The sequence below is a fragment of the Abrus precatorius genome, unplaced genomic scaffold, assembly GCF_003935025.1.
Source record: "Abrus precatorius isolate BTA unplaced genomic scaffold, Abrus_2018 Scaffold11, whole genome shotgun sequence".
In the NCBI taxonomy this organism is placed as follows: domain Eukaryota; kingdom Viridiplantae; phylum Streptophyta; class Magnoliopsida; order Fabales; family Fabaceae; genus Abrus; species Abrus precatorius.
Genome location: NW_020874303.1, coordinates 19080387 through 19219835, shown reverse-complemented (window position 1 = coordinate 19219835; position 139449 = coordinate 19080387). Strand labels below are relative to the sequence as shown.

Here is a 139449-nt window from a genome sequence, read left to right as displayed (position 1 = left end):
AACCATGCCCCTCTTATCCAAAATAGTTTATTACTTTTTGTTAAAATGTCATCTCATGATCGATTAGTTAATTACTATTTACCATTGTTTTGTTTTCAGCTTGATCCCATAGTTGTTTTCAATCCAAAGCTCTATCCATTGTTTACCATCTTTTGAGTAAGTTCCTTAACTACTTAATTGTTTTCTTTCTATCAGTTTTAAAATACTTGATAACTTTTAGTATAAAATTATATATAATTATTTATTCTGTACAATGCTGTACATATTAAAAAGTTTGCCATAAAATATTATATTAATAACTTTTATTTAAAAAATATAATTGCATCAGTTGTGAATAGAAAACTCTATTGCTTCAGTTATTGATTGTCTTAATTAATTCAATTAACCTAAGTTTTTACTTTATTTTTTAATGTCAACAAATAGTTAAAATTTATCTGAAGTTAATGGTTTAAACAATCATTTAACTCTTGAATTAGTAAAAGTATGATCAAACTAATTCTTAAATAAAATAATTACGATATATGTATTTTTATCATTAATTTTAAAAACTAAAATTTATAATAAAAATTCAAGTCAATCTTTAAAATAATATTTAAAAATCCATTAACAGCTTTCTATTTTGGTAAAATATTAAATTTTATTCATTTTTTGCACAAAGCAATAATAATAATAAAACAAATATAGCCATTTTTAAAAAATAAAACTAACAATTTTAAAAAAATCTTAATAACTAAAGTGTATAATATGTGTAATTTAAGGACTAACTTTAAATTTTATCCTAAAATTTAAATATTTTTAAAAGTAAAATAAAAATGCATTATAATGAACAGCTAAAAGTATATCAATATATTTTATACACTTAAAAATAAGCTGCAATGATAGCATTTGTAATATCACTATAACCTAGTCACTATAAAACCGACACCATTGACACGGCGCGTAGAAAAAAATCAACCAATGAGAAAATTTGGTTCTCATATGATATGTTATTGATTTGAATTCCCCACACAGCACACACGCGGGAAGTGTCGCGTGACACCACTCACCCAAGAAAATGAAAATCAAGATTCAGAAACAATTCAAAATAGAGCCGTTGATAAAACAAACGGATGGCAAAGATTAACCCTATTTGAATCAAGGGTGGATATTGGTTCGCGTCTCTCTGGGTGCGTGGTACAGCGAATATAAAATAAAGAGTATTGAACTACCAAAAAAATTTAACATTGGCGTCTCTGCTTTTTCCCACACTCTGCTAGGGTTTCAGAGTCGCCGCGCTTCTCTGAGTTTCTCTTGCTCCAACTCGCTCCTCACTCTTCTCACCATCTCCGATTCCACTCGCTAACTCGATGTGAGTTCTCTCTTCATTGATTTGCTCTACTAATCCCTAATTAAATGCTTTGCTCTGTGTTTTCTGATTACTCCTTCCGCCGCTGATCCGAGGAAGTTATTCAGGGTTCACATTTTTAGTTCATTATACTGATTTTGATTTTTCATTTGTAATCATAATCAGTTAGTGAACTTTCTTTTTTGGATTTTTGTTTGAACCGATTTTATTTAAATGGCAAGTGTATAGAATTAGTGATGCACTGTTTTGTTCGGCCATTGAGGAAATGTGCAAAATGGGTGCAAACCTAACCTCTTGGGTTTTTGATCTGTTGGAGCCCTGCTAACAGTACTTTAGTGTGCTTAAACACATTTTTCTTGAGAAATGCCATGTTCTCCATTTGGGTTATTCGGGCTGTATTCTGTTGCATTTAGGGGGGATAATATACACTTGTTGCCGTATTCTCTTTATATGGTGAGATGGGGTTTAAGAGAGGGTTAAATCAGTTTCTCATCAGTTAAGAACACTGTTTCTACCTATATTGCTATAAAATGGTTTTATAAATAATTTTTGTTTTGTTAAGATAATGTGAAGTTTAGGAGTCATGTTGTGTCTTTTATATGGGTTGCATGGTCATAGCTCACACATGATACTCAATCTATAATACTCAATCTATAATACACAATCTATCATTTATTATTTGTCTCTATCTTGCTGAACCTCACCAGTTTCAAATTTGTTGCAAGCCTTACCATTTTGTGTTAGTTGTTAATTCTGTACCCTTTAAAATTCTGCATTTTTCACTGTGCTATGTTGTCCTATACACTCAAGTATTGGTATGATGAAAAGGTGATGGATTTGGGACTTGAACTTACACCCTTCTGCTCATTTGATTAGTTTCAGATGGCCATGGAGGTTACTCAAATTCTTTTAAATGCGCAAGCAGTGGATGGTTCTGTAAGGAAACAAGCCGAGGAAAACTTAAAACAGTTTCAAGAACAAAATCTTCCCAGTTTTTTGTTTTCTCTTGCTGGGGAATTGGCTAATGATGACAAGCCTGCAGAGTCTCGGAAGCTAGCTGGTTTAATTCTGAAGAATGCTCTGGATGCAAAAGAGCAGCACAGAAAAATAGAATTTGTTCAAAGATGGCTGTCATTGGACCAAACTTTGAAAGCCCAGATTAAAGCATTCTTGTTGCGGACCCTTTCTTCTCCTTCTCCTGATGCTCGATCAACTGCTTCACAAGTTATTGCTAAAGTTGCTGGTATTGAATTGCCTCACAAACAATGGCCTGAATTGATAGGATCTCTCTTGTCTAATGTTCATCAGCTTCCAGCCCCTACTAGACAGGCGACTCTTGAGACCCTTGGGTACATTTGTGAAGAAGTCTCCCCAGATTTGGTAGACCAGGATCATGTAAATAAGATACTCACTGCAGTTGTTCAGGGAATGAATTCTACTGAAGAAAACAATGATGTTAGGCTTGCTGCCATTAGAGCACTGTACAATGCATTGGGTTTTGCTCAGGCTAATTTTTCTAATGATATGGAGCGTGATTACATCATGAGAATTGTTTGTGAGACAACACTTTCTCCTGAATTGAAGATTCGACGAGCTGCATTTGAATGTTTGGTAGCCATTTCTTCAACATACTATGAGAAGTTGGCTCCTTATATCCAAGATATCTTCAACATCACTGCCAAGGCTGTGAAGGAAGATGAGGAACCAGTTGCACTTCAGGCAATAGAGTTCTGGAGTTCAATATGTGATGAAGAAATTGACATATTAGAAGAATATGGAGGCGATTATAGTGGGGATTCAGATATTCCCTGCTTTTACTTTATTAAGCAGGCACTTTCATTTCTTGTCCCCATGCTGTTGGAGACATTGCTAAAACAAGAAGAGGATCAAGATCAGGATGAAGGAGCTTGGAACATTGCCATGGCTGGGGGTACATGCCTAGGATTAGTTGCACGAACAGTTGGTGATGATATTGTGCCTTTGGTTATGCCATTTATTGAAGAGAACATAACCAAACCAGATTGGAGGCAAAGGGAAGCTGCAACTTATGCTTTTGGCTCCATTCTAGAAGGTCCATCCCCTGATAAACTTGTGCCACTTGTGAATATGGCTTTGAACTTCATGCTCAGTGCACTGATGAAAGATCCAAATAATCATGTGAAGGACACTACTGCATGGACACTTGGAAGAATGTTTGAGTTTTTGCATGGATCAGCTTTGGATACTCCCATCATCACTCCAGCAAACTGCCAGCAAATTATTACTGTGTTGCTTCAGAGCATGAAAGATGTGCCAAATGTTGCTGAGAAGGCATGTGGTGCTCTTTATTTTCTTGCCCAAGGTTACGAGGATGCTGGATCAGCGTCTTCACCGCTGACCCCTTTCTTCCAAGAAATTGTGCATGCTCTCCTCACTGTAACCCATAGAGAGGATGCTGGAGAATCTCGCCTTAGAACAGCAGCCTATGAAGCCTTAAATGAAGTAGTTAGGTGTTCTAATGATGAAACAGCTCCAATGGTTGTACAACTTGTACCTCTCATCATGTTGGAGCTTCATCAGACACTTGAGAGCCAGAAGGTCTCATCTGACGAGAGGCAAAATGAGTTACAAGGCCTTCTATGTGGTTGCTTGCAGGTTATCATACAGAAGTTAGGATCATCTGAACCAACAAAATATCATTTCATGCAGTATGCTGACCAAATTATGGGATTGTTTTTAAGAGTGTTTGCTTCTCGAAGTGCAACAGCTCATGAAGAGGCTATGCTTGCCATTGGAGCTTTGGCCTATGCAAGTGGCCCTGATTTTGCTAAATACATGACAGAATTTTACAAGTATTTGGAGATGGGTCTCCAAAATTTTGAGGACTACCAGGTTTGTGCTATCACAGTGGGAGTGGTTGGTGATGTATGCAGAGCCTTGGAGGAGAAAGTACTACCCTACTGTGATGGGATAATGACCCAACTTCTTAAGGATTTATCCAGCAATCAGTTGCATAGGTCTGTGAAGCCTCCTATTTTTTCATGTTTTGGTGACATTGCCTTGGCGATCGGAGAAAACTTTGAAAAGTACTTGTTATATGCAATGCCTATGCTTCAGAGTGCTGCTGAGCTCTCTGCTCATACATCTGGTGCTGATGACGATATGACAGAGTACACAAATTCTTTGAGAAATGGAATCCTAGAGGCATACTCAGGTATCTTCCAAGGGTTTAAAGGTTCCCCAAAGACCCAGCTTCTGATGCCTTATGCTCCTCATGTGCTGCATTTCTTGGATAGTTTGTACATGGAGAAGGACATGTAAGTAAAATTCTTTGTATTTTGATTCTGTCTGCCTGTTAGTTTTACTTCTAAAAATTATATTATTATTTTTAAATTTGTTGCTATCTCTTGTCCTTTTAGGGATGATGTTGTGACTAAGACAGCAATTGGTGTGCTTGGAGATTTAGCCGATACTTTGGGTAGTAATGCTGGCCCCTTGATTCAGCAATCTGTGTCCAGCAAAGACTTCCTCAAAGAGTGTTTATCATCTGATGATCATTTGATTAAGGAATCTGCCGAATGGGCCAAGTTGGCAATCAGTCGAGCAATTTCATTTTGAGGCTATTGCTATTTCATGGGTTCTAGTTCTTGCATACATATCTGCATTTGTTGCGTGGGGGTCTCAACTGCATACCATGAGTCGGAGTCGGGTCATCACCATTTTTGGGCACAGGTGTTTCGGTCCTTTGACTGTCTGCATTTCATGTCAGCAACAAGGAGTCTGCGTTTTCATTTTTATTTTTTTAAATTTATTGTTCTGCATTGCTATGGAGGAAGTCGGTGGGTGATGACCAATCTTCCTGCTAACTTGGCAGAAAAGATGCGGTTTTTACGTACAGGAGAAATAGGGTGAAATGGGGGAGGAGCAAGGAAGGAGATATCCCATGATATCTGCCAATACCGTCTCTGTTGGGTTTGCATGAGTTATTTGAATGTTTTGGTGGTCCAGATATTATGTCCTTTTCTTTTTTACCTTTTACTATTGGCTGTAGAGTGAAACAATCATCTTAGTCCATCCATGTGTTTGGAATAGGTAATGCACAACATATTTTAGTCGTTCCTTGAAATTACTCAAATAATTTTTTGTCTCTTGCATCAAAATTTTTATTATTGAATTATTTTTCTGATCACGAATACATATATCTTCAAATGGTGCATCTATGATTAACGAGCCATGGGGATGTATTAATTAAGTGTGCCTTTGCATTTTTAACGAAGTATGGATGTCATGAAAATATATCATTCATGTTTGCATGATCAGACCCGAGTATGAGCCTGTTTTAATTTTTTTTTTTTGGTTAATAAGACTGTATAGTGCACACCATTTATTGGGGTGTATTAATCGTGCTTCTACGTTTTTTTTTTACGGAAGTTCAAATGTCTTGAAATATACATTTATGCATTATTAGATGAGTGTCAGCATTGGGGCAGCCTCCGGGTCGGTGTCCTGTGAAGCACTCTAAACTCAATTATTCTCAAATTACACCCTTTAATTTTTGCTGCCTGTATTATTTTACTTTGATGGTTTTATTTTATCAAACAAGCTAGAAATGATTGGTTGATAATTGATAAGCAACAAAGCCATTGCCTATTCGGAATACCCCCTGTAATTTTAGCTGCTTGTGTTTTTTGTTGTTTTTTTGTTTCATATTTTTTTGGGGTTGTTTATATATAGTTTTGTATTTTCTTTATGTAATAAGTGAGAAATGGTTTGTTGATAATAGATAAGCAACAATAAAGTTTTGGCAAAAATGTTTCATTTATGTTTTCCATATTTTTCTTTTTCTTTATTTATATTTAGTTGCTATTTTTAATTTGATTTATTTATTTTGTGCAAGATTGTACGTGTAAAGTTTCGATAATTATGTAATTTTAATTAATTAAAAATTAATAAAATATGTATTTTCTTTCTTATTTATTATTTTAATTATTTTTAATAGTCTCTTCTCAATTAGTCAAAAATGCATAATTAATGAGGCTTAATTTGAATACATTTGTAGACAAATTACTTTTAATTTTGTTTCAAATTGTTGACATTGCATCAACCTTTCAATTGTTAAGATTAACTATTTGAATTCTTTCTTTTTTAAAGTTTAAAAGAAATTGCAAAACTCTAACACATTTTTATTATCAAATTTAAAAGAAACTCTTTGAGACAAAAGAATATCATTTTAGATATGTTAATTTTGCCCTGTACAATGTCTCCTTTACGCGAATTTGGATGTTTGGGGGTAAGAAAAACAAGTTACAAGGAAAACATAAATTGGTATAAAATTTTTTGTAATTGTAATAATGGTTCTCTTGTATTGTTGTGCAAATAATTGAATATGATTAAATAAAAAAGTATTTAATTATAAATTGTAAGTTTGATTTTAAAAAAACATGAATTAAATAAATTTTGTAAATTTAGAAATTATCGATAGTCACAAACAAACAATAGAGAAGCATAACACACAAACCTCTATGCAAAACATTGGGCAAGTAGTTTGCTATGACTAAGCTCCTTATCTCATGGTGGTGTATTAATTTTGTAGTACATTGTTGTCTACAGTAAAAAAAATGTTCGAGTCTTATTCAGCATCATTTATTAGTTTAAATGACCTATATTACTAAGAACATTTTAGGAGGATTTGGTAATTCTTTTTTTTTTTTTTATTAAGCAAGAGATTCAACGTTACTTGCAGGGTTAAATAAAAGACAGTTATGTGTGAATTCTAAGATATGGTTTCTTGTGTAAACATTTGTTGTTTGGTGATAATTGTCATTCTTGGTTTGCAATGGCCATAGTGTTTAATCCCAAGATTAACAGCGGTTGAAAGTTGTGTCCAACCTGTAAGAAGAAATGCACAATTTATATCAAATAATGACTGATGAAAAATAGACAAATTAAATTACTTACTCTAATTGGTTGTAAGTTTTATAAATTAAAATTAATAAAAAATAATTTTCTACTGTTCAATGAAATTGTATGATTTTACTTAATAGAAATAATAATAATAATACGAGAATAAAATATGTATAGACTTTGACTAACTCTGCTTAGTTGAATAAAAGTATTTTAATACACAATCTAAAATAAGTTTAAAAATAATTTTTTTATCTTTGCATAAAATTAATTTTTTATTTGATTCTTATGAAAACCGTTTATCAACAGGTCTTTAATCATTTTAAAAAAAATATTTTAATTATTAAGGGACACTATATAACAATGGTATTTTATAAGATATGTTTAATCTTTTATATATATATATATATATATTATTGTGGTTCTTATATTATAATACAATTTTTTTATTTTAACTCTTATAATAAAAATATTGTTATGTTCAGAGAGTAAAATTAAAAAAAGATGTTATAAATAGAAAATAAAAAAATAGAAATAAAGACTATTTTATTTTTTTTAATAAATGGAGCTTAACAGTAAAAAAATAATCTTATTTGAAAAGTTTTTAAAAAATTTATTTATAATCTTTTTATAGGAATCAAAGAAAATTTTTTTTCTATAGATATGAAAAATTTATAAACCTTTGAAGTAACCTTATTTAGTTATTGAACTTTAAACATATATTCTCTTTTTATATTAAATGTATATTTTTCTTTTATACTTTATAAGTATATTATCTTAATTTATATTATATTCATTTTAAATTATTTTTTCTTTTTTTTTATGAGGTTTTAAGTTTGAAATCTTATTATTATAAATATTGTATTAAAAAAAACCATGCCCTGTAATGACAACTTGCCTAATTTTTAAAAAGAAAAACCAAGAAAAAAAAGTCTTTAAAGGAGTAAAAAATAATATAAAATGAGTAAAAGGATTATTCTTTATTTATTTATTCCAAGCAGGAAGAACAAGAAGAAAGCCAATTTGTGAAAAAGAAAAAGTGAAAAATGGTATATAATCTCTCCTCCACAACCTGGGCGAAGTACAGTGTAGTATGCATTCTTCACCTCACTGTGCTCACTCTCTATGTGACCACACTCACACACTCTTCTCTTTCAAACCCTAATAACTCTGCAACACCCAATTCATGGCCATCCTATGTCAATCAACCGTTACTTTCTCGCTTTCCTTCATCTCTACTCGGAACGATTTTACTGGCTTCACTCGTTTCCCCTGCTGCGTCACCTTCCGAAGAAACCAAACTCGCTCTTCAACTCGTCTCCCAGTGTTGTCCCGTCTCAACTCGTCCAAATCCTCCGATGCCGGCGGTTCTGTCTCGCCGGACAACGGGGACGTTGCCTATGAGCTCCACCACGATTTTTCGCTGCAGCGGCGGAGGCGTGGATCACCAGTGTTTGTGACGCTGCCGGTGAATTCGGTTAGCCGAGAGGGCCTGGTTACAAGGCCTAAAGCGATGATGTTTTCACTCAGGGCGCTAGCTATGGCTGGTGTAGAAGGTGTGGTTATTGAGATGTGGTGGGGGTTGGTTGAGAAGAATGAGCCTAGGGTTTATGATTGGAGAGGGTATAAAGAACTCGTCATGATGGCGTGTATGTGTGGCCTTAAGGTTCGTGCTGTTCTTGCTTTTCATCAGTACGGTACCGGACCTGATGATCCTAACTGGTATGTGGTAATTGGCTTCCTCAATTGCCATTTTCGTTTGCTATCATGAAATTTTCGTTTTTGGTTAAATTACTCAGTTTGGGCCTTAGTTAAGAAGTTGTATTCACTTGGACCCAAATCTTTGTGATATAAGTGTTAATTAGGTTTTTATTGCACCGCTAAATTCGATTATAACACGGTTCGAGTATATGTTGCTCATTTAGGTGCCGTTTATTGCCAATTGTTGGACCTCTTCTGTGGCCTGTGGTTGACGTATCTTTGGTTCGAAGGTTCATGGTTTCAACTTTGAAATAAATAAAAAGATCAAGTAGGTTACTAAGTTCATGGTTTCAACTTTCAATAAATAATGCAAAAAGAGAAGGTTTGTTTTAGGTAGACCAACATAAAACTCTTCAGTAGTATTTAGAGTTCAATGACATTGGTTGATCCATGTAGTGCAATAGTGTGTGGTAAAATGATAATTCTAGCCTGTGATTTTTTTATTCAATATTGTATGGACATTTTACCTGGGTAATCTTGAGCTAAGTAATTTGGTTTATTTTGAATTATTACTATTTTTGTAGGTAGCTATTGTTTCCTAGTCATAAGCCTCATACTCTGGAAGTTTGTCCCCCTTGTGTAGGATACCACTTCCTCTATGGGTGCTTGATGAGATACATAGAGATCCAGAGTTAGCATATTGTGACAGGTTTGGAAGAAGAAATACTGAATACATTTCCCTTGGATGTGATAGTCTTCCTGTTCTACGGGGACGCTCTCCTATTCAAGCATATGCAGATCTTATGAGGGACTTTAGAGACACTTTCAGGCCTTCTCTTGGTGTTATCATTACAGTAAGGTTCTATGATGATTTTGGGATGTTACAGTCCAATGAAGATTCTAATTGCCAGCTGTTATTATCACATATTCATTATAATTTGTGTAACTGTTATTTTTGCAGGGTGTACAGATTGGCATGGGTCCCAGTGGTGAACTAAGATATCCTTCATTCTCTTCCCAGAAGCCAAATTTGGCTTGGCCTCCTGAACTTGGAGAGTTTCAGTGCTATGATAAGGTAGGTTAGGTATTCAGCTTTAGCCAGTAGTTTGTATGTGGTGTTATGGGAGACTTGCAATAACCAATTTACATATTTCATGGTGTTCAATGATTAGTATTATGTTTAATTTTCATCTTCTCTTGTTTGCCACCTGCCAGTATATGCTTGCTTCTCTAAATGCCTCTGCAAGAAATATTGGAAAGCGTGAATGGGGAAATGGTGGTCCATTTGGTACTGGAAGTTTGATGCAAAATCCTGAGCGTACTGATTTTTTCAGAAATGATGGTGGCTCTTGGAACACATCATACGGTAAATTTTTCCTTGATTGGTATTCAGATATGCTGCTGCTGCATGGGGAAAGAATTTGCAGAGAAGCTGAAACTATATTTAGGGGTACAGAAGTCCGTATATCTGCAAAATTAGCTGCCATTCACTGGCACTTTGCCATCCAATCCCATCCATCAGAGTTAACAGCGGGCTACTATAATACTTATATTAGGGATGGATACTTACCCATCGCTCGCATGTTTAGCAAGTATGGATTCTCAATGTGTTGCTCTTGTTTTGAGATGGAAGATGCAGTTATGAAGAAGATCAATCCAGATGGTAGCCCTGAAGGTTTTCTTAGACAGCTTTTACTGGCTGCTAGGTTGTGTGACATATCACTTGAAGGTCAAAATTTTTCAACCAATTTGGATGATGGTGCATTCACCCAGGTGCTGAAGATGTCGAATTTTTACTCAAATGGGATCGAGAGGCGCCCTTTCTCATTCAACTTTGTAAGGATGGACAAAAGATTGTTTGAATCCCGAAATTGGGATCGGTTTACTCGTTTTGTGAGGCAGATGTCTACTGGAAGCATTTTTCGAGCCAGAATAAATTCTCTTGGTGACATACGGTTGAAGACCGCACCAGTGGCAGCAGAAGTGGGACTGTTGTATCAGCTATATCAGCACTCTTGAAACTAGTATTGGCCTTTGTTCCTTAGGCATGTTTAACAATACTTCCATCGTTGCGAGAAAATCTGTTGACCTCTGGTCTAGTGTTGTGAAATGTGTAGTAACTGTTGATTCTTCGCATGATTCTTTTATTGCTTTTCAGCAACACGTTACTTCTCCAAGGTACCACATTACATTGCCTTCCAGATTTTTTTATATGGGTGGCATGTTGTACCTGTATTTCGAGTAGAAAGAGAACAATGCTGAAACCAGTTACTGTTGGGATCTTAGTTCTTCACAGCCTTCTCTTTTTAGATCTTTTATTCTGTTGAGGTTTTATATAGTTTGTCGTAGATATCTTGAGAGCAAATTGCTTGTTCTGATTTCAAACTCGTGTACATTTACCATCAATCTTATTACATTTCATCTTGGTGTTGAGAAATTATTTGAATAGCCACGACTTCTGTACCTTGAATTTTCTCTTAAAAATGTGTCAAGTGTGTATTTGATGCGCATTAGGGGTCAAGATAAATAGAAAAAAAAATAGCGTAACGTAGCTTTTTGTTTTGTTTGATGTTTGGTGATCAATACAAAACGTGAGGTGTTTGTGATCTGGTTTAGATTCATTTAAATATAATATCAAATTCATATTGATATAATTTGATCAAAAGCAAAATTACATTAAATTAGATAAATCGGTTTTTTATATTTTATTTTAGTTAAAAATGGTGAAGATATAAAACATTTATTTTATAAAAAAGTGTGACATAAAAATAACTTTAAATTGATATTTAATAACAAATTTTGAGACTAAACATAAAAAAATTAGTAAGCTATATAATTTTATAAACATATATAAACAATGAGATATCTTTTATTTATATATATAAAATTACATATACACAGGTTTAGTTTGAATTAAATATGTTTTTAAAATTAAACTGAAAATTGAGTTTAATAATAAAAATTTGATTTTTACAATTTTAGCGGGATGCATGGGGTTGCGCTGGGTACAAGGCCGATGAGGCTTGTTAGTTGTTTTCTATTGGGGTCAACCGGGGTTTGTCCCATTTGTTGAATTTTTTTAACTTTCAGGTGATGTATATGAGACAAGCAGTTGTTTCTAGGTTAGTTTTACACTTTTACCAAATAATCGGACTTTTGTCTTGTATTTTATTTGGTTTTGTTTCATATTTCTTAAATTCATCCTTAAAAAAATATTTATTTAGTTTCCTGTCTAATCTTTCAATTTCTTAGGAACTTTTCAAGTCCACAGATTTAGGTCACCGTAACCCGCAAGTTACTTTTTATTGTTTATGTCAGACATTGGAAATACACTTCCCACTTCTATAGCTTAACCAAACATAAAAAGACAAGAATCCAGACCATAAAATTATAAAATAACACGATCTTGTTTTAAATTAATATTTGATTTCGTAACCAATGGCTTTTGTAGTACTATAGTACAAATGGGACATCAAAAAATATCGTTATATGCATTCAATCAAGCTACTGCTCGTCATTTAATTCACATTAAAGTTGTCCTGTCACAAAGTTTAAGAAATTACTATATGATACATTTCTCTTTGGCTAATACATTCTAGGCTGGATTGTGTTGCTTAGAAACGAGAAGATAAAATATCTTCACTCTATTTTTTCAGATCTTAATATGACAATAGCAGGAAAAAAAAAAGAGAAAATAATATTTTAAAAAATGTAATGATAATTTTAAAAATAAAATTATAATTAATTAAGTGTATATATATATATATATGTATTAAGTAAAATATATTTTGTCTTTAAATATGATTAATTTTTTTACTATTTAATTTTTTGATTTGCTATTAATTTTAATTTTTTTATAAATTATTTTTATTATTACTTATTAAGAGTCAACAAAATAGATCTCCTCAACCAAATTAGCTCGAACTTATTTTAAATATGATTTTTACGAGTTTAAATTAAATTTACACTACTAAAGTTTATCACTCATCATATGTCAATCTAAATAGGTTCAATAACATATTTTGTCTACTTTAATTTTTAATAAAGTGACATATATTTAAATATATCGTATTACATGTCACTCAGAATAGTCACTCAATACCAAGAATTATTTGTAAAATTAAAAAAAAAATTGGATATCAAAACTAACCAAAAAAATTTATAATAGAGTAGAACTAAATTTAGTTATATTTACAAAAAATTAAAACATATTTTAAAAGAGAGGCTAATCTTATTTAAATTTAAGGATGCGTTGTTTTACTTGGAAAGGAGAGGAGTTAAATTATCACAACTCAATTTTCTAAAAGATCGTAGTATGATATAACTTATTTTTACAGTAATCAAATTTAGGGTCTCAACGATTTTTCTTTCACTTAATGAATTTAATGATGTGAATTGAATCAACTATACGAATTTCAGTAACCATAAAAATACGTAAAATAGAAAAGAGGAAGCTAAAATTTCAGCGATCCATGGTGGAGTAGAGTGCATGTGTGTGTGTGTGTGTGTTCTCAAAAGCCATCGTTTTTGTTGATCCATCAGTGTTGATTTAAATTTTCAGCGAACCTAATTCAACGCAACAATTATGCTCTCTTTGAAATTAAAAGCATACTCATTATCTCGTGAAAATATTGCATAACTCTGCATGAAAAAAGCATTATTAATTCTGGTAAGTTTCAGCCACAGAGGGAACTGTCACATGTGTAGTCAACTTTTCTTTTTCTTAGACGTTCCTATTGAACGGTTTTAGATATATCTCCAATATTTGGTACTAAATGGTGCGTGACACCGCATTTCGAGCATCAAATGATTCTTCATATTGACTTCAAGATAAGTTAGTCGCTACAAGACGCGTTTTTGTTGACGTTGATAATAATAATACACTTTAATTTCTCTCCTTACAATACACTTATTTATCCTTCGTTTCTTTCTCATTTAGCATCATTGATATGTTAAATTGATGCTCTCGATTACTTGCACCTACAAGGGTTCAGCCAGAAATTTCAGATCATTTACTTCTTTTCTCCAATTATGGAAAATGCTGCCCTGCATAATTAGCAGGTCAAACTAAATGAAACATGCTTAGGCCTTTTAAGACATGAGCTTCACTCGTTAAATTAAAAATAAAATTTCTGTAATTTTTATTAATAATAAAGAATAATTGAAAAGAATGTTTAATTATATCTTACAATATTTATCAAGCCGCTTATAAATAACCTATATCTTATCAGACTTTCAACTATAGTTAGATGAGTAATTCTAAAATACTCCCTTTATTTGTAAAAAGTAATACAATATTTTTCAATAAGTAAAGAAAAAAAATTTGAACCGTTGATATTTGTAGATATAAAATGAATGGCTAAGATTTATCAGTGAAAAAGTTAAAAATCAAGAGGAATAGATGACTACATTGAGTAATAAAAGGTTAATAAAAGGTAAATAAGTAAATTGTTACTTCTTTTTTATTTCTTTCCTCTTCATTTCTACAACAACTCCTCCATTTTCATCTCTCTCGTTTCCTCTCAACCTTCTATATTCCTAGATTTTTTTAATCTAAACTTTAAAATTTGTTGAATAAAATTAACTAAAGTGAGATTTCTTTTCTGTGACTTCATAATTCCCTTTGAATTACATGCACTGCCTTATCAATCTGGAATCCAATGAGCTATGGCTGGAAGAACATGAAACGTGATTAAAAAAAATAAAATTTGAGAAAATATAATTAAAAACATTCAACAGAAACAAAGCCTACACTTCTTTAATTGTTTAACCGAACAAATCAAAACTTCACAGGTAAGATAACCGCTTCTTACAACGCTTGTTTCGCGCTTTCTACCAAGTCGTTCCACTTCACATTCAAAAATTTTCAAATAAACACTCAACACTATCTACATCAGCTCTCTGTAACCAACCGCTATTAAATCTATGCTTTCTTATTTTTTAAACTTTTACATCAGTCATTACCAACACTAGATGTAAATATGATTTTATTAAAATGTTTCAACTTTCTACATTAGTTCTTTCTAAAGAATTAATGTAAAAATTTATTTTTTTACGCAGCTATTTCAACATCGATTCTCATAAAACTGATATAGAATATATTTTTTTTAAAGAAAACACAACTTTCTAACTTTTTACATGGGTTTTATGGAGAGAACTGATGTAGAAAATTATTTTTTTCATACAATTACTTTAACATTGGTTCTCTCTAAAACTGATGTCGTAATTTTAAAAAAGAAACATAACTTTCTATAGGGAATTATTTTAATTCAACCATCTCCTTTCCTTTTTAATTTGTCTACTTTCATTTTTTATTTTGAATACCGACTAATTACATAATATTTCCGTTTGTTCTTTTTATATTTTTCTCTTTCTTTTGTGTAACTTAGTAATAATATAATAACAGATTCCATAAATCTATGAATATTTCCAACCAAATCAAATAATTCATTTATCTTATTATTAATAAAAAAATTTGTATATAGCTAGAACGTCTAGAAAGAACAGATGTAGAAATTTTTTTTTTTGTGTAGCTACTTCTACATTAGTTCTCTCTAGAGAACCAATGTAAAAAGTAGCAAAAATTTTTGAATGTCATTATTTTTAACGTCATATATGAAGGTGTGTATAAGCTTTGATTGTTTGCTTCGCTGTTGTTCCAATATGTTAATAAACATAATAGCGACTTGATACCCATAAAATCAACGATTCACAATATTTAATAGTTTTTGCAAAATTTATTTTTACCTTATTTTTTATAAGAAAAAAAGGAGAATTTTAGAATCACCCTGTTTAGATACTTTTAACATATCATTCACTGGTCCGTTTTGAGTCCTTCTTCTGAAGCAACTCCCATTGACTTGACTTTTACTTAATTCATCCTCCTCTCCTGACTTTCTGTTTTATTCATTAGTATTTTTTTTAAGTAAACTTCCATTTTTAAAGTTAACGATTAAAATAAAAGTCTTGCAAGATCAAGAAATAAAGAAATTAAACTGATACATACAATGTTCAAGACTAAGATAAAAGATTATTCCTTTTGTTATTTCCTTGAAATTTCTCGGCTGAGAAGCCAACTTTGCCCGTAGCCACAAAGTGTGGCACTTCTAAAGTTAATATTGAGAAGGAAAATATTACATCCACACCCACATTTTGGGGGTTACTTAAGTGGAAGAAGAGAGAGGGGTTAAAAAAATGATTAAAAAAAAGGAGAAAAAGATAAAAAGAAAAAAAATGAAAATGATTATACAAATAAAATAGTTGTATTGAAAAATCATGTGGGGAGTGAACTAATAAAGCCACTACTCAATAGAAAAGCTAGCATGAAAACTACACATCATAATTGAGCACCGAGAAGTTGGTTGACTATCCATCTTCGAACGGGATTACTTATTACTTATCAGTAACTAAAATTTAGATGGGATATATAATATTGTTTAAGTGATTGATACAATACAATGGTCAAGAACCAAGAAAGGAAAAGCAGAATAACGTAGGTGGCTAGTGCAACACAGACGTCAAGTGCTAATTTGTGAGTTGATTTGGGTAAGAGTGGTTTTGTTTTAAATTTTTTCAGGTCCAATGCAACTAAAGTTAGCTAGCTATAGAGTTGACTTTGCCCACATGCCAATATGTTCAACTTTATTCGTTCCAGTTGAATGCATCATATGACATGCCACATCCCACATGTATCCTGTGATAACTTTTACTCCCTTCAAGGTGGATACAAGCCCAATTTCCCCATTCTAACCTCCTTTAAAAAGAAAAAAGAAAAAAAAAAGAGAGAGAAAAAAGATTCATGCATCTATTTTAATTCATTCCTCATTGCCATGCCTGTACGTACTATAAAAGGATATTCCCCCTTCCTTTCAATTTCGGACATCGTTCAAACGCTATAGCCAACTTTATGGATCCGAAGCTCAGAATTTCTATTATGATCTTCCTTTTGTTCTTTGTTGAACTGTATACAGGTAAGTAGCTGGATTCTCGGGATATATATATTTTAAATAAAGTACATACATGCATGCTAACAAAAAATGATAACTAAACCAAATTCGTTTCTTTGAATCTCTTATAGCTAGAGTCAGCAGCTTGAGGATTAAAGTGGATGTAGTAAAATCACCATCCAAGGTAAACTCAGAATATATACTCAAGCTTAGAAATTCTTAAATTCATCTTATACACACATATTTCAATCTATATGTCCTGTATATAACTACAAAAGTCTTAATATATTACACGGAGGACCACTGATTTACGTGGCTAAAATGGATACAAAAATAAGTGATGAATGGTTGTTTGTGTGATTTATGTGAATCTAACACTATTGAAACACCCTTTTGTTGAAGGTCTCTTTTCGGATGAAGGGAAGACAGCTTATGAGAGTTGATACTGATGACTACAAAGAATATGGTGCTAATCCCCGGAATGATCAAGGGAAAACGAAGCCACACGGTTGAAGTAATTGTTGTGCTGCGTTACTTGTAATATGTAATATATTATATATGATATATTTTAATGAAATAAATAATTCAAGCCAGCTCACTGCTTATAGCTGAAAAGCTGTAGAAATATAAGAAAAGATATATAAGATTTATACGTGTTTCTGTAATAATGTTAAAATGAAGTGCTGAAGACCGACAAGAAAGTTTTTGTGTCTGGAGAATTTTACGAAATTATATGTTGCTATTCCTGTCTCTTCCTTCTTTTCCCCTCAAATTTTTGTTTGTAAATCACTAACTTCATATTGGTTTCAAAGCGTCATATATATGCTGCATCACTAATAAATAATATAATAGAAGGCATTTGTTGTGATGAGATTCGACATTTGGTTGTAGGGTCAAATGACATGCTGAAAAGTATTTTTTAAGATGAGTGTAATTATTGACATAATTTATTAATATATGTTTAATAGTGATTAGAGTGGTAGATAATACTTAACTAATAATTTACCCTGTACTTCATTTGTAGTTGCCTTTTCTTGATGAACCAAATGATGATGGGTATAGAATTGGCGCAAAGATAGGAAGTCAACTTCATGGCAAGTGCCGTGGTTTCAGTGATGTGACCCTCAACGTTCCACGTCTCAATTCTGTGTTTTGATCATTATATATACGCTTTACGATTTTCATTACTAATTGATATTATAAATAGATTAATGAAAAAGTAAATTTGACTTATATGTATCTGGGAGTTGATATGTAAAAATCAATAAATATTACGTCTCAATATTCTGGTTTTGATAGATTTTTACTTAATGGATTGCCAATTTTTTCGTGCGGCTGAGCCTTGTATCCTGTATTATCGAATAGTAAAATTTAACTCGTTATATTTAATGTGAAAGTTCAATTAGCTAACAACTAATAAATGTATTTGAACACGAAATATATCTTAAAAGTTTCTGTCTTCCTCACATTTATCATGAATCAGCTAATTAGAATGGCTGTTGAATTAATGTTACTGTAAAAGCATATGGAATATGTTTTAATTAAAAGCGCTGCCATTTAGGAGGGAGTTTAATTATTTAAATGAAGTTAAAGGTGAATATGAACTGCCACATAATAACAGACTAGCATAAATATTAGGAAAGAAAGAGTAAGAATTCACAAAGATCCTAAGTTTATGTTTTCTTGGTGAACAATTTTAAATTGTAGCAGCGATCTTTCAATTTATATAAAAAAGTGGTCAAGAGTATGAACTAATCCACTGCCTTTGATTTCATAGTGAATACGACTAAACTTTTACTCATTGCTCTGTTAGTGCTAGTGCTACTTCTCTTCTCTCTCTTTATGTATGTATCACCACTTAAGATCTGCAACCTAGCAATAAATAGCATTTATGCATAGCAATCCAAATGGAAGCTGAGAAAGTGTTTTTGCTTTCTCTACCTGCTTAATCCATGAAAATGTTCGCAAACCAGAATGTAAAATCAGATATAATTTGAAAAAACTTATCAATAAGTTTTTATTAAAGTGAAAGATTAAGTAGTGAAATAAAACACACACTTCTCATGATTTAAAATTAATTTATATATTTTTTTAATTTTTTAAGAGGCTTTATCATTTAAATTATGGTTTATGTTAATATTTATGGCAGGTGATCCAACGCACTAAAATAGTAGTACCTGTTTCTCACCAATCTTCTATAATAGATATTCTTTGATCTTAGTAAACAGTCCAACCTAAGAAGTTTAGCTGCAATGATATCATTAGTTGAACGACAACAATTGCTGTTTCTTTGCCTTTTAATTCACAGCTGATTACTGTGTATAAGGATCAAACGCACTAATTAAAGCAGCATGCTAAACCAATTAACCATAAAGTCAAGGGAAGATGCCTAACATGTCTTAATTGGCCCTCTGCAGTTATGCACTAGAGGGAACAAAAAGGAGAAATTTAAAAAAATAAATATATGAGATGGTAGACAAAAATCCAATTGCTAAGTGCCACCAAATAATGTGTATATAACCACCACATTTTTATTTAGGAGGTAGATGTTAGATTTGAATCAGTAGTATTTAATTATTAAAATATTGTTGGATTATTCAATATTTAATAATATTGATAATGAAAATTGATATATTATTTCACCTGTTTCTAATTTTTGTTGGGTTAATGTATCTATTTCTAATTTAGACTCTCATAAAATAAAAGTTTTATTAAAAAATATGATAAAATGATAAAATAAATTATTATATTCTATTAATTCAACAAATGTTAGAAATGAAATGATAATATCTTAACTTATTCACGAAATGTTCTTAAATAGAGATTACGAGGATTGGAGGAAGCAAAAATTAATATGAATGCATGATCCACCAACACAGCACAAGGCAGGGTTACTGGCACGAAAATAAATGGTCAATTAATAGTTTCACCTCCTTCATGTAAATTTGTCAGACCCATATACGGGCAGGACCATTGCAATGGCGTTTGAATTAATGTATTTGATGGATAAACTTTAGGAATAGCATATAATCTTCTTTCTTTCTGAATTCATAAATCAAAAGGCACGTTTAGTCAGAATTTAATGTTTTAAAAAATTTAAATGATAAAAGGAAAAAATTAGAGTACAGGTAAAAATGAATTGTTGTATCATATATAAAATGAATTTGAATATTTTCATTAAAAAACTACGTATCAGTCTGTCAATATGAAAATGAAAGTGAAACAAAATATAAAAATATCATTTTTAAAGAATCAACAAAGCTTACTAATTTCTATGAAGTGTTTTTTTAATAAATTAAAAAAAATTATACATAAGATTTCATATTTACAAGCATCCTTCTGCAATAATAACTTCAAAATCCTGGAATATTCTATATCAAGTTAAGAGTTGAATTGGATAAGCGTTTCAGATAGCAAGCAAACTTCATTCTACTCCTAATGAAACTGACTTTATTCTTAAAAAGTTAATAATCAATTAGAAATCTATTTCATTCCCATTACCAAAAACCAATTTCCATTTCAATATATTTTCTTCGAGGGAAAAATGGAGAGACAATTACACGAAGATCTACTTTACCAGCGATTATGATTCTAATAATTGAATTCTTTTAAGTTGAATACCACTTTAAAAATAATATAAAAGATAATTACATATATTAAACACATAAAATGTAAATTCTTATATTTAAAAGTCTTGTTAAGACATTGACTAAAACGACTAAATGATATTTTATTTAAAATGGTATTAAAGTACATTAAAAATCCCATAAATATGTACTCCTAGATTTTTTAACAAGATGCTTTTAACTCTTAATTTCTGTAAGCAAAAGCAATGTAAATATTAGCATTTTTTATGTTGCTAAATTTGTGTGAGATCCACCTCGATCTAATACATGACCAAAAGCTGCAAAACAAATGTAATCCATGCATACGATTCGAGAGTGGTACTAGTTTGCAGTAAACTGAAGATTAAAGTGAGTGAAAAAAGCTTGGATTTAGCGGATTAATAAAAACGAAAGGATCATCATAGTTTAAAAAAAGAAATCAAAGTGAATATTAAGAGGGGAGAAAAAGGTGCATTAATAATTAATAATTTGAGTTAAAGAGGATTCCCTGAACCCAAAGAGAAGGAGAGTAGTGGAATTACGAAACTAACCCAACCGAGAGAGAAGAAGAAGAAGAGAAGAGAAGAGAAAGTGAAAAGAATGAAACCTCCCTCACAGCTCACACTTTGATAGCACAGAAGAGACATTTGATCTACACGCTCCAAACCTTGCTCACCACAACTCTCCAATTTTAGTTGAGAGTGGTGCCCAGTTCTTATCCATCCCCAAATCAATACAAAAATCACTCAACACACAAACACAAACCCAATCACAAACACAAACAAATCTCTTTCTCTCTCCCAATTAAATCCACTCCCACCACCATGCCCGGTCTCGTATCCGTAAAAACCCCACCGGACGCTCCGCCGCTCCGAATCTCCTTACCCGATACCCCAACGGAGAGATCCGAATCCGCTAACATCAAAACCCCATCGCCACTCCCCAAAAAACCACCCTCTCCATCCCCTTCTCGCTCCAAAAAAAAGACTCCAGAAACCCCTCCCAACCAAGATGCCTCACTCGACAACCCCGATCTCGGCCCATTCCTTCTTAAATTGGCCCGTGACACTATCGCCTCTGGTGATGGGCCCGCTAAGGCCCTCGACTACGCCATCCGGGCCTCCAAGTCCTTCGAGCGCTGTGCCGTTGAAGGCGAGCCCAGCTTGGACCTCGCCATGAGCCTCCACGTTCTCGCCGCCATCTACTGCAGCCTTGGCAGGTTCGAAGAAGCCGTTCCCGTTCTCGAACGCGCGATCCACGTTCCTGACGTGGCAAGAGGTGCAGATCACGCGCTCGCCGCTTTCTCTGGCTACATGCAATTAGGCGACACCTTCTCCATGCTCGGTCAAGTTGACAGATCCATCTCTTGCTATGACCAGGGCCTTCAGATTCAGATCCAAGCCCTCGGCGATATCGATCCTAGAGTCGGCGAAACTTGCAGGTTCGTATCTTCACCTTCTTTCAATTTTTGTTCCAACTCTTCAATTAATCGATCTAGATTGTTGATTGATGCTCTATATTGCAGATATTTGGCTGAAGCGAATGTGCAAGCGATGCAGTTTGATAAAGCGGAGGAGTTGTGCAAGAAGACTCTGGAGATTCATCGTGCGCACAGTGAACCTGCTTCTCTTGAAGAAGCTGCTGATAGGAGGCTCATGGCGCTTATTTGCGAGGCGAAAGGAGATTATGAATCGGCGCTTGAGCATCTTGTGCTCGCTAGCATGGCTATGATTGCGAATGGTCAAGATAATGAGGTTGCGTCGATTGATGTTAGCATTGGGAATATTTACATGTCGCTTTGTCGTTTTGATGAGGCTATTTTTTCGTATCAGAAGGCGCTTACTGTTTTCAAATCTTCCAAGGGCGAAAATCACCCTTCCGTTGCGTCTGTTTTTGTGCGTCTTGCTGATTTATATCACAGGACTGGGAAGCTTCGTGAGTCCAAGTCGTATTGTGAAAATGCACTTCGGATTTACTCCAAGCCGGTGCCGGGAACTACCGCGGAAGAGATTGCCGGCGGCTTGACAGAGGTATCGGCTATTTTTGAGTCTGTGGATGAGCCGGAGGAGGCGCTGAAATTGTTGAACAGGGCAATGAAATTGTTGGAGGATAAGCCGGGGCAGCAGAGCACAATTGCGGGGATAGAAGCGCGAATGGGAGTGATGCATTACATGATTGGGAGGTATGAGGAGTCGAGAAACTCTTTTGAGAGTGCTGTGGCGAAACTCAGAGCAAGTGGGGAGAGGAAGAGTGCTTTCTTTGGTGTTGTGTTGAACCAGATGGGATTGGCCTGTGTTCAACTGTTCAAGATAGATGAGGCTGCTGAGTTGTTTGAAGAAGCTAGGGGAATCCTTGAACAGGAGTGTGGCCCCTGTCATCAGGATACTCTTGGAGTGTACAGCAATCTTGCAGCTACATATGATGCTATGGGAAGGTAAAATCTTGTTTTCTTTTCACCCTTATTCATATTAGCATATATTTATTCCTTCGATTCATCATGTTGAATCCCTTCAAGCACTCACAAAATAAAAGATAGTTAAAGGTTAGGGTTTATCTAAGCCACCCCATGGGATAAATAACTCAATCCTAGGTGGACTAATCAAGTTAAGACATTATATTAGAATTTTTATCAACTTTTTGTTTGACATTTTATAAACAAAATATCATTAATCCACCTAGGATGAGGTTTATTTATCCCATGGGGTAACTTAGACAAATCCGATAAATTTACATTGTGAGAGACGTACAAGTGACCAACTGGTGGCCTAGTGTAGTTATTACCATAGTTATATGTTGGGCTGCATGACTGCAGCTGTTTTGTTTCAGTTGTGCTGAGCTCAACATTTTTTTAAATCCTCCACCCCAACCTTTGCTACAGGGGCAGAGCCAAAAGCTTTTTAAATCCTTTGGGCAAAGGCAAAGCTAAACATAAAGAATAATTCTGAATTCTCTTACCTTTTACGCCTACAAATCCTTCTAATTATTAAATGAAGAAAGTATTAACTATATTTATGTCTTTAAAATAATGAATATATGTCTTTTTTCATTTAATACTTATTCTATAAACTAGAAGATTTTTAGGAAAATATGGAGGAGTATATGGCAAAACTCAAATATAAATATGATTAGGTTGCCTAATACTTTAATAGTGCCATGTTTTTCGTTCTTTAGGACCTCCATTGATCTCATAGCTCGGCTATGCCAGTGAATATTTTCTAGCTCTGCCCCTGCTTGTGCTTCGTTGCATATGAGTGTATAATTTTTCTGTTTCCATAGGCAGTAACCATTGGTCTGAAAAGTCGTTGCAGGGGACTCATTCATTTTCCTCACTTCATACCTAACTTCCATTCTCTTCATGTGGTTGGATTCGCAGTTATTTGTCTGATAGTCTTTTTTTTTTTTTGTGTTCAAGTAGAATAAGTGAAATGTCTATTTTAAGTTGTGTTATGCCATAACTCTTGTAAGTTAAACTCTGGACCTGATATGATGGCATGCTTCAGAGTGGGAGACGCGATTGAAATCTTAGAATATGTCCTTAAGTTGAGGGAAGAAAAGCTTGGAATAGCAAATCCTGATTTTGAAGATGAGAAGCGCCGGCTGGCCGAGCTTCTGAAAGAAGCAGGGAAGACAAGGGACAGAAAAGCGAAATCTCTGGAAAACCTTATTGATCCCGGCTCAAAGAGGACAAAGAAGGAGGGGACTAAGAGGTGGCCTGGTTTGGGGTTTAGAATTTAACCATATTTTTATTCATATATATTGAATGCACATTCTGTAACATAGGATATCTTGTATAGGGTTGAATATGTAATTTGGGAGCGAGCTTCCCGGTTTCTTGATATTTGTTCATGCATTTGTTTTTCTTGGTTAATTGCTTTGTCAATTGTGTTGTGACCTTCAAGTTGTACCACAGAATTCCATCTCCGTTTCCGGAAAAATGTTGAAAGCAAATTTTTATTCGAGTGAGAATAAAATTCGATGAGATTGTGTTTTATTCATATTGTGACTAATCGAGCTAGCAAATTTGTGTTCTCTGGTTCCGAATTACGCATGTGGTTGGAGCTTGATCAGAAAGAGCGCACGACATCTCGAAATTTTTGTGCTTTATTTATTTATGGTAATTATGAATTACATCAACATGTGAAAGGTCACAAATGACCCGTGATACGGGTCTAGTTTCTTGAGACTCTTGTGGATTTTGTTGAAAGGAGATAGTCGTCTTGCAAGATCGTTCAACTCAAGTGATTAAATCGAGGATAATTTATCTTAGTCTATTTACAGACTTTTCTTCCTTTCATTTTTTTACAGAAGGAAAGACAAAAATGGGAAGATAGGAATTTCTTATCATTCTTTTCAATATTTAAACTAAATAAATTGCTTTTAAAATAAAATTTTCCCTTTTCCTTGTAACTAAAATATATGTTTATCTTAAATTACACTTCTTCAGTACTGTGGTAGGAAACAAGGAACCGTCGCATTCTATATATTGACTGTCATACAATTGTAGGCATTTTAATTTTGACAATTAATTTACTCAAAATTTTACTGTGGCTAAAGAGTGTATTTATATATTAAAAAACTATCATAAAAATCTGAAGATTTTAAGTTGCAATATACTCGTCTGTGATAACCTATTTGACTTGGGACTCCAGTTGAATAAAAATGTATTGAAATTGACATTCATTTGGCACACTTGCTCTACGTTCTCTAACTTCGTAATGGCCAAAAATGATTTATTTTTGTCATATTTTAAAAATTTGAAAGGATGAGTTACTAAACCTAAAATTAAAAAATGGTAACTACGGGCTATTCAAGGTGGTTATCAGTTTTAAAAGTTTTAAAAATTAATATTTATTGTTAATTTTTCAAATTTTTATATCAAATGTATCAACACAAATTATACGTTGACTGACATGAGCTTGTTTGGTGGTGACAGTAAATTAATGCTGATTACAATAATAACAATGGTTAATTAGTTATGGTAGCTCAAAAATAAGAGTGAACATGGTAGTAATAATAGAGGGTGACAATAATGATGATAATAGTAGATAAAGAGAAATAACATTAATATGTAAAACTTTTAGAGGATTAATTATTCAAATTATTTATATCTAAAATTATTTTTTTAATTTTAAATTTAAAACTGAAGTTAAAAATTAATTTAACTCTATTTTAATTGAAGACGTTTTATTCTAAAAGTTGCATTTAAAACTCAAAATAAGTCTGAAAATATACCACCATCCTAAATTTGATAAAAGATTTAAAGAAGAAGAAAATGTATCGTTATAAAACACACAAAACTTTTGAATCTATAGAAATTTAAAATCTTATTTTACTTCACTTAATAGTTTTTTGAAATTAAAAGAAAGCTTTTAAACAAGAAATAGCAACGGTGATAATTCTTTTGCCAGAAAAAGTTGCCATCATATTGTTGTATGGACGAGGGGTAAGTTTGAATATTAGCAAGGTTGTATGAGTTATGACATTGCTCTTTCTGACAAATTCCATTTATCACATATTTTCATTGGCCGGGTTCTCTTTTGACGCACTTAAGTCTACCACTACTTTTTCATTGAGTCACAAACACAATGTTTATACACCCGTTTTGAGATAATTATTCAGCAAATTAATGAATTCCAAAGCATGCTAGACTGAGATAATATTATTCTAAAAAATTTCATTATGTTAGTAAAGTTTTTATCTTTTAGTCATAAAATTTGATACAAAGATGAAAACTTAAACATGGTACGAGATTACGTGAATCAATGCGTGTGTTGAAATCTCATTGCATCTCATGGTAAAATGTGGGTTAATGGCTTTGACTTGCGACTGTGATTCTTGGTCTTGGAATGGTACACGTACGAATAAGTTATGGTGAGTCATACTCAGTACAAAGTCATAAACAGTGAAATTCACAGGGCAAGATTCGAAAGCGTAGGGGATGTACATGAAAATGAATCACAGAATATATAGCAGAAGTAATCAAATCATGATTATCTTCTAGGCAATGTTATTCCCCACATGTAGCACCCTCTTCTGATATTTCACTTCTTTTTCTTGAGACCAAATAAAGGGATAGATTAGATTCCTTTGTGTTGTGTTGTGTTGTTAGCTCCTTGTTAACTTCAATGCACTGAGGTCAGAAGTTGATCACCAGATTATCAAAGCTCCAAAGAACAAATGCTAATATAAGTATAAATACTTTTACATTCAATATCAGCTTTTAATTTAATTTATATTAAATAAATTATAATTTATTATTTTACTGATAATTAAATTTAGATTAAATATAAAAATTTTAAATTTATGTTAGTATGAATTTTTTTATTTTAAAATATTAACTTTATGATCAAAGATAAATAATTGATAATAAAATTTTATTAAAAAATATTTATTATATTTTTATAATTTTAATATAATAAAAAAAATAAATTTTTATTTATAAATATTTAAATTAAGACTGAAGTTAATGAAAACTATTTTTTATCAATAAATAAAAAAGTAACTTCACATTAGCTAATCATTTTTCCTCTTACGTCCGTAGTAACTCACAGCCACTGTCTTCAATCAATGTAATCTTTATCTTATTTTTTGGCCGACAATCTCACCCAACATTATCTCATTTTGTAAGTCGTGTTATTTGTAAAATTAAAGTAAAAGCTAATATATTCTTACACCAAAAACAAATATATTCTAGCTCTATATATTATATGATAAAACAGTTAAATTTACTGGATTCGTATTTTATAAAAAAATATTAAATAATATAAATGTTTATTTTTAGAAATATACATTCTTTGATAATTTGAAATATTTTTTATTAGTATTTTTAAAATTTATCTGAAATAATTGCTAATAATTTTATTGTAGTTTTAATTTTTAAATTAAAAATAATCATGCAATATACAAAATACTTGTTGGCCTGAATGCATTGTAACGATCACTTTATAAATGTCTTACACTTCGTCAATAATTATAATATGTTGAGAATTTATAAGCTCAAAAAATTTAAAGCGGTTGAAAGTTTCTTTCTGACAAACGGTGGAATTTTCTGCGTAAGGTTCGATGAATCCGTAATTTAATTATTTTTTAAATAGATATAGTATTTTATCTTTACAAGTCTGTTTTTTTTTATACATAAATTTCACCTCTCATATGCTTAATGACTTAACATCACAATAGGTGAGATTATAAATATTTAGTATAGAAATAATAAATTAATTTATTGTTTTAGTTATAAAACGTAAATATTAATTTTCAAATTAACTCAAATCCAAAATTTTTTGAGTTATATGGATAAGATTTAAATATACCTACAAAGTCAAATTATTTTTTTTTATAAATTTTAATAATTGCAACCATAACCATAATTTTTTTAGGAATATAAAGTTAATTCATTTCTAGCTTTTATATAGTAGTGTTTGGAGAAAAAAAAATAAGTTACAAAGTCATTTATCAGACTTTCATGATAAAAAAATAGATTATGTTTTTTTTTAAAGAAAAACACACCTTAAAGATCAGTGGAATGAATACATCTTTTAACTAAAATTAAAGAGAATCATAGTTTCCTACATCTACAAAGACTTATCGAAAAGTCTCATTCTTTGTCGGAAAGAAGGTTATATTTCAAAGAGTTTTGAAAAGTTGCAAGGAGAGTTTCATTCTTTATTGGAAAGAAGGATACATCTCGAGGAGTTTTGAGATGTCGCGAGAAGAGCCTTGATTTTGTTAAAGAGAGGATGGCCTTTTGAGGAGTTTTGGAGATTTTTAAGTCCTAGGTTGAAGAGCCAAAACTTGTCCAAATAGAAATCGAGAAAGGAAATTTTCTAAGTTTACGAAGCAAGGTGGAACTCATAGATTTTTCCTAAAACTTGTTAAAAAAAGGAATCGATAAGAAAATTATTCTAAGTTCACGAGATTAAATAAACTCACATTTTTTCAGAATTTGTCGTAACAAGAATTGACAAAGAAAATTATTTTAAGTCTACGAGACTAGATGAACTCACACATTTTCTTCAAAATTTGTGGAAATAGGACTCGACAATAGAAATTATTCTGAGTGTACGAGATAAGCTGAAACTGATTAATTTTTCCTAAAAATTGTTTAAAAATTAATTGATAAGAAAAATTATTCTAAGTTCACAAAAGTCTTTGATAGATTTCCTTAAAGACAAGATGAAGTCCAAAAGATGAAAAACATGTCAAAAAATTATAAGGATTGAACAAGATTTGAAACGTCCATAAAAACAGCAGCGGCAGTTACCAACGGTTACCACTAATTAAATGTCAGAGATACGAAAAAATGATTGTGGGCAACAGAAGTTATGAAAAATGCACTGAGCGGTTATGAATAATGGGCAACATCGATTGAGAAGAAACACACATAAAATAGTTAACAAGAAGTGCCTGCAAAACGAGGAGAGCAGTTATAGTTTACCTGTTTATAAATAATATGAAGCTTCACATTCATAAGAGACGACTTTTTACACTAGACATTTGTGTTTAAATTCTCGGCACACTTAAATTCTACACCGAGTCAAACACTAGTTACTAAAGAATTCATAGTCCTTACTATTCTTTACTTAGAGTCATACATTTACTTTTTTACTTTTTTGTAATTTATTTTCAATTCATTTTATGTTTTTTTTCCTGTAATTTAGTCTTTGTTCAGTATATTTCTGTAAATATTTACATTCAGTTCAATTTAGTACTACTTTATTATCCTTCTATTATATTTATTTTCTTAATGTATGACATTATTTTCATTATCATGTTAATAACATATTTAATTTTTTTTAAAAAGACCTAAAATTCAATTTTAAATTATTCTTAAATTTATTTATTTATTAATTATAATTTTTACTGTAAACAATTAGATAAATTACCATGGAAAATAAACTTTAATCATCTGAAAATATATAAATAAACAAGGTATCTTTTCTTTTCTTTAATTTATGCTAATCATGTTGGGCATCGCACTTGTAGGCTCTGTGTTGCAGAATCATGGGTTTATATATTGGGGTGGGACATGATCCAAAGTTCCAATGCACACAGGAACTGAGTTAGGTTTTATTTGTCTGGATAAACAATACTTAATAGAGGGAAGAAAATAGAGAAGATGGGACATCGAATGTGCCTAATGGTTAGGTGCTGGAAATTCACTTTTTCTAGGTAATATCCTCAATTTTTTGTTTTTGAAAGAAAAATACAAAATTCTCCTTAAGATTATGACAAATAAATGTTTTGGTTAGTGATGATGATGTAATTTCTCTCTCTTTTTTTCTTTTGATGTGTATGGTATGCAACATCGATATTACATCCTATAAGATGCTTGGAAATCTCCAAACTTTTCGATTGCCTGTGACTTCAGTCCTCATTATCAGAGATAAGAGATGTTATTCGGCAGAGGCATTTGTTTTTTATCCTTTAATTGAGTAATGCAAACCAAGTTGTGCACGTCTTGCTAGCCTCATTAATTATATTAGATAAGATCTTATATTTGACTTTTAGAAATTTTATACTTCTGAATTTAGTATGCATTGTACCCATTCGTGATGAGGTACATGTTTAAAAGTATGTTCAAAAAATGGTAAATATATACATTTAATATAAAAATAATATTAGATTAAACATAAATTTGTAATGATTTAAACATACATTTAAATACATTTTAATATCCAAATAATTTAAGACGCAAATTTTAGAATAAGAGGATTGAAATGTAGTATACTTCGAAAATAATATTCTTATTTATTGAAATTTTCTAAATTAGTCATTTAACTATTATTTCACGATTATTACAATTGTTTTTTTTAATAATTTAAAAAATATAGTAATTAAATATGAAGATTAAAAATATAACCAACTAAAAGTTTATATTAACTAAATCTGTTCCTTAAAATGGTAAACATCACCACACTTATATTTATGAAAAGACAAGCATAATTGATAACAATTTATTAGCGAAATTTTTTTAAATGATTAATATTGTGATGTGCTAATCTTTGGGGAATCATCATAAGTGTTCTCTAAGATTTTATTATAACATATTATAAATTTGCTAAAGCTTGGAAGTTCATTTTTAACGATGAATCTTGTGGGGAACTTTGATGTTTACAAACATGATTCGCCAAAAACTTTGAAATATTGTGTTGGAAAATATTAAATTAAAAAAAAAAATAAAAATAAAATAAAATATATATATATATATATATATATATATATATATATGACAGAAAATCAGAGAAGAGATGCTTTGGATATAATTTTGTACAAAAACTTTGTATCAATTATCATCCTCTCCTTGATGATCAGTTATTTATTAAAGATGAAACAAGTGGCACATTTTTTTTTTAATGAAACCTGGCGATGAAAGAAATAATACAGCTTCAACTTCCACATAACTAAAAACCTAACACCTTAATATTTGATACACAATTACACATCAAAGTAATGAAAAGTACAAATACACTTTTTTTTATGTATAAAAACAATTTATTTAAATAGAGAACATTTATAATATAGCAAAAATATTTCTCTCACAATTTTTAATTTATATAACATTTAAATTTCAAGACCTTAAAAAAATCACAACCACCTAAACTAATTACTCATTTGTCATCAAAGTAATGATCATGGTATAGAAATTAATAAGCATTCTTTTGAAGTATTCAGTCACACATATATATATAACCATGCATGAGTTGAACTCCATACTCCAAAGGCATGTGACAGGCAAGTACTTGCCCAGAATCGATTCCTTTGGTTAGTGGACCATAAGGAATTTCTGTTTAAAGGTGGAATTGTTGCAAAAGAAATTTCTACTTGTAGGTGGAATTATACGTCATTGTCTGATATGAAATCAACACACACAGTGCATGAATACCTCTCCACTTTACAGGTTCACTCAGTGGAACCTATCAAATTCCTAGACAGAACTGTTGATAGTGCCTTACTTTACTTCTCTGTGCTCTTCCAATTTTTTTTTATATATACCGATAATAGTAGTATGATTGTTACAAAAATATAACTCCTCTAATTAATTTGGGTGAATTATGGTCGGTACAAAGGTGCACGAATAGGACAATATATGAAACTGTGTTGCAATGCTAGTGAGCACTATTGGAGATGGATAGAGGGTGTACTTACAAAAACATTTTAACGTTGAAGTTAATATTTGCAACTGCAGAACATAGAACTAGAAGAAAATGCGTGTACTTGATATGATGATGGTGGCCTACAAATAAGGTTAAAATGTAGAAAATCACAAGCAAGGTACAATGGCCACCCCACTTGTGCTCTCAAAAATATGAACAATGTGTTGTGATCCTGTGTTATGTGTGCAAAGAATGCTAAAGATTGCAAGAATTGATGTTTAATAAGGCCTTAGGCTAAGTATCCGACCCATTAGGGAATTGAGCTGCTGTGGGCTTGGTGTTGGGTCTTCTATGATTAAATAATAACACAAGGCATTTAAGTTATTTTAAAATTAAATTTTAAAAAATGGAGTTCAATTTTTATTTGCTGACTATAAAGAAAATCCTATATAAATTTTATAAATAAAAAAGTGTCACTTTTGTAATTTTAAAAATACAGAAATATGTTTTCTAAAACTAAATATATAGTTTCTAGAAGCTAAATTTTAACCACACGGATGATGGAGAAGATTTGTGAATAGCTTTGGCATCTGGCCAAAATCATTATAGTATTTTAATGATTAAAAGTGATTATTATGAGAATTTATGTGCAGGTCATATTTAAGAAAGGAGAGAAGTGAGTCAGATATTTTTTTAGTTTGTGTAATTTATTTGTTGAAAATATTTTTTAAATTCTTGACTCATAGTTATTTCTTTTCATATAATTTTTATTTTATTTTATAAATGTGAAACTTATTCTTCAATTAAATTAACCCAATTACAATATGCACATTTGTTACTTACAAATAAATAAAAACTATTTAATATAAAAATAATATTTATCTAAAAAAAAATTAAACTATTCTATACTAAGCTACAATTTGTATACATTTTTAAAAAAATCCTTAAAAAAACAAATAAGTTTTCATAAGTTAAAAATAATTTATATCCTCAAATTTTAAACAAATTTAAATGAAAGAGCTTATAAAAAAGTTAAATATATATATATATAAAATAATTTTAACTTATAAAAAATTGATTTGTTTACTAATATCTGATTATATACATATATATATATATATATATATATATATATATATATATATATATGCAATTATCTATTGATATAATAAACGTTAGTATAAATTCACAATGTTTATATTAATAGTTAAATTATTATTCGAAAAACTTACATTAATGAAAGTTAATTTAATGTTAAATTATTAATAAATAATAATTTCTGTAATATTGTGACCTATTTTTAATTTGCAACTTAAGTTTGTATTTTGAACTTGAGTATTGGAGGCTATACATCTTAGATTCATTTTATTAATTAATATTGTTCTTCCTTTTTTTTAAGTTGTTATAAATTTATTCTCATTTACTGAGTTTTTTAACCTTTCATTTTTTTCTCATTAGTCTCTTTATTTATTATTTTTCTTCAAATTTTCTTTAAATAAGACCGTCATATATTAGAATCCGATGTATGAATTATGTCTAGAAGGGTAAGAAAGTGAATTAGTTAATTTTAACTTAAATAATTTATATTTTCTAATTTATGTGATATTATACATAATAAAAGTATATATATATGATAAATTTATATTAAAAATTATAAATTTCAATATATTAATATTATTAAATATTATAATATATAATAAAAAACATTATACATATATTTTTATTATATGCGATATTGTATAGTTAGACAAAGTTATATAAATTCTTATTTAATTCTTAAATATAGACTTGATTTTATTTGCATGTTTTAGTTTTATCCTTTAAATATAAAAAATAATATCATAAACAACATTGTACATAATTTAACTTATTATATATTTTCATGTACAGTATCTTAAAATTAAAGAAAAATCTTTTATTATCAGATTTTGACGTGAAAACATTTTGTTTATTTAATTTTTGGCTGCTACGCTGACGCACAGGAATAATTTATGGTCGCTTTATGATGACTGTAGCGCTGAGCTGATGAGTAGGGTCTGAGCATATCACTGCAGCAGCGGCAAATTCAGAACAATAGCTTTGGCTTTGTCTCTGTATCTCTATCCCTTTCGCTCTATTTAAGGAGCACCATATTTCATATTTACAAGATGAGTTGCACAAACCAATACATGTCATGCACATGTTCAACTAGCTACAACTAGAATTCCTATACAACCAAACTGCATTTACGTTTAGCTTTTTTATTTGCATCCAACTCTCATTAATTCACCGATTCCTCTTTCTCCCCGTGAATTCAATATTCAGCGACAAAACTCTCTCTCTCTCTCTCTCTCTCTCTCTCAACAGTCTTTGATACCCATTTTCTTCTTAGACTTCTCTCTGTCTTGGAACCATGGCTGCAGCAGATATTGCTAGAACAGTAGTTGGCATAATAGGTGGGTCAAATTGCAGTCTAATTAAACTTTATGTGTACTTATATTTTGAATTAATTTTTTTCACTCTTATCGATCTTTGCCTCCATAATTTTCTTAACTTCAGGAAACATCATCTCGGGCTTCTTGTTCTTGTCCCCAGTGTAAGCTTCACCTTTCTCTATTAATTAACCTTTTTTTTCCATTCTTTAAAGTGATGAGGGGATATTTAATTGTCAATATATATATATTGATCTTATATCCAAAAATAAAAGGAACAAAATAAAAATAAAAATAGTGAAGTGCCCTTATGATATATAGCCTTTTAAGATGTCAACCTAGCTGTTGTCTGCAAAATCTAATTGTGGAGGACTTTTTAAAACCAGTTAAATTTCATATATCTTAAAAAATTTATAAATTATGATAGTTGATTATAAATTGTATCGTGCCATTACTGGGTTGAATTTCAGCTAGGTTTTTATCCACTTGACTTGATTTAGTAAAACCCAAAGTTCTCCATTTCTTCATTTACCAATAAAGACCCTTTCCGACTCACAGGTTTCAGGACATTCTTTACATTTAATAATTTGATTGAAAACGTTTTTTGAATGGTGTACGAAAAATAAGATCTGTTTCGTGAAGGAAAGTAGGATAAGATTCTCTCATATTAAATTTTTTTGAAAGAAAAATTATAAAATATATATAGCATGACTTGCAATATAGTATGCTAATTTTATCTTTGCATGTGTCCTTTCTCACCATATAATATTGTCATAATCTTCACTGACACCAAGAGTTTCCAAAATTTGAAAAAATTATACAATTTCACTCTGATCAGAGTTGAAATAACATTCCATTGGACGCTGAATGGAGTTTATGAGATCTCAAGAGTTAGCCATAGTAACACTCATAACATGAGTCTAATTCCATCTGTTTGTTATTTTTCCCTCCTAAAGAAATACATTGAAATAAATGAGAAACTGTTACAAAAGTTGGTCAAATGGTAAGTTTAATTTTAAGTAATTAAGAGTGATGTTTTTTTCAATAAAAAATTATGTCTTTTATAAAAAAATTTATTAGTATAATAAAAACGTCATTTTAAAAGAATATATATTATTTTTAAATATTAAAAATCAAACTAAAAAAATAAAAATTAAACTTAACAAACTCGTATTTTTAATGAAATGATACTATTGTTTTTTTAGTTTTATTACCTATTTAACCTGAGTCAAGTGATGTCTACACTAAAACAATCAAACAATTATTTGGCCTAATTAAATCATAATAGAAAACATAACAACTGTTTGAACTTGTGCCTGTGTGTATGTTGTTTAAATTTAAATTGAAATAAATAAACAGGCCAACTTTTATGGAAATATGGAGGAAAGGATCAGTGGAGCAGTTTTCTCCAGCACCATATCTAGCGACGCTAGTGAACTGCATGGTTTGGACCCTGTACGGTCTACCCATGGTGCACCCACACAGCCTTTTAGTGGTAACCATAAACGGCTCAGGGTGCGTCATTGAGATCATCTACGTTACACTCTTCTTGATCTACTCTAACCGAAGCAAGAGGCTCAAGGTGTTCTTGTGGCTGTTAGTGGAACTCATTTTCATCACAGCCCTCACCCTTGTCACATTAACTCTCGTCCACTCCCTCAAGAAACGATCTGCCATCGTTGGAACCACTTGCATTCTCTTCAACATTATGATGTATGCTTCACCTTTAGCTGTCATGGTAAGTCATCAATTAGCAACTATATTGTTATTTGTTCATTCAATATTTAATTTCCCTTTGGCCTTCAATTAGCAACCATATAGTAATGGGTCAGTTACGTTATTATTTTATATGCGGTGCAGAAACTGGTGATCAAGACCAAGAGCGTTGAGTACATGCCGTTTTTCATCTCTCTGGCCTCCTTTGGGAATGGCGTGGCTTGGACTACTTATGCTCTCATCCGTTTCGACCCATTCATTACCGTAAATAAAGAAGAAACTGAGAATTTTAATATATCTCTTCATGATATTCACCTTTTCTCTCTTGTTTGATGATGTATGCTCAAAATTAAACGACAACATGTACATATGTAAAGTAAATGAATGACCTATTTTGTTGGTGTTTGTGCTTAATTGTCAGATACCAAATGGGCTTGGAACATTGTTTGCGGTCGCGCAGCTGATTTTGTATGCCACCTATTACAAGTCAACGAAGAGGCAGATAGCGGCAAGGAAAGCCAACGTAGAAGTGGACCTGTCGCAGGTGGTGGCTGGTAGTGACGGCCAAGGATCCAAACCAAATTATTGATTAGGATGGAAAGTTAAACGGACTTGTCTACTTTTTGTCTTCCCTCTGCGTTAAGATGATTTTTATTTTTTATTTCTATTTTTTTATCATTATCATTATTATTTTAAAGATAAAGATGCACCTTCAGGATTGCTTGAAGCATTGTTTGTAGAACGTTGGATTTAATGTAACTGGTTTACGTTAACGCCAAAATTTTATCTTCTTAAACATCTTCATTTAATAGTATTAATTATCTTTATTTTCATATACTTTTATCATATTAATTAAATTTTTGTAAACATTAACTGAATTTAAACATCTAAAAGTAATATTTGTATAAAAAAATATTATTTTTAATAAAATCTTAATATTTTTAGATGATTAAAATAATAATAAACACCTGCAAACTTCCCTATTATGATCCCCCGCAGAATTCAGCAATGGATCCAACCCTTTCTATCTTGCTCCTTCACTTGGACACACGTTACTTGAGAAACGAAATAATATTAACACAAGAATTTTTTTTTCAACCACATGCCATCCACCTGGGTGACTAAATTTACACAGCAGCTTCTATGCTTAAAGATGCTGTCACCCTAAATTTGCAGAGACCATCAAGGCAGAACTAGGCAACTCCAATAATTAGAATCTAGCCGGATGTAATTAGTTAAGGATTTGGAAAGTTATCTCACTAGGTAAATAACTTAATCTTAAGTGGAATAATGACATTAAGATATAAACTGTATCAACTTTTTTATTTATTTCTTTACAGACAAAATCTCATTAATCTACCTGGAATGGATTTATTCATCCCATGAAATAACTTATAGACAAATCCATTACTTAATTACCAATAAACTGCGGCTCTACTTAATATTTAGTAACAAGTTGGCGATGACAACAAATACCACATGCTCAGGAGGAAAATGGACATATTATAACTGCAAGACCCCAGGTAATGCACAAACTAACTGTATGTTTAGATTTAATTATATTTAAGTAAATACAATTTTTTTTTCAAAAGCTTTCTTAAAAAGCTGACAAAAAAGAAGAAAGATCGTTTCCGCAAAGTAAGCTAGAGTCCTGAACTAAAATGCACTAAGCTGAGACTATTTTAAGTAAAAGGGACGTTCAGCGATCATCGCATAACTAATGGGAGCCCAGGCTGATAAACAAAACAATAGAACCGCTCCAAATTTTGCAAAGTAGACCCTTTTCAGAAGAACAGAATTGACACGCCCATTGTAAAACATCCCACAGCCACCCAAGGGCTTAAACGTTCGCCTGCATAATATCATGTCAACAAAAGAAGTCAATTACCTCGAACAGGGGAAAACAGTGCAACAACCTTCAGTCAAAGAAGATCATTCGATACAGAGAGAGCTAAAGAAAGAGTCGAACTAGAGAAGTGATTACAAACCACATACCACATTGTGGCTGAATTACAAATCTTAAAATAAGTGTTGAATAGAAAAATTAGTTAAACACTTAAACCTGTTCTTTAAATAAACAGAAAAATCAGCTGAATTCTTTCACCTACATAAATAAAAAGGTTGAACAAGTTATAAAACCATTAGTCCTATAGTCTTCAATGACTGACATTATATTTTTGTAATCCAAAAATTTTTGCGTTGATTTGTTCTCTGATTAATGAGAAAGTAACAGAGAGCATGCTTTAAACAATTGATGGCTAAATAGCCACCCCACACGGCATTGTCAATTGCTGATTCTCAGAGAAACTAAAACAAGTGTAAAAAACTAACCTATTCTAGCAGCCTTCCAAAAGAATCCTCGAAACCTGGTGACAATAAAACAACTTTATGAGAATCTGCTAAACTTATGAAAGCTGCTATATTTACTAATTTAAATTGAAGCAGTAAGAGAGAATGTTCATTGATGCATAGTTGAATGACCAAAGCCATAAAATGAATGGCACAAGGAGAAACAAGTACAAGATAACCTATTTCCTATTTAATTTGACTTGTGCACATTTAGGCAAACACAAATTAACCATACTTTCTAGGATTGATCCACAATGAGACTGGTCATGTAAAAGTCATTCCTTAGTTAAACATATAATTGGTGGGACTGATAATTTGGAAGGAAAGGGAAAAGAGAGTCTAAAATTTTCTCTTTGAGAATTTTTTAGAATGAAAGGAGTAAATGATAGATTATCAGAAAACCTTCCAATCATCACTTTCTTATTTTTATAAACACTATATCATTGTCTTAATTCAAAAATGAGAATTTTACCCTCCTTTTCCTCTAAAAAACCTTCCATTCAAACATACCATATCAATTTGTCAGGAAGAGGTAAACCGTAACTCTTATTTTGGAAGGAGTGTAATATTAAGGGCTACAGCCATAACTCATACCAAGAGAACATGAACGGAAAATTACAACTAGTTACTCTATTTTATGACACCTACCCACCCTTATTTCCATTCCCCTTCTTTCTTTTCCTCCTCAGTTTCTCATCAAAGAAATGCAAAATCAGTAATTGGTATGATTTGATTGTCATACTGCAGCAATACTTCAAATCTATAAGAAGACTATGCTGTGAAAAAGTTCCCACTTAAAAATATATCAGTTTACTCAACAGATTTGACACCAAGCTAAACAAGGCATTGCTTTCCATAAGCTTTACAGACAATCTTAAACAACCCTAATTTTTCAAACCTCAATTTTTCTGTCCACCTTGCACCAATTTTTCAACCATGATTCACATCTATCATTTTCTGTCTTCTTTCTTCCTATATCTCTCTTCCCTTCCTAGATGTAGAGTGTAGACACCTCTATTGGGTGTGAAAAATTCTTTTTGGGATCTTAAACGTGGGATCCTCGTGGCTTAAATAAGTTTAATCTCTACAAACATTACAGTTTTTGGTCTTGGTTCCTATAAAAATTTTGTTCATTTTCAATCCCTAAAAATTACAAAAAGCATATGCTTTTGGTCCCTAGTGAACGACTGAAACCACATAAGCATTACATCAAACATATACTTCCACTGACTGTAGTTGGAAGTATTTAAATTTGGTCTCTACCTCGAACAATTTACCCTTGACACGTTCCAGCAGACAGGTAACAAAACCTATTGCATTACAAAGGAATCAAACATACGGGAGCGGGACTACAGCATCACTGCATAGCCCATCATCTCTAAGTAAGATGTAAAAATGATATACAAAACTGTCAATCAGATGCATTCAAGGGGTATTCACCATTCAGGATATTATATCCCAATTTAGCAACCTTTAGTCCTATATTGAGAACCCGAGAAAATAAGCATCAGCATGATTTCTCAGAAAAAATAAGAAAACAAAAAGATTCACCGGTTAAATTAAAAAAGAGAACATTAACTTTGATGTCAACAGTGAAAACAAACAACTAAAATTAATTTTTTTTTTAAATACCCAGTTTTGTGTTCGAGGATGGCGGGGAACTGTATCTTGAGAAAAGTGCAGGTACAAATCACGAGCAGAACCACCGTCAGAAACGAGTGGAAATTGAAAAGAGCTGACTGCAAGACACGAGAAACGAAATTATGAACTCGGAAACAGCAAAGGATTAGAACAGAGAAATGAGTCAGGACAAGGAAAAGACAAATACCATGTCTGGGACTGTAACGTAGCTTGTTGTGTTGGAATAATGGAGTTGGGTTAGATTGGATCTGCGAGGAATTAAGGGTTTATGGCAGCATTTCCTTGGCTACAGCGCCAGTGACTTGCATTTGCGTCTCCTGTGTTGCAATGCACGCCGTAGGCTGTAGCAAGGGGATCAGCTGAAGTCGCCGATTAGACCACCGTCTTTACTATGATCCCACGGAGCTGCATTCGTCTGCCCTTTGATTTGTTATTGTTGGTTCCATAAATATACACTCGCCGTCCTTGTTATATTTTTTATTTTATGTCTAATAAAAATAATATATTTTACTTTTTTATGAAAGATTATAAAACATAAGTTTCAATATTTTTTTTTTCTAAAAAAAAGGATAGTGATTAGTTTAAAAACATTTTACTTTTGAAAAGTAAATTAATTCATTTAATTGATGAATATGAAATGTTTTTTTTTTGTCATAAAGAAAGTTAAATTGGATGTAGAAGATATACTTTAATTATAAAATATGAAAAATTAATAATTTTTTAGATTAATAAGCATACTTATTTAAAATTTTATTAATTTCAATTTGTAAAGCTGAAGATAATTAATTAATAATAATAAAATTTTATTAAAAAATATTTATTATATTTTTTAATTTTAATACAATTCCTGTGACAAAACTTTTTTATTTAAAATTAATGATTAATATCACAAAAGATATAGCAAGTTTACAAGAAAAATCTCATTTTCGACAATTAAATTTTGTTTATACATAAAAAATTTAAAAATAATATATATCTAAATATGAATTTTAAAAAAATATATAAACATTTTAAAAATATCATACTATTTTTAGTGTAAATGTAAAGATTCAAAAATTAAATTATTAAAATTTTAAGTATAAAAAATTTTCATTGATGGTTTTTTAAAAAAATTAAAATTTTTAAAAATACTAATTTTTTTTTAAAATGCCAATAGATTTTTTAAAAAAAATTAAAAATACTAAAAATGTTATATTTTCGTAGTTTTTTAAAATATTATATTTTGGTATTTTATCATTTTTTTTAAGCCGAAAGAATTAGCCAAACTGTTTATAAACGACATTCGTTTCACCTTCCCACTAAGACGACGATATCCTCTCCTTTCCCGCGTACTCGCAACAAATTTCGACGATGAAAAACTCAAAAAGTTAGGGAAACACTCGTCATTTTCCTCTACATGGTTCGGTTCCGCACTCAGTTTCCATTTTTGTGAATGGAGAACTCGAAGCGATGGATGGTGACCTACACAAAGCACATCAAACAGAAACGCAAGGTCTACCAAGATGGATTCCTAGTGCTCAACATTGCCAGCAGCAAGGTATTCTATCAAGCCTTTCACCGTAAATTGCCGAAATTTTTTTAAATCAATAGTTGACTAGGATCCAAAATTGATATTGAAATTGCTCAATCACATAACCGATTTCAGACAGAATAACTTGTTTCTTTGCTCACTATTCACTTGCAGGTGGCGCTGTATGACGAGTGCGAGAAACTGTTGGAGTGTAGGCTCTTGAAGAAAGATGAAACTGTTACCTCCAGTGAAACGTTGGTTTTCGACGGTTACCTTGTTGACATCGGTGATTCTGAGGGAAGCAAGGAGCCTAAATCTGATTTGAATGTTGATAGAAAGCTTAATAATCATTCGCGTTTGCGTTTCAAGTCTCCTTCTGGTTTGAATTCTCTGTAGTTTTAGTTTAAGTTTATCTACAGAGACATCCATTATTTTTCTAGAAATTTAGATATGTCAAATCGTTAATCATTATCTTCTGTATGTCCCTGTTGTTTATGAGGTGATGCAAAAGATACCAAAATAAATGCAAAGGAGAGTGTTGTACGGGTACGGAAACCTCTTAGTCCATCACAAAAAATTATCAAAGGTAGATAATGGAATAATTATCTTCAGAAGTTTGGCTTCTAAAGCTTTGTGAAAATGTGTTTATGCTCTTAGATTATCCTTTTCAAGCGTACAACTAATAGTAATGATGATAGTTTATTAGCTGTAGTTACTTGTACAAATTCTTTACAGTTTAGTTGTTTGTATGTGCATAATAGTTGCAAACATTTCAGAATTTAAGAAGAGAGAACTGCTTAAGTACGGGTCACCAAAGGTCAGTCAGGAAACACAAAAATATAGTGCAACAGGTTAGTGTGTCTTGCAGATAAGTTTTAATTTACATGCTGGGCCCACCCTGCCTTGCTTTCTCTTTCAATTTCTTAATCCCAAACATGCGAATGCAGCATAGATTCTGCCTTGTCACTCGCTTATATTCAATTTCAAGGTCGAGATACATAATGAAACTGACAGTTAATAGCAGAGCATTGTGTTTTTGTTTAAGCAACTTCCGTTTTGTACTCTTCTAACTATACATAAATTTTCTATTTTCGGTTAGAGTGGCATGTTCTGTACACCACACAAATGACTCAGAAGGCAAAGAAGTACCATGATGGTTTCTTACGACTAAATGTTCGTGGATCCAGTGGGGCACAGGTGAGTTTCAAACATATATTTCATTTATCAAAAAGGCAATATATATGGTCTTCTGATTTAAGGATATGACCGGAAAGGTCATTGTAGCAATGTTATTTTTTTTCCTCTTGATAATGTGATTTATAGCATGCTTGGATTAGCTTAATTTATTCTTTTTAAGTTCGGTGAATAAGATTTTGATTAAAAATAAGCTAATTCAAGCATACATTAAATGTCCTTATGAGTAGTCACATATAAGTTGTAGAATGTAGTAGTCAGGATTCAATGAAGGACACAATGAATGGAGCAATTCTTGCATGAGCATGGTGCCTATAGGAAAAAGGCACAACTAATCAAAAGCTCGAGATACTATTGAAATAAATTTATCACATAAATCACTTAGGCTTTATTATTATTTTAATATATTATCTTGAGCTTTTGATTGGTTGTGCCTATACACTTTGTGCTCTTGTAAAAATTGTTCCAATGAATTCTCATTCTCCCTTTTTGTGTATACATTTCAGGTTATGCTGTTTGATACAAGCAGGAAACTCTTAGACAGCAGATTTCTTAAGAAGGATGATGTAATCAAACCTGGTGAATCAATTGCATTTGATTCATATTTGATTGACATTGGTGAGCTTCAAGCAAGATGTACCCCGGATTCCAATGTTCTAAGAGACAAGTGTACTAACATTGAGAGTATGAAGATGGACACGGACACACAGAAAATTTCTCTCGGCACTGACACCCATGTAACCGGTAGAAAAAGTGGTAAGCAAACAGCTATTGTGTTATGAGAAATTGTATATGCCCAGCTGTTTTTTTTATGCATCTGTTCTAATATTTTTTTACTAAAATGCTTATAGATATCATTTTCCTTTTATATTTCCAATCAATTCTTAAATATACTATTATTGCTCTCTCTTATAGGTCAATTCTGTCAGTATATCTGTTTTTAAATTTCAGGAAGAAAGGTAAAAGCAAAAGAAGGGGAAAATGTAGAGTCTGCAAATGCCAGTGGCTCACATAATTTGCTCTAATGAGCTGAAAATTGTTTACAAATCACATTGATGAATGAATATAGGTGTTCTATTTAGTCGACCATGTTAATCTAATATAGTGGATTTGGAATACAAAATTCATGCTTTTAATTGATTGAATGAACATTTGTAAGCAAATAAAATTTAAATTGAACAAAGAGTTGTAAGAATTCATATTTCATAGCCCTTACAGCTCCGATGTGCAGCATGCCGTCCATATGTGTATATATGCGTTGGAATATTTAATTTTACCATCATTTCTTTGAAACCAACTAGTGAATCAGTGGACCTCATTTTCTCTTTTTCTTTTTAATGGATTCCTTGATACTTGAATATGATCAATTTCATTTGCAGTTCATTATGTCAGAGGTTGTATTTTCTTTTCTGGTTTGATTATCTTCATTTATTGTCCACTTACATATTTCTTTCGTTTCTATTTAGAATGGAAGGTCCTGTACACTTCACAATTAACTCAAAAAGCCAAGAAGTATCACGATGGCTTTTTACAACTTGAATTGTGTGGATCCCGCGGGAAGCAGGTTAATTTTTTGCTACAATTTTACTTTTTACCTCTTCAATCCACTCTGTATCTCCATGCGTGTCTTTTTATCTGCCATCAATTTTAGTTTCTGGGATGAGCTTCTTTAGAGTTTATTTGGGCTTATGAAAATGGCTTGCGGCTCTTACATGCTTTTAGTAGCTTATTTCAATAAGTTTAATAGTCAAATTAATGATATGTGTTCTACGATAAAAGCTGATTGTATAAGCGTTTAACCGAACTGCATATTCAAGCGCTTAATTTAATGTATTTGTGCGTGTGAGTTGTGACAGAATCAGATTTATCAATTATGCTTTCTTTAATGTTCTCTTTTCAGGTTGTTCTGTGTGATTTGAACAAAAAACCTTTAGAACGCAGGTTCCTAAAGAAAGATGAAATTGTAAGAGCGGGTGAATTAGTATATTTTGATGGACATTTAGTTGAAGTAGGAGAACCTGAAGGAAGTCATCACTCTCCAGCAAAGTTGAAAGAAGGATGTAATGGTAATGATGTTTTTGAGAGGAAACAAGAACATGGACACAATGGCTGTCACAAGGTCAAACCATCTGTTGCTGAAGGTTAGTCCTTTACTAATTCAAAAGGTTCTTTTTTTGTTCGTGGAGTCGTATTACTGTTTAGCTCTGTGCATGTCATTTGAATGTTTGAAGCTATTATTATCCCTTGCTTTGTGCCCCCTTGCTCTAAAGTTGAAATATCTTGTCCAATTGTAATATCTTTGACTCATTTAGTTTGTTTTTGCTTTTAAAGCTTATACCCGGTCTTAATTTTAACTAATTAATCGCTTCCATTTTTCTCAGAATTGATTGCAAAAGAAATATTGAATAATACTGATTCAGAAGCGGAGAAAAAAGTTTGTTCTCTGTGCGTATATATATGTTTGGGATACTAAGTACAACTGCAAAATATATCAAGTGAAGAACATCATAAAATGCAGACCTTAATATCAGTAAAATTGCAAGAGACATGGAAGCTAAGAATCTGCAAATAATTTTTAAAAATTACGACAAAAATCCATAAACTGGCTCCGGGTAATCTGGAAGCATATCTTGAATGAGCTGTCGACAGGTTTCGATTTTCTTTCTCAAATGTTTATGGCTATACCATGCAGGACAACCTCCGAGGGAGCCTTGTCTAGGGCAAGATTCAGTATTGAACTCCACCGAGATTGAAGGGATAAAATCAAACAGGAGAGCCCCACCTATCAAGCCTTTACGTGATGGTTCGTACTTGTTAATTTCCTACAACCTCGACTCTCATTCTCATCTTCCTGTTTCGTTTGCATTACTTTTTCCTTCCTCCCTCAATAGGATATAGGACGTTGATTCAGTTTTATAATGTGCAATTGTGCATGCATTTTGTGGATTAACGATTTTCCTCGTAAGTATGAATGTCCTAAATTAGGATTGATTTGATTTATGATTTCTACTTGAAACAAATGCTTTCAGATATAATTTATTAATGTTCCATCATCATATACTAGCATCGGCATCTTTAAGTTTGAATTATGAGAAGAATAAAGTGAAAGGATAAGTTGGTAATGCTATGTTGACTGTGAAATAGATAAATAACGAGGTGCTATTGACATCTGTCAAATTGGATAGGGCAGATGATCGACAATGGACACAGTCAAGAAATAGCCTACTGTTTGACGTGGGTTTGCTGATCTTAATATATTACGTCATTATTTATAGGATCTTTTTAATTCCTCAAGGCACTTGTTATGAAATTAAAGGTGAAAAACTTATACTAAAAGTTACTTCGGGAATACATTGGAAATCACATAAAAGGTGTATTAACAATATTTTCTAATAAAATTTTTCTATTTTTGCTTCCTTAACTAGTGTTTGGGCACTTGTTAGCATTTACTTTCTTTGAATACGTGATTGATTTATGGTATTTGGCAGCCAATCAAATATTATCCTTTTTACAAGACCCTAACCTGAAGTCCCAGGAGATTTATGTACCAGGTTAGACATATAACTTAACTAAATATATTCTATTGCCTGTTGACATGATTATATGGGATTTCTATAGCTGGCTATTCGCCCAATGGGTATTGTCAAAATATTACGGATATGGAATCGACTAGGACTATGAAATCCCTCGATATTACGTCTTCCGAAAGTACGTCAAGATGGAATTATTCGATTTCTAGCTCAGTCAATTTTGATTTTTGGACAAATTTCTTAGTAGCTGTTTTTTATTTGACTGTTGAGATGTTAGTAACTCTTGGTTGACTCTGCTTAACATGGGTTCTGCAGCAGCATGTAGTGGTGGCAATTTCCAATTTACCGAGAATGTCAAAATGTCCCTCCAGGTCTAGTCTCTCTCTTTGTTTGCATTTTCTCAAAGTGACTTTATATATCATAGCTGAGTCTTTTGTGGATTTGATATCATTTGGATAATACTTGCAGAATAACATGCACAATAATCATGTTATGTTTGAGGCATTAGTGTTCATAAAGAACCTTCCTCAAGCATTGTAGGCAGATGGTGTTGAATCTCGTAAATCTATCATTATATTTTTTTTGTGTTGTGTTTTGTGTGTACACTTTCATCATTGATTCTTTGTGTGCGCAATTTTTCCAGTAGGTATGTTATTTGTATTCTATAAATGGAGAAATTTAAGCTGTCTCAAATTTTATCTTAGGTTTTTTTAATGTGTTCCTATTCACAGAAAGATGCCCAGACAGATACGAGTGAGGCAGATATTGGTTTATTCATATCAAGTTCGGGAAATCACTCTTGCCTCTTTACCGATGAAGAGAAGAGTGGTGAGAAGTTCTCGTGTAAAGAGGAAACGTTCCCAAGCTTTGACCTTGGATTTTAACAGGTAATGCATCGTAAACTCATTTATGTTATCTCCTAGTTATTTCTGGGAAGCAGACGCTCGTCCTACTGTCCTTGACGTTTTCTATACTACTGCAACCTTCTCGTGTACTTGGGGATATAGCTTAGACGATAATCATTTAAAAGTTGAAATGAAGAACGAAGCATTTCACGTCCTAGACGTTTTCTATCTATATAATTAATTGGAGGGAGGAAGTTTGAATCAGGTAGAGGTACTCGTGTTATATTATTTTATAAATTAACAGGATTTGTGCAGGATGAAAAAATCTCAAGGCTTAATTTGACATAATTACAAGAAATATTGATATACTTTATATTTTTTTTGCCTACCCTTTTACTTTAATTTTTAATAAAATTTTATTTAAATTAAATATCTTTAAAGCACTTTTAATACATATATTGCAAGTAAATTAAAGCTTTTACGACAATAAAAAATAAACTTGTAAACTTCGATGTTAGTGTAATTGACTATATTACGACATGCTTTGGAACTTATGATTAGGAAAATATTATGAACTAAAAATTATCAGAAAGACTTGGCAAACAAAAAAAAAAAAAAGGAAATTGTTTTATTTTAAAAATAATTCATGATAGCAATATGATTAATTTTATTTCATTCCATCCAAATTAGATGAGAGATATGGAAGGTATTTAAATTATCTAAACAACACAAACTTAGAATCACAACTTCAGTATTTTTTTAGCGTGAAAAAGAAAAGTGTCAATGTTTTTCTTGTTATAGAATTATCATTAAATTTTAATAAACAAAGTCTTAATATATTAATTAAATTAATAGTTACTGTGAAATAACTTTAGGCATTTGTTCACTTCGTGTTATTTGTTTAGTCAAAGACTAATCTATTTAAAAATAACTAATGATACAAATAAAAATGTTAAACATTCTTACAGTGGTATAAAATATATAAACTAAAAGCTAAACAGCCATGCTGAGAGTTAAGCACATGATTGTGTTTAAATACACAACCTAATTAAAAGTATCTAATAGTTGTTTAAAAATAATAATTTATATTATAAATTTAATTATAAAGTTTATTAAAATGAGTTTAAAATCATCTTAATGACTTATATTAAAGAATTTATTAAATAAATTAAAAAAATATGAGACTCGTCGATTATTTTTATTAATTTCGATAAATTTTTTCAATCTTTTCCTTGTGCAGATTTGGCCGCTTTATTTTTGTCATTTGCAGGTTCAGTCTTTTTAGTTTTTGGGCAAGGGGAATACACTGGAGAGGTTCCCAAAACTGCTTGGATTATTGTATTAAGAAAATTTAGTCACTTTTTTAAAGGCTTGGACCGAAAGTAAGAAAAAATTAAATTACATTTTTTTTCTTTGATGTTTTAATATTTTTCTTTACTTTAATTTTAATTTAATACTATATCTCTCCTTGAAAAGATTAATATATTATATTTAAATATAATTTAAATTAAAGGAATCTTTGAGATTTTTTTCTTTTGTAATATATCTTAGCATGATTAATAGTTTTGAATCTTTTAAAGTAAATGTTTATTAGATTTTTAAATAATTAATATTATTTTTATAAAAAATTATTATTTTAAATACTTAAAATCAATTTAAAAATCGAAACCAATATTATTTCTGAAAAAAAGGTGATACTGGGACGAAATTCTAAGTTGCGCCGGTGGGCATTCAGCCCTCCAATTCGCCTTATCTGTATCTCTACGTTTCGGTAAGCTAGGATACAACATCCCCAAGCCAAAGACCCCCAGAGCCCTCTATCTTAGCAGGGCAAATCAATGGCATCGTCTTCACTCACTTCAATTCCTCTCTCCTCTTCTTCCCTCAACATTCCACATTGTTGCTCCAAACCTTCGTTCACTTTTCTGTCTTCTCCTAGTGGAGCATTCGCTGGCAGCCTCAAACCTCTGCTTGCCGAATCAAAATCCCACTTTTACCAAAAGAGAAACGATTCTGGGTTTTCCGTCAGAGCCCAAACGCTAGACTTCTCTGATTCATTTTTCGAAGGCGGATTCGGGTCGGAAGAGGACCCCACCTCTCCCCTACCCGGCTTCACCGCTGTGGAGGAAAAGGAAGAACCCCAATGCCCACCCGGACTCCGACAGTACGAAACAATGATGGTTTTGAGGCCAGACATGTCCGAGGATGAGCGACTTACACTGACCCAGAAGTACGAGGAGGTCAAATTCTAACACTTTTTCTTGGTTTTCATACCTATCATATCTTAATTTAATAAAATTGAACTTGTATGCTCTTGCTGGATGATGGGTCTACAATTGTTATTCCTATAGTATGTTTGAAACTACACTTAATGGTATGAGTCATGTCCTGATGACTATGATAGTGCTGATGTTTTACCTTTTCGTTGGGAAAAATAATGAAACTGCAGCTTTCTGTGTATTTGCTGATCAATTTTCAGTGAATCAACCCTTGAATTTATCCAGTGTAAATGCTTTTTATGGATATTTTTATGATCTGATAACTGATGCTGTTTCTAGTGCTCTATATTCATGGGGATGCAATGTGGCTTAATTTGAATAATAGAGTACTTATTCTCTGATGAAGTTGAAGCTTGATAAGTATGTATGTTATATTTGTGTGTTATTAGTGGTGACAGTCTCATTTTTCATTACACTTGAAGTATTAGAAATGTTGATGAATTTCGTGTGCTATTGAATTGTGTGAACTAAATTTTTTACACTATTCCTACGATTGTCCTTCTTGCAGCTACTTGTTGCTGGAGGTGGTATGTACGTAGAGGTTTTTAACAGAGGAGTTATTCCACTAGCATATAGCATCAAGAAGAAAAACAAAGCAGGAGAGAGCAACACATACTTGGATGGCATCTACCTCCTGTTCACCTATTTCACAAAGCCGGACTCCATAAGCACCCTTGAGGAGACACTGTTAGCGGATGATAATGTTATTCGATCAATGACTTCCAAAATCAGGAAGAGGAAATATTAGTTTGTTTTGAGGCCTCCAGTAGTTCCCAGAAAAAGATTGTTATAAAAAGAAATGTTATATTCATCATTTGTTATTGTGGTATTTTTTTTTATTTTTTTATTTCGTTTTCATTCGGATTCCAGTGTTTCTGTAACATGGTTGAATTTAATGAATAGAGATGTAGGGGGTGCTATCACTTGCATCTGCAGAGTTACCTTGCCCCTATGCATTTGCGCAATGTTGGCAAATGGCAATTGAGTTGTAAAATTTTCATCCCACTATTCAAGAAGAGTATACGGAACCATTAAATTATTTAACATTACATTAAGTGTTACCGAGAATTGTAGTGCTTGAAACATACAATTTGTTCGTCAAACAATAAATTTAATGTGTAATTTTATATGGTTTTGATCAAAAGCTAAGTTTTAAAAATAGTGTACAAAAAAGAGGCCTTTTTTTTTCTTGGTCAAGATCTTTTGCTTTGGATAATGTGTGGACAAAAGTCAATACTATGTTACAATTATCGTTATTACCAAAATTATACTTTCAATCATTCTTGTATAGATATTATAACGTGGATTTTAATTTCTTAATTATTCGTAATGGTTTGTCATTTTAGTAATTAATGGTATGGATCTATTAACAATTTTATCCTTAAATTTAATTATATATAATTATTTTAATTCTTTACTTTGATGCACATTAGTTAATTTAGTCCTTAACTTTTCCGTGCATCAATTTCATCTTAATTTTAGGGACTAAATTAATTAATAATTGTCCAAATCAAAGTTCAAATTTTTTTTATCATTAAAGATTAAATTAACTAATGCTTATAATTTTAAAACCATTTTGGTCTTTTTAATAGATGCTTGTCTAATTATTAATATAAATTAGTTACATAATTTTACAACATTTTATTATATATATATATATATATATATGTATATATATATATATATATATATATATATATATAATGACATATTTAAGTAAATTGAAGTAATCTATATTCCATTGAAATAATTAAAATTCAACTGGATTGTCTTCTAATAATGTAGATAATACATTGAAATAGGGATGGGATTGGAAAAACCTCCTCTCACCTTTTCTAAAAATTTGATTTATTTATATATTTCAAAACAAATCATAAATTAATTATATTTTGATTCAAACAATAGATAAAAATTAAAAAGAAACAGAAATTTTAAAAATAAGATAATTAAGAAATAAATTATTTTTATTAAAACAGAAATTCTAAATTATTTATTATTATTATTAAATTATTTAACTATATAATAAGTAATTTTATTTTTCATATTTATAAAAAAAATATGCAGATAAAATTTTGACGATAACAATAATAATAATAATAATAATAATAATAATATGGAATTGCATTTGCTCAACAAATATTTATAATTTTTATAAAATAGAAAGAGAGAGAGAGAAAAAGTAAAGAGTATTGTATGAAATAATTGATGCAGTGAAGATAAAAAGAAAATATTGTATTAACAATAAATTTAATTAGAATGCATTATCAATGTAAAAATCATTTAAGTATAAATGAATGCAATTAAAAAATGTTTTTTTTAATAACTACTTCAAAAGTCATAGTGTATTTTTATCGGTTGTTGGTATTAAATTTTTATACTAACAGTTCATAAAAAATGAAACATATAAAAAAATATTATAGTAATTATATAAAACTATAACAATTATCATAATTATTTACTATTGAAGTTGTGTGTATGTACAGAAAGTGTTTGCAGGAAGTGTTCACCAAAGACTATACAGTTCACTTCACAAACCATCAAGTTTCACGAGGTACTTGTCCTTATCACGCGCATGTTGCCGTGTGAGATTGACTCGTAAGTCAACACTAGCATAAAATTATTGGACAACCTCTATTATGGGCCAAACTCTTGTTTGGTTTGTCTCCTTCATATTTCATCATCTTCTAATGTTCTTCCTCCACACAAACTCTGCAGCATTGCATTTGGATAAACCTTTTACTTTCTAATATTTCATACTTTCCTTTTCTAAATCACTGTGATTACGTTGAATTACAATTCACCTAGGAAATTAAAATAAATGTCATGTCATTTTACAAGTTTTGTTAAAAGGGTTATGATTTTTGAATGTTTTTTATTTCAAACCTTAGAGATTGAAGTGGGATTGAGATTCTCTATTTTTTTGTGTGAACATAATTTTTATATGCTTGTGTTTTTGTTTAAGTAAAAAATTATTCGCTTAAACAAAAATAAAAAACATAAAATATGAGAGTCATGGAACATAAGAAAATCCTGATAAATTTTCTTATATCAGTGAAATGACGACTAATTTTGTTCTTTAGTTTCAAAAGATAGTTTCTTATTTCAGCGTTCATCTTATCTTTGTTAACATAAAAGTGATATGAACTCAACCAACTGCCAATTAATCAAGCATTTTTATTAACCTATGATTTGAATAGTTTCTCAAGAATTTCTCTATGTTTATACAAATCTCTAAGCTGCTACTTGGTATTACATGAGCAACATAAATGGCAACACTTTGTCTAAAACAATAAAGCAGCATCGTTCTTTGTACCCACTGAGACTTAGAGAATCTGGTGTAACGTTTAAATTGAGATCTGACTCTCCAAGCAATGCTTCAAGTAATCACTTTCCACCAATAACAGTGCACATAATTATGTGACTCTCCATAGGATCAAAATGCCTTATACTTTACATAGGATAGTAGGTCTCTAGGAAGGGTGGCAAAAAACAAGTTTGAAACTGCATTGTAGAATAGATCCACTTATTATACTTTTATTAAAAGTTATAACTAACAAAATCTAATACTTTAATAATACTAAATGCTGCAATTTTTAATAAAGTTTATTAATTTTTTAATATATACTATTGAATACACATTACAATACACACATTAAAAAAAAACATTAATTTTAATGTGTTTTTATCCTATACACCACAAGTATTGAAGAGGCAAAAAGAAAGATTTTAATGTAGTGAAAAAAAAAATTGTCATCAATTTAATTAATTTTGTTTTCTAATAGAAACCTTCTTTTACCCTTTAACACAGAGCAAAGAACTAAAAAAAAAATCTCAAATTTATTTGAATATTAGTTTCTTGTGAATTGTCTTTTACTGTGTTTTAAAATATTTCAACTTTATCATTTGCTCTTTCTTTTCATTAACCTTACGACTAGTCCTCCGTAATTTTATATTGGATTCACAGACTTATACTTCGAAGTTTCACGTTAATTATCCAAAAAAATTAGCTATTAAATTAATTACCTATATATTTAAAATTTTACTATTTTAGATAGTCCTATAAAATTTTTTGTCATGTCCTGAAAATAAGTTGTAAAGTTTTATAATAACATTCATATGACGATGTTTGATTTTAGTAGTATTCTAATGACATTTTTTTAAAAATAAAAGAGAATATAAGTTCAGTCTACTGTGTATGTGTGCTATATAGGGTTCCATGTTGGAATAATAATATTTTCAGAATAGAACATGTATGATAGAATTTGAAGAATCAGAACATTTTGACTGAACAAAAACATATTTAAACATTGTAAATTTTACATTAGATATGTGAAACAGAGAACAAGTATAAACCCCCAACATTTTTCTTATTATATGTAGTTAAATTGTTCGAGTTTGAATAAGGCACACAGCCCACTAAATACAAGAAAAGATAAAAAAGAATGTGTTACTCATCATTATAGTTTTGACGAATGGATTTGGAGCTGTAAATGTGTCATTTTCTACGCCGTCGTGGAAGAAGAAAACCATTATCGTTTCAAAGATCTTCCAATGAATCATCGTTTAGGAAATGTAGGAGAAACACTAATAATTTTTTTTATAAAACCTATGAGAAAGGGTATACATTAAAAAAATTAATAAATAATAAATTTTATTAAAATGTTAATATTACTTTTCATGTAGTGAATCTTATAATTTTCAATAAAAATTTACTATATTTCATTTTTTATCGTGTTCATATACATTAAAAAATTCCCATCAATAAATAGATAAAAATAATAATTTAATGTTTTAATTTAATTTTAATTTGATGTATTAATTAATTTTGACTTTTTTTTACCATCACAAATTATTATTTCTGTTTATTTTAATGGTTTTTTACTACAAAATAATAAAAATGACCAAATTAAAATTAAACAACTCACCAAAAATATACTTGTAAAGTAATGTGCAGATTTAAGTTCAATTGATTATGCTGTGAAACATGAATTATAAATGCAGATTAATTATAAAAAAATTAAGTTAAATCCTTTAACATCTTACAATGTGCTCTGCCTCTTTTTAACTCCCAATCTTCCTCACTCCCTCTCCAAGCCTAAGAATAAGATAGATATGATCAGCTAATCTTATAAATTATTGCTTAACAAATTTATTATTTTGTATTTAAAATGGTTCATAATTGTTTCTTTTCTTACAATTAAATAAGCCTCGCATACTAAATATCTGTGATTCTGAAAAAAAAAAACATACAACTAATTCCTCGTACTGATAAAGAAAGAAGCCGCAAAACAATGAACTGAATTGATCCATTGATGTCTTGTCGATGAGTAAACAACCCTGTGGCTACGTTATCATTCATCTTACACCCATCATAATTCACCTTTAACTTTTCTTCTTTCAAGCAGGACTTCAATGAAATACTAATATTCAAACAAACATTTTCTAATTCTTGAAACTTTTGATGGCCTTTTTACTTAGGTAATTTAACGTGCACATTGACAGTGACACACAGAAAGAATGATCTTAGTAGTTTAATTAACATGGAGCTGGGGTCCATATCTTAGTAGTGGAGGATCATGAGCTTGTTCCACCATTCCAAAGCACAGAATATGTACCAGTGCCATTATCATCATCATAGATATCACACATATAATTTAGATATTACTAAATTGCTAAACGCTACACCTCTAACTTTATTATAGAATTTAGACAATTTTCAATATTATGGTATATATCTTGCTTTCCCTTTTCACCAATTTGTAACAGACATTTATTTTTGCTGTCTCTCTCTGCCGTCCAAACTGAGAAAAGAACCAAAGAAACCCGATTCTCTTGGAATAGCAAACCACCCTCCCATCAATATATCATCCCAAGTAGTGTATGCACAAAATAAAGCTATTTGCTGGTCCCTAATTAACATTTTCAACTCTCTCTTCTATTCTTATTCAACAATCTTTCTAATACTATGTTCTATGCATTTGTACCTGCTATGTTGTATATATGGCAGTGGCAAGAGGTTTTTGAAAGTTAGGGAAATTGAAGGAGTGCTGTGATGGGTGTTCCACAAACACCAACCCCTTCTCCACATCTATATCCACAAGAACTTCAGCTTAAACTTTACCAGGCTTTCATATTCTCAATTCCCATACTCTTTTCCATTATTTTGGTTCTCTTGTTTTACTTGTTCTACCTCAAAAGAAGGGCTTCCTCTCTCTCATCATCACCTCCTCTTCACATACTTCACTCTAATCCTAATCCGCAAGCTACGTATACCTACCCTTCATCAGTAAGTAAGATTCACTTTCTGTAATCTGAAATCATAATAACAGCAAAACACACAATACTAGAGGAATTTACAGCATGTTTGATAGTGGTTGGGTAGAAATAATAGCTTATTCTTCAAAAAATTCTCTTAAAAATTTATAAAGTTAAATGACTATTTCTTTAAATTAAGCTGAACCAAGCACACACTTAGATGCTATGGCTAGTTTAGGTGGCTGGCTTGCTTGCTTTCTACACTGCACCACCATGCATCCATTGATCAGTAGTTGAATGAACTAATGTTACCCTCTATGTTTTTAATATCACAGCCTTGCCGTTTGAATCTGACTCTGCAATTTCTAGACAAACTTCCAAGAGTTTTATTTGATGAGGATTTGAGAACAAGAGATTCGGTGTAAGCCTTTTTCTTTTTCTATTCTTCTCTTTTTCTTATGTCTACACTTGGTCTTTTTGTTTGTCTTATCTTTGAAAGATTACTCTCTAGTTGTTATTGGTTTCATTTCATCTCTTTTTGGATTTTGCTTAATCTCTATCTATCTGTTACACAAGGTATCTATAGATTGTGCTTTAGACCTTAATTGTTAATCTGCTATATTGTAATTCACCTCTACTACTACTGCAACCAAATTAAATAGACTCAATGAGTGTTTTCTTCAAAAGCTAAAATTTTTTTTAGCAGAATATTCGATATCCCAAGTTTTTAGAATCTTTCATGACATCCATTATTTTCATTAAACGTGATGCGGAAAAAGAAGTGAGAGGTGTGAAGAATATATGAAGAATGGCCTTTTATGCCTAACCGACACATTTCAAGGTGAGTTACCGGGAATAAATTCAAAAAAAAAAAAATCGTCCACGAGTCACCCATTGAATAGTAAGAACCCAAATTTCAAATAGATGTACGTTAGATGACACATTATTTAGCACATTTTTTACCATATTAGTTAATAATTAGAAGTGTATTACTAAAAGTGTGTTACTGATATTTTCCGTATTATATTGGTTTAGGAATTTCATTATGGACAAGTGGTGGATTGTAATTTGGAAACTCTTGGATTGATTTGAATTAGTAGGGTCTTGAACATGAATATTTCAAGTCTTAGGATGATTGTGCTAATAGCCTAGTAACTATAAATTCATGAAGTGAAGCTAAAAAGTTGCTGTAAACTCTTTTGTTAACAGATGTTGTGTTTGCCTTGGAGAATTTGAGCTGAAGGAAGAGGTGCTACAGATTCCTGATTGCAAGCATGTGTTTCATGTAAGCTGCATACGTAACTGGCTGCAATCAAACTCCACGTGTCCACTTTGTAGATGTTCTATCATTCCCTCTACCAAGTTCCTTAATCAAACACCACCTATTGCTTCAGACCCACCCCAACAAGTTGCTATTTCAGCCTCTCCATCACATATCATATCATTGCCTCCTCAACAAGAAGATGAAGCTAGTGCTTCCACAAACAGTACCATTTACCAAGGGAATTGTGATGTATTAGTTAGATAATAATACCTTTTGAATTGAAAGGAGAGGAGGCATTGAACTGGTTGTGATGAGTATAGAATTTTGTATATTTAAAATCAATAATTTATGGAATAAAATTTTGGGTGAGTTTGTGGGATGTAAAACACAATATCTGCAATTTTACATTTAAAAAGAAATTTGTGTTCCCCACCTTTTGGATGGAGCCTGGATGATCGTACAATAGCCCATCATGGTAATCTGCATTATTAGAAAGACAGTGGTGTATCTAAGTGATCATAAATTGTCAGAAATTATGTTTATAGTTTCTTTATGCAAAATTATTTACAATAAGAGAGAAATAAAAAAATAAAAAATTTGATTTGATATAAATAGATAAACAAAAATAATGTTGTAAAAGTTATTATGAAAATATTATATAATTAATATTATCGTTTAATTTTGATCTATTGTTAGTGTAAAAAAATTTATATTAATTATTATAAAAATTTAAAATTATTTTATGACAAATTTATTATTAAAGATAGTGTAAAAAACTGTCATATTATCTGTACATTTTAGTTAAATTCTTAATACTAATCTATAAATTGAAAAAGCATCATATGATTGCTTAGGAAGACCTTTATTTTGTAGTGTAGTGAGAATTCTCCCCGTTTCGAACTTTGTGGTTTAAGATTTTATATAAGAATTGAAAAATATTTATGAATTTTTATTTAAAAAATATAATTTTATTTAATTAACTTATTCTTTTTTAAAAAATATTTTCTCATTATATTCAATAAAAATATCTAAAAGATTAAATAAGTTTAAAAAAAAGGTAATATGTTTTCCTTAAATTCTAAAAATAATAAATTATTTAGAATAAACTAAAATTTAAAAAGTGACAATTATTTTAAGATGGATAATAATGCTATAAAATACTCGTTATATAAGGAAAATATTGTATGCAAATTAAATGGCATTTCTATTATAAAAATAAGTAAAGGTTATTGAGTTAATGATTATTTAAATACAATTATCTTGTTGAATTTTTAAATAAAATATTTAATTTAATAATTAAAATATATTATAAAAAGAATGGTTGCACAAATTAATCAAGTTGAATATCTTATTTAAGTTTATTTTATTTTTCTTGTGAAAAAATAATATTATTTCATATAAAATGAATAATTATTAAAACCAATTAATTTAAATTTTTTTAGTTTTTTTAAATAAAATCAAATTAACTTGTTTTTATTATATTAATGTAATATAAGTTTGACAAACAAAATTTATAAAACTAACACCCAGTACATGGATTAAGCAAGTATTAATGTTATTTCACTTTATTTTACACATTTTATCAAATTTAAATATAATCTAAAGTCTATATATATATAAAAGAGTCCAACGTCTTAACACGGTTTGTTAAAAAAACAATTCTCACACTTTCAATAAAAAAAATACATTCTAATATAAATTTATCTTAGAGATTAATTTAAACACACATCTTAATAATAATCACAAACAAACTATCATTAAATTTACCTAATACTTTAAATAAACGAATCTAAAAGTCCATTTGTTGCAAATGTAGAATGGATATTGACCAAAACAACAAAAAATTGTTGCCACTTAACGTGCATCCAGATTCGTGATACATTAAATTTCAACCCTCAATATTATCTACGAAATCTTGGTTGGTTCCCCCAACTAAAAAAATTCAAAAGAAGCCCATAATTTCTCTCGTATTCATTCATTATTGCTAGTGGGTGCAGGGTCATCTTTACCCCCCCAAAAGCTGAAAGAGCTCTCGAATAAGAAGCCATATGCACTCTTCAAGGATTAGCTACGAATCAACGAGGTATTAGAATAAATAATAGCACAAGGTTGTCTACAATTTAAATAGTACTGTAAAGTTTTTTTAACATCTGTTGAATAACCCATAATAAAAATTTGTATTTTATTAAAAATAACATTCTTATAATAAAAATTTATTACGTATATTTGAAAAATGGTATTAGAAAAGGTAGAAAATAAGCAGCATAGATTTGATTGATAAATTGGAAGGTGTGCAATTATCTTTGAAAAAGCTGAGAAAGGCGTGGGAATAAAGCAGGAATAGCAGTTGAGTTGGTACTGCATAATGCATAAGATGAATCGGAATGAGACTCCAAATTGGAAAATTTGGCAGTCATATCACATCTTATTATTATTCCATCCCTTTTACACACACACATCATCATCATCATCAATAGGAAGAACGGGGCTTGAACCGATTCTTCTCGATCTTAATATTAGAACTTACTAAAAAATCAATTTGGGCTATCTAGCCCATTATTACGACATGGATTATTTTGAAATAGATTATCGCTGTTATTAAGCTCGAAGTAGATCCTTGGACTTCGATACAACTTCAACAATTGAGTACGACGATGTAAAGTTTTCCGACATGGACATATTGGCCCAGAAAATGGCATGGAGGAGTAGGTCCTAACTGGTTGAGCCAAATAAAGAAGGGTCCTAACTGCATTTGCATCTACATTTATAACCCATGGATCTGCTCTCTCACTCATTAATGTATGCCGTTGAACGATATTAGCAAATACTATACAGTTTTGCTCTCCACTATTTCAAGCTCCCAAGACAATTAAGAAAGTGTTGATAATTCTTTTTCAGTTTCCAATACAACCTTGTCACTATTTTAAAAATAACAATATTTATTGAATTTTTAACCAATGTCCTTTAGATATTTACAAGCAAAATCCTTTATTTATTTCAGTATATTTTGGTACATATTTTAGGCACGTTAACCAAACTGAATCCTCATTCTTATTATAAATTTAGTGGACAGTCTTCAACACAATTGCTGAAAATAACGTATTTTATTGACTTCAGGGCTCATTACAATAGACTACACGATCTGGGCTGTTAGTCATGTATCCCTGTTATGATTTCAATATATATGAAACAACTATTTTCCGTACATAACTCATATAGTCGTCTGAATTAGTGTCCCAAAACCATTGGTTCTCAAAATGTTTAAAAGAAGAGAAACAGAGAAAAGTAAGTACTCAGCTTGAGTTTGCATTCAACTTAAGGCCTGAATGGGGCAAAGACAACCACCGAATTGTGTCCACCGAACCCAAATGAGTTGGATATAGCTGCAGGAAGTACACTAAATATCAGAAACATTGAATTTTACATTATTAGTACCTCTATTCACTCTAACAGATTATACATACCAACATTAACTTCATGCTTCTTCTTAATGTTAGGGACGGTGTCAATTGTAACACTAGCCTCCAAGTTCTGCGGAAAAGTGAGAAAATTAGACATCTAAAAATTAAGATATTGTGGGAATTGACAAAAGTTACAAAATGGAACATATTTGATTAATAGAATGAATTTCTGGTTCAGGATGGTACATCTTGGTTAATGGTTGGATGCAACCAGCCACTTGTTATTGCTTTGATTGTTGCTATGGCTTCCAAACCACCAGCAGCCCCAAGACCATGACCAATCATTGACTGAAAAGACGAAGAGAATTTAATGTTAAGATTCAAGATCAACAAAAGATCAACAAAAGCATGCTGTTAAGATTCTGAAATATTTAAAAGTTGTAAGGTTTCATACTTTAGTAGCATTCATTTTCAATTCTGATGTGTCCTTAAAAACCTTTTTGATTGCATTAACCTCAGCCAGGTCACCAGCTAGTGTTGACGTGGCATGAGCATTCACATAGTTCACCTGTACAATTTATAAATTAGCCAATGAAGAATCGAGAATCTGAGTTGTTATTAGATGAATATAATCAGCAGTTAACATAGTACTCCTCTATATTTCTTCCTTACCTCTTCAGGGGAAACCCCAGCATCTTCTAAACTCTTGGTTATGCAAGATGAAACTCCGAGTCCATCAGACCTAGGATCAGTCATATGATGAGCATCACATGTTATGGCACCCCCCAAATATTCTGCTATTATTCTGGCTCCTCTTTTTGTTGCACTCTCCAAGCTCTCCATTACCTTTTCTCAGTGGCAAATAAAAGTTAATCAAAACAAAAAATTGTAAGCCAGATTGATTAGCTAATATGCTAGTAAAATATATATAACAACAACAAACAAGTCTTATCCTCCTAGATGAGGTTAGCTATATGAATAATACGATATCATTAAGTCTGATGAAAAATTAACTTTTTCAAGATATTATTTATCATCATATCCCTTTTAATAATGTATATATACTGTAAAAGAAAATGTTTGGTTTTAGATAGTACCAGCACACCAGAGCCTTCACCCATGACAAAACCATCGCGATCTTTGTCCCATGGTCTTGAAGCCTTCTTGGGGTCTTCGTTCCTCTGAGACAAGGCCCTGCAAGCAATGAAGCCTCCAACACCAGTAGGCATGATTGCAGCCTCAGTCCCACCAACCACCATGATATCTGCTTCACCTCTTCTAATATGATTAGCAGCTGCATAAAAGCAGTAATTTGCCGTTGCACAAGCGGTGGAAATGGAATAATTTGGACCCATTAGGCCAGTGTCTATAGCCAACAAAGCAGAACCCATGTTGGTGATGGAGTAGGGAATGAAAAAAGGAGTAATTTTTTTATATCCCTTTTGTATAAGAGCTTCCACTCCAGTGCTGAAAGCTGTTAAACCCCCCATTCCTGATCCCACCAGAACTCCTATTCTTGTTTTGTCCATCTGCTAGAAACACATATTACTATCTATAACTTGGTACTAATGTACTAATCTAAGTTAAGCAACTTGATATTGCAACATCAAAAAAGTTACGTGACTTACAATTTTTAGGATTTCATGTCCAAGGTTGGCATCATCAAGGGCCCTTTTGCCTGCAACAATGCAATACCTCCAGCAATCATCAAGGCGGCGATCATTCTTGCCATCAATATAACCTTCTGAAGAGAAATCACGGATCTGCCCACCAAAACGGACAGAGAAGTTTGAGGCATCAAACCTATCTATTAGGCTTATCCCACTTTCTCCCTCAAGAAGCTTGTTGTAAAATGCATCAATGTCACTGCCAAACACTGACACCAGTCCCATTCCTGTAATTACTACTCGCTTTTTTGGATCCGTTTCTCTCTTTGGTGCCGCAACAGTTGAGGATGCCATGGCCTTGATTCTGCTGCATTTAGGGGCTGCAATGCAAGGGAAACTTCGATTGAGTGATTAACAATACTGGATTAGATAAAAAAATACATTTTAGTTTACACTTTTACATCCTAATATTGAATATGGTACCTTTGGAATTTTGGTATGACAATCAATTGAAATACTTCCTATATAGAACATGAACATATGCCAATAACATAGGCAAATTACTAGGCTCACCTGGGGGATCATATGGTTGATCAGCTCTCATTCTTTAAGAAATTTCAAATTCAAATCAATTTAATAATATGGGTAGGATGAGATTTGTAAGAGGATGTTGAATAACTCAAATTCAAAACAGAAGCGAAAAAATACTGACTATCAAATAAGATAATGAAAGGGAACGCTAATATCAAATACGATAACACTATGTCTACCTATCTAGCTAAAAAAGAAAACGTGTATGATTTGTTAAGCTGGATGAATCTATATTCTGTTTCATGATCTGCATTTGGAGAATCTTATTGTTAATCTTATTGAAATCAGAAAACCAAGGAGAATGTTATAAAGGGATATATAATTTGATATGTACCCACTTGGCATACTTGCAGCTGAAGGCACATGCATTCTGTGCTGTAATCTAAGCCCTTCATACTGAACATGAGATACCCCATTGCTTTCTGAGACTTTGTTTCTTAACAATGCTCCTAAAGGACATGTTCCAGCAATGCTTGCCATCTCTCTCTCTCTCTAGAGAGAGTGATTTGATATTGATTTAAAGCAAAGGAGGGAACCTTGGATTATCAGTGGAATCGAAAGAGAAAATGGAAAAGAAAAAAACAAAAAAAGGAAGCTTTGTGTAGAGTTTGGTTTGGAAAATCCGCCAGTGTTTTTTCGTTCTGAATTGTGTATGTAAACTATGACTTTGGCGATGATGGCCAAAAAATAGTTTATAAATTTTGCTTTGGTTTCATTTTCTATCAATCGCTTAACTACTTAAACAACCCCATTGAAGCTTCAATAAAGAAAAGTCATCGTCCATGACACATTTGTTGGTGGATCATGATTATTGTCCTAACTACTCATGCGGCTTCAGTTTAGGTGAACCCCTCAGAATTGAGATCTTCTTGGAATGCAACATTGCTTCGTTAAAACTTTGATGTACATACTACCATGTAAATATATTTGTAACTACATCAAAATTAATAGAATGATTGTTAAATTAAAAGGAAAAACTGAAATTAACACTTATATTTTTATCATCAAGTGAAGAATTTAATTTAAGTATACTAATAGAATGAAAAATATATACTATATTTTAATCGTATCATAAATACCCAATTTTATCTTGTCTCTTTTAAAAATAAATTTTAAAATTAAAAATTAAATATAATGATTTGATATTGTAAGATATTAAGAAAATAGATAAAAATTAATTCAAAATACAAATTTTTAATTTTTAAATTTAAATCTGATTTAAAAATGGTTAAAATAGTTTATAGATTTTTAGAAGAGTAGATTATCAAAAAATAAGGAGTCATGGGATGTTGGAGCTTTTATTAAAATAAAAATTAATTAATAAATAAATAATTGTATATTAAATGGGATTAAAAATTTCAAAATTTATCTATAAATAAAAAGTTTAGATTTTCAGATAAAGATAATGACTTTTGAATAAGGAAATAAAGATAAAAAAAAATTAATAACTCTTTGAGAGAGAGTCCGTAGAAGAATCAGAACTTATATGGCTTTGATTCCTTTACACACTGATGATATATAGGAGTGGTAACCTGATATTTTGAAAAATATTACCCATCAAGTCCAAAATATTTTTTAAAAAAATTTCAGGTCTAAATTATTTTTTAAACCAAGAGTAATTTCAAATAATTCTCTTAAAAAAACAAAATTATTAGTTTATTTCAAAAAAGATAAATAAATAAAATACCAAGACAAAATTTTTAAGATACAGTTCTTTAATACCAAAAATGCAAAAAAAAGGAATAATATTTTATAAATAATCTATTTTCTGAATTCAAATTAATTTTTTTAATTGTGTTTCTTTATTTAAAAACAAATAAAAATATATAAAAACAAATTTTAACTATAACTAAAATAAAATATCAAGTTGAATTTTTTATAAATTTTTTCAATTCAAATTAATTTTTTAATTGTTTCTCTTTATAAAAAAATTAAAATTATTATATTTTTTCTTTCTAAATGAAGTATCAAGGCAAGTTCCCTTTATAAATATATTTCTTTAATACAAAAATACAAAAAAATAATATTTTCATAAATAATTTATTCTTTTAATTTAAATATATTTTTAATTGCATTCTTTATTTATAATTATATAATTAAAACTTTTTAAAAAATTGCAAAAATCAAAAATAAAATTTAAAAAAAAATATTAATTATTTTCTTTTAGAATAAAATAAATATTTTTTCTACGATTAATTAAAAAGTAATTATTTTAATAAAAAATATCGTAAGTGCTAATACCTTCTTTATGCGTAAACAACTCTTAAATCTAAATATAATTTCAAAGATTAATTTTTAAAAGTTTTTCAATTTTTTTAATAAATTTTGATAACAACTTTTTATCATCAATTTTTTAAACGGATTATAACTTTTTTTATATATGTTTCTTTTTCTTTACATAATTACCGTCCTGTCGTAATTACGACACATATTATGAATTATCAATTATCATATTAATAAAAATTATTAACTTTTATAATAGTTAATTTTAAAATTATATATAATTTAATTAATTGACATGATATGTTACTGCACTACAATACTACATGTACCTATTCAAGGTAAGAATTTAATGATAAAGAAAAGCACGGTAAAATGTGTCCTATAATAAATACCCACTAAATTGCTTTCGAGCTTTCTCTCGAATTGGAAGGGCTTTAAATGTGATGTTGTCCTCTTGTACCAAATTAAACGGGTTATCAATATCCGGTGACTAATTTTTCTTTTCCATATTTGCATATGTTTGGTTTCAACAGAGAGGAGAAAACAAATTTGAAATTTGAATTGAGGAGAAAATAAAAAGAGATGGAAATTTAAATTTAATTTTTTATTATCTCTTTAATCAAATAAAATAAAATACATTGTCAGTCTTTTTCTTTTATTTTCCTTTTTCTCATTCAAATAAAAAAATGCATACACTGTAAGGGTATAAAGAAAATGAATAATATTAAAGGCGTAAATGAGTTAAATTAAGCTGAACATTGAAAATAATCATCCAAAATTAGAGTTCGAATTTTATTTAATTTTAAAAAAAAAAGCATGAAATTTACTTATCTTATTTGTAAATTTTTTTTATTCATTGCTTTTTTTCTTTGAATAAAATTAAGCTTATTAGTTTAGTTTTTAATGGATACCTTTTATATTAGAAAGTAAAGAAAAATTGTATCAAAATATAGTTTAACAGTTATAAAGAAGGCATAATTCTTTCGAATAAAGTTTATGATTATCCATTCAAAATATGGAGTTTGGAGAGGTTAAATTAAGAAAATTATATATATATATATATATATATATATATATATATATAAAAGATAATAATAAACAAATTTATATTTTTCAAATAATCATAATAAATAAAACTATAAATATTTAAGAAATGCATACATATATAAATCATTTATAAGTTATTATGTAAGTTTATAAAATTTGATTTTAAATTTTAACTTATTCGTTTAAAAGCTGAAATTGCATAAATTATGAGTAATTCAGTTTATTAATATATATATATATATAGCCATAAATTTTATTATAATAATTGGTACTATAAAAATTTTATACTAAAATTTATCTCCTATGTACCTATCTTTGTTACTGAAGAGAACCCTCCCCATTGGTAATCCTATGGAAGATTATCGTGAAATAACATGTATTTTGCAATATTAATTAATAAAATAACTTAATTGGGTACAGCACAAAGTGAGTGGATTAACGAGAAAAAGGTTCGTATCCCTAACATTAAACACTGAATATGGGAATAATAATTAATAGGTCCAATAATAAATGATTATTTGCAATGAAAGAAAGGAAAAAGCAAGTGCTTTTTTATTATTTTTTTCTTTTCTTGAATATCGTAATAGTAAACGGTGATGGTACTCACAGGCCATGCTTTATTGCTACATTTAATTTTAATATCAATATTATATTTAAAAATAATATATATTAAAATTGTTATGGAAAATTTTTAGTGTAGGTACGTAAGTTCAAAAGTAGAATAACTAAAAATTATAAAATTTTATTAAAAAAAATCAAATTTATCAATAATATTTTTTAAAATAATAAAAAAATTAAAATATTAAAAAAGTCAATAAAAATTTTTGAAAAAAACAATAAAAAATTAAAGTATTAAAACTCGACATTGATAAAAATAAAAAACAAACTGCATTGACAATTTTTGAAATTTTCTTATATTCTCATGATTTAAAAAATCAATATTTTGGTAATTTATTTTTTTATATTAAAAAAACCAGTGATTGACACATTTTTAGAATATTTTTATAATTTCGTAAATTTTAATTTGTTAAATTATTTCAGCCCATCTTTTTTATCTTTTAAACTTTTTACAAATTTATTAATAGGAAATTTTAAAAAATAATATGACAAAACTTATCTACTCCTGTATTATAAATATAACAAATCCTTGTTTTTAAATGAAGTATTTTTTTCACATTCAAATACCTAATTTTTCTTGCATGAAGTATTTCATAATTTATTTTTTATTCGTTTACAATATTATTTTTTCATTTTTGATCAAATTTAATTTAATTTTTCACATATAATTTCATGTTAATAAAAATGAAAAATGATTCGTGTCTTGGTTTAAATGTTTTTTTTTATATTTTTTTAATTTCAAGAGTTACATATCATTATTTTTTTTATTTAATAGAATAAAGATTGTCGTCATTAATAATAAATTACATAACATTATACTTTCTTATAATAATATTTTACTATTTAATAATAATAATTTTATCTCTTATATATATATTTTAAAAAAAATTGTTTCTAAATTCTATTACAATACACGGCCATGGAAAACTAATCCAAGTGCAGCTCCGGGTAGAGACAGAACTTCAAATATTGATGATTTATGAAATTATTATCGTAAATAACTGCTTCAAATTTTAAAAGTAATTATCATTACTCGTAATCAATGTTTTTTTGTTATATAAACAAAATTTAAGAATTCATTATACAAAAAATATATATATTTGATTAAAGGACACGTTCAAAAAATGAGCAGTGGCAGCCTAAGTAATCCCTAGCAAACGAAACTATTGAAGACCAAGTCTTGCAGTTACAATCAAGCTTAGGCCCATTAACTCTAGCAGAAATTCAACTTTGCATTTGTTTTGGGCTCAAATACTATTTCCTCCACGTGATCCGTCAAAAGATAATTTTGATTGTTCAGTGTTTGCAAGTTATGCTTAATTTTAAACATTCATATTTCGGTTTTTTTATGTATTATTGTAATATTTTTAATATTTAATGTCTTTGAATTATAAGCTTCATTTGACTTTTCTTAATTTATGAATACTTGACTATAATATATTAATATAAATAAATTGGTGTACTTAATTCTATATTCACATGCATAAATCTTAATATATTAGAGAATAAGTAATTAATTAATGTATCCATGTATCTATATGCATTAAACTCGTAAGTGAGAGGATGAGGAAACAGAGGAGTTAATAAAGATCCATTGAATATGAACATGCCGTTGCCATATACCGACGTGCCCGTTTGTCACGGACCGCATCAAAAGCCTCGCACTTCCACAGTGTCATACACACAGACACGCACTCACCCACTCCACACTGTTGTCTACGTTTACGCGTCCAAACCTCCATGTCTTAGCAACTAAGCAAGTTCATTTCTCTTTATCAAAAAGATAGCAACAAGACAAATAAAAACTATTTTTTTATTTATCCATTTAGATAACTTAGTTTATTACTTTCACACGAATTAAAATTAGAATTGTGAGAGTTGTGAAAACAATTCACAATTCTTGGTGTGAACTCAAACTAAAGTAAAGACTAAAGACAACTCTAACAGCTTCTAGAAACTAGTACACAAAATCAAACCCAACTGCTACCCTCCACTTTCTGCACCTTTCCTCCACCTCATCACTCATGACTCACTAATCAGCACCCACCTAAATTCAATTAAATGAATAAAATGACAATACCCAAAACAAATTTCATTTCAACGTTTGACAATTACACACGCAACCCCAGCCTTTGCCTTTCTAACTTTCCACGAAGCTTCATTTCATCTTATTTCCTATTTCTTTTCTTTTTTATTCCCCTTCGATCCCCCCTTATATAATCACACTTGTCCTCAACCCTTTCAATTTTTCTCATTCCAACCTCCACCTGCTCTGCATCCGCTTCTTCTAGTTCTCCCTTTGCCGAGACAAGTTTTATTTTTATTTTATATATACTTAGTCATAGATATTATATCTACTCAAAGCAGGTTTCAAGTTTTTTTACAAGCTTTTTCATTTTTCATCATATCAGTGTAGTTTGTGTTTTTGTGGGGGGAAATGGAGAACAATCAATCTTTTTGGCAATTCAGTGACCAGCTTCGGATACAGTCATCCAATTTGGCCAACCTTTCTCTGAATGATTCAATTTGGAGCAACAATTACATCTCCAAGAGGCAAGATGAAAGGATAAATTTTGATATCAAAGTCGGTGGTGAAATCAACTCTTTCAAGGCAAAAGCACCTGCTTCTGATTACAACGATGGGTGGAAAGAGATGACCAATATGAATGGATCTTTCCTCAACATGCCTCAGAACATTTTGGGTGTTGGGTTGGACGGTGGATCAAGTCTCAATGGAGGATTCAACAAGGGAATTTATTCCAAACCTGCTTTTTCCAATCTTCACAATAATAACCTGAATATCAATCCTAAGGGACACAAGTTCAAGGGTGAAGATGAGCTTGTTCACCCTCCAAAGCCTTCCAAGAAGAATTCCAACCCCAACAAGAAGCATGGCGACAACAACAACAATGATAACAAGGATGCCAAGGCTGCTGCAGACAAGAGATTTAAGACACTGCCACCATCAGAGTCTCTTCCTAGGAATGAAACCATTGGGGGCTATATCTTTGTTTGCAACAATGATACCATGGCGGAGAATCTCAAAAGACAGCTCTTTGGTATGCCCCTTTTCCTTGTTTCTCAATTATGCAATTGTGATGTACTTTTCTTTCTGCACTTTTAAGAGTTTTATGCCTTGTTTGAGTGATTTCCCAGTAATGTTTAGTTAGCTTGTTTTTGGTTACATATTTATGGAGTCCCATGACAATTTTATTATAGATTGGAGTCTTTGATTGTCGTAGTCATTTTAATTATAAAAAACCACCGTCTTTTTTCCTAACTTCATACATAATTGTCTAATTTTTTTCTCGGTTAATGTTGGTGTTTTTAGGCCTGCCTCCACGATACAGAGATTCAGTTCGGGCAATTACTCCGGGGTTGCCTCTTTTCCTTTACAACTATTCCACGCACCAACTCCATGGAATCTTTGAGGTGTGTTAATGTCTTCTTTCTCAATTAACTTAATTTAATGAAACTGAGCTGAATTCACATTAAATTATGGATTAGGCCCTCACTTTAACCTTTGCAAGCTACATGTTTTGAATACATTTTAGAATTTCGATTTTAAGAGTCATAATAAGTGGTGGGGTTTGTTCAGGCTGCGAGTTTTGGGGGTACAAATATTGATCCAACGGCTTGGGAGGACAAGAAGTGTGCTGGTGAATCTCGATTCCCTGCTCAGGTAACATCTCCAATTCAGCTCTAAATGCTAATAATTAATTAGTTAATTGTGTCTAAAATTTGCTAGTTTGTGTAAAAGCTTAGAACGTTTCATAAATGATGATTGCAGGTACGAGTGATTACTAGGAAAACTTGTGAACCATTAGAGGAGGATTCCTTTAGGCCAATCCTTCACCACTATGATGGGCCCAAGTTCCGTCTTGAGCTGAATGTGCCCGAGGTATTTATACTTATCTTGATCAATAGTTACCCCTTTTGAAATAATATACAAAGTTCGTTCTATTTTTTCATGGTTCACTAAATTATGCCCTTTTTTTGGTTTATAGGCGTTGTCTCTGCTGGATATTTTTGCTGAACAAGATACTTTCAACGACACTTTCAAGGCTTTGCCGGCATAAATGGATAGAAATAACAAATAATACAGGAATATCTCTCACAAAGACAATAGATAATTAGAGATTTGGGTTGGTTTGAAAGCTATGGACAAAGAGTCCGAAGACAAGAAAACAAAATGAATATAGCTTAGGACGCTTGGATATTTAGCAGCCTATATATGTATTACTAGTACTTTTGTATATAGAGGCTGCTATGCATAGTGGTCCATTTTTCTTGGTTTTGGTGTATACTGTTATCATATTAAGAGAATACAATAAGAATGCTGTACTATTTTGTTTATGAACTACAAATTGGCGACAAATGGAAGGCCAGCATTTTGTAGCTTCGTATATAGCCTGTGTCGTATTGATAAGTTAAATTAGAGGAAAGGCGTGAAGCCGTGATATGATGATGGTTCAATATAGTCTTATAATCGATAAAATATGTGCTTTGAACTTTTGGAAACCTCGATTCAAATCCCTATTAATTTGTGTATTGCTCAGTAGTTTACTAGTTAGCTATTTTCTGGTGCAGGAGTTAATTTTTATGGGTTGTGATGGGGCTAGACCAATAGATTCATTCAATGTGATTTATTCTAAAGCTAAAATCAATAATTGCATAATCCACGGGCCTTGGTCGACGCTTATGCATTGACCGGGAAATTAGACTGCTATCTTCGTCAAGATTTTGTGCCGCGTCTTTCGGGAATAATGATCTTTATACAATGGTTGATTGAAAATTGGGAATCGTTGTAACAAAGAAGATAATGAGAAGAGAATTAGGTTATCAGTTTTGTGATGAAAGAAAAGGAAACTTTGCTACTTAGCTATGTTGTGTATATGAATATGAAGCACTCTGAACACATGGTCAATAGGTTAGGGACTCACGTATCATGGTTTGGTATTCCCAATTCCTAACGAAAGGCCAACACATATATGCAAAATTATTTACTTGTCTGTTAGGTAATTCTTTATAAACATAGATAAACTTTGAAGGTACGTTGATTAATAAATAATAGTAATAATAATAAAAATAAATGTTAAGTTAAGTAGTACACTTTAATAAAGTTTAAGATTAGAATCTTTTGTATGAAAAAACATCAATCGCGATATCTAATTTCATCATGTTGTCTGTCATAATTTTTCCTTTAACAAAGTTGTCACTTCTAAAGAATATTTGTAGTTTTAAATAAAAAAGAATGCAAAACAATGAGTTTTTTATATTTATCTTTTAATATCAAACTAATAAATTTTTAATAATCGAAACGCATATTTAATTTTTCCTTGGGTAAGTTAGAAGATTAATAATAAAAAAAAGTTTCAAATTTAGAATCTTTCATAATAAAGTAGTTGATTCTTTCGTTTCAATGAATAGCTAATAATTAGTCATATCGATATTTTTTTGTGTTATTTTCCCTACGAAAATGGTAAGGCAGAAATTGTGAATAGTAACGAAACCAAACAGATGGACTGAGTCATAACAGTGAAAAGAGTGGGAAAAAAAGAAGCGATCTTTCCACTAATTGACAATTACACAATTCATTACTTTTATATAATTTATTTGTCAAATCTGCAGTTGGTAAGTCACAAGACTAGCTGGCCACAACTGTTTCTTTGGATTCTTACGCCGTTGCCTATGGCGGTGGCGAGACACCTTATCCCCTACCTTTCTCCTTTCCCCAGTATTTTATTTTAGCTGATTTGGTATATCAGATTATAAAAAACTTGAATAATTTTACTTATATTTTATTCGATTACTGTGTTTCAAAATTTTAATTCTTATTATGTCTATTGAACGAGTCCTATAAAAATGTATAAATTATACTATAAATCTCTCCCCAATAATTTCGTTAAAGGATTAAATAAATATCTGTTAAATAATATGCCAACAATAAATTAATTTGTTTCATATGTACAACAGTACAAAAGAGCATGATAATTTTATTAATTATTATAACTTTTAATATAAAAAAATTATTAATTTATCATTATTTACCATTTTGCACAATTTAAAAAAAATCAAACAATTAAATATTTATATAAAAGTATGAGTCAATATATTTATATAAAAGCAACTAAATAAGTATTTTGAATACTAAAAATATATTATTTCTTAACAGAATATGAAATAAGAAAAAAACATGAATAATATTAAAAAATATATATATTCTTTTTTTTAAGAGAAGTTGGAATAATATCGTCCTCCATTTTATTTTTATATACTCTCAACTACTAAGACATTAATATGTATTACAGTTTAATAAGAAAAATTTAAGATATAATAATTGTGGAATTGACGAATAAATTAAAGAAATAATATTTTTTAAAACTGACCAATCAATTATAAAATGAACTATTTATATTAAGGTGTGCCATTTTTAAATATGTTTATGAATTTAAGCTTCAAATTTTAAAATTTAAATTCAACTTAGAATGAATTAAATTTAAATAAGTATATTTAAAAGTGATAAAAATATTAAAAAAATCAGATTTAAATATAAAAATGTCACATAAGTTAATGAGAATAAAGTTTCTTTATGTATAATCATTAATCATGGATGGTCAAATCCCTGTATGTATGCAGACCATGCACTGATGCTCGGAAGCCTCCTCTTTGGGGGGCTTTATTAGCCGAATCGCGATATTTATATATTTCGTAAATTTTTGTTTAAAAAACGTTTTTTGTAAATTAATTTGTCAAAATGGGAGTTAGATTAAGTGGACTGATCGCATGCTTCCGATCTTAATACCGTTAAGATTAAGGTTGTGTTGAGATTAAATAATCATAAAATTTTTAATTTAAAAATTTTAAATAATATTATTTAGATTTGTATTTTAAAATATTTTGTTTGGATAGAATAAATAATTTTTTATTTAAAAAAATAAAATTTCCTTTTTTTTAATTTTTATTTAAAACTAAAATTTTCAATGTTCTATTCTTATTTAGAAATTATGGTCACTTTACCTAAGCACTATAATGTAATATTTAGAGTGTAGAAAAGAGACAACTAATAAGTTCGCGACTGTAAAAGAAAGGAGAATGTGAGAAAAAAAAAATTCACAAAAAAATGAACAAACTCTTAAAAACAGAAAATGCATGCGATTAAGAAAAATTGAGAAGCGATCTTAATTTTCTTACTTTTACGTAAGAAAAATACTAAATAAAATTACTTGAAATTTTTAAATTATTTTAAGAAGCATCCAAAACACATCATTTTACTGTGAAATATTTTAAAATCCTTAAAAAATTACATTATCTTTTTAAAATTTCTATCCAAACACACAGTAAATGATTTGATGTTTAGCAGATTGGATATGAGTTTAACTTCTTCATTAACGGCCTGTTAAGGATGAGAATGGTTAAGTTAGACTTAAGCTACGAGAATAAAAAATCATAATCTAACCTCATTCGATTGAGATTGAGAAAACTCGTGAGGAATTCATTAACTTTGTTTATTCATTACACCTCTTAAATGTTTATTCGTTTCATTAATTTTGTTTCTTATATCTCTTTTTCTTAAGATTCGTATGAACCTTCGGTTAAGGATTGAAGAAAATTTTATTATACAAATAATTTTCTTATATATCTATGAAAATAAGTGTATGTAATTAATGACATTTCTAGAAGACCAACCTCTCAGCTCTTCAAATGGCATTCTTACATGGATAATATTTGTTTTACAACATTATTTTTAAGAGGTGTAAAATAAATGGAAGAAAAAAGGAATTTAAAAATAAGGAGGAATAAAAGACTTGTAAACTTTCTAACACCACAAGCGCAATAAATCCTGATTGTGCAAATTTAAGGCCACCAAGGGATAATTCATAAAGTCACTTCATTACAAGGGACAGAAAACAGAAATATCCTATTAAATATATTCATTGTTAAACGTATTGGGTCCATAGCTCAGTGGTAGAGCATTTGACTGCAGATCAAGAGGTCACCGGTTCGAACCCGGTTGGGCCCTCTATCACAGAGTATTTCTTTTTACCAATAAGGTCTCACAAATCAGATATGAAGCCAGCATAAAAAAAGTTTGTGTGCTTTAAGAAATTAAGTTTAATTTTTATATTTCAATTTTTGCATTTATCTTATACATTTTTTTATGACTATCCTCTTCTCATTACATCTTTTGTTGTATTTATTCCTTTCAATCATATTGTTACTTTGTATCTCGTTTTTCTTAAATTACATACATATTTTTGGTTACTGAAAAATATATATTTTTTATACCTTTATTTAAAGAAGCGACTGAAAGGGTATAATCAGAAAACTAAGGTTTCGGACTCTTCAAGTGACATTCTGCCGTGGATGATATTTGTTTTATACTTTTTGACTGGGTGGGTATCCAGGGAAGAGGGATAGAAAAACAATAAAAAAATATATATTTGAATAATATAATAGAAAAGAAAAAAAAAAGATATAAAATTTTAAAAAACGTAGAGAAAATAATGAAAAAACATTAAAAGTTTTCATCGCAAGTACCATTAAGTCATATGAAAAAATAATTTTGATTTATATTACATCACTTATTATATTTATTACTTTTTCGTTTTTTCTCTTTGTATCTCACTTTAAGTGTATATATCCAAAAATAAAATTTTATATTCTCCATAAAAAATGTTCGAAAAAATTATATTTAAATGTTATTTTTATATTCAAAACATTTTTATGATACACACGTGACATGTATAATAAAGATAAAACACAAATAAAAAAATAAGAATAATAATATTCCATATTACTATTGCGCGATCATGCTACGCACGACATGATAGTAAACATTCAAGTAAGAGCATGCATGAATTAAATGTTAAATTCTCCAGCTATTTTAACTTGTAAATTTTTTTATTTACAAAAAATGACATATTTTTCTTAAAAATATAAATGAACTCTTATTTATAATTTTTTTCCTTTTTTAGATGTATGTAAAAAAAAAAGGATAAGCTGAAATAATAGGAATATATAACATGACTGGATGATTCATAATGATTAATGAGTGGGTATTTCAGAACCTCATTAATTAGCTAATAGCAGAAGTGATTTTGAGTAAAAGTAAACAGGAAAAGTGAGTTAAACACAAGCAGGGCAAAGCACTAACCCATTCTCATTGCACTTAGGGCACCTCTCTTTGTCACCTCCATAAACCACAATCTTACAACTACCCCCACAATCCAAACAAGGAACAAACCTAGCCCCACCACACCCTCCACACGCTTGTCTCCCAACCCCTCTCTCCACACGTGTCGCATTCAGTATCCTCCCGAGTCGACCCGACTCGTTAAGCTCCACCAACTCACCAATCCCACCCACATACCTTCCCTTCACAAACACCCTCGGCAGAGCCACTCCTTCCTCCACCAACTCCTTCATTTCCCTCAGAAACTCACCGTGCAACGACACGTCGCGCTCGTCGTACACCACTCTGTGCCCCTCCAACACCTCCCTCGCCCTGTTGCAATCCTCGAACGTCTTCCTGACTCCCCCCAACGACGTCGTGTATATCACCACCGCGTCGTTTCCCCCCGGCGGACACCTCTCCGGAAACTCGCTCAGTGGGTCCCTCCTCAACCGTTCGTACGTCGATTCCTTCTCTCCCTTTTGCCTCTCCAAGCGGTCCCTCACTATGAAGATGTTATCTTTCACTGGCTTAATGCTGTTTCCCCCTTCAACTTCAATTGGGCCAGCTCGGGCCTCGTTTATTTTCCTCGTCATCTCAGTGGGCCCTTTCGATTCCTTCTTGGGCTCCGGCTTGGAGTTGAATTTGGCATCTAACTCTTCGAGTGTGCGGAAGGACTTGTTTTTAACTGGAGGTTGAGGTTGTTGTGGTGGTGAAGGTGAAGGGGAAGGTGGTTTCTTGATTACGGGTTTGAGTTCTTGGAGGGTCTTGCTAACCTCGTCCCAGGATTGAGGAGCTTCGGAGGTGTCGAACATGTTGAGTTTCTGTAGAATAGGGGTGGGTAGTGTGGGTTTGTCTTTGGGGAGAGGGTTGGTGTTGTTGAGGTGCTTCAGCCATGGCTCTTCTATGGCGTTGATGTCAAACACCGCGAAGCTCGCAGGTGCTGGACGGTATGGGGCTTTTGCTGCCTCGATACGCTTCGAAGAGGCACACCCCATTTCGTTTTGTTGCCTTGCTCAACGTTGAGTCACTCACAAGATAGATATAGATAGGTTACAGTCCATGATACATATATTTCAATCCACGGGGCAATTTCATTTACACACCCTTTTTCTTTAGATCCACTTATTTTTTAAAAAAAGGTAAAAGATAAAAAAAATTAAAAGAATGCCTTTTTTTTTCCAAGATTTATTTGTCGAGTCACTAACATTAACACACGAGATATCTTATATAAATTTTCATCATATTTACTATAACGTAAAGTTAATATAATATCACAACAAATCATGTAGATGAATTTCTTATATGTAGAAACTTAACGAAAATTTTGCACGTTTAAGTGAAATTTGAGTGTAAAATGAGAAAAGCAACGTGGAGAGGAAGCTAATGTATTGATAATGATAATTCTAAGATGGCAACAGACAATTTGATATGAGATTTATGTGGCTTAGGAAGAGTGATTATCCAATGGTTTGGTTTAGATTGGACAAAATTATGGAGAGTGAGTGTAGGAGAGAGGGAAACCTTACGATAAATGTCTGGCATTGGTGTTATTTACGTGGACCTGCAATATAAGGCCAACTCCAAAGGATGAATTTTTGTTTGGTCCTACTCAATGTCTTCCAGTCACACTTGTGGTTGTCACTTGTGACGGACCCTTTCCATGCTTCTCATTTCCAAATGCTAAGGTATTATCTTTATGATTTTTTTTTTTCTCGGTCTAAATTTATTTTAGGACAAACGGCATATTTTTTTTAAGTATCATAAGTACTATTTATTAATTCATTTTTATTTTGATAATTTATAATAATATTAATACAAAATTAAAACTTTAATTTTAATTAATAAATAATACTAATAACATCTACAAAATAATACATAAAGTTTATCATTTATTTTATGTTTTTTAATGTAGTCAAAGGTATCAAAATGAGATATGTTATCCTTTATGTTATATTTTTTACTTTTATTTTTTTACACTATTCGTCTTATCATTCCTTTTTTTTTCTTTAATTTATAATAAAATAAAAAAATTATTTTAATTTTTTCGTCGGAACAATTTTATTATATATTTTTTGGTCAAATAATAATAATTGTTGTGCTAATAACAAATTTTTTTTGGTCCATAATAACAATTTTATTATCGAAATAACATTTCTCCATCAAAATTGCAACATCGAAACCCAACCCAAAGCTCATAGATACAACGAAGCCGAAAGCACTTGGAGTTACATATCCATTAGAGTCCGTTTGGTGCATGGAATTAAAATTGACATTCATAATTGTAATTCCAATTTCAATTTCATCAGAATCAGAATTGGTGTATAATCATAATTTTATGTTTGGCATACTTAAAAGAGTTAAAATGTAGAATTAAAATTTTAAGTTGAAATTAAATTCTATAGTATGATGTAAGATTTAAATTTTTAAAAAATAATTTAATTTTACATTAAAATTTTATTTAAAATTTTTTCAAAAATAATGTATTAACAAAAAATACAAAATAATTATTAAATAAATTGTTAAAAATAATAACTTAATATTTCTTTTTCAAAAATTATAACACAGTAAATATATTTTTTATGTTTAATTTATTATTAAAATTTAATATTATGTTATAAATTATCTTTCTTATGAATTAGATGAAAGCATATGAATGATAATAAAAATAATTTAATTCTTAAAATTAAAAATATAAATTGAATATAAGTCTCATTTTGAAACCACGAGTTAAAATAAATAAAAATATTGCAATTGATTCTTCTAAGCTTACATGATAAGTAAGACGTAATTGATTATAATTTTTATCAGTGTCATGTATAATTGCTTCAAAAGTATACTTTTTACTGTGTCTTTATCAAGTGTAAAAAGTGCAGAATAACAATATAATATAGTTTACACTATATACTATATACAGAAGAGTAATTCCAATAGCATATACAGAATAAGAGGAAATAATTAGTTATTACTGATTTAATGGAATTAGTTAGCTGAGCTAGCAGAAGTTGCTTAGATTTATTAGGATCATTCTCTGCAGAATTTAACATAATCAATGTAAAATGAGGAAGAAGAGAATAAAAAAAATAAGAAAAATGTATTAATAATCAATGTAAAAGTAGAGTTAAAAAGGAAAAGAAAATATAAAAAAATAGGAAAATATAAAAAGAGGAAAAAAGGTGCATATGGGAAAGAGAGAATAAAGAAAGAGAAAGAAAAAAAAAATACTCGGTCAGAAAAATAGAAAAATATAAGAAGAGAAATAAAAATACATATGAAAAAAAGAGAACAAAGGAAAAGAGAAAAAAAAAAGTACTCAATCATAAAGTATATAGAAAAAAATAATAACTACAAATACGAAAAACTAAAGAGACGAAAAAGAGAAAGAGGCACGATATATAAGTGTATTTGTGAATTATGAACCACAGAGATGAACAAAGACGGGGGAGGAGCCATGATAAGTGAAAGTGTATTCGTGAAATATAATATTAGGATTCATAGGATGCAAGTAAAGAATTGAAGTGAATCAAATTTAGTTGTTTTAAAATTTCATAAAATTCTAATTCTAATTCCAAATGAACATTCAAATGTGATAATTAAAATTCTGAAAACTAATTCCAATTTGAATGTCTAATTCCATACACCAAACAGGTACTTATTGTTTTATTTTTTAGTCCTTGATCTCGTGGCATATTTTGCAGAATAAAAAGCATATTGAAAAAGATCAAGATATTTTACCACAAAAGAAAAGTAAAAGTAAAAAATTAAACTTTTAGTTTTGCTCATTTTCAGTTTAGTTATATAATAAAATTGAAATTAGTTAATCCTTATGTAAAATCATTATTCACTGTAGCCTCTACAGCTATAATAACATCGTCATTTAATCATTTTTACGAGGTTAATGGATTGTGACTGAATTACCTGCTTGTATCTGCCTAAGTATTAAATTAAACTTTTAATTTTTTATACATTATATTTTTCAGGTTTATTTATTTATAGGGAAAAATCTTTTAAATTATTTTTTATATATAGTTTTTTTTTTCAATACATTGTCACTTATTCTGATAACTATTAGGTTATGTTGACCAACTTATGTTTGACTAATTGTGTAATGTAACTTGTGTTAAATCAAAATTTTGATTCCTACCTATTACGCTTATTTTTAATCTGGTCTCTACATGGTAACAAAATTTCAAATTGGGCCTTATAATAACAAACAGTAAAGTTGGGTGGTTTGGTTAGTCCTCTATGAGTTAGGCCTCATTAGCATGTTTCCTAACACCTTCACCCTTCTCAGCAATTAATTTTGAATCATGAGTCTTTATTTATATTGCCTGCAAGCACGACAATGACAATATATGTTAAGATCAATTAACTATATTAATAATAACCAAAAAAAAAACAGCTTGAGTGCTCATGGAGATTATGGTCAGCTTTGTCATCCTAATTTGATTGTACTAAGAGCTTTTTTTAAGATCAAGAAAAAAATACTTGCTATTTATAACTATTAACTAAATGAGAACATCCTTAACATTTTTTTTTTATCCGAGACATGCGTTCAGATCCTCTACAACAGAAATATTCACTGTTGAATTTACATTTAATAATTTCATCCGACAAATCTAATTTGAATCATACAAGACTATGAGACAATATCTAATTCAAATCGATTATATGCATAAAGACTATAATATTTTTAGTCCAGCTTGGGTGTAATGTATGTTTTGATATAATTATCAGGTTCCTAATCAACACTCTCGCACTCAAATCTCAATTTATAAAAAAATTACATTTAATTTGAGCCTAATCATTCTTTAAGCTTTGTTTGAGAATTATATTTAAGAAGAAAAGAGAAAGAAAGAGAAGAATTACTATTAGTAGGGTTTAATTTTTATTTGAGAGTTAATTAATTTGAAGAAGGAGGGTTAGGGATTTTTTCTAATCCCAAAATTCTTTCAAACTTAATTTTGTAAGTTCTCCATTATAGAGTTTTTGAAATAAATTTTTAAAATAACTAATTTATTTTTAGTTTATTTTTAAAAGGTGCATCTCTCATTCTACTATCTGTTTCTGACTATTCACTCTACTCTCTATTCTCTGCTCTCTTCTCACAATTAGGGTGTATTTCTCTCACTTTCTCACTCTCATTATTCGCTCTTGACTCTTTGCTCTTTCGCTCCACTTTTTGTTCTTCGATCTTATTTTTTTCGCTCTCTCTTTGGTCTCACTTTACAAATTATCTTTGATTTCTTCCTTCCAAATAATGGTAATTATTTTTTATTGGAAAAAATGTTTCTCTCTCTGATATTTATGAGAAAAAAATCTAAATTTAACCTTGTGTCAAATAGTATATTTGTGATAACTGATCCAAAGAACAAATATCGTAAATAAACATTTTAAAATTCTTCCTTCTTCGTATTAAATATCTAAACAACAAAAGAGTTTAATTCTCCTTACCCTTCTTTCCTTTACCCTTTAAATCTTTTCCTTCAATCTTCTTCTAAACTCCCATACAAGCCTTAGGTAATAGATTAATGCATGCACTTTTCAATTTATAGCATTTTTAAAGAATTTGTAAAAGATCAATTAAAAAATCATGTAGGAAAGTATAATAAAAATTTAAAAAAATATTAAAAAGTTAATTCTAGAAATTAATGTTAATAAATTTACTTTTCAATAAAAAAAATGTCATGATCCCAATGCCATGGACATGGTTGAAAACCCTGGCATATTGACGGGGAAGTGTCACGGGGCGAATAGACAAAAAGAAGGTCCGTGAAGGAATCTTGTAATATTTCTTTGTAACCCTAATTTGATGCCCCATTACCCATACATCGAACCTATGAGGTACGATGATTTAGATTTCAGAAAATTCTCTCTCGCCTCCTTATCCAAAATGTGCTTCACGTTCAGACAAGAGCATGGGAATTTTCTTCAGTTTAAAGTAAAAAATTAGACAAATGAATGAACTTATAATTCAATCAATTAGCCCCGTCGTTTTAGATTTGAATGTGATGTTGATTTAAAAAATTCTATCTTTTGTCCTATCTTCTTTTCTCTGCTTATTGCCTTTTACAGTTAATTTATAAATTAATTATCACAAAAAATACCGTTCACGACAATTCATAATTTAATAACGATATAAATAAATTTTATATTATTAAAATATTTTTAATAACTTTTTAATTATACAACATTTTTTGTTGCATTACTTCAATGAATTCAATTTTAATTATATTAAATACTCTAATAAAATCCTGACAAATAAATTATATAAAAAATAAATGTTTAATATTTTTCAATATATATAGTTTTTTTAAATGACAAGAAAAAGGATAGCATGACTAGTAAAAGAATGGTGCAAAAAGTGATTTTTCTTTTTTGCATCAAATAAAATTATAAAACCATTTTTTTCTTCTCAACCTAAATATTTAAATATTTACACCTCTCATATAACTAAAAAAAACAAGTAAGAAGTCATGAATGGTGATTTTGACTAATAACATGGTTGATTGATAGATAATAAAGATGATGAGTTTCACTCTTTTTTTTTTCTATTCCCATCACTTCAATTCTTACCAAAAAATTGATGGTAACTATTCTTGCATAAGAAAGAACTAACCATATGTGAAAAATAAGGAGTTATGTAAAATGAAAGTTGTACAAAACAAAAGTTACTTGCTTCTTTTTATGTTCTCGGAATATATAGGGTGGAATTTAATAACTTCCAACAACTCTTCCCAAGATGATCAAATGCATTCAAAAAATTTCACCAGAAAAATAGAAGGGCATTGAATTTGCAACACAGAAAAGACAGAGAGGCGTGGAGGATTATTTGAAATCAATGTGTAGAAGGGGCAATAGAGAGCACAAGTGGATGGAGCATCTGGCGCGGATATTTGAAATAACTCAAATAAGAATGGTTCTGAAATGTTTGTTTCTTAATATTATTAAATTATGAAATACACCTCTTATTCTGTTGTTTTCCCTTTGGATCAGTCATCACAAACACACACCATTTGTCAAAGTAGTTCCCAACGGTCCAATTTCACATGCGCGCCGCTAAGGTAAAATACACGAATAAAAATAAAATAAACAACAAATCCAAAGAGGACAGTAACGTGCCGTGACACAATGAGGACAAGTTTTTGAAACTTCAAATATAAGCTTCTGGTTCTATGAAAACGAACACATACACCCATTGAAGGTGAAATCTAGCAAATGGGGAATTGCTCTATCAAGAGTACCACTGGAGAGTGTCACCACTCCATTCGGGTTCTGAGTGATAGTGGTGCTATTTTACAATTCAAAGCTCCTAAAACAGTAGCTCAAGTGCTTCAACATTACCCAGGTTATGGTATTTTTCGCCAAGGTCATGCCTCATCACCTTTGCCACCCCAAGAGAGCTTAAGCTATGCTCTTTTCTATTATCTTCTTCCCTTGAAGGAGGTGCAAGTCAACACAAGTGGGGTTTCAGAACAAGTGCAAAGTAAAGAGCTTGTTCAAAGATCTGAGGAAGAAGAGTGTAAGGGTGTGAAAGATGATGAGCAACCAAACGAGTCACTTGGTGGTGCACCTTGTGATTATGTGAAGAATCTAGCAAATGGGTCTGCTCTTGAAGTCCTGTCATCAGCTAAGAATGGTGTATGGAGAGTGAAGTTGGTGATTGACACAAGACAACTAGAGGAGATTTTGTCAGAGGAGGTGAATACTGAGGCACTGATTGAGAAGATGAGGATGGCTGCAACTGCAAGCTCTACTAGTAGCCCTACAAGGAGCAGAACCATCACCACTTGGAAGACAACGCTTTTAGGTACATTCTGGACGCACGTTAATAGTGGAAAGATTACTAATAGCACTGCCACTGCAGGGTCTAATTTGGGTTTGAGTTCTTGTTAGGGAAAGTTTTTCTAGCTAGTAGTACAATCTATGGAGAAAGCACTTGGTGAGCATGTTAGGTTTTCCCTAACAAACAAGGTTCATAAATGATATATTTGGATTACCTGTCCAAATATCAATGATGTGATATGATGTAATGATCATTGAACAGTTTTCAGTTTTATAGTATTTCTAGATTTCTGTTTCTTGCATCTTACTTACCACAGAAGACCAAATTCACTAATAGTATCATAAATGGATTTGGGTTGAGAGAGATGTCTCGCTAAATGTGATGGTTGAGAGGATTTAATGCGATTTAATAAATCAGTTGACTTGATTGCCAAAACTAATTGGCAACATTGGTGCATAAACAAGTATTCCATGTGTGCATTGTATATATGAAGTCCATCACTAAAGATGTCTTGAAAAGAGGATAAAATTTGTGCAGGTTTGTACCGAATTGTTTCATAAGTTCAACTATGCGTTAAAACACCTGGATCATTTTCAATTTCCCATCTCCCTACCCGGACTAAAAAAGGCACGGTACAAACAAAAAAACTGATAAGATATCCCACATTTATTTAAATATAGCTTTTTTATCTGATTAAAAATATAAAATTTAAACGATACTCCTCTGAACCTCTCTATAATTATTTTTATAAGTGAATTAAACTCAAATCTATTTCTAATATCACGTCAAAATAATTCAATCTTAATGTTAAATCGCACAGATATTCAAATTTACAAACTTCATATTCCAAACATTCACTCTTAAAGCATGAGAAGGGTGTCTTTAAAATTTGTTTATTTTTAATAAAAACGTTTTATTTATTTACTTTTATAACACTTCTTTTTTGTCAACATAACAAACTGGTTTGAAGACATACTCGACGATTATCAGGTCAATATGCTGGGTGCCAAGACCAGTTGGACTCCATCTGGTGTCTGGATATGAGCACATAGGTCTATCTAATAATGTTTTTCTTTTTCACGAGGGGTCAGTAATCTGTGTCCATAAATATCTTTATCTTGCCCTATATAAACTATGAGACATATCCCTCCCCGTCAACAAATCAAAGGATATCATGGACTATAAAAACTTGCTAAGGAGAATTATGCGTTCACACTTACTTTTTGGGTGTAAAATAAGTGAAGGTGAAAAAGAAAAAGTCAGAAATATGATCGATGATACGATAACAAACAAAAAAAAAAGACAATAAAAAATGAATGTAAGAAAAAAAAGTATGAAAATATAAGAATTCATTTCGCCACTTCTTGCTGTCGATATATATGATGCTGCACCGTACTGCTATAAGAAATTATCTGTTAGTAAACATATTTTAGTAAGCAATAATGGAGGGTAATTTATTAACAAATGTAGCAGGTTCGGTGAATCACCTCGCCAACTAGGCAAGGCATGGAGCACCGGAGAATTCCCATAAACCTGTTAACATTCGTGAGAAAAAAAAATAGATCTTTTCACTTCTTAGTTTTATGTTTTTGCAGCCACTCATGAACATATTACCAAATTGAACTCAACCATCGCAAACAAAACAACTTAGTACTAACAGGAAACAAGCCTGTGTCCCCATTTCTAGCAAAAGTTGACATAACTTGAGAAACTGACTCAGAAGACTCAGTGATATTGAAGGAAATACGAGATTAATATATATAGTTTAAAGTTCACGGCTTTCATTTCAGCCTTGCTCCGGAGTCTTCCCAAAATGGCCCTAAAAACTCGGGTTGCATTACACTTAAACAGTACATTCACAGTGATGTCAAGTCTTTAAACAAAATGGTTGATATCAAAATGACACTGATGTAGGTTACTTGCCCAAAACAGACAAAAGCAAAGCCACATCATTTGAGAGTTGAGACATCAACTTAGTATGTCCATGAGAAGTGAGGTATATATACTTAGTCTGCAGATTGCCATTCTCGCATCCTTACATGTTGCGTGACTCCATCTTCTTAATGGCTTTTTCTATGGCAGGCACATTTTTCTTGAAGGACGACCACTGCTCCTCTGTCAAACTTATTCCTAAAAGACAAAGAAAGTTATAATTCAGAAACGAGCTTTGATTATTGAGTTATCGAGTGGCATCGTTTGTTGTATGAAGAAACAAACGTTTATAAAAAAATTGAGCAGTACACAAGGCCAAATTGCTACTATTGGCATCACTTGTCTGAAGTAGGTAACAACAAAATTTGCTTTCTTTTCATAGTTCTAGTTCTAGATTATAGGTAAGAAAAATAAGCATTATCATCTGGAACAAAGAGCATATTTTTTTAGCAGGCATGTAGATACAGATCTTTCCTGTTCTATATAGAATATAGAAGCTTTCATGTTTCTTAGTAGAAAGTTCTGTTTATAATCTACATGTGAGTATTTTTACAGCTAGCAAGGCATAAGGTTGACAAAATCAAATGTAGAACAATACTAATCTTACTGCATGATAGGGATAGGTTTTGCATCACACAGGAATGCAACACCAAATAGGTTTATATGCGCATAAACAATTGCATGCTTAGATACAAATGAAGTTCTTAACTCTGCAAATTTTGGCATGCCAATTACAACAGAGGCTTCTATCAAGTCAACTTGGCAACATGGCAAAGCCAGGGTACACCAATTAAAGCTGAAGCCAAACCTAAATTGAAAGCAGGTAGTTTGAACTCAAGACACTACTGATCTGCATAAGGAATAAACATAAACCAGTCTTATTAACACAATGGAGTATTACTGGGTGAGGGAATTCCAACCCATTTGTGATCCTAATGTTTCTTAGATACCAAATGGAGTATGACAAGAGCCCTACTAGAAAAAGCTAAACCTAATCCATAACTAAATCCCCAACTTCTACTTTTGAGGTGTCCAACTAGACATTCGTCTGAAAATGCAGAAGTTGAACTGAAGGCATTTGAAACAAAACTGCAGTCAGACATTACAGACAAGGCCGATGCCTTTTATTTCATTGCATTGCATATGGAAGGCATGCATGAAACAGTGTACAACATGATATCAACATAAACAGTCCCATCGAATGCCTTGAGATAGCATCGGAAATGAATGAGGAGAATCCAAAATCTCCAACCTATCCCTATTTCGGAAAAAGACATACGAAGAATCAAAACTTTGAGAAACCCCAGAATCCAAAACTAATTTTGCTCTAATATAGAATAAGGAGAATCCAGATTAAGTTAAAAGGAAAAGCATAATATAAAATTAAGTACCTTTGGAAGTAGGAAGTTCCTTGCCATCCTTTCTATAAAACTCCCGAATGGAGACCAATGTTTTCCCTTTAAAATCCTGAATAGTTACCCTTCTCCTCTCTGAAAGCTGAAATCTCCAAAAAGACAAAAAGAAAATCATTGACCTAATCAACCCTTTTCCCATTGTTACATCAGTGAGTGAAGTGACCAAAAGGGTCAAGGGAAAGAAAAACAAAAAAAGGGACCTTGCAGATGATGAGATCGCCATCATCATCGTACTCCTTGTCCTTGGAACCTCCCTGCTCCTCTTCTTCTTCGTCTTGTTGTTGTTCTTCTTCTTGTTTCTCTTGGAGAAAAGCCTTCACAACCTGCTTCACGAAGGCTTTGAAGTGAGGTTGAGATAGGTCGAGGCCGAGTTGGTTGGAAGCTTGCTTTCGAATCTTCGACTCAGTAACCTCGTCCATGTCTGATTCTTGCAATATCTTACGAACTGTTACCTCAATTCTTCCTTTGGTTTCAGCATCGTCCATTGTTCCACTCTCTCTGATTTCTCTGATACCCAAACAATCGATAGAGAGGGTGCGTGCGAGTGAATATGAATTGGGGTGTTGGCCCTACTTTTTGCTAAAAAGGGAGGGTGAAATAATAACAGCAAGGTTAATTTCCTGTGAATATTTATTAAATAATTCTTTAATAGTTTTTTTAGTTAAAATAATTAATTAGTGCATTTTTAATTAAGAATAAATTAATAAAATTATTTATTATTCTTTAATCAATATTTTATCTTTATGGATAAAAAAATATTATGTAGCGAAAATAAAATTAATAATTACTATTAACTTCTGACTATAAAAAGAAAAGATCTTCATATTCATTTTACAGTGAACAGAAAGAGAAATTATTTTCATCAAGTGATTGACTAGACAGACAAAAAATAGATAATCTAGATAAGTGTTCAAAATTGAGAAGGATTGTGAGGAGGAGTCTAAACAGCTGGAAAAGGTTGAGCCCACTTAAGGAAACTTGAAATAAAATATTTGAGAGTTCACTACATTTTTATTTTATAATTAAAAATTGATTTTTTAAATAAGAATAATTATCACAGATGATTTTATATTTTTATACTTCTATAAAAATATATTTTCAAATAATTTAAATAAAACAAACTATTTTGAATTCTTTTGCATTTATCATGTTCAAACATAAAAATATTTCATATGAGATCCTGATCATTAATTATATTTGTAATTGATTTATTGAGGTAGTCCTTAAAATTAGCCAAATCCAAAAATACACTAACATAATATTAATTATTGCTTTTTATTGTATTATTAACTCTACTTAACTTTTAACCGTTTAATGCATTTATATATTTTTGACTTTTTGAGTCTGCACTCTTAAAAGTGAAATTATATGAATAAATACTCATCTTACTAACATGTCACGTTCGAGTTTTGAGTTCAAATTTGTCTCTTTCCTTGTCATGTTTTAGTTTTACTTTTAATCTCCACGAACAGGACAAGTTTTTTCATCTATTATCATCTACAATAAAACATTATTTTCATTCGTAGCTTGTCATGCATATACTTTTAAATAAAAATTGACTAAAAATAATATATAAATTACACTTTCTCTTTCTACAATATTTTTTTTATCCACATTTTTGTTAATTTTATATTAAATTTTAAAAATTAAAATTATTACTTTTTTTCTTACTATATATATATATATATATATATATTACAAATATTTAATTTTTTATTTATAAAAATTATATTTTTTTAAAAATTTAAATTTTACTTTTATGAATGTTATCTCTTAAAAATGATTATTATTTTAAAATTATTGAATTTTATTAAATCTTCATATTTTGATATACATTATTTATAGGTACACAATTAAGTCAAAATAATTTAAAAATTTATTATTTAAATAAATTATTATTGTTTTTATATATAATTATTATAAAATATAAGGTTTTATTTAATTATTAAATTATATATATATATATATATATTTTAAAAGATACCAGTATATTACACAAGTTATTAAACTAATTTTTAAATAATTAAGAGAGATATATAAAATTAATAAAATCTTTTAAATACATTATCAGTATTACAACATCACATTCCTTCGTTTTTAGCCTAATTTCTTGTGTTTATTTAAAATTTAAATAAACGTTAATTCTAAAATTTCAATCAATATATCATATCAAATTTAGAAGATACAAATTGCAAGAAATGTCATCATTACCCTGTCTGAAGGTATGATATTTGAGTAATTCTTAAATTTAAACCTAAGTTTTCTCATATTTTTAAACTTAAGCATTATGCAATTGGCTTTTTTTCAGAATAATCATTTTCTAAATTGTAAATTTTCTATTTATATTTAATCTATCATGAAATTATCGTGCAATCCTATCAAAGCTTTACTTTAACTATGTAAGTTCAAGTATAAAAAATATTTCATAATACATACTATAACACATTTTTTTTTAAGACTAAACTCTCATTTTAGTCCCAAAAGAGTCTATGTCTTGCATTTTAGTCCCTAAAAAATTTAAAATATTACGTTAGTTCCTGACCTTCATTTTTGTCGTACATTTAAGTCTCTAAACCCATACACTGTTAATAGACAATAATGGAATATTAATATGTCACGTTAAGTGACACATGTCATTACTTACGTGACAAAATGATGCTGACGTGTTATGTTAAGTGACACGTGTCATTGATTACATAGCAAAAATGACGTCGTATATAGTATAATATATGTTTTTGTTTCATTTTACTCCTTGAAATTATAACTCGTCGAGTATTTTAGTCCCTGAAATTGTCAATGACAGATATTTTAGTCTCTGAAATTGTCACCGACGAATATTTTAGTCTCTAAAATTATCACCGATAAACTTTTTAATCCCTGAGAGAGAGAAAGAGAAGAAAGGTGAGGAGGTTCTGTTGAAAAATAATATGGTGGAGGAGATGATAGAAAATAATCATTTAGAGCTGCATTTGCAAGATGGTTGGTGGCTTTGTAAGAAGGGGAAGATAAAGGAAGGGAAGGGAAGGGAAGAGGGATTGAAGTTCTTGCACTCGTCAAAATGATAGAAGAGTCATGCTGAAACCATTGTCGTTATCTTAACCCATTGTAAATTGTAGCATCATCAAAATCAGTTATTATTGTTCAAAACCCAACGCATCATCTTCAAGTTACACCAATGTAATAGATTGCGCTCACACCAATGACAGTTTCATCACTTATAACTCAAGATTTTGTACTCAAGTAAAGCCTAAATATTAGATATGAATGCATGAACATATACAAAGAAAAATTGCAAAGAAGAAGAGTTGTCACATTCACATAAAAAGAAACTAAAGAGAATGTGAAGGAAAGATATGAAAATGAAAGCAAAATAAATTCAGAAAACAATGGGTTATAATCTCAGAAACTAAAATGTCTGATAAGTTATAATCTCAAGAATTAAAAAAACAAAAACATATACTATACTACATACAACATTGTTTTTATCACGTAATTAATGACACGTTTCATTTAACATAACATGTCAGCTTTATTTTGACACGTAAATAATGACAAGTATCGTTTAACATGACATGTCAGTAATCCGTTACTGTCTATTAATGGCGTCTAAGTCTAGGAATTTAAATGCTCAACGAAAATGAAAATCAAGGACAAACATGATATTAATTTTTTAAGGACTAAAATGCACGATACAAACTCTCTTGGGAGATCAAAATCACATTTTAGTCTTTTTTTTAAATGTTCAAAGGTGCATATTAAGAATTTTAAAATAATTTTTTTTATTAAAACATAAAACATCTATTATCTGAAAATTATAAAATTATTCAATGTGTTTAAGGTTTAGGCTCAGAGATCAAAATCACAGTTTAGTCTTTTTTTAAAGTGTTCAAAGGTGCATATTAAGAATTTTAAAATAATTTTTTTATTAAAACATAAAATATTTATTATCTGAAAATTATAAAATTATTCAATGTGTTTAAAGTTTAGACTCAGAGATCAAAATCACAGTTTAGTCTATTTTTTTTAAAGTGTTCAAAGGTGCATATTAAGAATTTTAAAATAATTTTTTTTATTAAAACATAAAATATCTATTCTCTAAAAATTATAAAATTATTCAATGTGTATTTTAAATGATAATTTAATGTATTTAATAAAAAAATATATTTAATGTTTCTTAACATATGCTCTTGAATACAATTAAAAATTTATTATTATTATTATTCACATATCTTAAATTATAACAAATAAATATTTAATAACAAAGTTTTGTTCTTATAAAGTCAATTAAGTTAAAAGTTGATAATTTTAATGCATGTATTTTAATTAAATATTTGACATCCCTTTAAATTATAATTTTTTTTTAAAAATTAACTGAATTTAATACAACATAAATACATAGAAAAATCTCATAATTATTAAATATAAAAACCCATGCATGACATTAATATCTCAACTGGTTTATCATAAATGAGAAAGAAATAATAGCAGATCTTGCATTAGGAAGTTAAAACTAATTTTACTAACAATAAAAAATATTAATTACATTTTTTAATTTATGCGTTACCCTTTTAAGCATGCAAATAAAAAGGATTCCAAGGAAGCAAAAATAACTTTGAATCAGACCATACCACAATTGACTGTTTGCTTTATTTACAAAATTATAGTTGATTGGTGCTTCATTTCTTAGCTATAAATAATCAATACTTAGATAATATCGGATAGTAGCCATGGAATTGCCCTGTTCTCGAAGTAATAGTAAATAACTCAATCTCAAAATTTGACATTATTCATTCTGTATGTGTTAAAATCATTTTTAGTCCTTCAAAGTTAAAACAAGGGTGTACTTCCCTAACTTAAATTACAGAACCTTAAACTTATTTTAAACAAAGGAGAGAAATATCCCTACTTTAGCCCAATTCTATATCAGTTGAACTGGTTATGAATGAAAAGAAAAAAGCTGTTGAGATTCAAAGACATCCAACATGCATGATTAAATGACATCCCCTATTTACCAATGCATTGATAAGATATGTTACACATTTCCATAGTCCTTGCAGAATATTGAGTTTAACATCTGTAGCAAACCAGAATATCACTGACATTTTCTTCCCCTTCTCCTTGAAGCTACAGGTTTTATTTCACCTCAACAAAGCAATGTCTGGTGTACTCCTCCTGAACATTTTTACCTCTTAAATTTCTTCGGATCTTCCTTTTTGTTTCTGAAAATTTTGGCACCATTATACATCACTCATTAGAAGCTAAAGAGGTACATGAAAGATTAGAAATCACAGTAATTAGAACTCAGATTCTCAAATAGAATGTCACCTCAACCCACTTTATAAGATCAATAAACAAGTTTGAACATTAATTTGGCTAATTAGAAGCTAAAAAGGGTGCATGAAAGATCAGAAAACCATGATAAATAAAACCCAGACTCTTAGAAAAACACAATGTCACCTTAACTTTATAATAAGATTAATACACGAAGAGTTCAGACAGTAATTTGGATCATTCAAGATAAAGAATTCCCCTTCAGTACTAAAATTCCTTGGTCCATAACATGGAAACAAACAAGGACACTTCAGTTGATAACAATCTCAAGCTTTTCAATCATCTGCATAAACTTGTAAGAATGTACAATCAACCGCAAATGAAGTGGAAAACAGACGCAAAATAAGATTATGTGCTTCTCGTGCAATCAGCATGCAGATCTAAAGACCTTCTACTCAACTAAGTCCCAACCAGATATTCGCCAAATCAATAGTTAAGGCATTCAATAATCAATGAAAGACCACCTGCACCAAAACTAGTTTGTATTTGTTCAGAAGATACTCTTCTCAAAAATGGAACTTGAGCCCCTATTATTAGAAATAATGAACCTAACTCACTTAAAAGCTAGCTCTTAGGAAGAGAATTGTCTAAACCTTATAAGGAGTATTTTGACCATATTTTTAGCTAATATGGTACATCTTAACAGTTAACACTCCTATTATGTTCAGTACTGGACATCTAGCACGTAAAATTTGAAGAACTAAAAATTAGCCCAATAGTTAAACATTCTGATGCTATAGTAAAAATATTAAGTCTATCTCACTCACAAAACCTAGTTACCCGGAAGATGACTGTTTAAGCCTTACAAGCATTATTCTGACAATATTCTTAGACATCTTAACAATTTCTTAAAAGCACACAAAGGTAATATTGCAGGTTTGATGAATCATAAGTAGTAACAAAGAATAAGATAAAAGATTATAGTGCGTGAGAAGGTGATGTACCTAGGCTTGGAGCTAGTGGGTGAGATAACCTCGTCCATGCTTTGTCCTTGTCGCCTATACCTACCACCAGATGCCACGAATGAAGGGCATGGCCTGTAAGCCTTAATGGGCCACCAGCCAAAGCCGGGTACATTTGCAATACCACCCTGAATCCTTCCTTCCCCATTGCATCCTTTCTCCATTTCTTCTCTTCCACACCCCTTACAACCGCTGTTTGGCAAATATTCAGATGGGTCATCTGGTGAAGGAGAAGTACCCTCTTCTTCTATAACAGAAGTTGGAGTGGAAGGAGAGCACAGAGGAATAGTTAACTTTGGAAAAGAAGGGTATGAGTAATTGTTCTTGTACAATTGTGCCTGATGAGGCGTAGGAACTGAGAAAAGAGATATTGTCATTCTCTCTCGCTCTTAAACTCTTTAGCATGGATAACGAGCACCACTGTTTTTATTTGTGAGGCTGCTAACGAGGCACCCACTTCACCACTCATTACTCATTCCGCATAATTATGAATCTCATTCGAGATTTCTTATAATAAATTAGTATTCAAATTAACCATTAAGCATTCTTTTTAAAACGTATCAAAAATCCATTTTCATGACAGACAGTAGAGCTAAACAATATTCGTCCCTTTAAAGTTAAATACAATTAATTTAAAAAAAACTTTTAATCATTAAATATGATCAAAATACATGTATAATTAATCTAAATTACATATTTTTATTAGAAAAGAGGCAAGAATTAATTTTACCTTTAGAGACTAATTAACTCTTGTCAATATTTCTTAAATTGTGATTTAGTTTTGATTTACATTGCTTTAGAGACTAATGTAAACAGTCTGATAATATCGTTTTGGAAATTTTCGGCACATTCTCAATCTGTACATGATTATTTTCGTTTCCCTTTGATATCCAAAATCTGTTTCATGATTATCATCGCCTTGTCGGAGGAAAAGCAATACTTCTTGGCCACCAATTCTAAATCTCTAATAGCTTTACAGTAAAATCATCATTTTGTTAGCATAAGATTCAAAATTCAACTCACAGTAAAAAAAATGCACATTGCTAAGATGCACGACAAAAATGGAGAATGCTTTTGCATTTGCCTCCTTAGCCTTGGTTTTTACAAGTCTCGCCTTTAAGATTTGATGCCAGCGAACGTCCTGATCCAACGTTTCATTTCACAGCTAGCCATCCTTTCCACCCATCATATGTGTTTACTTAAATCCAATTACTGTACTTATAACTCTTTTCTGGCGCCATAGCCATTGCGACTTCCTGTCTTATATACAGTATAAAAATGAAACTAACATTGTAAACTAAAAAAGGATCTTCCAAAGAAATCACAAAAATTTCAAGCATCTTGCTTCTGTAAATAAAACCACCTTTGTAACCAGTATCAGACATAACAATGTATCATCTCTCACTATTATCCATGCACAATCTGGTGCTCCACCTCCCCATTCATCACAGAACTGTGGTGATGAACCATATACCACCGTCCATTATGGAATTCAAAAACATTGGTCACATTGAATGGCCCTGTATCCAGATCAGCAACATTTGTTTTCATGGTAACCCAAGCCATGTCTGTCAAGACCCGAGCACGTACGTCTCGAACCTGAAAGTTCAATCCTTGCTCCCAGTTGAATACGAGTTGCCAACTCTGCATTACCGCATTATACCTGTAGCATGGACGATCGTGTTACTGAACTCATAATTGCTCACTAGTACCGTGGCAATTAGACTGAAGTAGGAAAAAAAATGGATATATAAGTTTCACAAGATTGCAACCACTTTAGAAAGAATTACAAATGGAATAAATATGATATTTTTCCAAGAACGAAAATATTCTATCATATGTTCAAACTGCTTGTATCTCTGAAGCATCAAGCTCCAAATTAATGCAAAACAAGTCTTAAGGGCATGAAAATAGTATACTAGAGGGGTGTTCATTCAAAATATCCTAAAACAACACCGATGGGAATTTTGGACCACCATATTGCTAACATGGTAGATGAGATGTCTCCAACACTAGGAACACAGCCTGCCATAACAGAATAAACATGAAGGAGGAAAAGGGAAGGGGAAGGGCAGGGTTCCCACTGGGAACCAAATTATAATATGCTTTTCTTATCCCCAAAAAATATCTGTGGTAAGGAGTGAAACCTTACATGGGTATAACATAAGAATTATATATCCTCTCCAGGCTTAAATCACTGATAAAATATGAAACTCAGTGACCAAAGTCAGATATAAGCATCCAAAAAACTTTTGCCAATATGATATATATTGGACTTGATAAACAATCTTTTCAGGTATCACAGCATATACCATCCATGTCACAACAAAAAATCAACTTGAACCGCAAGTCCAAAAATGCGAAGAATTACTTCTGCAAAATGGATAATTTTAAAATAGAACTTAAGAAACAAAAATACATACCCAGAAAAGAGTTCTCCTGAGGCATGAATGCACTTCACATAATCTGCATTTAGCCAAAAACGACTCATTGCTGGAATAGACTTATCTCTAACAATGTTGAAGAATTCTGTATTAATATTCACAATTGCTCTTGTTGCAGCATAGTAGGCCTTCCACCCATTAGTGGGTGTAATACTATCTTGTTCCAAAGTAAAGTCCTAAAAACAGAAATTCAAAATGGTTATCATTGAAGATACAAAAGACAAAATGAGAATGATGAAGTTTGTCTATGAAATCCAATGAAAGTAATGACAAACACTATCAATTCGATACGACAAAATAGAGGATAGTTATTATTCATGTCAATGTGCTTTATACCTTTATCCTACAACATAATAACGTCCCCTATATCATTTCACCATTCTACTACACCTCTTTACAACTGGGTAAGGGAAGAGAAGATACGTGTCTTCTCTGGATGTTGAAGGCGAGTAATGAGTAACGCAACAGACAAATCAACTTTTCTCCAGTTAAAACACCACAATTATAAGGGCAATAATTATTTGGTTGTAGGAAGAGACTGGCACCACAAGTCGAAGTCCAAACGGATCAATCCACTTTGCCTCCTCATCATCGGTCATGCCAAGAAAGGTAATACGTTACTGTTTCTTCATACTCCCAAATATACATTAATAACAGTTTCTATAACATAATGAAGATGGAAAAGCACCACATTGGACAATCTAAGCGGGGAAAAACACTTCCAAGTGTTTCTCCATCAACAATTTTCCAAACAGAAACCTTAACCCCACTTCTTCTTCTCTTCTAAGGTTCTTCTCTAAGAAACCTTATGGTGGCAGTGCAAAGCCATCCAAATGCCAAACGGAGTAAGATAACTTTGAATGTGAAATTTTGAAGTAAAATGTCATTAAGGTTTGAGAAAATTTAAAGATAACACCTAATATGTTTCAATTCATATCTTTCCTTCAATGTGCCAAAGAAAATGACTTTTAGTCTTGCAAAAACAGGTAGGAGGAGAGCCATAAGAACCTAAGAGTAATTTATTAAAGGAGATCATTTGATTAATAATATTTCTAAAAATTTAGTTGTGATCATGTATCCAACCTCACCTACTGGGATAAGTCTAGCCCACTTCACCTAGTGGATAAGCCTTGATTGTTGTAATGTGCCAAAGGAAACAAATAGGAAGCATGCAGTTAGGGCCAAATGGTTACTCCACAAATTTCTAAAAACTCAGCTCTAGAAAAATGGTATAAAAGAAGTGCATAAAAAATTGGAAAATCCTAATAGTTTAGCATATAACAACAATTGAAGAAAAAGAGAAGCACTGAGAAATCGAATTCACCTTGTGATAAAGGGCCTTCCAGGCATTATCATCATTCGCAGCTTTACGCATCAAAGAATTGGTCATCGAAAGGCGACACAAACTTGGGTAATCCAAGTAACTCAGAGCATGCGTCGTAATCTCCGGAACCAGTTCTTCCATCATCGACGACCCCGTTCGCCGCTCCGACAACGCAGCTGGAGCCGGAGCCGGAGTTTGAACGGGACTGGGCTCCAGCATTTGGGCAGCCCCGCCGTTCAAGTAGGGGACGGCGCCGGCGGAATCAGAATTGGAGGCGCAATCGCAGTGCTGCTTCCTGGGCGGCGAGAATGATCGACGGAGAGAGAACAGCGCGAGAAGAAAACAGAGCGCAGTCACCGTGACGGCGACAAGGGATGGTTCCGACGAGAAGACAGAGAAAATCTCCATTCATAAGACATCAAAACTTGGCATTGGAAGAACATGAAAACCCTAATTTAATATCTATCTATTTAATATATATTATACAATTGTTGTTGTTGTTGGTTGTTCCGGCTAGTGGGTTTTAGTTTTGTTCGGAAACCCTAAGTTTGAGGATTTGAAGAGAAAGGGGAAGCGAAGGGAAGGGGTGGGGTATTGGTTGGGTTGGGTTGGGTTTGGGTGGCAGACTTGCAAGGCTTGGAGTTGAGAGCGAACCGGTGAGTGAGGGTAGTGGAAAGTGGCGCTGCTAATCTCACTCACTCACTCACTCTTCCTCAAACTAACACGAGAACCTGTGCTGTTCTGTGCTCTCTCTCTGGCTCAATTATTCAAAGGGGCATTTGGATTCTAATTAATTAGACATTAATCACTCTATCAGTTATTTGATTTGGGTTTTCCGCATGAAATTAAGTCTAATTATGTTTTTATTTATCATCCCACGTCAACCTTTTTGGTTTTGGCAGTGAAATTGAGCCACCTTTGTTTTAAGACACATTTCAACCATTGTATTAAATTTATTAATTTAAAATATTTTTTAATTTATTTTTATATAATCTTCAATGCATCTTAATATGTTTTTAATAAAAATATATATATTTAATTTCTTGCCTAATACACTAGACCGTGGATTAAACAATTCTTCATTTCAAAATCAAGTCAAACATAGAATATATTTTTCAATGTGCTAAAATTGATATCAATTCTATTTTTATTAATCAATGTATGCTTAATTTTTTCAACTGGTAATTTAAATAGACACTGAACTTAATTATATTTTGATTTTTTATTTAATGTATTTCTTTTAGATAATTTATGTATACATTTTTATCATGAAAAATGTAAATTATGTATTCAATATATTCTTATCATTGAATAATTTTTATACGACACTTGTTAAACAAAAATATAATTATTGGTGCTTATATCATTTTAATTAGATATCAATGCCTCTGTTAATTATTTGGTTTAAGTTTGGAAAAATAAATTATATTTGATTTATAAGTAAATGTATATTATTTTTTCTAAAAATATTAATTAAGGATATATTTTTAACATATTTATTATTATTATTATTATATATATATATATATATATATATGACTTGTTAAATAAAGAAAAAAAACCAGTGTTATTTGTCTCTTTTGCTTTGGAAATCTTACCATATCACACTAAGAATTTTGTTCATATATGTACAAACTTAATTTATTAAATGCACATAATGGTCCTGGTTTTTTCTTCTTCTTCTTTTATATACTTAAGTACTTTTATTTCTCTAAAAATAAATACAATCTAACAGTTGCAAATGAGTATAGTATACTTTTAATTATTATTTTAAAAAATTAAATTATTATTTTATCTAATCCAATTCAATACAAAACATTACTAAATATGTAATAATATAGACTTATATAATATATAGCATTTGAAAGAGTTTATAAAGTGAATATTAAAACAAGAGTTTATAAAATAACTTATGATTCTCATTATTTTTTTTAATAAATTTTACCAACAAAATTGTAACATTAATTCTCAAGTAATAAAAAATTAAAAATTATATATATATATATATATATATATATATATATATATATATATATTGTAAAGATGAGTTATACCTACTTCAATGATCTTTCTGAAAAAAATTTGTCTTTGTTATTGACTAAAGAAAATATTTGAAGCGCAGACATAAAAAAAAAAATAGTTATATAATATCACGCAATATTTTAAAATTCACTTAAATATATTTAATGACAAGAACATGTCTAAAATAAAATAATTAGTTTCAAATATAAAATTTCTTTTATTATTTGTTAATATTCTTCAATCTTTATAAATTAATCTTTAACTAGCAGTACAAATAAGTTTACTTTTAAAGTATTTGTTAATAAATTTAGGATTTGTTTAATAGTTAAAGAATAATATTAATTTTAACATTTAGTTTATGTGTATGTTACTCGTTTAAAGGATAAATTTGAAATAGTATAAGTCCAGTTATATAAATACTATATTTTTTTTTTATATTATGATTTTTACTGTACTTTTAGCTAGTTCACTAATTAAATCAAACTATTTCTTATTTTAATAATTAAAAAGTATTAAAATAAAATTATAAAAAATTTATAAATTTTCTATAAACTCTTTTAACTGTACTTCAATAATGTTAATATCTTACAAATAATTTCATTATTTTGTATCATTTGAAGAAACTAAACCCTAAGTCAAAAAGTCAAAGTTGTTTATTTTGTAACTTGTTAAATTAATAAATATCTTCCAGACTCTATTCTTTTTAAATTAAGATTTGTAGCTAAATTGGGTTGATAATTTGATGAAGTTTGGGAGAATATCTAATAATTTTTCATGTTTCACATTTAATTTTTTTAAGGGCTAGAATATTGAATTTTAAGATTTGTTAGAGTTTAAAAAGAAAGAAAATAAAAAGATTTAAAAGAAAAAGAAAGAAATGAAGGAAAAGTGATTAATACAAAATCTTCAAAATTTAAAGAATTTTAAAATATGAGATTAAGAATGTTTTGAAAGATTTATGATCATTCTTCTTTTCATCCAAAAACTTTTAAATAAAGATAAATATTATATAAGTCATTTTCTTTTCTCTTCTTCTCAAAAAAAATAAAATAAAATTTCAAACAAAGTTTATAATTTAGATAATTTTTACATATTTATGTATTCATTGTATGGTTCAAGCAACGGTAAAAAAGTTAAATTAAAATATACAACACTTAAAAATATAATAAAATAGTGAAATTATAGAATTATTTTGCTTGGAAAAATAATTTTTGTTTTTATTTATAAAAATGTTATTTTATTTTTAAATATTTACATAAGAACTAGTAAAAATAAAAAAAAGTTTTTTTTAGTATTTCTTATACAAATAATTAAAAATAGAACGAAGAATAAGAACATATTTTCATTTTTATAACCAGAAAAAAAATGAAATCAAAGGATCGCTTATGTTGTAAAAAATATATATTTTTTAATCACAGCCAAAGGGGGGGGGGGGGGTTTAGATTTTGAGCAAGATTCCAACCCTATAATAGGAATGCAAACAATAGCAAAATGGCAAGGCAGATGGTGACAGTGGTGTGAAGATTTTAATGCAGAAGAAGGGGCCAACGAAGGTGAATCTGTGTTGCAGATGCACATCAAACAATTGGATATGAGACAACAATACCATATTTGGGAAAGAGAAACCAAACTACCATATAACTTATAAAGCCCTTGGCAAAGCAAGTCAGAGATTAAGGATCTCTGGGAAGTTGGAACATCGTGTATGTGTTTGTGTCCTTGTCCTCTTCTTCTCTTTCAATTTCTCTAGGTTTTTATGCCATTACCTGATTTATTGGTTGGTCTCTTTCATTGGCAGGCCTTGCACTATCAACATATTTTCAATACACAAATTGACATGTCTGGACCAAACAATTCCAACAAGCTACGCCAGCAGAGAGGTTTGATCATGTCGTGTCTTTATTTCAAGCTTTCTAGAGTTATTTTATTTTTAGAAACATGAAATTTCATACTCAGTCCAAATTTTAAAAATATATTTATTAATAATGAAAAGGAAGCATATGCCAATATTTTCTCCTTTTAAAAGAGAAAATTGTATTCTTATTTCATTAGGCTTACACAATTAGGACCATTTTAATATAATTAATATCTTCGACCTAATGTCCCCATTCGGGTCATGGTCAGGCCCATTAATCACTGTCTCGACCATGCATCAGTACGAAGCCGATCTCTTAGTGGTATAAAATACAAAAATTTTATAAGAAAAAGAAGATAATAAGCAATGATACAATTTTAGAGAAATACATCAATTCCAGATACTAGGTATCGCATTTATGGTTTCTATAATTTGTTAAAAATAAATCTATTTTCAATTTATGGTAAAAGTTGTTAATTTGCTAAAAAAATTAAAAGATTATATACCCTTAAATATATATTTTTTATCATAATAAATGCATTAAAGTATTTAACAATTAATATATATGTAATTTTAAAAAATAATCTTGACAGTGTAAGTCAATAATTGATTGGTGTCTTCCTTTTAAAAGAAATCAACCAAGATTGTAAGAAAGCTCTACAAATTAAAATGATTATTTTAACATATTAAAAGAAAGCTTTCAGTTTGAGAATTGCCTTCATTTAGACAAATATCCGAGATAAATGTAATTTATTATTTTTATTTTTAAAAAATATGAAAAGTCAATCTTTCTATAGCTTACCTCATTTTCTTGCACCCAAACATATCTTGAAAGCATAGCCAACACCTGGTAAATTGTGCCAGTTTGACTAAAAGATGTTATAATGCCACGCGTTCCATACAAATTGCAAGAGCAAAATTTACGGCTCAACAAAGTACATATTCTTTTGTTCTCACTGAAAAGTTAAGCTTTGAATTAACCCAAGCATATTGTCCATGGTCGAATCTTGTTGAAATTCAGCCACCAAATCTGAAACACTGATTGGCCAGGAATCCAGGAACAAATTCTTGATCTTATATTGAGAAATAGCTCACACGGTTTCTTCGTTTGATTGAGTTTTTAAGGCATACTCCAAATCGTCCACTTGTTCTTTGATGAATGGAAGGCTATCAGCATCTTCTTCCTCCAAAAGATGTAAAGGTGTTTGTGAAGGGTATTTGTTCAAAATGAAGTCTATTTCCTCGCCACTTATCTCCTTCTGATTGAGAAGAACCTGCAGTGCCAATACATTAGCGTTGAAAAAGATCAGTTGCCACAGATTTTGCAAAAGAAGTCAAGGCACAGAATGCTAAATGGATCATTTTCACTACAGTGGAGTTAAACTGGTATAATCTCTTCTATCTCAAGATGCTTGCAGATGTTGTATGCAGTTACCGAAATAAACGTCATCCCACTCATAAAGTTTTTTTTTTTTTTTATATAAAAAAATTAGAGATCTCTCATAGTTCCATAACAATTCACCAACAAAGTAATATAACTCATGCTCAGATCTCACTCCAAGTACCTTAATAGCTTTGAGCAAAGCTGCATGGTGACTTCTAAGGAGAGAGACTGTCTTTCCATACATGTCACGTATCAACTCTTCAGTTCTTTGGGCAACTTCATCGTCCAGCTTAAAATTTAGTGGGGGTTCAATCAAGTTGTAGTCATCATAAAGAGACCCCTCAAAATCTATCCTTGGTCCAATAAATTTAACTGACTTCTTCCAAGGTGGTGGTTCTCCGTGTATGACCATTGGATTCTCCAAATTCCATCTGCAAATAGATAGGGGGGAAAAGCAGCTTATATATAGAGCACAAGAAAATAAACAAAAACTTAAATGAATAAAATACAAGTAAATATGCCAACATGGTTAATATTTTCCGAGCAAGCCAAGATGCATCTGCAAGGTAATCGACTGAGGCTTTTGAGGTATCACGTCCATAGATGACCTCCTCAGCAGCTCTACCTCCAAGCAGAACCTGTTTGCCGAGACAGACTCAAAACTGAAACAAGCAATTTAAACAAGATAAAAAAGGGAAATAACATATACTCGAGTACATTTACATACCTGAAGACGATGTAGCAATTGAGGTCGACGTTCAAACATATATGATTCATCATCAAGTCGATGAAATACCAATTGAGATAATGTCTGTGAAATGGAAGCCTTTTTTGTGAGTAAAAAATATAGAAAACAAACAAATAGCCCAATGTAGCATAATTTTATGTAAAAACCAACCAACCAGGAATTGTAAAGCATGGACGGCAGATGGTAGTTTGATACATATGGAAATAAAGTAGCTTAAAGTAGCATATATTTCAGATAGACTCCATACAAAATTTTCTACCTCTTCACTTTTATCTAGGGCTGCATTTTCTGCCAACACCTTAATTGTCGCAACTTTTAGGAAATATCATATGTAGGAATGAAAAAGTGTAGGAAAAGAAAGTTTTCATGCATTTAGATATATAATTTTATTAGTGAAAAATATTTTTTGAGACTCACCACAAATTTTTTGCAAAATGGTGAGACTTTGTATGACAAAGGTTATTTTATTTTATTTTATTGAAAATAAATGTTTAAATAATATAAAAGTATTAAAAATAATAATTAAAAAATATTTATTAAAATTTTAATTTTTGGTTAAAATAAAATTTTTATTGTTATTATAAAAATATTTTTCATAAATGATCTTTTTTTGCTCTTTTTCCATTCATACAAACAAGTAAAGTTTTCTCACTACTTTCTCCCTTATTCTCTATCCATCCAAACAATAAATCTTTTCCATCTCATTTTTCATATATTTCTTTCTCATTATATTCTTTTCTACTTATTTTCTTTGTACTCATTTTATGTTTCATTCAAACAGCATTAAATACAATTTTTAGCTCTATATTCATTTATTTTTTTTATCTTTTCTCTCCTTTATAATTCACATGCTACAAATTTAATACATTTCTGTACCAGATTCTCCCATGTTGCAGTAATGAAACTATGTTTTGGGTGTATCAGATATCCTTTATCAATTTCCCAACATGTATTGGCAGAGCCTCAAACATGAGAATAGAAAGCCTGACAAAATATTTCCGCAAAGAAGTAAAGGATAATATAGTGAAGGAAGCTGAACAAGGACCTGACCACGAGGTACTATTGAGATGCGATCACAGCATTCAACTTTTGCCTGCTCATATCGCCGGAGTAGATGAGAAGTTAATGCAACTCCCACTTCAGTAGTAGCTCTACGACATTGTCCTTGGTAACCTAATTCTATTCCAACACGTTTAGGTCCTACTGTGAGTCTGTCAACTGCATCATCCAAATCTGACTGAAGAATTGAGCTGTGCCTTTTCCTGACAGCCACAAGAGCAGCCTCTTGGACCAACTGGGCCAATCTTGCTCCAGTCCATCCTGAAACAAGTGTGTGTATTCAGACATTAAAGTGACAAATTAAATAAGTAAAAAAGGAATTCTTACCAGGTAGGTTCTGTGCAAAGCTGGATAAATCAACAGATTCGGACATTTTTACTTTGCTAGCATGAATTTTCAAGATATCAAATCTTCCTTTTGCACTTGGGGGGCGAATCCTGATCTACAGAAGAAAAATTCAATGACCATTAACAGCATATTACCGTTGAAAAAACTACATAAAACATCAAATAGAATCAAGCAAACTTATGAAAGTGGTGGGCAGGTAAGCCACTGTTTACACCAGAAGTCAGAAGATTGAGCTTTAAACAAAGCATTTAATAGAAAAGCCAAAGAAGAGATTTAAACGCATTCTCTCTTCCCCCTATCTTATAAAAAAAAATATTTTACCTTCCTCAACCAAACCAAAAGTGAGAAAGAAATCCATTAGCTCAGCTATAGAAAGTAACCTTGCGATCAAAGCGACCTGGACGAAGAAGTGCTGGATCTAACAAATCCTTACGATTTGTGGCACCTAGAAATATGACACCCTTTCCAGTATCAAAACCATCAAGTTCTATCAACAATTGGTTCAACGTAGTTTCCCGTTCCTGGGTAGCAGCATTATACAGGTGATCTGTGGACTCCTTGAAAATACCTTGACGCCTGATCACGCATAAATTGCACAATCAGACAGATGGATGCTTAGGGTACCCAGCAAGTCAATTGACAACAGATGAAACCATGCAACATCACTAGCTTGGCAATAATTTAGATAGTTTTAAAGGTCCATTCATGTAAGCTTAAAAAAAGAGATTTTATCTTTTTTTTTTCCAAAAGCTACATTTTTTATTTTCTAAGAGAAAGACTGAAATAGCTTTTCTAAATTTTTTTAATAATTATTATAACTTTTCAAAACATTTTCAATCACAAAAGTGTTTTTTTAAATTAAAAAAAAGCACAAATGCATAGGCCCTTAGTTCCACATAATGAAATTGAATTATTCAAGAAAAGGAGAAAAACAATCACCAATTATGAACTAAAGTGAACTTCCAGCCAGAAGCATCCCGTGCCCATCAATATTAATTACGGTAATGTAGTAATGTACCAAAAATATTATGGTAATGTCTAAGCATTGACTTAAAAATATTACCACAACATGAACCTATGTTAACTTCCTATGCATTCTCATTTGTGAGAACAGCATATGAGAGAAACAACATCTAGATTAGACCAACCAATTGATCAGCAATGCCAGCAAAATATTGGCACTTTAAAGACCTATCAAGAAGCTCATAATGACTAGTGGGTTTAACTACAGTTAGATCTTCTATTATAATTCTAGGCCTGCTAAATTACTCACTTATTACTGCATTTGGCTTAAGTTTCCATTAAACAAGTGAACATGCCATGAACACAAATATTCCACAACTTTATACAATCTGTCAAATCATAAAATAAATCCATATAGCCATACTTAGTTGCCAACGCATCAATTTCGTCTATGAAAACAACTGATGGTTTGTTTACCTGCATAAAGAAACAAACATTTGAGTACCCACCAATCACTAGCTCTCAAAGCATAGAAATATGAAATTCTACAATATATATCTAAAACATGAACAATATCTTGCTTCCCCATGACACAAACCATCTATCCATTGTTTGCAACAAGCAAAGTACAGGTAATGAATTTACCACGAAAAAAGAATAAAAACAAACTTAATGACCTTTTAACATTTACTTCTAGAGAGGAAGGGACTGACATGCATAAATGTTATTTTTCATTAAGCTATTGTTATCCTGATCAAACAAATGAACAATATATGAAGGAAAAAGCAGCCGAAAATTGTCATATGAAACCAAGGTCCTCGAAAATGTTGAATAGATTTGATTAAAGTTAAACATGGCAAAAAGCATGAAAATATACTGTTTCTTCTAGTCACCAATACCCTTAACCAGTCACCTCACCATATACAGAAGGACTATGTTATCTGAGATTCTAAATAATAAGTATGCAATGCTTTTTAAGTTAGCCTTACATAAAAAAGAAGAACATGAAAGCAGGACTCAAGAACCTTAACAAATTAGCAGCAATACATTATTTTAAAATGAAATTCGGAAAAAATATAAATAGAATCACCTTGGCTCTTTTAAATAAATCCCTAATACGAGCAGAACCAACACCAACTAAAACTTCTACAAATTCTGATCCAGCCATTTGGTAAAATGGAACACCAGCTTCACCAGCTATAGCCTTGGCTACCAAGGTCTGCAAAAGCATGAGAAGACTTAAAACATACACTAGCCATCATGTACTCTTACATCCAGCATTTCTGGAGAACAGGTATCTGACCTTGCCACATCCGGGAGGGCCCTCGAGCAGAACACCATGCGGAGGTTTGATCCCCATTTTATCAAACAATTCAGGATTTTTTAAATATCTCACCAACTAAACAAAATCACAAATAACCTTCTTAAGTTTTCATCCATTACAATAAACTAAGCAGAGACTACTAAAACGAGACACAAGAATTGAATGCACACGAACTAAAACAAGAGCATGTATTGTAGAAGACAGATGCATATTAAAGGCAAGGAAAAATTCAGGAGCTACTCAGAGGTAAAAGTTATAATATTTAAACTAATTAAAGGAAAATTGGTTAATTATTAACTGTTTCTCCATTGACTTCTCTATGCAGTTGGGTATGCATAAATCTGTCAGTTGAAACTCTAATATTTGTGGGCTGCTGTGCCAGCCATATAAAGGTATAATGAGATATTTTCTAGATCTAGAAGACTTCATTGTGCTAATGGGCTGGGAGTACATAGGCAATGGCCAGATGTCTAGGCCTCCAACATGAAAATAAATAATGGCCCATAAGGAGACCATTCTGCCAACAAAGATTGGAGATCAAATAAAATAGTGCAGACCAAGTTGAAACTAGACATGGTCTTACACATATAAAATCATTACAGTAGTTTTCAAACATAGGGAGCAAAGTAATATATAAATTCATTGAAAAAATTTTCAAACATGGGGAGACCATCATACCCAAGACCTCCTCATGTATCTATCTATGATGGAAAGTAATTTGAGCAGAAGAACATGTGACAGTGGTTAAGCAACAGCCTTCACAAACCACTCCCTTAAAAAAGAAAAAGAACTAGATATTGTCATCAAAAGTGTTTAAAAAATTTGGAATATTTAATGATTAACGGAAAAAAAGTTTAAAAGAAGGACAAAAAAGGCAGCCTACAAGCAATCAAGTTCAATAGGTCAAGAAACCTTTACTTCATGTTCAAGGAGGAAAAATGATAAAAGATGTCTAAGACAGAGATCAAGGAGGAAACACTGTCAAATTTTCCACAAAACCTTTTCCTCTTCTTCTATAGTTTGTTTTTCATCATAACTTGTTTTTCATGGTTCTCTCACAGCAAATGGCCTCACCTTCTGCCCTTTTTTATTGGGTGACATGCACCAGCAGGCATGAAACTTGTTCACACACTCATAGTTAGAAGCAACACTGTATAAAAGAATTACCTCTTGAAGTTCCTCAACCGCTTCATCAATTCCAGCCACGTCACAAAATTTGACTCCAGTTGAACCCTGAAAGGATGTTATTCCATAAGTAGAGATTAGAATATGTGAATAGCATGAAAAGATTTGAAGACTAGAAAACTTAAAACAAAATTAAAAGGTTTGAAGAGACAAATGTAAATGTAGGTGTTAACACACATCAACACGAGCTTCAGCTTTTGATCGTGAGAAGTCTATTCCCTGCCAAAGATCCTGTATATCATCAAATAAACATCTCTTAGAGCATACTTATCAAGCAAGTCCATGGAAAAAAATTTGCTCAAGAATTCAAGCATATTATGGGTCAGTCACTTAGTCACATACCCACTTCCTGAAGTTTTTAGGTCTTCTTGAAAGAGTGAAACGAACAAGAAGGACCATGGTCAAAAGTACAATCATAATTGGTTTCAATGCCTCAATGGTGGAAGATAATCCACCAAAAGTGTAAAACTCATATATCTTAGAGAAAATGCCACCATCACTGAAAAAATCAACCATATTATCCCAAATCTTCTCCAAAATTGCAAATACAAGACTGAAGAAAAGCTTGAGGAATGGTTGGACCATAGGCCACGCAACATAGATAGCTACCACACATATAAAAGCAGTAACAGCAAACATAGCTATTCCAAGGAAGCTGCCAACTATAGTTGCTGCTATACCCACAAAGAATGTCACCGCCGCAAGCTCAACCATCACTCTGCTAGATATAGCAGATGCAACTGGATGAGGGTACTCCAGTGTTTTCCCCACCCAAGACTGCAACAAAATAGTTTCAGAGTTAAATGAACAATGACACTATGATTACCCACAAAAGTATCTCACCCACGCATCACGCACAAAACTACAAGACATCTTAACTTAGCAAAAAGAACACAAAACATAAAACAAGCTGTAAAGCTAATTGATTTTCCCTCTTAGCAATAACACTACCTAACACAATCAAAATTATTCAACAAAGAGACAAAGATTAACAACCGTAGTATGCCTTTTCTCTATCTCATATCGCAGTCCAGTGTAGTCCGCCAAAATTGCTTGAGCTTCCCTGTTATGTAATCTGAGAGTCCTGCAAAGTTGCACGCATAATCTATCACAACATTGTAGTGCACAGACAGACAAGGCATAGGGAAAAAAAAAAACATGTAACTAAATAGATAATAGTGCCATTCTTTTCCACCATTTAGTTGTGTGCAAGCTTTTATCACCAGGAATTTCCTTCAACTCCACAATAAAATCCCTATAACCACTTCCACCAAATACTCCTCCATCTCCCTTAGAAGTTATCAACTTTATTTTGTCTTTATTCATAGCTTTTCTAAGGTCCTCCACGCTCATTTTGGGCAACGTTTGCAAGTTCTTATTAAACTCCTCTTCCTCAGATAACTCTGCAGTGAAAATTTGCTCAGGCACATAAAGTTTCCCTTTATACTCCTTAAGCAAGTCTTTCAAGTACACAGAATCTCTCTCTTCCGTAACCTCACTCTCACTCTTGTTCTGCTTCTTCGAGCTAAAAATCTTCGCTAACGCATCAAAAGCGCCCACATTGAACGATTTACCCAAATTCTCTTTTTCTTTCAAATTATAAAACTTGTCGCCAATTAGGTACTTGGGTTGCACTTGTTTCGGGTTCTCTTTCAAAACCCGGCTCACGAAATCCTCCGAACCGGGTTCGCTACTTCTGGAAGAGGATTTGCACAGCACGGTGAATGACCTATGGAGAAGAGCCCGCGTGGGAACGTGCCTGTTACGGTTGAAGTGTGGTTGCTTCGGTGTTCCATTGCGGTGCGTGTAGTAGGTTTTGTTGATGTGAATGTGGGGTGAGGAGAGAATGTTCATCGTTCTGGAAAATTCATATATGGGGAAATGATGAGGTGGCAGCGTAAGTGTTTATGAAATTAGGGTTTTAAGCGACAAGAGGAATGCAAGTGCACGAAGATGATGATGAGATTGAAAATGGTAATCTGCAACTGCTGCTACTTTTTAGTTTACCACCCAATCCGATAAAGCTAGCACCGTTTTGTATTCGGGTCGGGTACCGTTGTTTGTTTGTAATATGCTCTCATTATTATTATTATTATTATTATGCTCAGATTGGAAGGAAAGAAAAAAACCAAAGAAAGAAAGAATGAGAGAAATGTTCTTGCTGACATTTTAAAAAATGTAACTTGCTTTTATGTTTTTTTTTTATTTAATTATATGTAGCTTTACATATAAATTTTTAACTTGTTTTGTAATCTATTTTAAAGTAATCAGATTTTGTAAGCAATGATTTATACCACTTTTGCTAGATTTTTAAGTGATTCCATTTTGAATAATTTTTAAAATTAAATAATTTAGAGATAATAATCATTGGATGCATAAATTAACAAACATACAATTATTATAATTTAATAAATAGATACTTCTGATCTATAATAAAAAATAATATATAGACAATATTATTTAATCTAAAAATGGAGTAATGATACGTAAAGTAATAAAACTAGTTGATGTTTGCTATTTAAAATTAAAATATATGTTTATGGACTTATAAAATGACAAAAAGAAAATAAAAAATATACGAGATGAAGAAAAAATTATTTTTCCCTACTTGAATACATGAGTAATTCTTTTTTTGACTTAAAAAAATATTTGTTTAATTTAATTTCTTGTATTAACGTTCAAGTTAAGATTAAGAATAGGCAAAATAGAACAATCCAGCTTATCTGGTGGGCTAACCTGAAAGTATCGGTAAAAAAATAAGGGTTGGGACACTAATTTTGTTAGATAAAATGACTTGTGTGAATATTTTTTATTTTAAATTTGTAATAGATATTTGATGTTTTAAATTTTAATGTATTTTTAAAAATTATATATATATATATATATATATATATATATATTAAAATAGACTTAAAAAATTACAAATAAACCGTTTACATAATTTTATTATCAGTAAAAGATTGAAGTTATCATTTTAAAGATTTGAATTCTCTTATGCTTTTTCAGTTTAATCCACGTGAGTCTGCTATTCTGCTAGGAGCTAAGCTAAGTAGCCCAAATTTCAGTTAAATAAAACTATCAAGAATAATAAACTATTTTCTATTAAGTTTTAAAGTAATTAAATTTTCAGACTTTAACTCAAAATTACTGAATAATCTATAATAACTTCATATCATTGATTTACGCATGGTAATAACTCTTTTATTTGAATATTTTTTTTATATGTTCCTTTATTGTGGAAAATTTTGAAGAAAAAAAAAAAACAAACAAAAATTCGAATTTTTTTTATACTTATATTTGTACCATATGGTAGACGGTAGACATTGACTATATATAGTATATCATATAATTATGTTTAAGTGAAAAATATTTTTAAATAACCTATTTTCTGTACATTGTCTTAAAAACTACATTTTATAATTAAATTACAAATAAATTTATTTGTATTAATTATACTTTATATTGAAGTAATCAACTGTTAGAGATAAAAATGAAAAAAAGTAAAAGTTAACTAGAAAATATTCTAAACTTTTAATCATAAATTCTAATTTTACAAGTGATGAAAAACTTTTTATCATAGGAAAAAACTATAACATTGACAATTTTACTGAATATATTAATTTTTTTCTTTTAAAAACAACTTATTGTAACACTAATATTTCCCAAACACACACTTAGACCATTTAAGTAATTTATTGTCAGCCTGTTTGTTTAACTTCCAAGCCTCCGTTCCACCACATCCACAATGGAAAAATACCTCTTCCTCGCATAATTTGCATCATAAAGTGTGTAAACTCCATTTAACGAGTCAGACAAGCAAACACTATAAACATACAATTTGATTTAACTATTAAATAGTATTATTTGCATATTTTAAATAAACAGTTTTTCATAACTTAAAAAAATTGTTTTTTGAAAAAAAGAATTGATCTACTCTGCTCACACAAAAGTAAAAGTTATGATGTAACGATTCTTTTTTCTTTTTGTGAATATAAATGTGCATAGTGCAGTCTTCCTTTGACTTTTTTATTTTTATACGAAAAGTTAATGTTCACGGGCAAGAGGATTAGAAGTAGTAGTCGCTGCTGTAGACAAAAATGGAGCAGATAATACAATGAAGGAGAGGAACCAACTTTCCTATTAGTAATAAAATGCATTTGACTAATCGCATGAAGATTTGAAAATTTACCGTGTCTCGGGTTATCTCAGTTCTGAATGACTGAATCAATCCCCATTGTCTGCTCAATTCACGTTAATGACGCGGAGAGACTAAATCTAACATATCCACAGCTCATCAATAAAGCAAATTTCTTAAGTAAGGTAACACCCTATAAAAAGTGAATAAGCAGTAACTTGAGAAAACTTGTTGATGATGAAATAATGCTACATGAATCAATTTTTTCTATTTTGTTGGGATGCTTCAGCATACTGCTCTGCAAGTTTCTTTATTTTCTCACCTTCCTTTATGAGGAAATTAGCATTCTTTGCTTTAGAATGATACTTCATAACCTTATCAGTTGTTTTTGCCACAGCCCACCTATATTGTTCAGCCGTGATTACCCCACTCTTGCACAGTGGCCTTATATGTTCCTTGATGTAAGCTTCTACCTGTAAAAAGTCCATCCTTATTACGGAACTATGGGAATTATACAGAAAAATATAGATACGAAAAAACGCGAGCATATAAACTACTGCATTTTTAATAAAATAAAAGAAAATAAGTTAAATGAGAAAACTAATTTTGTAATACCTTCTTAATTACATGATTTACAGAGTCACTCTGCTTAGCAGTGACATCAGATTTCTCTTCCTTCGCTTGGAAATTTTCACCAGCCTCAGATATATCTGAAGATTTGTCGGTGATGGAAGTAAGAGAAACTTTTTCTGTGAGACTCTCATTCCCTTGTTCCGAAGCATTTACTGCTTGGCCCGAGACATGTTTTTCATCATTATGGTAGTCATTGGCCTCGCTTAGAGATTCTGTCTTGCCATCTCCATGTAATGATATTGTTTCACCGACGGGAAATTTTTTTATAAGCGGTTCTTTGTCAGGTCCATATAATTCTTCAAATTCGGAATCAACTGGCTCAGCAGCACCCTCGCAGGGTAGAAGCTCGGAAGAAACAGAAGGCTGGCCCATCTCTGCATCATTTGTAGAATCCTGATGCAATGCATCATTGTGACAGTTTGGTGGACAGGAGGTATCTCCTGGCACTTCGTTTCTTTCAGACCCCTCACAGTCTGCACGATCCAAAGTGACATCTGACTTTTTCAAGTTCACGGTGGAGAAAATAAGTTTTACTTTTGACTCATTTTCCTCTTGTTTTGGGTTTGATACATTGGTAATACTAGCACCAATGTAATCTTCATCTTCCAAATCATACTCAAAATCGCCATAAATATCCAGCTCAGGATGAGAATCCAGCTCAAATATATTATCGGGTCCCGACGTATCATCTGCATCACATAATTCTGTGTTTTCACGAGGACTGCTAGGTGGGGAATCAGACAGCAGACCAGCATTTTTCAAGGCTGTTTCAACAGCAGGGTCAGTCGAAAGATCATTGGTATTTAATTCTGATTGATCAGTAAGCACAGCTGATGAGGCTGGTGGACTTGTATCTGCGGCTACATTGGATTTTGTGTTATTTGTGCGATGCGAGAGCTCTTGTGAACAAAGGTTCAGATACACAATCTTGCTGTTTGATCTGTCAGCAACCTCTTTTTCAATATTAACTGCATCTGCAACAGCTAATTCTGTATCTACAGTTCTGCGAATGACTGCCAGATTTGTGTTCCTCAATAAGCGCTCTGTCAGGCGGTAGAGCTGTGTCTGCAAAGCCCATTATAAGTAACAAAGTCAATGTGAGCAGAAATCTAACCAACATAATCTATAGAGAAAGAAAGTAGCACTAATGAATGTTGTGCTCTGTCTGACTGATCAGTAACTAGATATTTTGGAAATAGTCATGCTCATGCGTCATGCCAACAAAGGAACAGAGTTAAATTACTTTAAACTTGTATTGTGTCACCAATATTAATTCCAATCCTCGAAGTATGACAACAAGTCAATTTGAACTTCTATCTATTGCAGAATAAATTCTTCAAAAAGTTTCTCACTATTTCTGGTGCTGAACTTCAGGTGGTGTGACTACTCACTCATCAAGTGATATTCATAATCGAACAGGGATCAAGAGAGGGATGGGAAAACCAGTGGCAATCAGATGTTCATGTTAAACAATTGAAAACAGCGAAGAACTAAATGATAAATTTAACTACAAAGTAAGTAGAAAAGAAGGACTCTCCTAAGGAATTGGAACATATTTTCTTAAACCCAATGTGATTGTGAATTGCCATCTATTGGTGCCTTCATTACGCAAGCATCCAGAGTACAAAAAAAGAAGCATTGCTTTCTTCATCTCAAGTTTTCTTCTCCAATCCTACTTGAGCAATTTAAAATTGGTGGTAATGAATGGTACAACCGTACAACATACCTGCCTCACTGCTATAGGAATTTTATTGTGGCGACAAGGAGCCAATGTTGGTCTCATGTCAATTGGCAATTGAGCCTGCACACAAATAACAGAAAGAAATTAAAGTGAACAGTCGTAAACAATTACTGACATCAATGTGAAAGATAATAAAACATTTGCCCAAAAAAGAAAAACAATCAGATCATTTACGTACAAGCAAAGGATAATTTCCTTTAAATATTGCATTGTCTTCTTGATTTCCACTAGATGTGTTCGTGCTTGTCACAGCTGTTTTCCTCGCAAGAACCTCCAAGGCCCATTTTCTTTTATCACTCTTCATAGAATCAGATTTAAGGCCTAACTCCTTTGTGCCAACCTTGACACTAGCAGAAGAAACTAATGTTCTTTCTGAGTGATTGCTTAAGCGCACTTTGCCAGAAGCTGAACTATCACCAACTGGACCATGTACAATTTTCTTATCTACCTTTTTTTCAGATAAACAAACTCTTGTCTTTGATAAAAGATTATTTACATCTGTTGATTTGATAGCATTGTTATCAACAGATAGATTTGGTACTTTTTCTGATGGGTTGTTTTGTTTAACTTGCTCTGAGTTAGCAACGGTTTTAAGTACAGACAGAGGTTTTACATCCTCTTTCCGTGGGAAAACAGATGTGTCTGCTAAATACAGCCGAGAAAGAATAGGATTCTTGGCCTGACATTCAGCAGCTTGCTTGGATTCTGGACTGCCAGAACTTTTTCTTAGTAGGTCAAGAACTGATTTCAAAGTTTCAATCTTTTCAGGCTTTGTTGCTCTCATGCAACGATATTTCCAAAATTCAATTTCACAGTCCCTATCCCATGCACGCTTTCTTCTTCCATTGGAAGTCCCAAATATTTTCTTTGTTAGATGCTCACGCACTTTTCCTTTCTGCAACATTGATTTCTTTGCCTTTATAGCTGCAGGGGATAACTTATTTACAAGTTCAGTTTTAGGCCCTGTTATAGCTGCCCTAAATGCTTCAAGAAGCTTTGTATCAAAATGGTTTTCCTCAAAGTTTATAGAGGATTTGTTACGAACAGCTTCTCTAATTTCCTTCTTTAGATTTTGAACTACCAATGATGATTCTCCATCATCAGAAACTCTCTTCATGATCTTTTTAACCCTCAACCCAGCCATATTTCCTTTTTCAGATAACTTGTCACAAGTATTACTCCCAGTAAGTCGCTTGGAAAGCCTCCGGTTCGTCCCTTTAACTATATTCATTATATCTGATGTGGCAATCTCCTTTGTCAGAGAATGTTTCAAAGCCGGGTTTTTCTGCGAATTGTTGAAAAGATGAGCATCAGCTGAGCCATTAGCATCACTCATTTGACTATCAGCAACTTTAATTTTCTTTTGCACAACTTCATCTGGAAGTTCAGGCTTGTCATCTCCATCATCAGCTTTTATATGAACTAGTTCACTATTGAAACATCAAGGAAGAAATCAAGGGAAAAAAACCAAATAAAATAAAGTCAAAATTTGAACTCCTCATGTGATGAACAGAAAACAAATAACAGTTAACACAATTATTTCAACAGAGTATGCATTTAAAGATCACAAACAATCACTGCAAGTTTGAAAAAGTTGACACAAAGTATTTCGGTTTTCATAGCACGAGAATGAAGAATATCTAGGATTCTAGGCACCTGCTCCTCTCTCTTTTTATCTTCTTCTAAGTATAAGAAAACACTGAGATTCATGATGATCTGATTCATTATTTTGCCTTTGCAACCACTAGCTCCATTTTTATGATGATATTTTATGCCAACCACCACATACTTCTAAAGGTGAGCATAATGTCAAAAGCAGCCCCTATATGTTACAACTAGGTCTAACAGGCTTTAGAATAATTAGAATTTATATATATACAAAGATATCCTGTGTTAACTAAGAATATGGTCAAAGTAGTCCTTATAAACTTGAGCAATTCTCCTCCTTTGAGTTACCTTTTGGGGATGAGATGGGCCCAATCCATTTCTAATATGTATGGCAAGATTCATCTTGGTATCAAATTAATAAAACACTGAATCGAGGTTCATCAGAACTAGAAGAAATTACTGCTCACATCATTTGCAACATTACTCAGTGAAACCCTGTTAGTTTGTTACCCCTTTGGGTCATTGAAGGTCAACAGTTTTCCTTCACAAAAAGATGGGTGTTCAAAATGGCCATAATTACAACCACATAACATAGCTGTGCAACTGTGAATCACATTATTCAGACACAAAAAGATGATTTACCAATCAAGGGTCATTTGTAACCATCCCACCCGTCCCCCAGCCAAAAGAAAATAAAAGCAAGTAGTGATGAGAACTGAAAGTACTGTTAGTAACATTTAAGAATATAGGTAAGAATTAAGTTTCTTGTGCGTTAATAAGGAAGCATTGACTCCAAAAATCAAGCATGATTACTTGGGAGCTTGATTTTGGGTGATTGATTCCTGTTAAATAGGAAGTTGATTGTGGGGTGATAGATGGACAAATAAACAATTGTATATTCTAACCTTCCTTCTAGTATAACTGCAGGTGAGGAGCCTCTAGTAAGGCAAAGTGTGCTTTATTCTAGTCACAATGACTAAGGAAACACTACTCATTTAATATTGATACAAATTTAACTGAATTCTTACCTGCAATCAACATGCTTTCTCTTTCCACCAGTTACTTTGGCATTGTCCTTACAAGCATTGGCTTCAATTTCATCTCCTGACAACATTTTATTAACAACATTACATAATTTAAAAACTTGTTTAAATGCTTGTAAACAACCAATATGATCCATCAGTGGTTTCCCATGGTCCAAGTGTGGACTGAAATACAGAAAGCAAGAGGAATCATATTTCTAAGAATGGTGGAGCACCTTTTGACAAACATTCTTCTGGACTCACATTCAGGACATCAGTTGCTTGATCTTTTGTTTCATTTTTGTCTGCATTATCCACTATAAGCACTTTGAGATTATATCAATCAGCCTCGCTTAAATTGAAGAGTACAAAAAATCATCTTATGATGCATAATATAGTTTACCAGATAAAAAGGAGCCCACTGACAAACCAAGATGAAGACCCATATCAGATTCAATTCTGGATGGACTAGTTTTGATATGGGACTCATCAAATAACTTGGCTCCATCAAAGCTACTCAGTTCATTCCTAGCCCCATTGGCACTTTGCTTTAAATCATTATGTCCCAAGGATTTAGAAGTTAGGCTACAGGATATATTGTTTGATAAAGACAATTCCAGTTCTTCCTCCACGATTGGTGACGCATTTGTCTTCTCTTCCCCCCTCTGCTGATTATTTGTGTCAGACATTAACATACATGATTCAGTTGTTGGATCACCACAAACTTCAAAAGGCAATAGGCTTTTCTCGCTTGTTGCTGGAACCCATTTATTTCTGTCAACCATTGAGACAACAACAGCTGTCTCTCCTGTATCAGCAACAGACACAGACACTTTTCCTGAAAAGGAATCCTCATCTTGACACTCACTGTTACTATTATCTGGGTTACATTCCACAGTTGTCCTCTCTATTGAATTGGATGATCCTTTAGAAATTTCATCAGCAACACATCTAAACAAAACCCTGAATTAGAATACTAAAGGATGGAAAGAAGAGATTATATGCCGTCAGCAAACAATTTTATAATTTAAGTGCTTATGTTCAAGCAAAAGGAAGTTTACCTGGGGATCTGGTAATAGAAAAATTTAGTAACAAGTTAAACAATTCGTTCGGCAGGACATTTCAAATAACAGAAAAATTTGTAAAACTTGGACTCTAGATAACCTTTTGATAGTTCTATTTTGTTACTAGATAAAAATAATTTTTTTACATTCTTAAATCACCTCTTAAATAACTTCTAATTTCTTGTTTAGATTCTTAAATAGCCAACCAAGCTTTTCATCATAGGGAACCACAATGAAAAAAAAACTTAAAATTTGCACCTAGAACTTATCAAACTCTATATTGTTATTTATATGCTAGTAGCCAATATGTACTAAATTAGTTGACAAATAGGATACAAATAGAGCTTTCTGATTAAAGAGCAAAAAGAAAAGAAAAGCAATTAGAAGCACAAAAGTACCCAACAGAATTAACTGGTAAATTCAACTAACCTTGGGCATAACCATGTACTTTCTGATGTACCTTCAGTATCAAATCCCACACAGAAGGCATGATACCTGTCACAATGCAATTCAAGCAACAATCATGTGGCACTGCTCCAAAAATCCTAATACTGATATATTAATGAACTAATTTCCCTACCCACTTGTACATGTGGGTGACAAAAACACACAAGCTCTTTATTATACAGTATTTTTAACACCATCTATCTTATAAGTATGATCTAGAATCTATCTGAAGTGGGTTGATCATGAATGACCATGCTTTAATAGTGCAATCACATTAATCATGTAAAACATAACAAGTAATCCACAGTGTATCTTGAAAGCAATTACATGCCTGACTGCACCCTTGATTCCTATCAAACTCCAAATCACCTATTAGACTCAACTACTCATCTAATAATGTTTGTTATAAATTTATTGGCAAGGTGGTCGGCAAATAGTTACATGGTAAGAAATGCAATTTTCTTTCTGCCAAATGGATCAGGCGGATGAGGTCTAACCCTAGGCAAACATGCAATTTAGAGCTGACCAATCCAACAATATCCAAGTCATAGAGGATAATAACCTACTGAAATTTCACTCTCTTAATGACATCTTGAACAAAAATTGTTCATCTCAAACTGCATATCTGAAACCTATTACCCTAATCTGTTGATTTGAGTTTACCATGTATCACATGAATCACAAGCAATTGATGTATCAAGACCAGAATCCCCTTCAATAGTTGCCAATCCATTCCGAACTTTGCAGCCATCACCATCCAAGCAAATAACTGCCTACAAAATGTGAAATACATAAAAATTAATGTTATTTATTAATTTTCAAAAAGACAAATAAAAATGTTGAAAATTATATTAATCCCTGAAAAAAGTCTCTGCAACGATTTTTGTTATTTAAAAATTTTGAGGAATTTATAAATGAATTAAGTAGCTGTATCAGAGAATTATAAAACAGTTCATAAATGTGTTGGTACAAATAATAGTTTAGGGGCCATTAGACTCATTACTAACTAACAAAGACTTTCAGTCACTATATTCTGCTCTTTACTTTTCTATCTACCTTTTTAACCCTCTTCAGTCTCCCCATTATCTCTTACCAATTTCCATACAAGTGAACAAGGTCAACAAATAAATGAAGATAAATAAAACCATATTAATTCTTACCCAAGTGTTTTTCTATGCATTTTCATGACAGTTATATAGCCAAAGTAAATACTACACATGTTCTGTAAATGACTCAACTGCAAGTAACACAGTACTAAGGATCTATATGCCAAAAGTTGTATGTGCAGTATGACTCCAAAAATGTGTAGACATTTAGAGAACACTAGCAATCAACTTATGATAAGAATCAAAAGATTTTTGTACATAGGAAGTGTGCTCATGCAAAGTACAACAAAAGCCAGAAGCTAGGTTGCAATTGATCTGAACTAACCAGAGGTCAATATTTTTTGCTTGGAATTCTATAATTATAGTATATGGAAAACAATTACATTTTCATCAATGTAGTACGAGGGAAATGAAAGCGTGTTATTCTTTGCTTCAATGGACCACTCATCATCTCTGCAATAATGAAAGGAAACAGATAACAGATTACATAATTTTTTACAGCAGAAACGTGTTAAAACTGTAGAGCATTTACTCAAATTTGAGTAATAAAACTGTGAAGTATTTACTTAAAATTCAACAATAGTGATGGATGGCTAGAACTACGCAAAATTCATGACTTAAAATTTAAACACCAATTCTGAAACTCCCCATGCTTAAATGTGAATATTAACAACCAATGAAAATAAGGCTGTCAATCATACAGACATACTGAAGGGATACCTGAAGAACACGTCATCTTCAACTTTATTGCTTCCAATGGTATCATATACCTTCACAATCATGAGTTTCGTATGTTTAGGCATGCATCAAATTTTAACAGTATTTTCAAAGTATTAGATGCATTCAAAACATAAAATTTTCATAGTAGTAATAATCAAAACAAGTAAATGGTCTAGAACAGAATCAGTAAGGTGTGCAAATTCAATTGTAACCTGAAGAGTTATACTAAAGCAATGAAGAAAAAGTAGCATTCTGCAATTTTATATCACTCACTGGAACACAAGTGATTAACTGAAACTCATTCTGGCAGAGTGGACAGAGATTAGTGATGGTGGCCCAGTTGTCAATGCATACAAAGCAGAACCTGTGGAACAAATGAACCAAGCTTAAAATATCAGATTCATATTTCAACACACATACTAAAAAATGACGGGAAAAAAACATTTAATGGGACCAAGCAGAGGGTAAACAATGATAATTTAACATAACAAACTCAATATGCAAACTAATATTTGTTACACTTTATTCCATTTTAATGTAAAGGAATGTATCATAGCCTACAAATAGTATTCATTAAGCCTGTTAAGAGTCTATCTATCAGTTTTGCATAATCTCTGTACACATTCTCTTAAATACGTAATCATAGTCATTCTGAATTCTCACAAAAACATTCTTAGTAAGCTTTACCTTGAGGGAAAATGTTGGAAATAATAATATTAATGCGCTTCGTACGTTCATGTATCTCATGTTAAAATGCATCCAGTGTTCATGGGTTCTAGTGTCAAGGAAATTGCACTCAATTAATATTAGCCGAGTAAATAGTCTCCACAAAGTCCATTAAGAATCTATACACATGGCTGTCTTGCATAACCAATGAAACACATTCTCCTGAATAAGAAAGCACTCTCATTCAGAATTCTCACTAAATCATCCTGTCCTATCTTTCTCCTCCTCTAAATTCAGCAATTTCAAAGTTGATAGTAAATGCGATTAAAACATCATTTTACCTTCTAAAGTCCATTGTCAGTAAAGATGTTCAAAATTAATTGTCGATGATAATTAAACTGCAGAGAAGGCTCATCCATAGCCACTCATCACCACTAAAAGGTTTATTTACATTGAAACAGACTAAAGTATATTACATTTCATCTCTCCAAAGAGGAAAGTGTAATTCTTAAAATTAAAGGGTAAGGCAGTGTAAGAACCCCTTAGGGGCGGAGAGTGTAATCTATCCCCTTTTTGTTCTAACATAAAAATTTACCAAGTGCGAATAAGCTTTAGTTAATTTGACTGAGCTTCACGGTTCAATCAAAACTAAGTCCAACAATGACTTGCACCCACTTAGCACGTCTGGTTAAGATTTTATTTACGAGAAAATGACACTTTGTTTCCCCAAAATGCACAATGAATAATAAGAGTTAAGCCTGTCATTTCAGCAGATGAGTATGTAAGGCAGAACCCATAAAACACAATGACACTACCCAACCAACGATTACAAAGAGAGAGAACACATGTTTTAAGCCTTTAAGAAGTTACAGAGAAAACACAAACCAGTGCTGACAGCAATCCAGAACTCCCCTGTCAATAACAATGTCCATACATATTCCACACCTTTCTCCTTCAATAGCTACATCATCCTGTTAATTAAGAAATACCAAGTGTTCAAGTGAAACAAATACCACAAGCAACCAATCAGTATGTGCATCATTCAAACATTACACGTGAAATTGAAATTTAAGCTGGCATAAAATCATCAAAATTACGAAAAATATAACAAAAATAAGCGTAAGTGAGGGTTTAAGCAGCATTTCATATCCAAAATGAAGAAAGTGTAAATGTTGAATGATAGGAAGTGAGCTGATACGTATTATGTAGAAGAGAGCGATGAACTCACAATATCGTTGGCATCGAAAGCACCGTGGGTGAGTGTGAGCATATCATTCATCATGAAATCCGCTTCCATTTGAGAGCTACTTCAAAGCCAGAACTAATTTGACTGAAAACTTTGCGTCGATTCGATTCGAGAAACGGCCACGAGATTTTAGAACCAATCCTTAAAAGAATTGAATTTGTGAAAGTGGGAGGGTTATGATGAAACGCGCAAAACGATGGAGACACGGAAATTGGAAGAACAAAGAAGAAAAGGAATGCGATGATGATGATGATGAGGACAATCAGACATTACTACTGCTTTTAATTTATTAACTGATTAATTGATTACCTCTGTAAATTTCAAAATTAAAAAATGTAAATGAAATCGGGTGAAGAGAAACCGTGGCATCTAACCTCTATTCCTCTGCTTTGGGTAGAGCCCGGGTTCGATTCAACCAATCTGCTCCGAAACGTTTCACTGCTTATGTTCCCGTTTGATTTTTACAATTTTGAAAAATTATATCGACTAATTTTTTGGATTTTTTAATGCGTAATAAAATGAATATAATAAAAAAGTAATACATAATACATTTTTATTTAAAATTTTAATGTTTAATATTATTTATATGTTAAATTTAGTGATATTTTATCATTTTTAATAAAAATTACTCTCTTTATATTTTTTTTAAACTTTTAAAAGAGAGCTTAATATATCCTGAAAAATTAATTTTAGAAGGGTATAAATCACTTTTGAAATGAAATTTTTGGAATTTTCGGCAGTGTAAAAAATAATTTCCCTTTTTGGGCAACTTTGGGCCATTTATTAATTATTAACTGGGTTGAAAGTTCATCTCAGACCCAACCAATAGCCCCATTTTCGCTTAAGCCCAACTCATTGATAATAAATTAATTCAGGCTTAGACGAAAGAATACCCTTGGAACAACAAAATAATAATAATAATAATAATTTACGCCATGCACAACAAGGATGTCATATGAGAGCATTTGATTATTATGAAAAATATAAATAAATATTGATCATTAAATTTTATTTAAATACATTAAAATATAAAAAATTATGTAAATTTTTCTATGTGGTCATATAATGCTTAATAAACAATAAAAAAATATTAATCTTCAAATATTATTTAAATGAGTAAGATTAAAAGAAAAAAAATATGTAACTTTTTTAAGTAGGCTTATAACCACTAACTTTTTATAATGATCATTCATGCATAAATATGATTATGATTTATTATTTAATATTTTTAAAATAAAAACTATTCTCATTTTAAATGGTAAGAGAGAGAGAGAGAGAATTTTTCTCATGAAAAAATAGTTTTAGACACACAATAATGGTGAAAATCATTATTCAAAATTAAGCTTAATTTTTCATTCATAGTTTTCTTCCGTTAAACCACATCCGTACACAATATGTTCTTCGCATTAGGAAAAAATGAAGTTTGTAATTATATTCATATAAATGGAAAGAAGTACAAATATAACAATCTGTCAGTGATGTCATTTGTGGGCTCATCCGTTTTGAAGTTAAGTAAATTTAATTGTAATATAATTTACTGAAATATGTTAAAATGATTTTAAGTCATTATTTATGGTAAAAAATGACAGTTTGTAAACAAATAATCCAAAGATTAATCAGGGGACTGGATTAGGTCCTCTTTGTGTTCTTTTAAGTGTGTTGTTAACGTAACAATGAAATAGACGCATAAATTAAGCAATTTAGCACGAATAGTGAATATGAAATGCGTAAAACTGAATCACAACGTAGAGGTTCGTTATAGAAAAGTATGAAATAGGAAACGAATTGCAGAAACAAGAACAAAAGCAAACAAACAAAGAAACTTGAATTGAAATGCAGAATGTAAAGGTACGGAAATGTAAATATGCTGGAATGTAAACATACGACTCCTCACAACGGCGAACAACGACTACCGTGTGTCTCCTTGTAGCTGGTGTTTGGCACGGTGCAGGGTTTCAGCGTTTCAGAAAATTTAAGTGCGGTGTTAGGGTGCAAAAAGTCGTCCTTTGTAGAATGGCACTTTGGGGTATTTATAGGCAGGAAGATCACCACCGTCCTCCTCCTTTTGCGGGCACTTCTTAGTAACTGCCTTCAATTGTTATATCCATTATACACGATTGCTTGTGATCGTGCTGTCGGTAACTGCTGGTAATCGTTATCACCCACGATCTTTTCTTTGCATAGTTGAACCTTTGTCCAGTGTTGGTAACTGCTAATAATTGCTTTTGCACTTAACCTTTCAAGTCAATTTTTGTCTTTCGAGTTATTCTGGGAGGGTCTTAGGAAGCTCATTTAGTTTATGGCCTTAGAATAATTTCTCATTGCCTTCTCTTTTCGACTAATTCTGGGGTCTTAAGAGCTTGTCTTGATCTCATGGACTTATAATATTTTCTTTGCTCATTTCTGTTTTTCAAGCAATTTTGGAGGGACGGAGCTCAGCCATGTTTGTGGACTTAGAATATTTTCTGACCACTTCCTGTTTTTCGAGTAATTCTGGAGGAAATCTGGAGTTCAACCAAGTTTGTGGACTTAGAATATTTTCTAACCACTTCCTGTTTTTCGAGCAGTTTTGGGTGTTAGAGACTTGGAAACTCCTCAAAATGCCTCGAAAAGCCATCAGTTTTTGTGGACTTAAAATATTTTCTTGTCAGTCCTATTTTTCGAGCAGTTTTGGGTGTCAGTGACTTGGAAACTCCTCGAAAAAACCTTTAGTTTTGTGGACTTAGAATATTTTCTTGTCTTTCAAGCAGCTTAGAGAAAAATCAACAATGTGACAAAAAATTTCCTAAAATAGCTCGAAATGTGTCCCTTTTAATAAAACTAAAGGTCTTGAATAATATTTCAATATTTCCTTATGTTTAGGCCTATTTTTTGACTCCTTCTTGACCCTCAAAACTTGTTGAAATGTAGTTTCCCTCAAGATGATTTTTAACTTAGAAAATTTTCCTTATCCCAAACAGATGCCCCCCAAAATATTTGCATCTCAGGTTTATGAAATTTTAATATTTTTATTCTTATATTTAATTAGAAAATTTTAGAATTGCTGATTTGGAGAAACAACTTGAAAGAGCTCGAAAAGAGTTAGAAATGCTGAAAAAGGCCGGTGTGGCTTGTGAAAAGAAATGACAAAACTTCATAGAAAATGTGAAGACCCTGACTATTGAGAGGGCTCGAGCTATGAAAGACATTTCGAGTTTGAATGCATAATGCACGACCCTTGAAACTAGATATCAAAATTTGAGGACCGTTTACACTGAAATGCGCTCGAAGCCTCCTTTTTGATTTTTTATGTATTTTTCTTTGAATTCTAGTATTTAGGCCTCTTTGTACATACTCGAATTCTAGTTTGAATGAAATTTATTTATTTGGCCTTTTATTGTTTGAATTAGCTTTTTATTTGCCTGACTTCAAGTTATTTTAACTTCATGAATCTCTGGTTTGTATGTTTTTAAGTATTTACCGTTAATCGACATAATTCGACTATTAGTTCCTAGTTCTCGAATTGAATACGCGTTATTTGAAAACACATTTTCAATCTCGAAAGGGCCTTCCCAATTGGGCGACCATTTTCCAAATTTTCTTGTTTTTTTGTCGAACGGTAACATTACATTCCACACTAATTCACCAGTATTAAACAACTTGCCTCGCACTTTTTTGTTGTATGACCTTGAAATTCTTTCTTTTTGTTGAATCATTTTTTCTAAGGCACTCAAACAAATTTCATCTAGGTCATTCAGTTCATCGAACATTAAGGCCCAGTAATCTTCACTTGGTAACTCGAACTGCCGCTGTAATCTAACTGATTGTAGATTTACCTCAACAGGTAAAACGGCTTTATGGCCATAAACAAGTCGAAATGGGGTTGTTCCTGTGACCTCATTTGGAGAATTCCTATATGCCCACAGCACTTGGCTTAAAGTGTCATGCCAATTTCTCGGTTTTGATGCAATGTGCTTTTTAATCAATTTGATCAGAATTTTATTTACTGCCTCAACCTAACCATTGGCCTGAGCATAATATGGTGTCGAAGTTATCATTTTTATATTCAATAACTCAACATATTGAGTTACTTTTCGACCGACAAAAACAATTCCTTGGTACTGGTATACCGAATAGATGAATTATGTATTCGTCGATAAAATTAACAACATCACTCTGAGTAACTTCTTTCAATGGAACTGTCTCAGCCTACTTCGTAAAATAGTCGACAGCTACAATAATGTATTTATGGCCTTTTGTCGAAGGAGGATGAATTTGGCCAATTAGGTCCAAAGCCCAGCCTCGAAAAGGCCATGGCTTAATTATTGCATGCAATTCTGAGATAGGAACATGTTGAATATTACTATGTTTTTGACATTCCTCACAGGATTTTGCATATTCAAAACAATCTTTAACCATCGAGGGCCAATACAACCCTTCTCGAAGCAACATTCATTTCATCCTTTCTCCAACTTGATGAGCTCCACAGATTCCTTCGTGGATTTCAGCTAAGGCAATGTAAGCCTCATGTTCGCTGAGACATCGAAGTAAAGTTCCATCAACACCCCTTTTATACAATTCATTAACCAAAATTATATAATTAATTGCTCGAAATTTTGTTCTTCAATCAGTTGAAATGTTGGGATCCTTGAGATAATTGACTAGAGGTTTCCTCCAATCTTGGTCAGTTAAATCATTTATGTTTAGGATTTCAAGGTTTGTTGATCCTAACTTCTCCCTTATCTCTGTTAATTTTGCAAGGTTTTCACTTGAAATTCTGTAATTCGAGGCAATTTGGGCTAATTCATTGGCCTCCTGGTTTTTGTTTCAAGGAATATGTTCTAGAATAACTTCATCAAATTTTTGTAATAACTTGTTCGCTTTTACCCAATATTCGACGAGGTTTCTACTTAAGCATTTATATTCTTTGGTTAGTTGTTTTATTACTAACTCAAAATCTCCTCGAATGATTACACCCCAAAATTTAATAGTATTTCAAGTCCAGCTACTAAAGCTTCATATTTAGCCTCATTGTTTGAACAAGCTGATTTAATCTTGAAGAGTAATTTAGTGGGGATTTCATTGGGTGAGATTATTAGTATTCCAATTCCAATTCCGTTTTTGTGGCTTGAACCATCTAAGTATAATTTTCATAACTTTAAATTTATAAAATCAACTTCTTTGATTGGAATCGAATGATCGACGACAAAATCAGCAACAACTTGGCCTTTTACAGATTTTAATGGTTTATAAATTAGAGAATATTCTGTTAAAGCCAACGCCCATTTTCCAACTCTACCATGAACAATAGGTTTCGATAAGAAATACTTTATTATATCATGATGTGAATAAACATGTACATCAAAAGGTCTAATGTAATATTTTAATTTTTCACAAGAAAAATACAGACACAAACATAATTTCTCGATTGGACTATATCGAGATTCTGCTCCTATCAACATTCGACTAAGGTAATAAACAGCTCTTTCGACACTATTTTCGTCTTCTTGGACTAGCATGCTCCTGATAATTCCTTCTGATGTCGAAATATATAACTTCAAAGGAAAACCTTTCATTGGCGGAACCATTACTGGTGGTTTTGTCAAATACCGCTTAATCTCCTCGAACACGGTTTGATGCTCCGCTTCCCATTGAAACTCTTCTTCTTTCTTTAACTTCAATAGGGGTGAGAAGATTTTAACCTTGCCAGAAAGGTTCGAAATGAATCTTCGTAGAAAATTTATCTTCTCCAACAACTATTGCAGCTATTTTTTAGTCGAAGGTGCTTGTGTCTCAGACATTTCTTTGGCCTTATTCTTGTCGATTTCAATTCCTTTTTGGTGGACAATGAAGCCAAGAAACTGACCTGCAGTGACACCAAAAGCACATTTTAGAGGATTCATCTTCAAGCCATATTTTCGCATTCTTTCAAATGCTTGTCGAAGATGACTAACATGATCATTTTTACACTTAGATTTCACAACAATATCATCAATATAGACTTGCATAAATTTGCCTATTATGTCATGAAAAATAGTGTTCATTGCCCTCGGATATGTGGCTCCAACATTTTTTAATTCGAATGGCATTACTACCCATTCATAAATTCTTAAAGCCACAGGGCATCGAAAAGCTGTTTTTGATATATTCTCTTCAGCAATAAAATTTTGATTATACCTTGAATACCCATCTAAAAGACTAAGGATTTCATTACTTGCTGCCAAATCAACTAGCATATCGGCTATTGGCATAGGGTATTCGTCTTTTGGTGTAGCAGTATTTAGATTTCAGAAATCAATACAAACTCTAAGAGATCCATTTTTCTTAATCACAGGAACTATGTTTGTGATCCAATCAACATACCTGGCTGTTCGAATGAACTTGGCTCTAAGGAGCCTTTCAATCTCTTCTTTGATTTTTGGCAAAATTTCAAGTGCGAATCTCCTCGGAGGTTGCTTCACTGGCCTCTTTTCTGGTCGAATTGGGAGTCGATGTTAGACTAGTTCCCTCGAAAGACCTGGCATCTGGTCTTAATCCTAGGCAAAGCAATCCTTAAATTCCCTTAATAGTTATATTAATTGGTCTTTTACTTCTTCATCGACCAATTTACTGATATATGTCAACCTCGGCTCCTTTTCATTCCCAAGGTTCACTTTCTCGAAGCCAATCGACGCGTCATCATAGATGCAATCAAGTCAAACATTATTTCCTTCGTTTTTGAGTACCGAATTTTGTTGGACCACACATGTTTTAAGTACTGTGTGCTTCTGTTCGGCTAGATAAGCCGATCTTGTCTTAATGGCCGAATATGGTGAATCGGCCTCCCATCCTTTGACCGCTTTAAGAGCCGCTTCTCTTCTTTCGGCTAAATAAGCCAAACTTTCGACCATGTTGATATCTGCATGGCCTTGGATTGGGTCTACAGCTTTATGAGCCGAGATTTCTTCAATTTTTTGTGATTTTATGGCCGAACTAGATTTATCGACCTCCAAAGTGTCCACGGCTTTAAGAGCTGTCTTTATTTTATTTTCGACTACGTAAGCCAAAAGGCTCTCTTTAAGGTTCCTCATTTTCACTCTTGTCAGCCTCCACTAGTTCTTGGAAGCCGTAAAAACCTATTGAAGGGTCTAGGTGAATCTGGTGTTGAATTTCGTGAGCATTTAGTAGGTGAGGATTTCGGCCAAAACGAGGGCCGCCTATATCCTCTATGCGAAGTGGCGTGATGTTAGCAAAAGACTTGTCAAACGTTTTGCTATCGAGACTGCTTACATGAACTTCAGCCTTAAAATAGCTCTGATCTCCATCGACATATTCCAACACTCCGTCGTTATTCCAAAGACATAGCTTCTGAAGTAGTGAAGAAGGTACTGCTCCTACCCCATGAATCCATTCTCTTCGGAGCAGTAAGTTGTAGCTTGCCTTGGACGTTACTACCACGAAAATGGTTGCTCAAGAAACAGATCCAACCCTTAAGTTGACGATTAGGGCCCCTTTGGAACTCGAAGATTTTCCTTCATAGTCTGTGAGCACCAAGTTGTGGGGGAGCAAATCCTCTTCGAATTTTCCAATCTTTTTCAGCAAAAAACTAGGCATAATATTGATAGCTGCCCTAGAATCTACGAGCACCTTATTTACTCAAAATTTTTTATCAATTCGAGCCACAATGTACAACGGCTTTGTATGATTTTTCATTTCACGTGTCGGCTTCTCGAAAGTAGCCGACGATTTGGCAAGTGAACCATCCTCTACCAAATAATAGTAACCCCATGGGTTATTGTCGGGCTCGTTATCAGTGTAAAAATCTTCTTGATCCCCTTTGCCGATTCCTTCGGCGTATTCAGCAGGCAGCGTGGATACAACCCCAAGTATGTCCTCGAGATCATTCTCAAAGCCTGATTCGAATACATCAGTGATCAATTCGTCATCCGGATCGTACTCTATCTTTGGACTCTTCATCTTCAAATTCTTTTGTACTGCTGGTGCTTTTTCTGGAGTCGCTTTGGCTTCTATCCTAACTGGGGTACACCGCACATTTCTAGCAGCATTTCCTTGAGTTGGTTGAACTTGATTTCGAGCTTGAATTTTGGCTTGAATTCGAGTTTGAGTTTGTGCCTGGACTTGAGCTTGAGCTTGAGCCAAGGCTTGTGCTTCATGTTCGGCTTTCCTGATTCTTTGGGCCCTTCTCCACTGAGTTTTAGTCATAGGGGCCTTATAATAAGGCTGTTTCGAGTGAAAATGGCTCCCTGATGGACTAGTGAAAAGCTTAGGTTGTGAGGAAACCTGTTATGGCATGATCGTCGTATGTGACGGTCCTCCTATTTTGACCATTTGCAATTTTGGTAGAGTTAGTGATGGGTGCAACACGTTCCGAACCCATGTGTTGCTCAGAATGTTCTGGGTAGGGACGAAGGTCCTATTTTCAGCCATTTAGGGATCACGTATGGTGATCGACGCATTTTGAGTTGGAACACCTTTATTTTTAGTGATCACTTGATAGTGTTTCTTCATCTCGGATTGTTTGAAGGCTTTGGCCGCCGCTTTGTCGAATACAGCTCTACACCTTGGGCATAGCATGACTTCACAGTCAGCTTCTTTCTTTCGAGTTAGAAAATCCACTAGCAAATCTCCTGTCCTTGGGAAGATTTCAGTTTCTTATTTTTTGAAGACTTCCAAAGTGTCATTCAAAGAGCCTTTTCCCTTTAACTCTTCCACAGCTTGATCGAACGTTCCTTTTTTCTTTTCAGCAACATCGACCATCAGTATGCCGATAGGTTCCACAAAGTTGGCTTCAACTTGCATAAGATTTGAATCAATTTTCATCGGCATCTTGGATTTTTGCTTCAGTCTTCCTTACTTAATAGCGTCTTGAATCAGATCCCTGAAACGAACACAATTGTTAGTCCAATGACCATAAACATGATGGAACTTGCAATATTTTTGACCCTTTTTTTGTTCTAAAGTAGGGATCTTGTGATCATCAGATAATACAATTTGCCCATCTTTCAATAAAATATAAAAAATATGATCAGTTTTAGAGACATCAAAGGCATAACTTTTATTAGGCCGAGTTTTGTCTTTAATTTCGAGTGGTTTTAAAGATTGGAAAACACTTGTTCGACTACATTGGCAATATTTTGAGGATTCGGGTTATTTGGATATTGAATTTGATACCCCTTACATTATTTTGCCTAACTTGCTCGAGTATTTCATCAGTAGTCTGATTTCGAGCAATAATAAAGGGTTGATTTCCCTGAAAATCACCCTCATTTTGTCTCGGAAGGTTTTGGTCAAAATTTTGACCAATTTGCTCAATTGGAGCATTTTCATTTCGAGCAAAAACTGGGGGTTGGTCCACCTAGAAATTTCCCTCATTTTGTCTCGAAAGGTTTTGGTCGACATTTCGACCAATCTGCTCGATTGGAGCATTTTGATTTCGAGCAAAAACTGGGGGTTGGTTTACCTGAAAATTTCCCTCGTTTTGTCTCGGAAGGTTTTGGTCGACATTTCGACCAATCTGCTCGATTGGAGCATTTTGATTTCGAGCAAAAACTAGGGGTTGGTCCACCTGAAAATTTACCTCATTTTTTCTCGAAAGATTTGGACCAAAATTTGGACCATTTTGCTCGAAAATTTGACCATTTCGACCAAGATTTGTGGCATCTCGATTAGGTGTTTAGGCAACATTTTGCCCTTGCCTTATAAGGACTCGAGGTGCCCCAAAAACGTCAGCAATTCGACGCATTTGTTCAGCCAAAACTTGATAGCTGGTATTAGTCGTTTCCACTATGGGATTCAACACTGTGGTCATCTGATGGGTCAACATATTGACCATCTCGTGATTGCTTTCATCCATTTGTTGCCTCATGGAATGTAAGGCAACATTCGAAAATAAGCTAGCAGGAAGTGAATCCCCGCTCGAAGATCCAAACGCAAATTGCGTTCCAGGTACTCCACCAATCGTACCCATTCCCGGTGGAATGGTATGAAATACACCCATTCCTGGTGGAATAGTGTGACTCTGGGGTGACACGGTTGCCACCACAGGGTTGGAGTAGGTTGGTACTCCAAAGATAGGCGGCATACACACAGGAGGTAAGCTAAATGGATGATCACCCAGCCTTGGCCTTGGGCCAGGATTTATGCTGGGATTGGTTGGCATAGTAGCCATAAATTGGCTAACTACAGGAGATGACGGCGTAGGTAACGCCGTCGTTGATGTGGGTTGTGCGGCAGTGTTAGCACCGCCACTTACATTATCTGGGTTGGTATCACTACTGTCACTTCTAGAATTGCCACTCCCAGAACTAGAATCACTATTTCTTCCTCGATTAGCCATAATACAACGTCCGTTACGTAATATCATGCAACAAAGCAATCAATATTTCAAAACACATAATATATGGTCCCACTGGGCGTGCCAATTTGTTTACGGTAAAAAATGACAATTTGTAAATAAATAATCCAAAGATCAATCTGGGGACTGGATTTAGGTCCTCTTTGGGTTCTTTCAAGTGTGTTGTTAATGTGATGCTCAAATTAACGGCGTAAAAGAGTATTATGCAAGAATAGGGAATAGTAATTGTACAGAATTGAATCAAACGTAGATGTTTTTACAAAAATATAGTAAACAGGAAATAAACAGTGTACAAAGATATAAACAACAAGAACTGAAATTAAAATGCAGAAAGGTAAATACGGGAATGTAAAGGTGCGTGAATATAAACGTACGACTCCTAACAATGAACAACAACGACCGTAATGTCTCCTTATAGCTAGTGTCTGGCGAGGTGCAGGGTTTCAGCGTTTCAGAGAATTTAGGTGCGGTGTCAGGGTGCAAAAAGTTATCCCTTGTAGAATGGCGCTTTGAGGTATTTATAGACAGGAAGATCACCACTGTCCTCCTCCTTTTGCGGGCACTTCTTAGTAACTGCCTTCAACTGTTATGTCCAGTATACACGATTACTTGTGATCGTGCTGTCGATAACTGCTGGTAACTGTTATCACCCACGATCTTTTCTTTACATAGTTGAACCTTTGTCCAGTGTTGGTAACTGCTAATAACTACTTTTGCACTTAACCTTTCAAGTCAATTTTTGTCTTTCGAGTTATTCTGGGAGGGTCTTAGGAAGCTCATTTAGTTTATGGCCTTGGAATAATTTCTCCTTGCCTTCTCTTTTCGACTAATTCTGGGGTCTTAAGAGCTTGTCTTGATCTCATGGACTTAGAATATTTTCTTTGCTCATTTCTATTTTTTGAGCAATTCTAGAGGGACTGGAACTCAGCCATGTTTGTGAACTTAGAATATTTTCTGACTTCGAGTAATTCTTAATATTTTCTGACCACTTCCTGTTTTTCGAGTAATTCTGGAGGAAATCTGGAGCTCAACTAAGTTTGTGGACTTAGAATATTTTCTGACCACTTCCTATTTTTTGAGTAATTCTGGAGGGACTTTGGAGCTCAACCAGGTTTGTGGACTTAAAATATTTTCTGACCACTTCCTGTTTTTTGAGCAATTTTGGATGTCAGGGACTTGGAAACTCCTCAAAACGCCTCGAAAAGCCATTAGTTTTTGTGGACTTAGAATATTTTCTTGTCAGTCCTGCTTTTCGAGCAGTTTTGGGTGTCGGTGACTTGGAAACTCCTCAAAACTCCTCGAAAAAGCCTTTAGTTTTGTGGACTTAGAATATTTTCTTGTCAGTCCTGCTTTTCGAGCAGTTTTGGGTGTCGGTGACTTGGAAACTCCTCAAAACTCCTCGAAAAAGCCTTTAGTTTTGTGGACTTGGAATATTTTCTTGTCGTTCAAGCAGCTTAGAGAAAAATCAATAATGTGACAAAAAATCTCCTAAAATAGTTCGAAATGTGTTCTTTTTAATAAAACTAAAGGTCTTGGATAATCTTTCAATATTCCCTTATATTTAGGCCTATTTTTTGGCTCCTTCTTGACCCTTAAAACTTGTTAAAATGTAGTTTCCCTCAAGATGATTTTTAACTTAGAAAATTTTCCTTATCCCAAACAGTCATAAACTGTTATTAAAACATACATTTAGATTTTGATTCTTCAATTGTAAATCAAATAAACACACTCCATGTTAAAAATTAGGATAACTAGTTCCATCATGACGTGAACATTTTAAATTTGAACAAGATTACTTCTCCTTGAATATATATATATATATATATATATATATATATATACTGTTATTTTAATAGTAAAATATCTTAAAACATAATGACTTGTTTTCTGCTTTGATTTAAAATTTGTATCACTTTTCTTTTGTCTTGGGTCACATAAAAATAAATAAATAAAAAGAATGACTCTGACTCAGATGCGATGAGATGGCAGGCACTGGCTCTTCGGAAACATAACGGGGTGTTCACTTTTCACTCTGGATGGTTTGTTTAATGGTTTAAGACAAATCAAAATGGCTTTTTTAAAAGATAGTAATGCTAATACAAACAAGATGTTGCGGTCGGTGGGTTCCCCATGTTATTATGGCAAGTCAACGTTCAATTTAATATAAAATATTTAGTATTATGAGGCATCATTGAAGCTAATTTTTTTATAAAAAGTAAAAAGTGATGTTGAACATTGAATATAATGTAGGACATGGTCACGCAGCACATCAATTAATCAATTAAAAGGAAGAATGAGGACCCAGTCACTGAATGTATCCTACGTCTACCTGTGAATATTTCTGAACCTTTGAAGGACATAGCACCATCTTCTTCTGGTTTCTGTAAGTCGCTTTTACATGGTCCTTGTTTTTTTTATTGTAGTCGCTTAACTCCAAGATGTTTGCACTATGCATTCTTCCCTATCTCAGGAAGGTTATAACTAAAAACTAATAACGGATCCACATAGCATAACAAAGCTTCACTACTCTAGTTGACTTTTTTTTCTCATCTTTCACTCCTTTAATTAGCATTCAATAAAATCAACAGAAGAACAACTTAATGATAAGACAACCGGTCAAAAGTTGTCAAATTTTAGATTTTTTTTTCCTGTTCACTGTTTTTGTATTGGGTTCTGAAAGATTGGCTTTCATCTGATTTTGCTTATTTATATCATGCTGAACTATAGTGAAATTAGTTTTTATGCTCCAAGCTCTTAGAGATTAATGATTGGAACAGACCAAATATAATTTACATAATAATATTTTATGTTTGATGTGCTTTTATTTCTCTTTGGTTTGGCAGGGCCTCTTTAATTGAATTGTGTTAGATAGAGTTATGTCCCCGTAGTACTTAAATTGAACTTAGTGTCCATAACTATGAGCTGCTTTTGCTTGAAAAAAGCTAGACCAAAGACTAAGCAAGAACTAAACACTATTCTTGCTTCAGAGACATCTTGTAAGTAGAAAAATTAACGTTTACCTAATATATTATTTGAACTCGTATCAAATCCTAGTTCTTGGAATTTGCATGAGATTTAAGACTAGGCCATTGCTTTTATGTCCCTTACCATTTGACAGTTACTGTGAATGAGATTGAGGCTTTGCTTTGCACGTTTAAGAAACTAAGCAGTGTCGATGATCACTTCATTCACAAGGTATGTCCTTTACCTTTCTTTCACATTACCACCAGCAGTTTTTATACCGATAAATGTAATCACAATTTATTTGCATCTTAATAGAATTTAACTATGTGAGTGCTAAATTCTTGAAGTATTTTATCTGCAGAAGGAGTTCCATCTTGCACTTTTAAATAATAGTGGCAAGCAGAATCTATTTGCAGACAGGGTGCTTACTCGTACTAAATTTTATTTTCTTTTTTAATAAGTGGGGGACGATTTAAATATGGAAAATGATATATAGTTAACGAAATCGTACGATTATGAGGTGTTATATTTTATTGTTAAGTGACTCTGTTCCGATTCATCCATGTAAGGTCATGCATAACCTAATTTTCCAAACCGCCAATTGATCACTTTTCGTACTAATTGTTTCTTACAAGATAGCATTTCTATTTATACAATTGTAATAATGGCTAAAAGTATCAACATGTTTTTGAATTGATCACCAAATATACGTAAAGTTAATTTGCGTATGAAAGTAACCATAGATGCGATTCTGTGGATTTTAATGAAGACGTGACTCCACAACTTGGCTAAAATTAACGGTAAACATGTTATGAATTTCACCACGCATATTTATTTCTCTATAATATTTCTGCAAATATCTTACTTTAATATTCACGATGATGTTGCTTCCTATAAAAACTAAATGCAGGTATTTGATATGTTTGATATTAAGCGTAATGGAGTAATTGATTTTGGGGAATTTGTTCGCTCACTGAACGTCTTTCATCCAAATGCATCTGAAGAGGAGAAAATTGAATGTATGGAATTATTTGTGTTCATCAATGAAATCATACATTCTTTCTGGTTATTACGTTGACGAGGACTTCACTGTGCCAAAATCTTCCTTACAGTTGCATTTAAATTGTTTGACCTTCGACAAACCGGATTCATTGAGCGTCATGGGGTGAGTACCCTCTAAGCTTTCCATTGTTCTTCATTTTCTCTTTTGGATTGCAGGAAATACAATTTTGGCAATGATATTAATTTTAGTTTAGTTTAAATTAGGTACACTTGATTCTAATGAAATTAATTTTAAACTGTTGAATGTGATTGAAAAGTCTGTTTAAACTAATTTGAATTATATATATTTTTTAAATTGTGTTTTTTATCGTTAGAAAGTGTAACAATCGATTTTGTACCTACAAAATAAACGGGTCTTTAGCAGTAGTTATGGTCACTTTAACAGTTTAGGATTCGTTCTTATGCATTCCTTTCTGTGCATAATGGTACATTGGTGCACTCACTTGAAGTTGAAGGAAATGGTTTTGGCTACTCTTACTGAATCAGATGTTACAGTCCCCGATGATGTTGCTGAAGCAATTGTGGATAAGGTTCTTAACCATGCAACAACCATACATTTGTTCCTCAATTTCTCTATTTTTCTCTCAATCCGATTTTCCAATTCTCTTCTCATTAGTTATTTTCTTGGCTTAATCTCTTTCAGACAATGAAGGAGGTTGACTCAAAAGGAGATGGGAAGATTGATAACGAAGAGTGGAGAGAGTATGTAGCAAAAAATCCTTCTCTTCTGAAGATCATGACTCTACCATATCTAAAGTGGGTCACTGTTCTACTCAACGAAACTTATAGTTGCATATTTGATTCAGCTTAATTCTCTACATAAATAATGGCTAACTATTTAAAAATCTCAGAAAGTTAAAAGGAAAAAAAAAAGCGAATATTTCTCTAAAATAAGTTGAACTAAATATGTATTTATTTTAATCTTTATCTTGTCTGCAGACTCATTGATCATTTGTTTCTTTTGCTATTCAATTGTATTGACAAAATCAAACTTGAATGATTCGGTTTATCAGGGATATAACTCTGGCATTTCCCAGCTTTATTTTGCACACTGAGGTGGAGGACTAGCGACAAATAATTACCAGTCAATGCAGCAGAAGGATTGTAGCTATAGCACAGAATTGAATTACCCCCAAAATACGTTGTATAATATGTTGTTGTAAACACACCATTAACCAATCTAGTATTCCCTGCTGCAACAATATTGAATAGACTAATTGTGTGAATGCACTAAACCTCCTTATTTTAAGGATAAATGAGTATGTTTGGAATTCGATGCTTGAATAGAAAAGACGTTTGAATTATTTTTCTAGGTATCAAATTTTCTAGTTAAAAAAGTTTGCAATATCCGCAACTTCTGAAATCATATTCCTACGAAAGTTTAGTAATTGTTTCCCCAAGTGTCAATAAAGTTGGTCACAATTGCTTTTCGGATAAAATCATGGCACGTGAAACGGGTGGTGTTCGAATTTCAAATATTGCTTTACACTCAAACACGTAGCTGGATATAGACACAGTGTTCCTCATATGCTCCAAAAAGTTGCATCTGGGGAGAGTGATTTTGTTGGTATGTAAGAATTGGAATTAGATTCATGGTGGTGGAGAAAAATAACCATCGCAATGGAATTTGAGGGCACATCACTTGACCTGAGCTAGGAACATATCATCCCTGCGTGTGCAACGAACAAATTCCAGAGCAAATTAGGGGAAATAAATGGAGCATATACAAGTCCACTTTCGGGGGACATTGCTTCACCACCTCTATCAAACATTTTATAAAAAACAATGATAGATATATGTTCTTAATATGAACCATTAAAATATTTCAATTGACATCACGTAAAACCGTCATTCGCTTTCGCATGTATACTCTAGCTCGTAATTGAGGAACATAGACACAAAACACATCATACACAATTTAGACCATCTCTTTCTATTTTAAAAAAATCATTTGAAAACTTTTGCCATAACTAAATATTAAAAATTCAAAACAAAATTGTTTTACTACTTTTATAAAAAAAACATAAAATAGTTTATGTAATAAACTCTAAAAGAAAATCATACCATAAAAATATTTCTTATTATTATCCTTACATTTCTAACAAACTTTTTATTTATAATTTTATTCTTAATTTTTAATTATTTAAGTTATTAAAAGAAACATCTTAATTAATTAAATTTTTTAAATTTAACTTTTAACTAGTTTAATAGCATCATGTGATATATTTAATTGACTTTACTTAGTAAATAAGATTTAACTATTATTATTGTTGTTTTAATTTTTAATTATCTAAATTTATGTCGAAAGGATGAATTTATACTTTAAAACTTTGAGTGAATGAAAGTACAATGGATAGCTAAATATTAGTCAAACAAAATCATATAAAAAATTTTATGCAATGCATTTTTATCCTTATAAAATGTGGTAATACTTGATGTGCTATTAAATTGTATGCTTTTAACAAATACATAATCTTATATTTGGGTATTACAATAAAGATGCACTTAGTATTTATACCTCTCTCTCTCTATCTCTCTCTCTCTCTCTCTATATATATATATATATATATATATATATTTAAGTTATCTTTAATTAAAGATTTAGACAATCTTTTAAGAAAACTCCTGAACAACTTAAGGGGTATATACTAGTGTAGGTCTCATCTTGATTCTATTTTATTCAAAAGCAATTAATTTCTGAAATATAAGATGTTACTTTACTTTATTATGTATTAAGTTAATCTTTTAAGATATTAACACTTGGTTATAAATTTTTTTATGCTAATAAAATCTATGATCACTTGTTTGATATTTGTAAGGAATTGTAATAATAATGACATTCAAGTGCTATTCTTTTTTTCTTTTCTATGACAAAGTTTTGAAAAGAAGTTAAAAATTACCTTTTCTAAAACTAGGCATATTTACCTTGATTTTTATACTTCAGTCAGTATATTCTTCCACTTTATTATCTTATTAAGACTAATTATTATTATTATTTTATCACCTTGATTCTTCCATTAATATATTCATTTGTAAAGTTGCCAAATGTATGACTTTTACTAGCCATTAAATGTATTTATATAAAAGTGATTTAGCTTTAATCCCTTTATTGGACATTGATTTTCATACGTTGAAAAAATAACTATATGCAATGTAGCATGTGAATTGTGACAAGGAAAACTAAGGTTCCTTTCGTTACTCCAATTTCTTACTCTCTCCTCATTTCGTATATTTGACTAATTATTTGTGAGACTTTGCAGTATTATGATCTTAAGAGTACGAGTTTATACACTTGTTGTATTAAAGATATGTTTGAAAATAATGTTTAATTATGTATTTATTAAATAAGTTTTTAAATAATAATTTACATCATGAATAATAAAAGTTATAA

General features: G+C 31.6%; 19 protein-coding genes and 1 non-coding gene across 28 annotated transcripts; 12 read left to right on the top strand and 8 right to left on the bottom strand.

Moving 5' to 3' along the window:
- The first annotated feature begins 1213 nt into the window (after nt 1–1213).
- Nucleotides 1214–6129, top strand: LOC113854952 (importin subunit beta-1-like). 3 transcript variants are annotated; one of them, XM_027486312.1, is made up of 3 exons: nt 1214–1348; nt 2222–4641; nt 4744–6129. In XM_027486312.1, the coding sequence occupies exons 2-3, from the start codon at nt 2228–2230 to the stop codon at nt 4940–4942; spliced, it is 2613 nt and encodes an 870-aa protein (XP_027342113.1). In that variant the 5' UTR covers nt 1214–1348; nt 2222–2227; the 3' UTR covers nt 4943–6129. The 3 variants fall into 3 exon arrangements, with proteins under 3 accessions (XP_027342113.1, XP_027342111.1, XP_027342112.1); XM_027486310.1 differs by having other exon boundaries at nt 1222–1342; nt 2203–4641; nt 4744–6127; XM_027486311.1 differs by having other exon boundaries at nt 1246–1348; nt 2228–4641; nt 4744–6127.
- A 2182-nt stretch (nt 6130–8311) lies between these two features.
- LOC113854633 (beta-amylase 3, chloroplastic-like) lies at nt 8312–11373 on the top strand. The gene is made up of 4 exons (XM_027485761.1): nt 8312–8950; nt 9573–9783; nt 9891–10004; nt 10145–11373. The coding sequence occupies exons 1-4, from the start codon at nt 8415–8417 to the stop codon at nt 10946–10948; spliced, it is 1665 nt and encodes a 554-aa protein (XP_027341562.1). The 5' UTR covers nt 8312–8414; the 3' UTR covers nt 10949–11373.
- Nucleotides 11374–20937: 9564 nt separating this feature from the next.
- Nucleotides 20938–24469, top strand: LOC113854576 (protein KINESIN LIGHT CHAIN-RELATED 1). Of its 2 annotated transcripts, none has more exons than XM_027485652.1 (3): nt 20938–21921; nt 22006–22914; nt 23981–24469. In XM_027485652.1, exons 1-3 carry the CDS (start codon nt 21305–21307, stop codon nt 24213–24215), a joined length of 1761 nt encoding a protein of 586 aa, XP_027341453.1. In that variant the 5' UTR covers nt 20938–21304; the 3' UTR covers nt 24216–24469. The 2 variants fall into 2 exon arrangements, with proteins under 2 accessions (XP_027341453.1, XP_027341454.1); XM_027485653.1 differs by having other exon boundaries at nt 20994–21915; nt 22000–22914.
- A 9496-nt stretch (nt 24470–33965) lies between these two features.
- Nucleotides 33966–36289, top strand: LOC113855763 (bidirectional sugar transporter SWEET4-like). Its single transcript, XM_027487395.1, has 5 exons — nt 33966–34008; nt 34112–34148; nt 35344–35722; nt 35845–35964; nt 36122–36289. Exons 1-5 carry the CDS (start codon nt 33966–33968, stop codon nt 36287–36289), a joined length of 747 nt encoding a protein of 248 aa, XP_027343196.1.
- A 958-nt stretch (nt 36290–37247) lies between these two features.
- On the bottom strand, nt 37248–40075 carry LOC113856356 (protein kish-like). Its single transcript, XM_027488141.1, has 4 exons — nt 39878–40075; nt 39682–39788; nt 38032–38066; nt 37248–37552 (listed from the first exon to the last, which is right to left on the bottom strand). Exons 1-4 carry the CDS (start codon nt 39878–39880, stop codon nt 37485–37487), a joined length of 213 nt encoding a protein of 70 aa, XP_027343942.1. The 5' UTR covers nt 39881–40075; the 3' UTR covers nt 37248–37484.
- A 930-nt stretch (nt 40076–41005) lies between these two features.
- On the top strand, nt 41006–41596 carry LOC113855762. The gene is made up of 2 exons (XM_027487394.1): nt 41006–41227; nt 41375–41596. The coding sequence occupies exons 1-2, from the start codon at nt 41123–41125 to the stop codon at nt 41594–41596; spliced, it is 327 nt and encodes a 108-aa protein (XP_027343195.1). The 5' UTR covers nt 41006–41122.
- Nucleotides 41597–41682: 86 nt separating this feature from the next.
- On the top strand, nt 41683–47035 carry LOC113855761. Its single transcript, XM_027487393.1, has 11 exons — nt 41683–41786; nt 41977–42051; nt 42300–42397; nt 42901–43150; nt 43861–43958; nt 44295–44535; nt 45087–45197; nt 45883–45945; nt 46013–46102; nt 46240–46295; nt 46656–47035. Exons 3-11 carry the CDS (start codon nt 42326–42328, stop codon nt 46806–46808), a joined length of 1134 nt encoding a protein of 377 aa, XP_027343194.1. The 5' UTR covers nt 41683–41786; nt 41977–42051; nt 42300–42325; the 3' UTR covers nt 46809–47035.
- A 1428-nt stretch (nt 47036–48463) lies between these two features.
- On the top strand, nt 48464–50098 carry LOC113855055 (30S ribosomal protein S6 alpha, chloroplastic). The gene is made up of 2 exons (XM_027486504.1): nt 48464–49009; nt 49557–50098. The coding sequence occupies exons 1-2, from the start codon at nt 48608–48610 to the stop codon at nt 49794–49796; spliced, it is 642 nt and encodes a 213-aa protein (XP_027342305.1). The 5' UTR covers nt 48464–48607; the 3' UTR covers nt 49797–50098.
- A 5002-nt stretch (nt 50099–55100) lies between these two features.
- LOC113855760 (probable E3 ubiquitin-protein ligase RHA4A) lies at nt 55101–56831 on the top strand. Its single transcript, XM_027487392.1, has 3 exons — nt 55101–55334; nt 55639–55724; nt 56513–56831. The coding sequence occupies exons 1-3, from the start codon at nt 55101–55103 to the stop codon at nt 56829–56831; spliced, it is 639 nt and encodes a 212-aa protein (XP_027343193.1).
- Nucleotides 56832–59692: 2861 nt separating this feature from the next.
- LOC113855062 (3-oxoacyl-[acyl-carrier-protein] synthase I, chloroplastic-like) lies at nt 59693–62856 on the bottom strand. The gene is made up of 8 exons (XM_027486513.1): nt 62505–62856; nt 61597–61955; nt 61066–61497; nt 60641–60814; nt 60423–60536; nt 60215–60316; nt 60032–60098; nt 59693–59950 (listed from the first exon to the last, which is right to left on the bottom strand). The coding sequence occupies exons 1-8, from the start codon at nt 62644–62646 to the stop codon at nt 59883–59885; spliced, it is 1458 nt and encodes a 485-aa protein (XP_027342314.1). The 5' UTR covers nt 62647–62856; the 3' UTR covers nt 59693–59882.
- A 5368-nt stretch (nt 62857–68224) lies between these two features.
- LOC113853946 (B2 protein) lies at nt 68225–70565 on the top strand. The gene is made up of 5 exons (XM_027484683.1): nt 68225–69113; nt 69386–69486; nt 69653–69736; nt 69845–69955; nt 70062–70565. The coding sequence occupies exons 1-5, from the start codon at nt 68492–68494 to the stop codon at nt 70131–70133; spliced, it is 990 nt and encodes a 329-aa protein (XP_027340484.1). The 5' UTR covers nt 68225–68491; the 3' UTR covers nt 70134–70565.
- A 3440-nt stretch (nt 70566–74005) lies between these two features.
- TRNAC-GCA lies at nt 74006–74077 on the top strand. Its single transcript has one exon. It is a non-coding gene; the product is annotated as a tRNA-Cys (tRNA).
- A 939-nt stretch (nt 74078–75016) lies between these two features.
- On the bottom strand, nt 75017–76300 carry LOC113854735 (glutaredoxin domain-containing cysteine-rich protein CG12206). Its single transcript, XM_027485923.1, has one exon. It carries the CDS (start codon nt 76225–76227, stop codon nt 75184–75186), a length of 1044 nt encoding a protein of 347 aa, XP_027341724.1. The 5' UTR covers nt 76228–76300; the 3' UTR covers nt 75017–75183.
- Nucleotides 76301–82447: 6147 nt separating this feature from the next.
- LOC113855759 lies at nt 82448–83125 on the top strand. The gene is made up of 2 exons (XM_027487391.1): nt 82448–82708; nt 82775–83125. The coding sequence occupies exons 1-2, from the start codon at nt 82448–82450 to the stop codon at nt 83123–83125; spliced, it is 612 nt and encodes a 203-aa protein (XP_027343192.1).
- A 1547-nt stretch (nt 83126–84672) lies between these two features.
- Nucleotides 84673–86908, bottom strand: LOC113855397 (RNA polymerase II transcriptional coactivator KELP). 2 transcript variants are annotated; one of them, XM_027487029.1, is made up of 3 exons: nt 86563–86908; nt 86339–86444; nt 84673–85145 (listed from the first exon to the last, which is right to left on the bottom strand). In XM_027487029.1, the coding sequence occupies exons 1-3, from the start codon at nt 86845–86847 to the stop codon at nt 85051–85053; spliced, it is 486 nt and encodes a 161-aa protein (XP_027342830.1). In that variant the 5' UTR covers nt 86848–86908; the 3' UTR covers nt 84673–85050. The 2 variants fall into 2 exon arrangements, with proteins under 2 accessions (XP_027342830.1, XP_027342829.1); XM_027487028.1 differs by lacking the exon at nt 84673–85145 and adding an exon at nt 85459–86205.
- A 4220-nt stretch (nt 86909–91128) lies between these two features.
- LOC113856078 lies at nt 91129–93136 on the bottom strand. 2 transcript variants are annotated; one of them, XM_027487718.1, is made up of 2 exons: nt 92638–93136; nt 91129–91581 (listed from the first exon to the last, which is right to left on the bottom strand). In XM_027487718.1, exons 1-2 carry the CDS (start codon nt 93030–93032, stop codon nt 91545–91547), a joined length of 432 nt encoding a protein of 143 aa, XP_027343519.1. In that variant the 5' UTR covers nt 93033–93136; the 3' UTR covers nt 91129–91544. The 2 variants fall into 2 exon arrangements, with proteins under 2 accessions (XP_027343519.1, XP_027343520.1); XM_027487719.1 differs by having other exon boundaries at nt 91184–91620; nt 92638–93050.
- A 499-nt stretch (nt 93137–93635) lies between these two features.
- Nucleotides 93636–115493, bottom strand: LOC113855103 (F-box protein SKIP8). Its single transcript, XM_027486581.1, has 4 exons — nt 115477–115493; nt 96424–97169; nt 95079–95275; nt 93636–94318 (listed from the first exon to the last, which is right to left on the bottom strand). Exons 2-4 carry the CDS (start codon nt 96829–96831, stop codon nt 94063–94065), a joined length of 861 nt encoding a protein of 286 aa, XP_027342382.1. The 5' UTR covers nt 96832–97169; nt 115477–115493; the 3' UTR covers nt 93636–94062.
- On the bottom strand, nt 101048–109387 carry LOC113855102 (probable inactive ATP-dependent zinc metalloprotease FTSHI 1, chloroplastic). The gene is made up of 15 exons (XM_027486580.1): nt 108507–109387; nt 108308–108395; nt 107654–108088; nt 107489–107542; nt 107294–107359; nt 106106–106201; nt 105893–106021; nt 105227–105279; nt 104220–104415; nt 103819–103933; nt 103478–103752; nt 102412–102495; nt 102210–102322; nt 101866–102115; nt 101048–101574 (listed from the first exon to the last, which is right to left on the bottom strand). Exons 1-15 carry the CDS (start codon nt 109163–109165, stop codon nt 101392–101394), a joined length of 2796 nt encoding a protein of 931 aa, XP_027342381.1. The 5' UTR covers nt 109166–109387; the 3' UTR covers nt 101048–101391.
- On the bottom strand, nt 111376–122148 carry LOC113855100 (uncharacterized protein At4g10930). 4 transcript variants are annotated; one of them, XM_027486576.1, is made up of 15 exons: nt 122074–122148; nt 121682–121840; nt 121339–121424; nt 120061–120151; nt 119788–119837; nt 119451–119520; nt 118625–118734; nt 117944–118009; nt 116854–117401; nt 116687–116767; nt 116457–116532; nt 113999–115250; nt 113806–113880; nt 112062–113144; nt 111376–111919 (listed from the first exon to the last, which is right to left on the bottom strand). In XM_027486576.1, the coding sequence occupies exons 2-15, from the start codon at nt 121748–121750 to the stop codon at nt 111704–111706; spliced, it is 3873 nt and encodes a 1290-aa protein (XP_027342377.1). In that variant the 5' UTR covers nt 121751–121840; nt 122074–122148; the 3' UTR covers nt 111376–111703. The 4 variants fall into 4 exon arrangements, with proteins under 4 accessions (XP_027342377.1, XP_027342378.1, XP_027342379.1 ...); XM_027486577.1 differs by lacking the exon at nt 122074–122148 and having other exon boundaries at nt 121682–122016; XM_027486578.1 differs by lacking the exon at nt 122074–122148 and having other exon boundaries at nt 116687–116755; nt 121682–122016.
- A 12801-nt stretch (nt 122149–134949) lies between these two features.
- LOC113854145 (calcineurin B-like protein 8) lies at nt 134950–137126 on the top strand. Its single transcript, XM_027485015.1, has 8 exons — nt 134950–135028; nt 135151–135227; nt 135358–135417; nt 135907–136015; nt 136109–136161; nt 136508–136588; nt 136702–136814; nt 137072–137126. Exons 1-8 carry the CDS (start codon nt 134950–134952, stop codon nt 137124–137126), a joined length of 627 nt encoding a protein of 208 aa, XP_027340816.1.
- Nucleotides 137127–139449: the final 2323 nt, after the last annotated feature.

What these genes read in the sequence shown, in the direction of transcription:
- LOC113855062 (XM_027486513.1), bottom strand. Translation starts at nt 62,646, where the DNA reads ATGGCAAGCATTGCTGGAACATGTCCTTTAGGAGCATTGTTAAGAAAC. An exon ending in GTGAAGGCTCTGGTGTGCTG is followed by an intron (nt 60,815 to 61,065) that starts GTACTATCTAAA and finishes CACTGAGAAAAG; the next exon opens with GTAATGGAGAGCTTGGAGAG. An exon ending in GAAGCATGAAGTTAATGTTG is followed by an intron (nt 59,951 to 60,031) that starts GTATGTATAATC and finishes TACTTCCTGCAG; the next exon opens with CTATATCCAACTCATTTGGG.
- LOC113854633 (XM_027485761.1), top strand. Translation starts at nt 8,415, where the DNA reads ATGGCCATCCTATGTCAATCAACCGTTACTTTCTCGCTTTCCTTCATC. An exon ending in CTCTTGGTGTTATCATTACA is followed by an intron (nt 9,784 to 9,890) that starts GTAAGGTTCTAT and finishes TTATTTTTGCAG; the next exon opens with GGTGTACAGATTGGCATGGG. An exon ending in AGTTTCAGTGCTATGATAAG is followed by an intron (nt 10,005 to 10,144) that starts GTAGGTTAGGTA and finishes GCCACCTGCCAG; the next exon opens with TATATGCTTGCTTCTCTAAA.
- LOC113856356 (XM_027488141.1), bottom strand. An exon ending in ATCCTCGAACACAAAACTGG is followed by an intron (nt 38,067 to 39,681) that starts GTATTTAAAAAA and finishes TATTGTCACCAG; the next exon opens with GTTTCGAGGATTCTTTTGGA. An exon ending in TTGGAAGGCTGCTAGAATAG is followed by an intron (nt 37,553 to 38,031) that starts GTTAGTTTTTTA and finishes GATATTATGCAG; the next exon opens with GCGAACGTTTAAGCCCTTGG.
- LOC113855103 (XM_027486581.1), bottom strand. Translation starts at nt 96,831, where the DNA reads ATGGAGATTTTCTCTGTCTTCTCGTCGGAACCATCCCTTGTCGCCGTC. An exon ending in GGAAGGCCCTTTATCACAAG is followed by an intron (nt 95,276 to 96,423) that starts GTGAATTCGATT and finishes TTCTGTTTTTAG; the next exon opens with GACTTTACTTTGGAACAAGA. An exon ending in TCAGGAGAACTCTTTTCTGG is followed by an intron (nt 94,319 to 95,078) that starts GTATGTATTTTT and finishes TCCATGCTACAG; the next exon opens with GTATAATGCGGTAATGCAGA.
- LOC113855761 (XM_027487393.1), top strand. Translation starts at nt 42,326, where the DNA reads ATGACTCAGAAGGCAAAGAAGTACCATGATGGTTTCTTACGACTAAAT. An exon ending in GTGGATCCAGTGGGGCACAG is followed by an intron (nt 42,398 to 42,900) that starts GTGAGTTTCAAA and finishes TATACATTTCAG; the next exon opens with GTTATGCTGTTTGATACAAG. An exon ending in CAAACCATCTGTTGCTGAAG is followed by an intron (nt 44,536 to 45,086) that starts GTTAGTCCTTTA and finishes TATACCATGCAG; the next exon opens with GACAACCTCCGAGGGAGCCT.
- LOC113855102 (XM_027486580.1), bottom strand. Translation starts at nt 109,165, where the DNA reads ATGAACATTCTCTCCTCACCCCACATTCACATCAACAAAACCTACTAC. An exon ending in ATTGATGCGTTGGCAACTAA is followed by an intron (nt 104,416 to 105,226) that starts GTATGGCTATAT and finishes ATGCGTGATCAG; the next exon opens with GCGTCAAGGTATTTTCAAGG. An exon ending in GCTCGGAAAATATTAACCAT is followed by an intron (nt 102,116 to 102,209) that starts GTTGGCATATTT and finishes ATCTATTTGCAG; the next exon opens with ATGGAATTTGGAGAATCCAA.
- LOC113854735 (XM_027485923.1), bottom strand. Translation starts at nt 76,227, where the DNA reads ATGGGGTGTGCCTCTTCGAAGCGTATCGAGGCAGCAAAAGCCCCATAC.
- LOC113855760 (XM_027487392.1), top strand. Translation starts at nt 55,101, where the DNA reads ATGGGTGTTCCACAAACACCAACCCCTTCTCCACATCTATATCCACAA. An exon ending in CGTATACCTACCCTTCATCA is followed by an intron (nt 55,335 to 55,638) that starts GTAAGTAAGATT and finishes TTAATATCACAG; the next exon opens with CCTTGCCGTTTGAATCTGAC. An exon ending in TTGAGAACAAGAGATTCGGT is followed by an intron (nt 55,725 to 56,512) that starts GTAAGCCTTTTT and finishes TTTTGTTAACAG; the next exon opens with ATGTTGTGTTTGCCTTGGAG.
- LOC113854952 (XM_027486312.1), top strand. Translation starts at nt 2,228, where the DNA reads ATGGCCATGGAGGTTACTCAAATTCTTTTAAATGCGCAAGCAGTGGAT. An exon ending in TTGTACATGGAGAAGGACAT is followed by an intron (nt 4,642 to 4,743) that starts GTAAGTAAAATT and finishes TTGTCCTTTTAG; the next exon opens with GGATGATGTTGTGACTAAGA.
- LOC113855759 (XM_027487391.1), top strand. Translation starts at nt 82,448, where the DNA reads ATGGGGAATTGCTCTATCAAGAGTACCACTGGAGAGTGTCACCACTCC. An exon ending in CAAGTGGGGTTTCAGAACAA is followed by an intron (nt 82,709 to 82,774) that starts GTGCAAAGTAAA and finishes AAAGATGATGAG; the next exon opens with CAACCAAACGAGTCACTTGG.
- LOC113856078 (XM_027487718.1), bottom strand. Translation starts at nt 93,032, where the DNA reads ATGACAATATCTCTTTTCTCAGTTCCTACGCCTCATCAGGCACAATTG. An exon ending in CCCACTAGCTCCAAGCCTAG is followed by an intron (nt 91,582 to 92,637) that starts GTACATCACCTT and finishes CAAAATTTTCAG; the next exon opens with AAACAAAAAGGAAGATCCGA.
- LOC113855762 (XM_027487394.1), top strand. Translation starts at nt 41,123, where the DNA reads ATGGAGAACTCGAAGCGATGGATGGTGACCTACACAAAGCACATCAAA. An exon ending in TCAACATTGCCAGCAGCAAG is followed by an intron (nt 41,228 to 41,374) that starts GTATTCTATCAA and finishes ATTCACTTGCAG; the next exon opens with GTGGCGCTGTATGACGAGTG.
- LOC113854145 (XM_027485015.1), top strand. Translation starts at nt 134,950, where the DNA reads ATGAGCTGCTTTTGCTTGAAAAAAGCTAGACCAAAGACTAAGCAAGAA. An exon ending in ATGATCACTTCATTCACAAG is followed by an intron (nt 135,228 to 135,357) that starts GTATGTCCTTTA and finishes TTTTATCTGCAG; the next exon opens with AAGGAGTTCCATCTTGCACT. An exon ending in TGAAGAGGAGAAAATTGAAT is followed by an intron (nt 136,016 to 136,108) that starts GTATGGAATTAT and finishes TCTTCCTTACAG; the next exon opens with TTGCATTTAAATTGTTTGAC.
- LOC113855763 (XM_027487395.1), top strand. Translation starts at nt 33,966, where the DNA reads ATGGCTGCAGCAGATATTGCTAGAACAGTAGTTGGCATAATAG. An exon ending in AACAGTAGTTGGCATAATAG is followed by an intron (nt 34,009 to 34,111) that starts GTGGGTCAAATT and finishes TCTTAACTTCAG; the next exon opens with GAAACATCATCTCGGGCTTC. An exon ending in CTTCACCTTTAGCTGTCATG is followed by an intron (nt 35,723 to 35,844) that starts GTAAGTCATCAA and finishes TATGCGGTGCAG; the next exon opens with AAACTGGTGATCAAGACCAA.
- LOC113855397 (XM_027487028.1), bottom strand. Translation starts at nt 86,847, where the DNA reads ATGGACGATGCTGAAACCAAAGGAAGAATTGAGGTAACAGTTCGTAAG. An exon ending in GCGATCTCATCATCTGCAAG is followed by an intron (nt 86,445 to 86,562) that starts GTCCCTTTTTTT and finishes TGGAGATTTCAG; the next exon opens with CTTTCAGAGAGGAGAAGGGT. An exon ending in GGAACTTCCTACTTCCAAAG is followed by an intron (nt 86,206 to 86,338) that starts GTACTTAATTTT and finishes TTTCCGAAATAG; the next exon opens with GGATAGGTTGGAGATTTTGG.
- LOC113853946 (XM_027484683.1), top strand. Translation starts at nt 68,492, where the DNA reads ATGGAGAACAATCAATCTTTTTGGCAATTCAGTGACCAGCTTCGGATA. An exon ending in TCTCAAAAGACAGCTCTTTG is followed by an intron (nt 69,114 to 69,385) that starts GTATGCCCCTTT and finishes TGGTGTTTTTAG; the next exon opens with GCCTGCCTCCACGATACAGA. An exon ending in AATCTCGATTCCCTGCTCAG is followed by an intron (nt 69,737 to 69,844) that starts GTAACATCTCCA and finishes TGATGATTGCAG; the next exon opens with GTACGAGTGATTACTAGGAA.
- LOC113855055 (XM_027486504.1), top strand. Translation starts at nt 48,608, where the DNA reads ATGGCATCGTCTTCACTCACTTCAATTCCTCTCTCCTCTTCTTCCCTC. An exon ending in TGACCCAGAAGTACGAGGAG is followed by an intron (nt 49,010 to 49,556) that starts GTCAAATTCTAA and finishes TCCTTCTTGCAG; the next exon opens with CTACTTGTTGCTGGAGGTGG.
- LOC113855100 (XM_027486576.1), bottom strand. Translation starts at nt 121,750, where the DNA reads ATGGAAGCGGATTTCATGATGAATGATATGCTCACACTCACCCACGGT. An exon ending in GAAGATGACGTGTTCTTCAG is followed by an intron (nt 119,521 to 119,787) that starts GTATCCCTTCAG and finishes TCATTATTGCAG; the next exon opens with AGATGATGAGTGGTCCATTG. An exon ending in TTCCTATAGCAGTGAGGCAG is followed by an intron (nt 113,145 to 113,805) that starts GTATGTTGTACG and finishes TGGGCTTTGCAG; the next exon opens with ACACAGCTCTACCGCCTGAC.
- LOC113854576 (XM_027485652.1), top strand. Translation starts at nt 21,305, where the DNA reads ATGCCCGGTCTCGTATCCGTAAAAACCCCACCGGACGCTCCGCCGCTC. An exon ending in AGAGTCGGCGAAACTTGCAG is followed by an intron (nt 21,922 to 22,005) that starts GTTCGTATCTTC and finishes TCTATATTGCAG; the next exon opens with ATATTTGGCTGAAGCGAATG. An exon ending in ACATATGATGCTATGGGAAG is followed by an intron (nt 22,915 to 23,980) that starts GTAAAATCTTGT and finishes GGCATGCTTCAG; the next exon opens with AGTGGGAGACGCGATTGAAA.